Source organism: Tinamus guttatus, unplaced genomic scaffold (genome assembly GCF_059628265.1).
Source record: "Tinamus guttatus ecotype Peru unplaced genomic scaffold, ASM5962826v1 Tinamus_guttatus_pri_ptg000115l, whole genome shotgun sequence".
Taxonomy (NCBI): Eukaryota; Metazoa; Chordata; class Aves; order Tinamiformes; family Tinamidae; genus Tinamus; species Tinamus guttatus.
In genome coordinates this window covers 3,026,688-3,169,198 of record NW_028288649.1, presented here as the reverse complement: position 1 = coordinate 3,169,198, position 142,511 = coordinate 3,026,688, and the positions used below count along the sequence as shown (strand labels likewise).

The 142,511-nt window shown below is 43.7% G+C and overlaps 6 protein-coding genes across 7 annotated transcripts; 3 read left to right on the top strand and 3 right to left on the bottom strand.

Moving 5' to 3' along the window:
• Positions 1–18,563: 18,563 nt before the first annotated feature.
• On the bottom strand, positions 18,564–19,619 carry LOC104571916 (C-C chemokine receptor type 8). Its single transcript, XM_010219054.2, has one exon. The coding sequence runs from the start codon at positions 19,617–19,619 to the stop codon at positions 18,564–18,566; it is 1,056 nt and encodes a 351-aa protein (XP_010217356.2).
• Positions 19,620–52,394: 32,775 nt separating this feature from the next.
• On the top strand, positions 52,395–53,476 carry XCR1 (X-C motif chemokine receptor 1). The gene has a single exon (XM_010219053.2). It carries the CDS (start codon positions 52,460–52,462, stop codon positions 53,474–53,476), a length of 1,017 nt encoding a protein of 338 aa, XP_010217355.1. The 5' UTR covers positions 52,395–52,459.
• A 7,943-nt stretch (positions 53,477–61,419) lies between these two features.
• Positions 61,420–107,757, top strand: FYCO1 (FYVE and coiled-coil domain autophagy adaptor 1). 2 transcript variants are annotated; one of them, XM_088521084.1, is made up of 18 exons: positions 61,420–61,458; positions 69,807–69,991; positions 71,502–71,608; positions 72,711–72,836; positions 75,897–76,003; positions 76,713–76,856; positions 77,575–77,668; positions 78,346–79,230; positions 82,064–82,156; positions 83,198–83,316; positions 84,150–84,317; positions 84,685–84,834; positions 86,284–86,489; positions 86,879–87,023; positions 101,893–101,988; positions 103,873–104,083; positions 105,314–105,423; positions 105,866–107,757. In XM_088521084.1, the coding sequence occupies exons 2-18, from the start codon at positions 69,937–69,939 to the stop codon at positions 105,939–105,941; spliced, it is 2,892 nt and encodes a 963-aa protein (XP_088377210.1). In that variant the 5' UTR covers positions 61,420–61,458; positions 69,807–69,936; the 3' UTR covers positions 105,942–107,757. The 2 variants fall into 2 exon arrangements, with proteins under 2 accessions (XP_088377210.1, XP_088377209.1); XM_088521083.1 differs by having other exon boundaries at positions 78,346–80,967.
• On the bottom strand, positions 91,962–93,035 carry CXCR6 (C-X-C motif chemokine receptor 6). Its single transcript, XM_010219051.2, has one exon. It carries the CDS (start codon positions 93,001–93,003, stop codon positions 91,969–91,971), a length of 1,035 nt encoding a protein of 344 aa, XP_010217353.2. The 5' UTR covers positions 93,004–93,035; the 3' UTR covers positions 91,962–91,968.
• Positions 107,758–116,692: 8,935 nt separating the features above from the next.
• CCR9 (C-C motif chemokine receptor 9) lies at positions 116,693–118,163 on the bottom strand. The gene is made up of 2 exons (XM_088521213.1): positions 118,131–118,163; positions 116,693–117,844 (listed from the first exon to the last, which is right to left on the bottom strand). The coding sequence occupies exons 1-2, from the start codon at positions 118,161–118,163 to the stop codon at positions 116,693–116,695; spliced, it is 1,185 nt and encodes a 394-aa protein (XP_088377339.1).
• A 15,436-nt stretch (positions 118,164–133,599) lies between these two features.
• On the top strand, positions 133,600–139,886 carry LZTFL1 (leucine zipper transcription factor like 1). The gene is made up of 9 exons (XM_088521212.1): positions 133,600–133,719; positions 134,221–134,415; positions 134,900–134,960; positions 135,483–135,551; positions 136,622–136,687; positions 136,820–136,897; positions 138,270–138,443; positions 138,916–139,026; positions 139,881–139,886. Exons 1-9 carry the CDS (start codon positions 133,643–133,645, stop codon positions 139,884–139,886), a joined length of 837 nt encoding a protein of 278 aa, XP_088377338.1. The 5' UTR covers positions 133,600–133,642.
• The last annotated feature ends 2,625 nt before the right edge of the window (positions 139,887–142,511 follow it).

Genomic DNA, 142,511 nt, shown 5'->3' with positions numbered 1-142,511 from the left:
AATGTCTCACTGTCCTACCCAAACACCCACAGTTACAGCATGTGCAGGGTAGTTTTGATCACTAGCAGAAATTCTGGACAGTTTCTACCATAGATGGCAACAAAGTCAAAACTAAGCTAGAAACTTAAGAGAAGGGGATTTTTCTTTTCTTTCACTTCTAATTTATTCTGTGTGTTTATCATGCAAAAAAGTCTAAATATATGACCAGTCCAACAGACAGATGCTCTCATTTTCTCACTGTGGGCTGCTTATGTTTGGAGTCCCCAAGGAGTTCAGTACAATTTTGCATGGTTTAGGTCTTCAGTCCTATTTGTGCATTGGGCCTTGCAAAATACCTGCACCCTGTGAAGTGGACAGTAGTAAAAGCAGATAAATAAATTGCTCTAAGACTGCCAGCATTGCCCATGGTTATAAGAGCCCATGACATGGCCTTATTTTGACATGTACCATCTCTCAGCTATCATCTATCTAGCCACATACTCAACATTCCCCTTATGATGACAATCTGGATAGCTGCTATCAGTCTTCATGGCTCGTATTCATCGGTACATGAATCTACAGGGCCAAAACAGAATCCCTCCCACAAAACAATGAGTTAAATTAGAAATGTTGGCCAAATCTTTTGCTCTTTAGACTCATTCTGGTTGTAGGTTGTAGACTCATTCTCTGTTATGCCACAAGGAAACTCATTTTTAAAACCTATTTGCAACAGAGTGAAATTGGAGAGATGAGAAAGAATTCTTGCAGGGAAAATACGGGGTTACTGCTTTGAGGGCAGAAAATCTGTATTTCTTAACAATCTTAATGCTTCAAGCCGAAAGGGATATACTTGGATTTCATTGAGAGTTATAACAAAGCTGCACATACTGCAACTTCAGAGATTCTTGTGTTGAAGATGTGGCATAAAATCGTGACTCCTTAGTTTCTGCATTTGGACATTTGGGTTTCTTTGAAAGAAGCCTTGTTAGCTTTTGTGTATTGGTTAGTACCTATAGGGTATCATTTTTTTTTCCCATAGGCTAGTCTAGGTTTGGCTAAGAGATGTTTACATATTTTTGTAAATCTCAGGGACTGGTGCTACACTGACGCATTAAGGGATGGTAGTCATCCATCGATTTGAGCAACTCATTGCTCAATGAACCTGCTGAGCGATGAAGGGGTTCTTGAGAAGTTTCCTCACAGAAATCAGAACATTCAATTATTACAAGACTGAAGGGCATTCACACAGCGGTCACTTATCTCAAAACTGAATGACCTCCAGAATTTCCTTTTCCTTTCTCTTTTGAAATGTATAAACAAGAAACAGAACAGAATCGTAAAACGGTTGAGATTGGAAAGGATCTCTAGAGATCATTTAGTCCGGCCCCCCTGGTAACACAAAGTAACACAAAGTTAACCCCCATCTTTGCTCTCTTCATTTTCACAGATGGCAATATTTGTGACAATGATGAAGAAATGACTTAATGACTTGTAATCCGTTTGAAAGTATGTGTCAGTGGAATCTAGGGCACTTTATGAAGAGTGCAGAATGCAGCCCAGAGTATAACTGAAACCTAAATGAAGAAAAATAATACCCTGATAGTAGATGTTGCAAGGGAGATGTTTCCAACCTGGTCCTTTGCCTTTGCTTTTCCAGAAGGAGTCTCTGAACAGGCAAAACTATAGAGGAGACTATGCACGGACCAAAGTCAGCTTGGAGAACAAATATTTGCACACGCTTCTCTAGAGTTACTGAAACAGCTGAAGGAAAAAATAGAAATAAAAACTAAATGCTGTATTTAAGACCTTGAGGGGATATTTTCTTTCAGACACATCTTTTCATGTGGTATAAACAAAGCCTTTCCTAGATATGCTTAAGGAAAGATGCTTCCTTCTTTCATAACTGCTGAGCTTTAGAAACATCTTCAGAATTGCTTTCCTCCCACCTAATTCATTTTTACACTGTTACAGAACTTTCAGGGAAAAAATATGTTTTGGGCTCAAAAGGTAAAAACAGACTTAATTCTCTTTACATTCTTTGGATCTTGCTGATTCTGTTCCTATACAAAGCACAAAACAGTTCTGCAAAAATTCTGAGCTTTTCTGGACTTAGTAGAGTCAACCTGTTTCATCATGAGATGAAAGAAGTAATATGTATTCCTATCTAAAAAAATGTAGTGTGAAGTATCAGCATAAGCACTCAAAATAAGTGCTCTGAGAAAGAGAAACTGAGATGGAAAGGAACTAAATTTCTCTTCTCTTATGTAGATTAAGTCCTGTGCTAGCATAGCTGTTCTTTCTTTTTTTCTTTTTTCTTTCAAGGAACTGCTTCAAATAAAATGTTGAACTCAGAATAATTCAAACAATAGTTGCATTCACAACTGTTCCAGGGAGGAACCGGTGTACAATAAAAAAGGAAAATGGTCTGGAGTAGAGATTCCCAACATACGACATAGGGCCATGGCCATCCTGCCCTTCTGTTATTGCTGTGTCTCCACAGAGAAATTTGAACCCACTGCTTTGGTTTTGTTAATTTTTTCATTACACTGGAATTTTCCAATGAAATCCAATTGTTATTGCTGCGTGTTTGATATACTGCAAAATAAAATGTATATTCTTAGATTACTACAGCTTTTTTTGGTAATTCTGAAGTGGCAAGTTATCCAAGCAGGAGAGGTCACTTTTCCTTCTGTGCAAGAATGGAAAAGTTTCAGCATAGCATTGATGGATTTTATTCATGTAAAACCCTCACTAACATGAAATTACAAGCCAGATCATGAATGGACGTAAAACTGTTATTTCTAGTTTAGATATGGACTTCAGGCTTTCTAGTGTGATGGCCCTGAGGCTAAAATAATAATAAAAAAGAGGAACCAATCCCAAAAAACTCTTCACACGAAGAATCAGCACTTTTAAGATTAAATGTTTGAATAATACAAAGAAACTTGAGCAGGTTGTGATAGGTTAGTGAAAGAGGACTTCTGCCATCTTCATCTGAAAGAGCTAGATATGACTTTGCTGCAGATATTTGCTGCAGTTAGATTGTGAAAAATATTACATCTAATCAGTTTATATCCTTAGAGTCATTGACTTAGAATAGTTTTAAAACAATGTCCAAGAACTTTCTAGTACAAAAACGACAACAATTTTATACAATATTTATCCAGTTTAATTCTTATCTGTAGCACTTACCTTATCCTGGGTTCTAAGCTGTCTACCGAATACAGTCATTCTTGAAAAGTGTCTATGCTTAAATGGTAGCTCTCCTACCACTGTAATTAAGCATGCATACTTCCCTATTTAATTAATCTCTATCCATATATAAGCATTTATATGTAAAAGAAAGGAAAGAAAAATGATTTACTCACTGGTTTATCAAGCTTGTTTTTTTCCGACTGTGTCGTCTTCTTTGTGACTGAACATATAGTTAAACCCAATCTTTGAAAATAGGAAATAGCACTTCCTGTGTGATCTATTGCAAAACTATTAAACTATTACAAGAAGCAAGGGCATGGTTCTTCTTTTCCAGAAATGCTCAGTTTTCACAATGAGTTCAAAAGTGAGGGATGAAGGCATCACTCCTTCTGCTCCAGCAGTATCAAAACCAGTGCATTTCTCTTCAGGGTTGAGACCATTAGGTTCTCTTCAATAAAACAGTATCCTTGGGTCTGTCACTATTTGTAACTGCTCTGGATATTTCCATAGCTCAATAGAAAGTAACACAAAATATTTGACAAACAGAATTTGTACTTTTAAAATTAAATTCAGATCTTCAAAATGACTGTGAAAATAACCCAGGCACAGGATTTTTCATATTCATAGTTTCTGGTTGACTTTGACACAATCCGAGCCTATCCTGGCTCTTTGTTTCATCCGTACTAGTAAAAAACAGAAGATGGAAGCAAAATTAGAAAATGTTTATACCTTGCAAAACAATGGCATGGAAGATAGAATCACACTTGCCTCTGATGTTGTGAAGAGAGACAAATCAAAGCCCCAGAAGAAGCCCAGCTGTATTAACACAGAGATGTTTCAGAGATAATTGGGTATGGTAGAGCACCGTGCTGATATAGCTGCTGTCTTTACAGTTAGGAGACCAGCTCATGCAGTCCCACCACAACTCTACCGCATGCTGTAAGCCCTTCCTTGAACATAGACATGAGTTTTGCAAAGCCAAACTGGTCTTGCAGTTCTAGGAAGTTGTTGTATGAGGTGGACTGGAACCACAGTTCATTTTCTTCTTGATGTGGTGATGCTGCAGGGTTGAAAGCAATAGAAAGAAAGAGATGAAAGGTGGGAAGAATAGTTGAGTGCACAGACTGGTATCACACTTTTGTGTCCTTTTTAAACAGTTGCCTCACCAATGCCTTTGGCACTCCAGCTTCAGCAACCTCCAGCTGCTGCGGAGGTAATTGCTACTTAAACCTATTACCAGTATAAACCAAAACTGGCAAATAATTTTACCATTTATCTGCTCCCTGAGGAGTCTTTAAAACTTTATAGTAAGTAATAGCAAGGCTATATTTTTTATTTTTTCCTCTTTTTTTTTATCTGCAACTATTAGCAACTTCCTGTAAGGCTGGCTAGTGATTCACAGCAGTATTTCTGTCATACCTGTGATGCTGGCTTTTGCTACAGTTAAGCTGGGTTTTGTCATTTCCTGGAAAAAAAAATCTATGTAGAGTTTCAATAAAACCAATAATATGCAACCTGACCGCGTGTCTTTCAGAGAGTAAAAAAAGAGACTTGCAGGGCGCTGAGCCATAGCAGAAGAGGCAATTAAAGCAACAAATTAGAAAAAGGAGTCTCTGAGATGACTGAAAGAAAACCTTTACTGATGCTCTGGAAGAAACTGGCTGGATTTTGCAGCAATACAGACTGCAGACCACTGGAAGGCTTCAGTGTGGGAGATGAAGCCTGAGAAGAAAAAGCCTTCCCTCCGAGGACATGTGGGTGGCAGGGAGCCACAAACCCAATGTTCTTTTTCTTATTCTGAATTGCTGTCTGAATTTGACTATTTTTTTTCACCGTGGGGACATCTTTCATTACTGAATGCACAAGCTGCTAGTGTGGTAGAGACAGAGAGATTTTTGTACATTCATGTTTGCTTTGGAGCCCATTGCCTGGGGATATGGTCAGTGTAATCGTCAGGTGGTATCTCAGAGTGCCTAAGCCTCTTCTCTCCCTGTGCTGCAACCCCCAGGTTTCCTTCTGTGTTTTTGGAGACTTTCTGGGGTTGCCAATCTCCTTAGTGCTTTATCTACCTGTTTGCCTAAGTAAAAAGCACTTACAGCTGAAACTGGCAGTGCAAACATGCAAGTGACATTAGAATTCAGTCTCAGAAACTTAGCAAATGCAGTACTTTTGGGCTGAAGCTTTCCTATGCAGGAGGAAAAAAAGACTTAGCTGTTTGGAGAGGAGTCTCTGTGGATGATGTGTTAAAGATATGTAGGAAAAAATCTATACAAATGTGTAAGCATCTATCCATCTCACTTGGACATCCACAAGTCTATGATCCAGATGGGATCCACCCCAGCGTTCTGAGGGAGCCAGCGGAAGTGCTCGCCAAGCCGTTCCCCATCATCTATCAGGGGTCCTGGTGAACAGGGAAGGTTCCAGACGACTGGAGACTTCCCAATGTTGCCCATCTACAAGAAGGCTCAGGCGGAGGATCTGGGGAACTACAGGCCTGTCTGCCTGACATCCGTATCAGGGAAGGTTATAGAGCAGATCATCTTGAGGGCGATCACACAGCATGTGTGGGACAACCAGGGAATCAGGACCAGCCAACATGGGTTCATGAAAGGCAGGTCCTGCTTCACCAAACTGATCTCTTTCTGTGACCAGGTGACCCGTGTAGTGGATGAGGGAAAGGCTGTGGACGTGGTCTGCTTAGACTTCAGCAAGGCCTTTGACACAGCCTCCCACTGCCTTCTCCTGGAGAAGCTGGCTTAGACCAGTGGACTCTTCACTGGGTGAAGAACTGGCTGGGTGGCCTGGTGGACTGAGTGCAGCTTCCGCAATTTTACAGACAACACGAGGCTGGGAAGAAGAGTTGATCTGCTTGAGGGCGGGAAGGCTCTGCAGAGGGATCTGGACAGGCTGGATCGGTGGGCTGAGACCAACCATATGAGGTTCAACAAGGCCAAGTGCTGAGTCCTGCACTTCGGCCACAACAACCCCAAGCAGCGCCACAGGCCTGGGGCAGGGCGGCTGGAGAGCCGCGTGGCAGAAAAGGATCTGGGGGTGCTGGTTGCAGCCAGCTGAACAGGAGCCAGCAGTGCCCAGGGGGCCAAGAAGCCAACAGCCTCCTGGCTGGTATCAGGAACAGCATAGCCGGCAGGTGCAGGGAAGTGATCATCCCCCTGTGCTCAGCACTGGTGAGGCTGCACCTCCAATACTGTGTTCGGTTTTGGGCCCCTCACTACAAGAAGGACATGGAGATGCTGGAGCATGTCTAAAGAAGGGCATCTAAGCTGGTGAAGGGGCTGGAGCAGAGACCTTATGAGGAGTAGCCTCTCATTTGGGTTTTCCTGTGCAAACAAAACTCATTGTGCATATTTAAATGATTGTTTAGAGGCATGAACTTCACTGCTATAATAAAGCTGAGAAGCTGAAATGATGAATTTGAAATGTTCCTAAACAGTGCTGTTCTTGCAGAGAACCCAGCCATGGCTGAAAGGTAATTGCAATATGTCTCTGGATGTAGCTACAGTAACCATTTATTTTGTTTCCTGAAGCAAAGCAATGCTTGCAGTAATAGCTGGCAAACTGCTCACAACGTAAGAAAGAGCTCTTCCAGCCTGAAACCCTGTCAGTAACAACAGCTTACTTGCTATAGAGCTGGAACACTTTTTGTCCTTACAATAAACATGCTGAGGTACGAATACATGACCCTGCAGAACTGGATGAATCTCAGGAAAACTAAGGTGATTTATACCCAAGAGACCGGCAGAAGATGTGGGGTAGCCAGTCACATCTGTCCCTCTCTGATGAGCAGTGACAGGAACTGCTGTGGAGCCTTGGGGATCCATAACTCCTCAGTCTATGCAGTCCTATCTGGGCTGCTATGGGCAGAAATACTCAGATTTTCCTGCCTTTTTTCCCTCCTTCCCTGAGCATGTCAGTGTGTGCGCTTAAGTCTGATATTTAAAACCTCTGCCTGAAGAGAAGCAGACATTGTTGCGGAAGACGCTGCAGGGGAAGCTATTTGGGAATGAACAAGAACTTGACAAGTTTTTAGAGTTTCTCAAGAAGTGGAAAGGTTTCCTGGAAAATGCAGTTTCATGCCAACCAAAGCTGTTCACAAATTCAGGTGAAATTTACAGAATAGTTTTAACTAAAACAGAAATGACTGTAGAATTTGCGAAATGTCAAAAATAAATGGAGAACTTCAAACTGTTTTTTTCTCAAGAACACAAGAGCAAAATGAAGATCCGGGTTCATAAAACAAGCTAAAGCAGCTCCCCTTTTAACTGACCGCGTGATGTAACAAAGTCAGTCACCAAGAGCAGGAAAGCTAGCTGCAAATCCTTCTCGTACTGCAGGACATCACATCCTTTCTGATGGGCCTCCAATATGCCCATAATCATCATGCTGCCATGGAAGTATTCTGGAGTAAAATACTCTGTTTATTCTGTGGATTCCAGTCTCTTTTGAATACCACACATAAGTATATAAAGGCCTAGTGACAAAGAGCTGAACTCTACAGCAGAATTAACTGAGCTATAGACTGGACCCTGAATCTACACCATGAATAATTTCCGTCAAGACTACTCTGGGCCCCAGTATGTTTCTTGCTTGGGAAATTTCATATTTCTTACTGATTTTTAAAGTACCATAGAAGTCAACAACCCCCCGTGGTCGCAGAGCTGGGCCTTGCAACCAGGGCCCATCCCACCACCCCACAAGGGACCAGAGCAGCTGGAGACAGCTGAGGCAAACCCAGGCCCCAGGTGCCACTGTGAAGACAGGGACGGGCTGAGGCCAGGCCAGGTGGTCACGAGGTGGTTTTGGCAGGACCCCTATCCAGGGGCAGAGGCTGTGACATGGTGAGGCACCCTGGGAGCCTCTCCCCATGGTGCCCTCGAGAATGGGGCAGCCCCTAGTATAGCTGGCTCTGAGCTGGCCCTAAACTCTGGCACCAAACCCCTTGAGGAGGATATGCTCAGGGCACTGACACCATTTTCCTAATTTCTTGAAGAAATCTCTTGTCTTTTTATTCTCTCTGCTGTGGAGAGAAGGGAAGAATTAGAGACAGTTCAATGTGTGTGAAAATTTTGGTAAAATAGCCAAGCAGACCTCCGTAAAAATGACTGGACCTTGCTTGTATAGCCCTCAAGGCAGGGCAAAGATTAAGTGGTGGCCTTGCTGTCTATCTTATATACAAGGTTCCCATGTGGAAGGAGAGAGACAGATTTCAGTCCCTGAACCACAACATGTTTGAGGATTTGAAAGTGGCATCCTATTAAAAGGAAGGTGGATACCCACGGAGTTACTTCCCCTTTTCCCCTGGTGTGCTTCAGCCTTCCTTTTTAGGATACAACTGAGTGAAGAAGTTTTTTTTCGTGTTGAAAAACAAGTTCATTAAATCTTTTACAGTCCTCATGCATGAGAGTCCTCACAAGACTCCTCCCCAGTAGTCCTTAGTGGACATTTTACTGACTCTCTTCAAGCTCACAGAACATGAAGCAACTTCAGCAGAGCACAACAAGGGCTACATAGAGGACTTTGCAAGGTTCTTTACCAGATAATGGCCACTATTCCAGATTTATACTTGTTAATATTACGTTGTTAATCAAAAGCCTATACTGTTCTTGCTTTGTACAACGTTATTCTCCTAACTTCTGTTGCATTATCTCACATGGATATGTATGAATCAGAGAGATACAATTTTTTCTCTTGAGATCCCCAACGGCTAAAGTAGCCCCAGGTTATAACAATCTTTGGAGAGCCCCATTGCCAATTCTGTCATTGACTCACACATACAAAACAAACAAACAAACAAACAAAAAACCCAGAAAAACAAACAAGAATCCTGAACTTCTTTGTATATAGTTCTTTCTCTTTGTTTTATTCCAGGCTCCTTTGAACTAAAAGTAGGTAGCAGAAGTCAGTTCTTACACCTTAAGCTATCTGTAGCCAGCCAGCTAGTTAAGGGCTCCCTCTATAGTCAATAGGCAGAGGTAGATATTTGCAAAGGATAACTGCTTCTGTTTTAAGTTAATCCACTTCAGGCTGGAATGAGTGACCTGGAGGGCTCTCTGTTCCTCTCTGTAGCTATAGAAAGGGCTGTGAAGGCCCTCCTCTTTCCCTAGATCCTCAGAGCCATGCAGGTGTTCTGAAGGGGCATATGCATTTTCTTACTACGATTTAGAAGAAAGATGCATGTAAACAAAACCCAGTTTCCATTAATGGAATATGAAAGTTGCATTGTCACCCACTCAAGAATCACAGTACTCCCCAACAACTTTAGCGTGTATCACAGCGCCCTGAAAGGGCAAGATTTTACAATGGAGGAGTAAGTAAATTGGGAGCTCAGCACAGTGTGAATTTTTCACGGGAAGAACGATATCAGGAAATATCAGACGCACAAAGTGGCCTTTATATGGACCTCTTTTGTACATGCACCATGATGCCTCTGTCAGTCTGCAGGAGCCATCAGTAGGGTGTGGGTCCAGGCGGTATTTCATACCTACTATCCAAATCCTTCTCTGATTACAGAATTTTGCTTCTTCTCTGCTGATCATGTCTCTAGTTCTGTAAGGATAGAACTAATTGCAGGTATTACTATATTTGCTTTCTCACCAGCTTTATGAGATGAATCAGTTATCTCTATTTTTAAGTGGAGAAAGTGAAGTGCCAAAATTATGGATAATATCTTCAAACATCCATTCATTTAGGAAATCTAATTTAATAACTTTTTTTTTTCCCAAAGTAAATAATATTATGCTGGGGCAAGTTTCTTATCTATGGGAGCTGCATGTTGTGCTTCTTATGTTTGGTGTTCCCCTTGGGTCTTGGGACATGAGGAACACAACCACAGAGGCCATGTATGCAAATATGAGATTAAGTGAAATAGGAAGGTACTTAATTTACATGCTAGAACTAGATGCTTAAAGTCAGGTAGAATGAACTCAGGCCTATCAGCCTAAATCTTGTGATGGATTTTTTGTTTGCCCTATGAAAACCTTGAAGATTCTAAAATTATTTGTGAAATGGAATTAGGCAACTCTGAAATGTAAGTTTTCCCTGATTTTGCTTCCCGGGTACCTGCAGGGCCATTCGAAGAAGTTGAATACAAAAGGCACAGCCATCACCAGCTACCTTCCATCTATGAAGGGACTTGTCTCTGTTTCATTCCTCTGCCCTTGTTTGGGGAAACCAGCTCAACCTCTGAGAAATCCCTGTGTAAGAAGTTAAAAAGCCTGAAGACACCCTGGTATTGTAGAAATACTGAATCTGGCCCTAATCATTCTCCAACAGGTTTTGTTTACAGGGTGGAGACACCGTTTCCTCAGTAGATTCTGTAGAGAAGATATAAGAAAACACCACAATTTAGGTAGGTCAGCAAAACCTGCTTTCTCACACCTAACCACACTACAGAAGCTATGATACCACATGCATGCTGCTCTCCATCCCCTGCAACTGGGCATCACTGTGGTGTCTTCTGCACTATAGTGTGGTAAATTTTACTGCATTCGCTCTCTTATTTTTTTTTTACTCAGTACTAATTGCTGTCTCATACCAGGAATGGAAGAGCTAGTTTACAGTTTTGTCCACAAGTGAGATATTTCACAGCAGTTCTGCTAGCAGAACAGGTGTGGATAAACTGTCTGTACCACGGTGCAAAACATCAGTGTTGGCACATATGGTATGAGGACAAATCCATATGTATTTGTGAGACTCTCAGATTACACTAAAATGATTATTTTATGTGGGTATATTTAGAGCTTGCAAACCAGCTTGCAGTTCTTCTTGGAAGAGATTGTGCACATATTGAGACAAAAGCCACAAACAAGTGATAAAAATACTTTAAACTGAATAATTATCTGAGCAAAAAGCTCAAAGGAAAACTGGCATTTCTACTCAAGTTCTAGTAAAATGTGACAGGATTAAGTCCATTATATAAAGCTTTAAATGAATCTTAGCAAAAAAGTGGTGTTGTTTTAGCATTGCCTGAAGCGCACTTGGATTCATGTGATTCTCAAAACCAAAAGTCTCTATGGTCTGTTTCTTTGTGGAATTAGCAACTTACACTGATGCTCCTTCTTACAAGGGCTTCTTTAAGTCACAACATATTTTCAGTACTCTTGTTGATAAAGTTGTCTTTGAATAATGGAGGTGTTTATTTCTTTTACACTGACTAGGGACCATTTCTTATTTCCTGGTTGTCAAAAGCTCTGGACACCAGCCACAACTTGGAAAAGCAATGTATTAAAAAGCTTTTATAGGTGAAAACATAATTATTAGCTAATCTGAGAGTCAGTGAAGGAGCAGAAGAACTGGACCTATTAGGAGAGGAGACGGTCTGGTCGGCTGCCGTGGGTGTGCACTAGGATGGGTAAGAGAGGACATTTGGTTATGTCCTCCAGCTGAGGAGAAGGAAGGGAACTGGTGCCATGGAGAGAGAAATCAGGCAGTCTTGGAAGTCATCCAGGAGGCAGCAGAATTTCAGCAGATCTATGAGGTTTTCAAGTCCCCAGTGAAAGTTGAAGTCAGGCAAGCTTAGGAATATAGTGGCAATTATGAACTTATTTTGTCAGCAAATTGTAAACCTCAGGAAGTTTTATACCCCCATCTCTGGGATCACCTATTAATGCTTTTTGGATTTGTTAGAATATATTTCTAGTTACAAGCAAAACCCACACCAGATATCTGAAAGAGGGTGGCGAGGTGCATTTCTGTAGTCAAAATGGTAACGTAGAACTTCAAATAGTTATAGTGCATACCCAAGAATGACTGATTTCATTAGTCTGGCTGATCCGGCTCTTCTTTATTTTTAATAAGAGGTTAAAGACATAGATGTAATTTCAGTCTTTTTAACACTGATGGCAATCTCAGAAAAACGATGACTGATGACTATCAAATCCTGCCACACCAAATTCAGTGACGGACCTCAAACATGATAGAAACTGCTTTAAACTGATTATCGTGTGCAGATCTGTCAAATCTCAGGCCTTCAGGGTAGGGCACGCTCACTAATACCCATCTTGGTTTTCCCCTCGTGCCGTACCTCACACATCTGTGGCGCAACCACCCAGTCTGTTTCACAGGTTACTGCATACTGCTAGTTGGCCTGGTCTGTGGGGGAAGTGTTATATTCAAAAACGTGTTACAGGCAAAAAGGAAACACACCTTATGTATCAAATCAAGAATTTATTGTTAGTATAATTGAAATCTTAGCTGTCTAATTCAAGAATCGTTATTAGTCCAGATCAAATTATCACAGAAAAAAAAGAAAAGGGAAAGGCAAGAAAAAAATCTCTTGGACAGAAAAAATTCTCAATAATTGTAATGACAGCAATTGCAGTGATTAGATGCTATAGCCTCCTGAAAATGGGAAAATAGAAACTGGGGGCAAACCTTAGAAGTGAAAAGACTCATAAGCAGATAGCAGAGCTCTCCAGAGGAATGAAAAAGGGTCAGAAAAGCAAAGGCTCAAGAGCATGTTACACTGAGTGGCAATTTCTAAGTAAGGGAGTTGCTAAAACAATTCCTGGAATCAAGGGCAGTGCCAAACCATAACTTCTTGTTTCCCCTGTCTCACTGAGGGCTGGGTAGGTTGATCTTTTAGCATACAACAGATTGTACGTGGATTTTATGTACTTTAAATGATAAGGGCAGCCATAATGGCATTAAAAGAGAATGTGGAACAAATGCACGGGATATAAAAGCAGGGTGAACATACAGCTCCTGAGCTTGTAGGTGCACATCAGAAGAGGAAGGAGGGAGGCACAAGCAGGAGCTGCTGTCTGTAGGCAGGGAGAAGCTCAGGGAGATCCTGTCCCTCCCAAGGCCAAGTGGCAGCCAGCTGGGCCAGACCTAGAAATGAAGATACCTGTGATGTCTTGCATTTAGGCTATATGGAGTATTGTGGATGGTGAGGAAGGCAATGATTCCAGAGAACGGCTCCTGGGGCTTGATGCACGTCCTGTGACAGGTCTAAGGAAACAGATTTGAGGAAGACACTTTTTCCCCCAGACCTGCAAACACTCAGCATGGTTTAATACTTAATATTTAACAGAAATACTTAGGTACCCACCTCTACGCCTGTGTGTGTGTGTGCTGCCAAGTCTCTGCTCGTACCAGGATCTGGGTAGAGTAGCAGTTTAGCAAGGGGCAATCTCTGCTCTGTTTTTAGGAGGGTCTTGGTGCAACAACCAAAGGCTACCTGAGGTTTGATCTGAACCCACGGACTTCTAGATGTGCCCACCTAAGGGAACATGTTGAGTATTTCTAAATTTAGGTAAAAATGTTTTTTCTGGAAACCTAAAATTAGCCAATAACTACAAGGCCCATTTTCTTCATATCAAAATGTGCATGCATGGTTTCTCTCCTTCCCACCTTCCACTCTCTATGTGTTCCTTTCAGCTGCTCCAAGAGGAATGATGGGCACCTGCAGGTCACCCATGACTCCTATCTCCAGGAGCTCTTTCCCCACTTCAGGTAATTCTTCTGTGAGCCCTTGGTAGTAACCATGTCAGGTCAGTCCATGCACCAGTTGCATCTGTGCTGAGTGTCCCCGCAGTTAGTGTAGATGCAGGGCACATACCACTCGCCATGAGTGAGGATGTCAGGCTGAGGATGTACACAAAGCAAAATTTCCTGTTTCCCTGGGCCAAAGCCCAGGTTCACTTCCTTCAAAAGCAGCTCGCGAGGCAGCTCAGTGATTGCTAGCAGTCGTTTTCTCTCACTGCTGTTCCAGTTACTTCTGACAGCCAGTGTTTTATTGCCATACACTTTTTAGACACCCTGTGCTAGGTTCCCAGGATGCTGATGGGACTCTCTGTCCTATCTGTCAAAAAATCTCTTTTCCCAGCTATGCAGTCTGCACATCTCCCCTGTTCTGTCTGTCACAGACCACTAATAACCATGTTCCTGAACAACCAGAAAACTCAAGTGACTTCCCAAAAGCCAGTGCTGGGATACCTTTGGCACATGGTTAAGTGGAGGTGTGTCTACTCTGTGGAGTACAAAGACATAAAACCTAGCTCCAGGAGCAGCAACAGAGTTGTTAGTCATAGCACTTAATTTCCTTAAACTAGTTGCCCAAAATTGCAACCTGTTGAGAGCAATTCCAGGGCCTGAGGACTGCTCAGACCTGCCAATGACAGGGAGTCTGTCAAGGGGCTGCTGCCATCAGCACTTGATTGGCAGCAAAATACATCCAGTGAGAGCGCAAAAACCTGTTAGCTTTTCCAGCACAGATACTAATGGTTTCTCAGACTCACTGAGAAGACTAGTGTGAATAATTTAGTATTAGGAGAAGAAGTCTTAAGTGATTTTTCTACCAGAGCCGTAGAAACCTGAAGTATTGCATCACTTCTGATATCACTTCAGCAGGTGATTTCTGTGGGATGATTCCCCTTCTTTCAACACCTTAGGCATCTCAACTGAGAACCATGCCTGTGCTTTTCACTTTAATTATAGACCAGCAGCTGGAGAAGATGCAATCAGAAAGCTGAATAAATGAAATTCCAGTAGTTAGTCAGAAATGAATGTCCAGTTTTCCTCCCCAAAACATGGATAAAGTAAGGTAAGTAAACATTTTCTACAAACTCTGTGGATTGTCTTCCATCACTGTTCCTGTAGGGAGGCCATAGTTGCTTAGCTAGGCCACAGAAATAAGTGCCTGCTAGGGGATCGGGACAAATCCGAATTCATACACAAAACAGGAGTGCCCTCCTCTGCTCTCAGACACACTACAACTCTTCAGTCTTTCCTTATGGAAAAAGTGAGGCTTTATGGGGCTGAAGAGAGAGAGCAAGAGTGTGCACAACCTTAAAATGCTGCTCTTGAATAGACAGAACCTGGCTTTAAGGTAGGTTAAAGATATCATTTTGTGGGATATCTAGCTTTAAGATATTTTTCTTGCTGGAAAATAATTTCCTGTGTTCACTCTTTATCCCCCAGGAGGTCCAGCTGGCTTCCTGAGCTTGGATGGGGAGGTGTCAGGGATTACAGCAGGTCTGTGGAATCCCTGGCTCCCTTAGTGGAGAACGTTCACCTTGAAAAGATTAGAGTGTATCTATGAGACAGGGAATTCACACAGAGACAGCGGAAAGTTATTAACAAGTTTAAGGAGGTTTTGGCCATGGAGTAGAAACCGGCCAAGCTAAGAATTGTCCAATCATAACTCTGTTACTAGCTATTGGCCTTTGCAGTCCTCACCAATAAGCAGCAGCCATGACGAGGAAAGCTCTGTATAAATAATGTACTAGGAGAGCAATAAAGTGTAGTTTGCATTGCATCTACCCCAGTTGTTTGTGTTTTTGGCCACCATGACTGCGACAGGGAGGTGGGCCAATAGACACATCTAAAATTCAATTTCACTTCTTAAGGTTGGGCTGTCTCATAAGAGACATAAGAGCTCTTAAGGGCTCATAAGGGCTGTCATAACAAGCCAATGTGATTGAAGAACATTGTAAATCCTGTGAACATTGCAACCTCAGGCTGGAGAAAAGTGAGCAGGAATCACCAGCACCACTTACAGGAGACCTCTTTTTCTTTCCTAGTTCTGCTTGGCACTGCTAAATATATATTTTTTTATATTCTATTTTTTTTAAATGGGTCAAGTTTTTGAGCACTCACAAATTTGAATCTTTTATTTTATGCTGCCAGGTAGATAAGACTAAGATCAGGTTTTCCTGTCATACTGTCATAGGCTTTATACTTCAAAAAGGCAGAGAAACATGAAACAGGAAAGTGAGGGATTATGAAACATGTTAAATGAAAATCAAGAGGTAGAAAGTTCAAGCAGATTCAGACACATTTTAGAAGTAGCTAGGGAAATGTGACCACATATGAGACGTCGTACTTAGAACTTTAGCTGACAATCTGATACCGCTCGTAGGTGTGATGTGACACATCAGTTCCAGGAGACCACTATTTGTGGTAGTTGTGCAGCATCTAGGTAGGAGATTGTTCTACAGCAGTAATTTTTAACTCATTCCACCTCCTTCACAATAATAATCAACTTTTCATGGAAACAATGGAAAAAAATAAAATTGCTTTTTATTAATTTTGCTTTGTGTGATAACTTCAAAATAAGAATAGCCTTCTGCTACCTGCTTTATATCAAGGGGAATACTGTGTTTGTGGAAGAAGTTGGATTGTTGTCGACAAGTTCCTACATAAAACACAATGGAAGAAATGGCAGCACCAGTTCCTCAATATTATTCTACATATAGATACAGTGTACATATACATATAGTATATTGCTTTTGATCTAGCAGTGCTGTTATTGGTAATTGTATCAGGGCACAGAAGTACAAAAAAATGGGTACACTATTATGCTCTACCTAGACTCTTTACTTGCTGATGACTTGCAAGAGTAGCAAAAAGTCTGATGGGCTGCCTATATTAAGAATTAAATTACTCATTTAAAGGAGAAGCGTAATGCTTCTGAGAGGTGTGCCCTGCCGGGGTACATTTAGTGCTGATGGGTTTTTTTTGTGTCAGTTCTGGTAGTTCGTGTAATAAAAGGAGCAAAATAGCTACTTGCATTATTTCTTTTTGCAGCAACCTTAGACAGAGGAAGATCTTTTTGAAAGGAAAAGTTCTAAGAATCTGCCGTCTTGATTGACTAGAAATCAAGGGTACTGGAGCTGTGCTTGAACAGAGGGCAGGGGGTTTGGGGATTCTTAATTGGGCTTTAAATGAAGCAGTGGAGGAGGAGGAAGAGGAAGAGAAAGCTCTGCAGTGAGCACAGCAAAACCTTTTTCATTTGTAGCTTCACCTACAATTTAGGCTAAATTCTGCTACTGCTCTCTTCACTCCTTGATTTCAGTGAAAGCTGTATGAAAGAGTCATAGGAACCGAAGAGTTTGGACTTGGACCTTCTCTTGTAATCCAAAGTGAGCCCTAGTCTTCTGCTGGGAACACTGATGTTTCAGTGATGCAAGAGTATCTCTGACACATTTTAAGTTCCTAATTGCAAAATTCCATGATGTCAGTGAACGATACAGGATGTTTTGTTTTGTTTTGTTTTGTTCTGTTCTGGCGTGTGTGCAGTTCTTGACAAAACAAATCGATCAAGGCAAATTGTTGCTATTTCACACATCAATTCAATTCCAATCAGGAAAAAGCTACCAAAAATCAGGACACAATCACTTCCCAAAATCTAGAGACAGGAGACTCTCCACAGATACTTTATATCGTTGAAGACAGCTCCTTAGTCCTGTAAATCCCATGTAGTCCAAATAGGACCAGCACTCCCTCTTTGGTCAAATTTACATCTCTTCCGGGCAGCTGAGTAACAAAACTGATATTCAATTTTGTGCTATTTAAACCTCAGTGACACAGCATAAGAGTGACATGATGTTACTTTTTCATTGTGAATTTCTGTTGGGTTTTGAGAACAAATGGTGCTTAGCAGGGAAGTGGAGACAAGATGTATTTTGCTGGGGAGCTCCTGGGTACCTCTCAATTCCATCAGATGTATGGAAAATCCTTTCTTTATCTTAATCTGGGATTTCAGGTCTCTGGAAAAATGTTCAGCAACCAAGACATACAAAGATACAGTTAATATATTTTATTCAAGAAAATATTTCTAAAATGGCAGAAAATAACGTATGGAGAAAGAGACTCTGAGCTAACGTGGTAAGTGCTATTTTGTGATATTTACATCTGACAGCAAATGGAGAGGGCACAGAGCTGAAGGACACCACCTCCTTAGATTATACACAAGCTGGTGCTGACATATTCAGTTTACCTAGGCTACAAGTAACCGGTGCAGGGAACACCTGGAGGGGTTGATCTGCTGTTTTGGAAGGCATTGCAGTAAAAGGTTGATCTGGGCCGGATCCGCAGGGGCTTCCCGCAGAGAAGCAATGAAGGCTCAAGATGAGTCACTCCTTAACTTGCAAGATGGGGCAGAGGGAGGCAGTGATGGTAGTGGCTGAGATGATTCCCTCTTTGCAGTACAAAGTAATCCCATATCTGTCCCCTTCCCTACCTCCCAGAGGAATGTCCCATTCCTGTCGCAGGGATGTAGCAATTCATGTATGAAATAGCTCCTGCAGGTCAGAGCGTATTTGGGAGTGAGGCAAAAGCAATACTTCCCCCAGAGGAGAAAATATGTACTCAGGGAAGCACCCTGTTTGCCTAAGTATATTAAAAAAAAATCTAAACTCAGTTAAAGATTGTTCTTGAGCAAGCTTGGAGGATTGCCATATTACAAATGTGCCGATGGTCACAGAAAGTTAACATTGTGGCTGACTGTGTGGTATTTCACAGCTCATCCTGAGAGGAAACATGCGTATGCTGGGGACACCCCAGGACGATGCCGCCATGAGATAGCCCACGGGGCTGTGCCAGCGCTTAGGGCAGCGATTCCCCCCAGAAGAAGGCAGCCCGGGGGGCTACAGCACCCCACTGCTGTTAGAGCTGCCAGAGAGCTGGGTGGCTGCCGAAAGTGACTGACCAGGCCCCACGCCTCCAGCAGGACTCCAGAAGAGACGAACGCAGGACTGAAATATTCCTTTAAGATGGGCCTTGAACATCACCCCAGCAAACGCATAGATGACAGGGTTCAAGCAGCAGTGGATGAAGGAAATGGTCTCAGTCAGCTGCAGGGCCAGGGCTATCCAGTAGCTCGCCTTGCAGTCATTGATGAGGTACAGGCTCTGCAGGGAATCGAGGAAGAGAGCAATATTGAAGGGTGCCCAGAAGAGGAAGAAAACGATGACAATGATGAAAATCATCTTGATTGCCTTGATCTTGTTCCGGTTTTTGCATTTTTGCAGGTTTTTCAGTATCTGGGCATAGCAGTAAACGAGGATGCTGAGGGGAATCAAGAGGCCCAGGATATTGGCCACAAATTGGGTGGCGACCTTCCAGGTATTGTCACCTGGGGGATATGTGGCAATGCACTGAACAGACTGCTCAATCTCCAACTGCTGGTTGAACACGATGTTGGGTACAGATGCCAAGATAGCCACCAGCCACAGGACTAAACTGATAATTATGCCACAAGAGGCCGTCCGTATCCTCACAGCGTAGACTGCATGGACAATTGCTATATATCTGTCTATGCTCATGAGGGTTATAAAGAAAATACTGCTGTAAAAGCCTGTGTAATAAATGCCAGCTGTTATCTTGCACATAGCATTGCCAAAAACCCACTGATCTGAAGCATAGTGGGCTTGGAAAGGGAGAGGCAAAACAAAGAGCATATCGGAGGCCGCGAGGTTGAGCAGGCAGATGTCAGTCATCGTGGTCAGCCCCTTCCTGGTCAGAAGAACCCAAAGGACCAAGGAGTTTCCCAGTAGGCAGAAGATGAACACGAGGCAGTAAAGGATTGGCAAGAAGAGGGACTTAAACCGATGAAAACTATTTCCTTCGTTGCACGGAGCAGTGTTTTCATCATATGCATAGTCGTATTCTGTGGTGTCGGGGAACTGGCTGGTGGGAATCATCTCGGATACCTGCGCAGGGAAGAATGAGGGGTGAAGGGCTGGCTCTCCTGGCACGGACCTCCCAGGCGCCTCTGGGTTCCGCTGCTCTGCCTGGGGCCAGCAGGTCGGTGGGCAGTCCCACCACACACCGGTCCACCACAGTCACTGCTGTGTATGCATCAGTTTGACCCAAGACACTCTTGAGTGCCCCGAAAACCACCGTGCCACCATGCTAGTTCCTCTACATTATAGTGAGGAGAAACAATTTGTGGTCCAAATAGTCCTAACAGTCCAAAGTGGTCCAAAACCCGTGCCTGATCTAACAATCTGGGTTGCCTTGAGCTTGACACTGAGAAAGGGACTTTCTTACCTGCACCATAAAGCAGCAGTCAGGTGCTCACGGGGCTGCATGGCAATGCCCACAGCACCGGCACGCAACTACCTGCTGCATCTGCCAGCACAAAGCGGCAGTTTCAGGTTCCCATCTGTTTTGCCCAACTTTAGTCTTTTAGCTTAGAGAAAGCCAATACTATTTGCAAGGGAGGGGATCTCGCTTTGTAATTTCTGAAGACTTGCAACGAATACAGCTTTAAAATTTTCTAACCTGTTTTCCGAAAGTGAGTCAGTGCTTTAGCCCCTGTTTTCTTTCAGATGGCACCTCACAACTGTAAAAGGGGATATGATCTGCAAAGTTAGGGGTTTGTACTTTAAGTATTGACTCTTTCAAAAGATAGAATTTCAAAGGAGTTTTACTTCCCACTTTTAAAGACCTTATATGTTTGTTGTGTTTCACCTATGCTACGCTTGCTCTTAGAAGAACTTAAAATACCCCAGCAGACAGAGTATTATTTTTACACAGTCTTTGGTAATAATCATTGCTGTTGGCGGCAGCAATAATGAGAATGACAGTGATTAATTTTTTAAATGTAGAGCATATGCTCGCTGGAGTAAAAAACTGCAATTGGGCAGCTCAGGTGAATGGAAAGTGAGATAAAGGTGAAAATAATCTTATTCAAAGCTCATTTTTGTATTGAAAATCCATCCCTTCTAGGCTGGCTGAGCCACCTTGTGCAGGGAAACGATCCAGAAAAGTGCCGTAAAGGGGGCACTGGGGCCAGTATTTGGCACTGTTCCTGGTGTGGATGCTGCTCTTACTGCACTGAACTGCCTTCACTTTCCCTGAGGCACCAGGACTTTTTCTACCAGTCAATATGTAATGTAGAGAAACCCGTCACAAATACAGCCCTCCATCCTGCAAAAATCTTTGTTTAGGAATAATAATAATAGAATAAAAGTGCAAAATACTGCAATCTACATTGAGAGTACACGCTTGTGTAAAACTTTCAACAGTGCATAGGACCATTATTAACTTCAATTTTGTTTCAAGGCATAGACTCCTAAGATTCTCAAGATTCTGAGTTATAGGATAATGACAGTTTCTACGGCAAGTTATGGGCAGAAAGGTATGTACTACTAACTCTTTTCATCTTTCTTTTTTTTCATGCATGATGGCCAAACACACAGTCATTGTAAGCTTCCCAGAAATAGCCTTGCTTTTCCAAGTTGCTTGTTGGAGGCTCCGAAAAAGCAGTCCGTAACTTTAGCAGCAAAAAGTCAGAAATGATCAAAATAAAATGAGTGTTAATGTATAGATGGAATAGATACATAATACCTACATCTATATGAGGTGCCTCTGAATTTGGCATGATTCAGAAGCATTTTTCCTGGGCTGCACAGATCGGAGATGCTCCACCTTGGACTTCCAGACTGCCTTCATGCTATGTGAGCCATCTCTTCATTGGCAGCTCATTCCCGAGCACAGTCTTTTCCATTTTCTCCCCATTTGGGCACATCAGGTGGCCCAAACAGACAGACCAAAAAAACAGCTATCCAGAGGCTGTCAAGGAAGATGCAATGTTGCAGGTGTCTCTTACCAAAATTACGAGAATTAGCCAGTTACTTTAATGACAGCACATTAGATATGAATGGACGTTACCTTTGACATGGCAAGATGCCGTTGCTCTCCCAGCAGGTCCTGGTCCCCTTCTCCTTCTCCCGTGTCCCTTCCTCTCCTGGGCTTGCGTGTTTGCACAAGGTTTATTCCATTGCTTGGGGAGACGGTTGAGATGTGGCGATTCACAAATGTTGAATGGGCAGCTAGCAGTTACAGAAGAGTTATTTTGAGACAAATAGAGGGCTTCGTAGCTGAGATAAACAGGAAAAGAGATGAAAGGGCTTATAAACACATTCTGTGAAGCAAATATCAAATATGACTTGTTTGAAGACAGCAACGATAACACGTGAACAGGTGCTCTCCTTCTAATGCGTGTTTGCTTGAGCTGTCCTTCCTCAGAGCCACCCCTAACTTAAGCAACAAACAAATTTAAAAGTTTCTGTGTCTCCATGAGAGGACATTTATAGCTGGACATATATAATGATAGGCCCTAATATATGTGCATAGATGCATTAAATTTAATATTTACAATTCGTTCTAGCAGGTGCTATATCATTTTGTTTTTTTCTTTTCTTTCAGCTGATATCAACCTGTACATTACGGTCTGGTTATGTCCATCTCTATTTGTAATGTATTGACTTTCTGAGCAAACTAAGGATTAATAGCTAGCTATATGTCTTTCTAGGAATTTTTTAAGCAGACTTTATTTAAGTGGATATATCTGTTTTTGAAAGTATATATTAGCACATGTAGGACACATGGTCAGGACAAAATATTGATACAAAAAAGGCTTGATTTTTTTTCTTATATATAATTATTTGAAATTATTTTTGTTTTATGTAATAATGGATATTACCATGGGGGTGATGCTAAGTCAGCCGAAGTTTACACTTGTCATCCATCAAGCTCAACAAGCAGTAAGCATCATTTCCCTAATTTGTAGGAGCACAGAGAACCCCAAGGGATTTGCCTAAGAGCTTCAAACAAGCATGTGACAGATCCTAAATGTGACCACTATTAGTTACTAACCAGTTCTCTGCCAGCCTCTAGCAGCTCCCAACAAAAGTAGCTTCCCAGGCTGCTGGCTGAACAGCCCAAGAACAGAAGAACTAATTACTCCAGACATACAGGAAAAGAAAAAAAGTTAGAAAATGGGCTTGAAATAAAAGAGAAATAAGCTTATGAATGAACTGGCACCCGCCAGTAGCAGTGTCAGAAAGAAAAGCCCAGTCCTCGGAGGTTTTCAAAATGCTGCCGGTTACCAGGGCAGCATCCTGCCTCCAAACACACAATTCATTTTATTACCTAAGGGAGACCTTTTTTTTTTCTTCTTCTTTCTTTTAATTTTGTGCAGAATTAACTTTTGGAACATTATTTTCATGTAACTTTGTTTTAGTTTATTCTCTATTGTGTGATGAATAGCATGTCAACAGTATGTCCTCACATATGTAACTACATTTTATTTGCATTTATGTTTCACAAATCATTAAGGTCAACTGTCTTTATTTCTTCTTGTGATTGAAACACTTCATTTTTCCAATTAAAGATATGCTTTTTAACATGTTTTTGAAGCCTTTGTGCATTAGGTTGATTCATAATTTATTAATACATAACACATAAAGAAAACCTGATTGTTTGATGAAGCCTATAACAGAGTGAAAACTGCTATTAAAGAAATAGGTGCATGTTAAAACATTTACACTTATAAAATGGAAAAGTCTTATGTTTCCCCTTGAATTATTTTAATTGAATTTATGATTTTTGCAATAAGATTTCAGTTTAGTCAAAACATTTTTATTATTATTATTTTAATCGGGAAAAATCCCAGCTGCATATTTTTACCAGCTGCAATTCTGAGTGGCTGAGCAAAGTGAAGCATGAAGCTCTGAGAGTAGGCAGGGCAGCAGAAGAGGAAATGCTTTATGTGTAGGAGAAAGCTGGAGTGAGCAGGAAGGTGATATGAAGGAGATAGGCAGGACCTTGAAGGCAAGGCAAAGCATCAAACTGATAGTGAGAAGAGGTAAGATAAGATATGAGTGGCAATGGCAACTGCCATGGCTGGAAGAAGGCGAATCGCTGTCCTTTGGACAGACCAGAGGGGTAAGCATTTGGTCATTGGAAGAGGAAGGAAAAGTGTGGTGGTGATACTGTTTTGCAGGGGAAATAATAGAACTTATAGAGGCTGAGATAACATTGTCAAGGGCACCCTTGCTGCATTTTCAAAAGTGTTGGACACAGCTGAGCCTCTGCCCCTGCCTGGCCTTCAGAAAGATTTAGGTACCTATGCCATGTCTGGTGTGGATTATGTTCCCAGTGCACAGTAGCCCTTTGGAACATTTAACTCCTTGTGAATAAGGAAGGAAAATTCATTAAAGTGGACAGAGTACACGGTTTTCAAAGGCAGCATAAGAAAGGGAGTGGAGAAGGGTTTTGAAGCTGAAAATGAGACTTTGGAACATTGTCCAGGACAGGGCAATAAGAGAGGGGATCAGAAATGGGAAGCCCATGGAAAGGTGATAGATTTGGGAACTGTCAGCAGAAGGGATGGTAATTCAGATGAAGAAAAGTAAGGATAATGCTGGGGTGGGGCAGGGTAGAACCAGGGGCAGATGTGATTGCTGCACAGTATACGGAGTCATAGGAGAGCCATCCAAATTAAGAAGGATTTCTACTAAGCTGGCAAGCAGCTCTCTGAAGTTAATCTGAGGAAGATGAGAAAGCAGAAAATGTGGTAAATCAGTAAGAGGTGGTAAGAACAGGTGGAACAGAAGTTGAAGGTTGCCTGCACAGCAAGGAGATCAAATCAAGTGGATAGAGGTGAGAAGGGAAGTGCGAGGGCGACAGGAAGTGCAGAGCCCATCGGAAAACAGTGGCAGGGAAGGGCTTGGCTCGACCTACTAACGCCAAGCTGGAGAAGGGATATGTTTGCTATGCACACACAGTGCAGCAAAGAAACAGGAAAAAAGGAGAGATGTTTAAGCTGACAGAAAGCATTTGCATGAGAGCAATATTAATGCTATAAGCATTACTGCAATGTAAGCAATATAAGTCATCCATGAGTGCCTTAGGCTGAAGGAAATTTGCTCGCAGGACCTTGGGGCTGCAGAGTAATCTTCTCACCAGAGGGAAGCAGGCCAGCTGGGGTCAAACTGACCTTTGTAAGTGTGCAAAGAGGGTGTCTGGTCAGGGCTCTCACAGCAGGCACCAGTCCCACACCAAGTCTCGGAGTGCTCCTAAGGCACTGGGTCCAAGGGCAGGGAAGTCTCAGATCTGTTTACTAAAAATCCACCTAAAATACACCCTAGATCTCTCTTCTATGTAGCAGCTCTTGCTGCTGCCTTGTGGCCTCACTCTGGATGCTGGTATCAGTATTTCTCTCCATGTTTTCATGGACTGTCCTGTGAGACAGAAACCTCTTACAGCAAAGCAACCAAGAAATGGCAGAGACTTCTGGTATATCCTGTGCTCCAACCTGTGGCCAGCTTGTGTGACATGAGGGGAACATCAGTGCCTGACATTACTCCCAGAAACATTTTTTACCTCGAGTAAAAGGTGCCACCAGTGCAGCTCCTGAGCCTTGGGGTAACTGCCAACTTAGCTGCTGCAAAAATGCTCTGTGATCTTTTGTCAGCACCTCTCCTTCCTCCTACAGACTGTGTAGGCAAGTTGAGCATGAGTGCAAAAAGGAAACTGTGGTCATGCCAGAAGGTGCTGCCAGCAAGAACTTGCTTGTGGTCTCCAGAGTGATTGCTTGCAAGGCCTGGTATCACTCTAGCTGTTTGGTTGGGCTTGCGGGAGGCACCTTTCCGACACTGCTGGCATGCTCAGGTGCGGGGTTGGCAGCAGCTGGCAAAGGGCTGCACAAAAACCGAGTAGGATACCCTGCCCTGGGGGAGTTTTACCAGGACATTGCCAGTACTGGCTGACTCAGTCTGCCCTCACAGCACCCAGTGGGCCTTGAGGCGATGCTGTCACCAGTCTCAGTGGTGAACAGCCCATTTGGGTGCTCTTGTCTAAGAAGAGCGCTTTCCTCTGCCTTTACTTGACAAGGTATTAACTGCTGCTTCTTACTCAAAATGAGGACTTGCCCTTTTAAATCAGCTGTCCATTACAAAAGGTGGTTAAGGGCTTTCTCTGTCATATTCAAAGAGGAGTAAAGTGGTGGAAAAAAAACACAGCGTTCCTCCTCCCAGCCACCTCCCTCTGCCCAAGGGCCACCCCTCTCCCAAGGGTCCCCACTGCTGCCCTGGGCCAGCAAGGCCCCTTCCTTGGCAGAGCATGCAGGGCTGGCGGTGCAGGGCTCCCGGTGGGATGCAGGAGGAAGCCCCAGCTGAGGAGCTCTATTCTGGGGAAACGTTGTCTATTCTGAACTAGCGACACAACACTTGGGTCTAGCCTTATTGGCAATCAACAGGCAGGGTTAGTGCAGCTGCTCCATTTTAATCAGAATTGTGTAGCCAGCCTGGCGCCCAGTTTGAAGGCAAATATATGTACAAATGCACCATATGGCAGAATTGTTCATTTCCCTGTCTTAAGGGAGATAACTCACATCTGTAGGGCTACACACAAAGAAGAGAGATTTTGGAAGTCAGCGGTGGGTTTTTTTCATCAAAAGGGTATATTTAGGCTGAGGAAAATATTTCTGAATGTACTGAACTCTTTTGGGGAAATGCCTCCCTTCATACTAGAGGAAAAATTATGAAGAAGTCATAATAGTCTATTTGGAGAAGTTCCAGACAAGAAGGCTGCCTTTTTTTTTTTTTTTTTTTTTAATGTGTCGTTTCAAAATAGAGCTTTTTTTTTAATAACTAACCCCTTCTTCTAAACTTTCTTCCTCAGATAGAAACAGATGCCAAAACTTGAAAAAAAATTCCAGTAGAACAAAGATGTGTCTGTTTTGCAGTGATAGGAGATAGATTTTTTAAAAAATTTCTTTTCAGCTTTGTCAGCAGAAAGACTGACTTAGCTCCGGTATTGCTTTGAGTGGAGTTACATTACTGTAACGGAGCAGTTATGTGCGCAGATGAAATTGTCTGAAAAGAAAACCCTATTTGTCATTTCTCTGGCTATCTCCACAGCAGCAGATGCTCAGTGCAGAGAAGAAGGTTGCACTCCAGACCTTCCCCAGAAATTGTCCCTGAGCTTTTTCAGGAAGAAGCAGCTGGAGGCGCTTTGTTTTGTTTGGATCACCTCATTGTTTCGCGCTCTGCCTTTCCCTGCTGGCACCGAAGCCTTATGGACAACGGCCTCAACAGCTGCAGCCTCACACAATCGCTTAGTTTCACCGGAGCAGAAATCTGTGCATTGCAAATCTGCCAGCACAGTAACTCATTCATGATAACATGAGCAGAGAGTGGGATTGTCTCGCTCCTGTGTTATGACAAGATAATTGTGGTAAGTCCACAAATACATCTCTAGTGGGTGACATCTCTGAGAATGAGACTCTTCCCTGTTCAACCCTACTCTGATGCTCCTTTTCTCACACTGAAGCACTTAGGTTTTAAGTTTTCGCTCTCCTGCACCACTGTATGCTAGTGCATGGGTGGAGAACTGTGAAAGATGCAGCCTAAAAGAAATAAAATAGTGAAATCATAGAAAATGGGGCTGGCTGAGATCTGATGGGATTGTGTAAGCCATTCTCTGTCTTGAAGACAAGGTCAAAGTGCCCCCATCATCCATGCCACATGGTTGTGAAATCTGCTTCTGTGACCCCTGTTTTTCCCTGGGTATGGAAAGTTCCCAGTTTCTCCTTACAGTCCATCCCAGTGTTTTTCTATCCTCACTCCTAAAAAAAAATCTTAATCTATAGCTCCTTGGTATAATTTAAATCTGTTACTTGTCTTATTCATATGAGATCAACTGCTAACCTCCAAATACCCTCAACTGCTACTTCTATAAATTTGAAGATCATGTTCCCCTTCAATCTGAAGAGTTCATGTTCCGTCATTTTTTTTTTATTTTAGGTCATGTTTTCTAAATTGTTAATCAGAGCCATTGTTCTCCATTGGCAGATGTCCAGTTGTCCTTAATCTTTTGCATTAGAGTGCCCAAAAGTAGACATGGAGCTCCAGCTGAGGCCTTAGCCCCGCAAAGCCAACTGGAAGATTATTTCATTGTGGGAACTGGTTTCACAATAGTGTAGCATTGTTGATTCATGCTCCTCTTGTGCTGATCTCCAGCTAGATCCTTTTCTGTAGAAATGCTGCCTCCAACATCCTGTATTTGTGGCCTTCACTGAAAACATGACCAAACATGACTTGGTATTTGTGCTCAATGAACTGCAACCCATCATTTCCGGGCTATTTAATTTGTGAAGGTTACTTAGAATGGCCATCTTGTCCCCCAGTATGTTTGTAGTCCTTCTCAAGTTGGTGACAGATCCAAACAAATTAAGAAAAGTATGCACAGCCCTTTACCCAGATAGTTCATGGCCAAGATCACTAGTACCAGGAGACAGTAGAGCCCTAGCTGCAGAATCCCATTCTGAGCACCAGGAAGATAAATTTTCTTACTGCTTGTGCACCCACCCACAACTTTCATTCTGGTAACTTAGGAAGTGGATTTATTAGAAACACTGAGAAACTTTACTGATTCATAGATATCTGATGCCACTGCTTTGCCCCACTGCCATGACAATGTAAATTAGACTAATTCGACACAGTTGCTTCTTGACAAATCTGCATTGGCTCTTACCTTTTTTGTGATTTTTCTTGCAGGCTGCTTACTCCCCCTCTGGCTTTTTAGGAAATGGACTATAATTCCCTATTTTCCCCCTTAATCTTCTTTAATAGCTGTTACTATTTGCATTTTTCCTACATCTCATATCAAGTGTAGATTCTAACAGGTTTGGCATTGCTTCAGCAACCCATCTCCATGTCCTACAGTGAATTTCTTCAGGCTCGATTACGTGAAAACAACTGATTTCCGAAAACACTGTCTTCCTTTTCCTCCTCTGTTGAAAATCGTTGTTTTCACTGCCAGACCATCAAGGCTAGTTGTGTGAACTGCTTGACCAGCCCTCAGCAGAGGAGCATGGCAGTGGCCGTACTGGTGCGGAGCAAAGGGCCATGGGGCCCAGTTTTCTGTCCCAGCAGGGGCTAGATCTGGGTTGAGAAGGGCAGGAGAGCTGAACCCAGGCGGGGTGCTCCTCTTCCTGCTACGCCTGCCAGACCATGCGTCATCAGCAAGAAGGATGCCCTTTCATTCCTCTGCCAGCAAGGGGTTGTGCAAGACTGTCCTTCACTAGCCTTAGGAGAGGACAAAAGTGAAGGGTAGAGGGTATTGCCCCGACCTGGGCAAGAGCTGGCTCCGTTCAGGAGGGACTTGTTGGGCTGAGTGATCCTCAGTTCCAACTGCTGCTTCCCAACATGCCCCATGCCCAGGCAAACCTTGCTCATGGAGCACCTCCACTTTCCAGCTGTGGCACAGATCTGCTTTGGGATCCCAGGTGGCAATGCCATGGTACCTCATGCCTTCAGTCATCAGAGACCACTGAAAAAAACGGAAGACTGAGAGTCCAACTGCTTGCCAAGACTGGTGCTTCCTTCTCCACGTGGAAGTCACCACTGACTGGGTTACTGATGGGGTTACGTGGCTCCTGCTTCCAGGCCTGCCTCAAACTGTGCTCTCCCAGCATCCCTGAGGAAAGGGAAAGCTGCCGCCCCACATGGCTGCCTCTTGGGTGGCCTCCTCAGGAACATAAGAATGTCTTTAAGTAATCATCACACACGCCTCACGTTGCTGTTGTCCGAGAGAAGATGTAAGGAGAAGTTGGTAACGCTGCTGTTAAATCTGTGTCTGAGCCTCTGGTAAACAGGAAGTTGCTGAAAGGCTGCATTCTTTTTCTTGTTTTTTTTTTTCAGTTCTTTTGGTCTGTTTTTCATAGCTTTTTTTTTTCTTTTCTTTTCTTACTTCATCACAGGAAACACATTTTCTGCCACCTCTTGCAGGAAATGTGCAAGCTACAAAATGTTGAAAACCTCATGTTTAGCTCAGCCCTCTCTATCAGAAAGCCTTCCAAAGTGAGTTGGAGAACTTTACAACGAAAGCATGGCAATTGCTTCAGCACAAGCTAGAACTCCAAGGGTGAAGCTAACAACTCCAAGTATGCATCTGGCTGGGCAGAATACAGATGCGTGCACACACCATGATGTTTTACACATTATAATTCATGAGCTTTTCACCAGTAGTAAAAAGAGTCTTCAAATCTTTTCAATCAAGAATGTCAGAGGCATAGCTCTTGTTGCAGCATAAGGCTCCTTAGAACTCATTTCCAACATCAAAGGCCCATGCAGAAGTCCACACTGAAACCCAGACTCATCTACCATCCTTACTGATGCACAGAGGTGCAACTGCATTGAGCCCTTGCTCAGAGCCTGCTGGGAAGAGCAGGTTGAGTGGGCCGATCAGCAAGAGGCACGACAGTTTTCACTATTGCTTAGCAGACAGCCTAGACTAGTCTTATCCAGCATGGCATCCTCTCTTCACCCAGGCAATAGACAGCAGTGTCAGTAGAAAACCTGCAGGCATCAATGTTCACCATGTTTAAACCTGCTCCTGATCTTGCGTTATGCTTCTGAAGAAAACAAGGAAATGATTGAACTCAAGCCCTTGCAGCCCTACAGGGCTGGCAGGCAGTCCATGCCTTTTGTCCACCATTATCACTGCAAGAGGTGAAGACTATCCACATCCAACCAAGGAGATGGCAATGCAAGGTACACTGGTGCACTCTGGCTCAGAGGGGCAGGTCAGGCATGTTAAGAAATACCAGCAGCACACTAACAATGCAGTTATGGTTGGACATGTAAAGGTTGAAGAAGTGGTCTCATGGCCGGGTATAATGAGGTTCTACTTCCCCCACATCCAGCAGGTCGTGGTCTTGTGGCTGACCTGGATTGCACGAGAGGCAGCTTAGTCCAAGTCGCAGCCCTTCCTACCTCTTGTTTGCCTGCACGCTGAGGACAGTAACTGAGGCCAGCCAGGGCCAAGGAGAGCTTGGACCTCCACCTGCTCCTTCCTCTTCTTCTGCTGGCTGTGGCTGGACATGCACCGCCTGGCTAAAATAAGAGATAAAGCCCAAGATGTTCTGAAAAGTACCAGATTCGAAGAGAAGGAGGGGTGTCTTTCCAGGATGCAGATGCACAGGACAGGTTTCCTTCTCATTACCAAAGTTCAGCTTCAAGATTTCCTCATGTACTGAAAGTGCACAAGGGGGGTTTGTGGGTTTCAGAGGAGTGTGACCAAACAGGTGAACTTTTGCCACTGTTTAGGCAAAATCTATATTTCTTTTAAAGAAACTGATTTTTTTTTCTATGCTGTCTGACACTTTTCTGATATGTCCAATAATTTCAAAACCATCAAGATTTATAAGTTTATTAAGCAGAAGAGTTAGAAAGTCAAAACTTGAGTTAACCTTTTGAAACTAGCAGTAGGTGTGAATGTGTCTTTCTGGCCACGACCTAAACCAAAAAACCAAAACCAGCTTTTATACACAAGACTGACAGCAATGTGTCCACAGAGCAAAGGACATCTGAGAAATCTGTCAATCAAGAAATGAACTGCAATGCATTAGGTAGTCTTCAAAGGAAAAAAAAAAAACAAAACTCTTTCTGAGTTTGTCTCAAATAATATTGAATATTTGTTAATAAATGTTGCCTAACAAAAAAAAAAAAAAAAAAAAAAACAACTGATACTGATTTTTGTGCTTTATTTTCTCAGAATGCCATTCTGTTGGTTTCATCTTTATTCTGTCAAATATAAGCAAAGCCAGATGAGTTCCAGACTGTGCAAAAAACCTTTCTGGTGTGATCTTTTCTTAAAGAAGAGCCCACAGTATAGCTCATGGCAGCTCAGCCTAGGAAAACTTTGCAACTCACTTTGCCAATGATCAATATCATAGGCTGGGCCAAACAAGATTTATCTTTTCGATTACTTAGGAGTTTTATCAGTAAGAACAGAAAAACGTAGATCTGAAAGGAACATTTAGTCCAACTACATCTTATCTGAATTTTCTGTGTCTGTGGTTTTGGAAAACTAAAAACACAAAACAAGACCAGAAAAGCTCCACGATAGTAAAATAAAGTAGTCCAAGATAATGAAGTGAAATCACATTGCGGAAAAGATGCACAGTTTTTGGAGGTTTTCTTTACCTTTAAAAATGGAAATGATTATTTTGATAAGAGCAACATCAGACAACTGTTTACCACATATACCACAGAAGTTTAATGTTTAACACACTTCCCAGCAATGCGTTATTCAGCAATATCAGTGCACCCCCAGTGTGCATTCTTTTACCTTCTCAGTGTTAAGTTTTGTATAAAGCACACTTTTTTACTCTCCCAAAGTACGAGAGGAGGAAGCAAATGCAGAGAGTGATTACACAGCTGTTCCCAGTTTCTCTGGAAACCTGTGACAGAAAAGGTTAATTACTTCACTCATCATATTAAAAATGTAGCCCCTTCTGCACCTGGGAATCGTTCATTAGCTCATCCAAACAAGCCTTTACCACATTGTTCTTACGACAAGTTGTAGTAGACTTAAGAATATCTTAAATCAATGGTCCCAAACTATTCAAATGATGCTGCTGACTAATAAAGTCACCTAAGTAGTCTTCAGGTGTCATGGACCATGTCAAAAGTGACTGTCACCATCTCTCCATTAAAATGCTGGTCTCAAGAGTGCTTGGCAGTCCTCCAATAAACTCTTATGGAGATGAGTTCATCTGGCTTTCCTGGGCGTGCAAGCAACCAACCAGCTGACTCATAAGTTAGCTAAGGAATTGGGAAAGCACTCAGATAGGCTGGTCTATCAAAAATTAGGCATATCTATGACTAACATAACCACTGCTTTTCAATGGGCACAGCATGGGTGTGATGCTCTGAAACAAGCTTTAAAAGGGGCACAGCAGAGAGGCATGTCCGGTCCAGCTGAGAATGAAACCCACGTAAAAAAAAAGGCATTTTAATCTGCTAGTAAATGAGAAGTTTTCAGCAGATTCAGCAAAGTGTCTGGCTCACTGTACAGTAGGCTAGGTGAGCACCAGGTGCAGGGGTGGGCATGCAGCGGGAAGAGCTACAACCTCTTCTGGTAGCTGTGCAGGCCCATGTTAGTCCCCAAACCCCATCCCAGTGTGTTGCTGCAGCAAAACGCAAGGTGGGCCGGAAGGCGAGAACTCACCTGCAGCAAAAGCCCTGCACGGAGGAAATTTCCATGCATGGAGAGAAAGCCACACTCTCCTAAAATGTGTTCAGCTGTCCTGGCAGGCAGAGATTTGCAGGGTTGTGCACAGGTCTGGCGTTTCATTTGAAGCTTTTCTGCTGATCTAGCTAGGTGAGAAACAGCAAACGCTTTGGCTGTGTCTATGTGCAAACTTGTGCTGCTAGAGCTGCAAACATCCTTCGTGACCGCTCCCTCCCTAGCATACCTGTGTGTCAAACCCTCTCTCATCTCAGGCACAAGTCCTGGTGTGTTCTACAGGTAACATCTTCACTTGTCACCGGAAACCACAGGCACTTAAACACAGGGATGCACTGAGGGCTCTTGCACAGCTTTCTGAGAAACTGCTTCGAAAAACACATGGATGCAGTTAGAAGAGGAGGAGATTTGTAACAGCAATTAGGTTTCAAGGAGTCCAGAAGGTTCAAAGAGAGTAAAGGAAAACGACACAAGCGGCATGAGGCTCCTCGGGAGGTAAAAAGCTGCTGTGCATCCCACGGTCAGTCTGTCCACACATCAGTGCTGTGTGTAGGGGCTTCAGTCAGCCAGGGCTTGGGCAAGTTTTTCTCAGCTTTGGGCAGATAAATTTCCCTGCCAGCCACCCCTCCACAGCCATGCTACCTACCTCCAAGCTTGCTTCTGCTTCACCCTCCTCCTCCTCAACAGGTGGCGCAGGTTGTGGTGCTGCCGGAGCGGCCGCCGGAGCCGCACGGGAACCCCCGGCTACCCAGGGCAATGGTCGGGAAGCGCTGCCTCCAGCGGCAGCTTTCCCGCTTTCCCGCCCTGTGTGTCGGCGGCAGCTGCTGGCCCCCGCGGCGAGACGGGACGCGGCAGCTCGCGGCAGGTGCCAGCTGCCCCTGCGAATGTGAGACAGCGCTTGGACGTAGGCCGGTTTTATGGAAAAAAGGAGCCTCCGTGCGTTTCTTGTGCAGGCTGCTGTGTGTCCCAGTGGTTAGAGCTCCTTCACGGATTCAATCCATGGCTGAGGGAAACCTTGGTCTCCCTTTGGACCTGGCCTGGAAGTGAGCACTGACCTGTTGCCTGAGGAGAGCAAGGGCTGGTACGAGCAGGGAATGCCGGGATGTGGGCATCCCGGGAGCAGAGGCAGGAGAAGGGGTACAAAAATGGGATGTGTTGATGGCACCTGGAGAATAAGTGGTCAAGGCATCAATACCTGCATGTACAACATCTCAGGACCCCTTGATAGGGGAAGGGAAGATCTCAAACCATTTATAAATGAGGGCAGGAAGGTAAAGGACAGAGCAGGAGCCTAAAGACAGCCAGATAAGGAGACAAAGGTGGATGAGTAAATTCCAAGGACTCCCAGAGATAGAACAGGAAGAGCAGATGAGAAGTGTTATTGACTGCCCACTCCTAAAGGTGCCTCAAAATCAGTGTGTGGTCCTCAACTTAAGAAAACCCCAGGACACATGAGGAAGACTCAGCAGATGAGTCCTGTACCTCCATGAAGTCCCTGGACACCTGGATACAGATGTCTTTGTAGCTGCATTGCTGGACAGACTCCTTGGGCACATATTTTGGTGGTTGTGGCTACCAAGGTGGGCATGCGAGTGTAAGGGACAAGGGAGCTGAGATGCACAACAGGGCCTTGCTGGATATGGTGAGGATCATGCAAGCAGATGTAACAGCCAATAGATGCAAGACATGGAGTTGTCTTTATCAAACCTAAATTTCTTAACGAATCACAGAAACCATCCCGCAGGAGGAGTTTCCTAGGTAGCCCCAGCACTCAGTGAGGACTTAAGGGCTGCAAGAACCCTCCACTGCCTCAGTTTCTGCCCATGTTTGAGAGCAGAATGAGCATGTGGGCACCTGTCATCTCAGGATGTTGCTGGCCCAAGCAGCGTCAGAAACTTGGAGGCATGAGTGACCCTGACCTCACAAGGGAATCATCATCCCACCATACAGCAATGGGGACTGTCCTCAGGCTTGCCAGACGATGGCAAAAAGCAGCCAAGATCTTCCTCTCATCTGCAGCTCTCCAGCAAGAGGCATCTCTGCAGCACTGGGTGATTGCAAATGTTGCAATTCCCCATGCCAGCCCATCACCCCAAGGAGGAAGGGACTTTGCATGCAGGTAGGTGCCTGCTCAGGAGGTAGGTGCCAAACTCTGCTGCTGGTGGTTTCACTAGCTGATTACAGAGCTACTTTTCTGCAGCTAATTCCTGCTTTACCTGGTGTAAACTAAGAACAGAATCTGATCTAAGAGCATCAGGTTCTGCTTTGTGCAAAGCTTATTTGAATATGTGACTCGGTTCCCACTTTTGGCATCACAGATGTGTAGCTATCTGACTTGGCAGAGCACTTGCTCTGCCCAGCTGGTGGCTTTAGGCGCACACACCTTTTGCTGTGTTAACAACTCTCGTCAACTCTTTTCAGAGGCTCTGCAATTGCTGTTCCACTTCCCTCAAGAAAAAAAAGAATAAATTCTCCGAAACATGCAAACATTTTCCCATTGCCCTGTGTTTCTTCAAAGTTACATAGACAAAATACTCAGATCAGATTTGCACGAGCCATTCCCAGTAGAGGAAGAAGGACCTGGATCAGCAGTCTCATGGTAACCAAGGGATAATCAGTGTTGTGTGAGTGGCAGCAGGGAGAAAGCTGAACTCCGCCCTTCTGCCTTGGACCTTGGTCTTTATTTTCTGGCCCTGCACCTCTCTCCTAGCCATTCACACATGCTTAACACATGCTAGTTTCTCCATGCATATATTAGAAAGTAAGCCCAAGTACCTCAGGAAGAGAAGAATTAAGGATATCTTTGTATGAGCTTTGCCTTCTGGAGACAGTTTCAACTCACAACTTGCAAAGAAGAGCAACACAATACAGAGGGGTTTCAGCAATGATCTGATTGCCAGGAGCCCAAATTTATTGAGGAGCAAGAGGGAGAGCCTGGGACAACTACAACTACATTGTACTGTCAAATTCCTCATATTTTGGGGAGGCTTCCAGAGAGCCAGAAAAATTCATTTTCTGAGGTAGTGCAAAACCAGCTGCATTTAGAGCCAGCATCTGACCCGAAATCTTGACACCAACAAATACCTTTTAAGTATCACAAATGCTCACCCTCAAGCATTAGACCCAGGAGGCTGTCTTAGGGCTTTTTCTGTTGCTGCACACAGTGCATCAAGGAGCAGAGGTTAGAAAAGGATCAGGTATGAGTAGATGGCCAAAGTTAAGCTTGGAAGTAACACAGTGGCAAGAGGAAGATGCAGTAAGACTTGGATTCTCTCTCTGCTTTCCGTTTTAATTTCTATAAAAGTAAAAATAAAAAAATATATTTTTGATTGTTGCTGTGGCTCCAATTCTGCAGCAGAGTGAAAACATGGGTAATCTGGGAGCCAGCAGGTGAACTTGCTGCGTTTCCCTGTAGCAGAGGAAAAGACAGGCTCATGGATTAGATCCTTAGCCCACATGTAGAACTAACTGCAACTCCAACGAGTTTTAAAAGGCAAGTAACCACATATGAGGTTTCAACTTTGACATGTTCGTTGGGAGGAAGATCCTGGTGCCATTGCCAAGATGCCATTGAATCCCACTCCTTGAAGTGTTTTCTGCAGCCCTGCTCGAGGAGGTCTAGGCAAACCACTGATGTCACTCCAAAGGGACCAGCTGGGTGCTCACCTCAATGACCTGTCCCACACAGGACTGGGGTCGGTCAGACATTCAACCCCTCAGCTTCATCCTGTCCCATCCTCTGCCATGGGCTCTATGGGCCTTGGATGACCTAGGTGCTTGGAAAAGAGGACAACTAGGACAAATGAGGCAATATTATTATTTCAGTGGAGTGTGATGTATGGTTTCGCAATGATTTTGTTTAATGTGCAGGAAGCAAACAAAAAGCACCTCCTTCCAGCCCAGGAACATGTTGTGACACTGACTCAAGTTCCTAGAAGAGATGACTAAGGCACTTGGTTCTTAAGTCAGCTCAAAAGTATATTTTAAAGAAACCTGTATACAATGCAGGTTGCATGGTTTGAATTGCTTTAACTAGGTCAGCTTACAGCTACACATTTCAGGCTTGGACAGACAGGTCCTCACAATTTTTTCTGTGCCTGTTCAAACCATTGCCTCCAATCCTCAACACCAAAGCCACAAAGGAGGGTGCTCAGTGCTGGCATGCAAAAGTAGGCATTAATTTCCAACCCAGTTTCATCATGAGCTGAAGCGGTGCCACCAGTCTTGTGCACAGCTCTGTCGGCGGCATGAGCACACGTCTCATCCCACCAACGGTGTTAAAACCTCTGGCCCAGGGCTGGCCACGATCAGTCTGGTGAATTCAATGCCCCAACTGCTCTCCTGTGACATTGCAAGGAAGCTCTCGAGAGCCAAACCTGCTGGCACCCCACACCATTTCTCTCTCCTCCTGCAGAGACTTGGAAAGAGAGCTGCAGAAAGCTTGCTGTTGGGTTGCTTTCTTCAAGCCCTGGCTCTATTTTTGTCCATCTCTCTGTGGCAGAAGTAATCCTGCTGCTGTTTCATTTACACTTTTTCTGTCTTTCTTGCTCTCACCTTAAAAATGCGGACATCTAAGAAGTCCAGGTGCAGCAGCAATGCTTCCTGCTCCCTCTGACTCAGCACCTGCCAACCAGGGCCTGGAAATGGTTTCAAAACTTTGTTTGGTTTTGTTTTGTTTTGCTTTTTTTTCTCTGAGTTGTTCCTTGGGGATTTGAGGTAGTAAGATACTAAAAAAATCATGAGTTGCAGTGATCATGAGTTGATGGAGTTCAGGATTCAACAAGGAGGAAGCAGGGCTGTAAGCAGCCTTGCAACCATGGACTTCAGGAGGGCCAACTTTGGCCTCTTCAGAGACCTCCTTGGAAGAATCTCATGGGCTAGGGCTCTAGAAGAAGGCGGGGCCCAAGAGAGCTGGTCAGTATTCAAGCAGCACTTCCTCCAAGCTCAAGATTGGTGCATCCCTTTGAGTAAGAAGTCGGGCAGAAGGGACAAGAGGCCTGTATGGATAAGCAAGGAACTCACGGCAAAACTCAAATGGAAGAAGGCCTTATACAGAAAGTGGGAAAAAGGACAGGTCCCTTGGGAGGAATATAGGAATGTTGTCAGGGAATGCAAGGATGCCACAAGGAAAGCTAAGGCACATTTGGAATTAAATCTGGCAAGGGATGTTAAAGACAACAAGAAGAGCTTTTTCAAATATATCAATGGCAAAAGAAAGATGAGGGAAAACGTGGGTCCGCTGGTGAACGGCGTGGGTGCCCTTGTTACGAAAGACACAGAAAAATCAGAGTTACTGAATGCATTCTTCGCTTCAGTGTTTGCCAAGGGCAGCCCTGTGGAATCCTAGACCCTAGAAACCAGAGAAGAAGCCTGGAGAAAGGAAGACTTGCCCTGGGAAGAGTAAGGGTTGGGTTAAAGAACACTTAGGTAAACCTGATATCCACAAATCCATGGGCCATGATGGGATGCACCCAAGAGTGCTGCGTGATCTGGCGGATGTTGTTGCTAAACCACTCTCAATCATCTTTGAAAGGTCCTGGAGGAGAGGTGCTGGACCACTGGAATAAAGCCAGTGTCACGCCAGTCTTTAAAAATGGCAGGAAGGAGGGCCCAGGCAACTACAGGCTAGTGAGCCTCACATCCATCCCCGGAAACGTGATGGAGCAGCTCATCCTAGCTGTTGTTTCCAAACATGTGGAGGACCAGAAGGTGCTCAGGAGTAGTCAGCATGGGTTCACCTAGGGGAAATCTTGCTCAACTAACCTGATAGCCTTCTATGATGGCATGACTGGCTGGGTAGATGAGGGGAGAGCAGTGGATGTCGTCTATCTCGATTTCACCAAGGCTTTTGACACTGTCCCTCACAACATCCTTCTGGGCAAGCTCCGGCAGTGTTGGTTAGGTGAATGGACACTGAGGTGGATTAACAACTGGCCGGATGGCAGAGCCCAGAGAGTGGTGATCAGCGGTAGAGTGGTGATCCGACTCTAGTTGGAGGCCTGTCGCTAGCGGTGTCCTCCAGGGGTCAGTCCTCAGCCCAGTCCTGTTCAATTTGTTCATCAACGACCTGGATGAAGGCACAGAGTGCTCCCTTGGCAAGTTTGCTGATGATACGAAACTGGGAGGAGTAGCTGATACCCCAGAGGGCTGCGCTGCCATCCAGAGGGACTTGGACAGACTGGACAACTGAGCGGTGAGAAACCTTACGAAATTCAAGAAGGCCAAGTGCAAGGTCCTGCACCTGGGGAGGAATAACCCCAGACACCAGTACAGGCTGGGGACTGACCTTCTGGAGAGCAGAAGGACCTGGACATCATGCAGAACGACAAGTTGACCATGAGGCAGCAGTGTGCCCTTATGGCCAAGAAGGCCGATGGGATTTTGGGATGCATTAAGAAATGCGTCTCCAGCAGGTCGAGGGAGGTGATCCTGCTTCTCTACTCAGCCCTGATGAGGCCACATCTGGAGCATTGTGTCCAGTTCTGGGCTTCACGGTACAAGAGGGATGTGGAGCTGCTGGAGAGAGTCCAGTGCAGGGCTACAAGGATGATCAGGGGCCTGGAACATCTGCCCTATGAGGAGAGGCTGAGGGAGCTGGGCCTGTTCAGCCTGGAGAAGAGAAGGCTGAGAGGGGACCTGATCAGTGTATATAAGTACACTGAGTGAGGAGGATGGGGCCAGTCTCTTTTCAGTGGTGGCCAGTGATAGGACAAGAGGAAACAGCCACAAACAGAAGAACCTATAGTTCCACAGGAACTTAAGGAAGAATCTCTTGGCAGTGAGGGTGACAGAGCACTGGAACAGGTTGCCAAGGGAAGTTGTGGAATCTCCTTCTCTAGAGATCTTCAAAACCCGCCTGGACGCAGTCCTGTGCCACGTGCTCTAGGTGACCTTGCATGTTCAGGGGCGTTGGACTAGATATCTCTAGAGGTCCCTTCCAACCTCAACCATTCTATGATTCTATGAAAATCAAGCTATAAACACGAAAACCACTTCCCATCTCTGTTACTCATATCACATTTTGTAGGTATCGGAACATCTTTAGATGTTCAGCTGCAGAGTATTTCAGGAAAACCAGAAGACTCAAGCCTAATAAGTACTGTGAACACAAGCAGAATTTTCACCTTCCTTTTCAGCCTGTACTCAAATTTAGCTTTCTCACCTATCACAGAGGCGCACACCCACACCAGTGCACAAACATCACTCTTTTTTTCCCCTCAGTCATCATTAAAAAAAGACATTGCTTTTTCAGCATGAAAGGGCAAAATTATACTGTGTTGCCCAGATGCCTAAGGTAACAGTTTTATAAAACCCTGGATGAGGAGCTGAACTAAAAACATCTAAATTGAAAATAGTACTTTTTTTTGGGGGGGGGGCAGGGAGGGAGAAGATTATAGATTGAGATGTGATATTCACTTTTGCAAAAATAGGATTAAAAAAAGACTTCAGAGGTTCATCCCATCTCACTTCCATTGATCACCAGTTAGCTTTAGCAGTGCAAGGGTACTGTGACACTGCATGGCCCATCCTTACACAGCAGCCAAAGCCTTCATGACTTTCTGACAAAGTTATTTACTACTTTTTCTGTTTTTTCTTTTTTTTTTTCATCTTTCTTCACTCAGCCAGCAGGGATATCTTGGAGCAGCCGCCACTAGCATTTATGAGGAATAGGGGTGCACCCAGATGGAAGCCAAAATATTGCCACGTATTGCTGAGAAAGGGAACATGGAAATCCAGGTGCATCCTATTACATTATGGGCTTTTTGTTAGGTAAAGCATGCAACTGTAGGGAATAACATCCCATTTTCTCATCTAAAATACAGGTAAAATATAACACTTCTGTGCTTGGATCCCGCAATCGTCTTCTGATTTCTCACACCTTGCCGCACTGTCCCATCCTTTGGGAAGAGGTAGGTACGAGGCCATCCCGCTGCGGCTTCCCTAGCAGTCACATTTCAACCCCTCTCTGGTTTTCAGTGGGGCTGCTATGAACACCGGTAATGGGCCTCCCTAACCAGGGCCATGGGCGCTTTGCCCTGCCTGAGCAAAGCAGAAGCTCGGCTCTGGCCAAGCACAGCATGGTGAAGCAGGGCAATGCGGCTCATTTCAGGGCCCTTTGGCCTTGCCCTGTGAAAGATACTGGTTCTAGACAAATATATATATCTATCTTTAACTTCCTTTTCACCACTGATCAAAATCACCAACATTTTCCTTTCAAGACTACCTAGGAGGCCAACCTGTCTTGCAAAAATGCCGCAGACTGGTGGAAGGACAAGTCCTGCAGGTTTTGCAGGGCTGTCTCAGGAGGGGAAGAGGGAAGAGAAGAACATTGTGGGTCAACAGCACTAAGCACCATGATACAGTCCTGGCACCTGAGAACAACATGAGGGGCCCCAATTCACCTGCATCAATGTGCAAGGTCTCATCAAATCTGATTTCACTGTGGCTCAGCTTATCTGTAGCTGAGATAGATAGAGTTAACCTAATGTATCCTGTAGTGCTGATGCTAAAATTACAGCCAGATGCCCTATGCCAGAGTGTGTCTGAGGAGCATGGGGGAAAGGTCCAATCCCCCTGCGTGATCCCTTCTTGTCCCTCTGGAAAAGGGCTGTGGCTGCTCCCATCTCTTGAAAGGTCCTTTTTGCTCAGCTTCAGAGAAGGAGCAGCTGCCTGCCCAGCTCCACTGGGGGGACACAAGGCCTACAGAAACAGGTGGGTGTAACACTTTATATTTTTAAGAGACTGATAAATACTTCTAACGTTGCAAGGATTTCATTATTTTATTTTATTTTATTTTATTTTATTTTATTTTATTTTAATGCAATTACAAGAGCTTGTAATGCTTCTACAATGAACCCAAGTTTTTCCTCCAACATCTCAATGCCCTTCTGCTTCCACTCAGTCAAAAAGCAAAAGAAATCTTTCTAGTCACTTTGGAAGGAAAATGATGCTAAGAAGCAATAAGAAGTTTTGATAAGAGAAAGAAATAAAAGACAAGGTGGAGTTGGCAGGGCGGGGGAGGGGGGGAGGCCATCTAACACAAAGGATGTTATTTTCTTCTTAACAAGCCACTAACCAGGACAAGAGGTGAGAATAGGTATTGAAAGGAATTTTGCAAGGTTTTCCTAGATAACTGCTGAGTTAAGCGCTCAGATGGTGCAGGTAAGCACCAGCATTGGAGTATGAGAGGGTTTTTTTGACAAAGGTGTTGTCATCACTCATTTCTACAGACTTATTTTTGATTTGTGTCTGATTTAAGTGACTCTGCTCCCTGATTGTTTTCCATCAGAAAGACAGCAGAATATGAACACCATTATTAAAAAAAAAAAAAAGATTGGTTTACCAGAAATCAGAGCAGCTCTGAGGTAAGTAAAATGCTCCAAATTTACAGCAGCTGAGAAGCCTCTGCTAACTGCCTCTTAATGGAGAAACTGCTGCAAAGCTCCTCCAAAAGCTGTAGTTACTTACTGTAATGACCTATTCCTAGTAATTATTCCCTATAATCAAGGTTTAATTTCTTTTTTTTTTTTTTTTTTTTTTTTTTTTTTTTGTCCTGGCCAGTGTCCTCCACAGGTTGGCAAAGTCTTTATTAATAGCGCTTTGCCTGTGGCAACAGGCAGTGCATTTTCTAGAACAAAAGACATCACTGGGAAAAGAGACACTGGATAGAGTGCTGAGTTGTTTGCTGCATAAGAGACAGAGAAGACCTGAAAAGCAAAAGAGTTTTTGAGGTTTATTTACAAAGCAGACAAGCTCTCCAAGCACCTTGTTTTTTTCAGTCTGTATTAGTTGCTCTTTAAAACTTCCCTCTGCCAACCTCACCTTGCTCACATTAACCACGGTAATGCTATTGATATTTTTATGCAACAAAGCAGGGGTTGGCAGAGGACAGGCTTTCTTTTCCGTGCCAGGGGAATTTCTGAAGTACTAGAAAGTTGCATTTTGTTTCAGGAAAAAGAAATTGTAAAAGAAGTTATGACAAAAGAGGAGAATGTGATATAGCATGATATTCCAAACTGATAGTGCACCCTGCAAAGGAGCTCCTCTTCGAACTTGCCAGGAGGTTGCATAAATACACCTTCAGTGGCATGGGCATCACAAGCCCTAGGAGGTGCATGCTGGAAGCCAGAAATGAAGGTTTGTTCTTTATGTGGTCCCCAGATGCACTCCTGGACACAGGGAGCAGATAAATGCAGAGGTACCATGTGCCCATTGGGGTCCTGCCAAAGTTCATGAGCCATGTTGCTGGGTTTTAAAGTCTTTGCTGGGAAATTAAAAGCTAGGGCTCCCTGGGTTAGCATACAGAGAGGGGTTGAGTGTAAATGCTGGTAATGGTGGCTGCTAGCTCCGAAGAGCAGTAATATAATTATTAATTCTATGTCCTGCACTGATTGTGTCATCCATGGATATTTGGCCTGAATCTGCCCCCTGTTTTTCATCTAAAAATGTATTTAAAGCCTGGTTTAAGTAAGGGACAATTTGAAGACAGTAAATGTGCAAGGAGATAGCTTTGTAGATATTCAGATCTTGCGCAAGTCTGTAGAGCTACCCAGTTCCATTCCTACTGTTTGTCTCTCATTTTTTTTCCTTTCTGCCCTTTAATATGGGGGAACTTGGACAGACTTTCCAGCTCGCAAACCTGATTATCCTAGTGCAGAGCAGTCCTGGCTATTCTCTGCTGGTCTGAACATGACCTGCTTCTCTACTGGTCTTCTAGTGCTCCTCAGTGGAAGAGCCCATAAAATAAATAAAGGTGGCTATTGCTAAAGAAGCACAATATGCCTCTGCCATGTGTATTGAACAGCAGAGACAGCCTGGGAGGCTGAAGGTACCTTAGGGTCCTCATAAAGCGCTCTAGGACCCAGAGAGCAGTTTTGGGGAATAGCATGCTACCCCTTGTTGAATGAAGTTTTGTTTGCCCTTTCTGTGCTTACTGCAAGATCTTGCCAAAGGACAGATGGCCGGAGATGTTATGAAATGTCTCAGGAACTGGAATCTTAAAATTTTGTTTCGGTTCATCCATGCTGTACACACAGAGCCCCTTATGTTGCTTCCTGCTGTGGAATGTGTGTTACATCTGACTTTTGCTAAATAACGGCTTTTCTCGGTGGACTTTTGCCGCTGTTGGCCACCTGCTTGCTCATACTTTGTTGTTGAAATATAGGCGCCCAAAGTGCATGGTGTGTCAGATGGAAATGTGCACGTGTTTTCTGCCAAGCACCATGGCTGCATAGGGGTAATGCAGTTTGAGCTGCCCCTTGTAGCAAGGGTATATCTTCTGGGTAAGCAAATAAGCAAAATATTAGAGGTAAAGATAGGGGAGCATCAAAGCAAGCCATATCCAGCAGGCTTTTACATTGCAGTAAGAACTGCAGGGCTCATTCTGAATGTTTCAGACCACTATATTTCAGCCCAAACCACTGAAAGGAGCAGCTGTGCTCATGGGGCAGCCAAGGGAAAGGATTTCTTCTCTGAAAAGTCTATTGAAAGCAAGTACTGTGTCTGTCTGCTCTGAGGTAGGTCCAACACAGCTGCACAGAGCAAGACCAGCTTAGTGCCACCTGATAAAATCATTGCAGGATCAGCCAAAAAAAGCCATCCGTTTCCACAGTCGTTTTTAAGAACTAGGGAAAAAGCATTTGAGAGGATGGGTTCCCATTTTCAAATGAAGCTTTTGTGAGTGCACCTTGAACAGGAAGCATCAAGGGCCTGCCTCTTGTGGCTATGAGCAGACATGCCGCAAGAGGAGGAAGTGCTGGATATGGAGGAAGTCATGGCACAGTAGGGTTTTAGTTGTGGTTGAATTTTTCTGGTGCAAGTCATTAATTGCTTCATTGTTAGCATAAACAGTGCTCAAAGTGTAACTATGGTCTTTGTTTTTCATTAAATTAGAAGGTAATTTGATTTACCTTTATCATCAGTCTATCTAACAGAGAGCTGAGAAATGATAGATTTGCTCTGGAAATGTCCTAGCACAAGGAAATTCCTGAGCTATGTCTTTCATTTGTAGAAAATTCAGATCTGACTGACAATCAAAATAATATTTTCCCGAGGTCTGATATAAAGATCTAGACCCCAGCCTTCCCCATCTGAAATGCCCTCAGATTTTCAGTCTGACAAAGTTTCAGGCCAGTCTTATGAGTAGGTTGTTCTACAAGCTGCTCTGCATCTGATCACCTTGCGTTTTTCTCTTTTCTCCAAATTCAGATTTATTTTGACCACCTAGCCACAAACATCAGTTTTTGGTACCCTCCAGAAACATATGGTTATGTTGTGCAGCAGAATACTAAATGCCGCAGGACCCAAAGGAAATGAGCGGTCAGTAGTGGGCACAGTTGTTTCTCTCTTTCTCTCTTCTTTTTTATTGTTTCATCTGGTTTCCTAAAGTCGCCCTCTCAACTGGCTGTAAAGCTGAATGGTGACTTTGTCCAATAGCTGCATAACCGGCGACAGCAAACAGGATCCCCAGAGTGGCCGTCAGTGGAAAGGAGGTAACGATGACGCCTGATTAAATGCCCTGTAGCCATTGATCTGCCTGTGGCTCTGCGTTTTCTTCCGTGAAGGTCTCCCTATGGCTCCCTATGGTCAACAGCTGCAAGCAGAGCACCTCTCCCAGCCCCACTGGGACCAAGGACCCTTCCCCAGCACCCTGAGCATCAGCCGGGAGCTGCCAACCTGCCCTGCGATAGCCGGGCATAGTTGAAAAACTAAGCTGAAAAACTTATTGGACATAATAAAGGGAAAAAAAAGAAAACAAGTTTAGAAAGTGTATCAGCCTTCACTTTGGGGTGTATGTGGCACCACTAATATGTTTTCCCTTCTTCCTCTTCTGTGTCCTTTAGATTCACGCCTTTTCAGTCTCTTGGACTTCAGCATCAAAATTATTTCATAAGCGGAAACAGTCCAAACCAAAGGAACCTGTTTAAAATGAGCAGAGGAGGGTGGTGTTGCTAGAGCCTGGGTATAGGGCTGTGATGCTGCTCAGACCCCCAGGTTTCCAGAAAATATTTCCTCTTTTGCCTGCGATTGCAACCTGATTGCAGTCACCAACGCCGCCCCTTGTTTTTCCTCCTTGCCACATTCCCAGGCAGCAGTCTGGTAAGCTTTTTGGATGCCTGCCTTGGGAAGGATGTGGGATCCCAGCTTGCAGATCTCACCAGTAGCTGTTGGAGCATCCCCCCCATTTCAGTGTCAGCCCTGCAAGAACAAGCCCAACAGCAAAGCTGGAAATCCCAGTGCAGCCAGGGCTCCAACAGTGGGGTACAGTCATTTCCTCAAACTCAAATCTTGTAAAGCAAGTGAGGGTAGGCCCCTGCATATTGTGGCAACAGGGAAAAAAATAGATAGATTTTTCTGTACGGAAAAAAAAAAAGGGTGCTTATAGCTTAACCACACTGGTAGCAAAGGAATCATACAGAAAAATACAGGTGTATTCTCCAAATTGTCTCAATACCACAAAAATGAATTCATTAACTTTATGTGGAGGCGTTAGTTTTGATAGGCTTGAAAGGGCAGGCATGCTGTTATTTTTCCCAAAGGTAACATATACACTTTGGTCTTGATCTTTGTCTTAAATTGTGACTGTAAGAAATTGAGAGAGAATACATAGTGAGAGCTTTTTTACACATATTGTACTTAGTAGACTTCTTACATAACATTAAGACTACTAAGAGAATACACCACTTTCTGGCCTTAAAGAAATTCCCAAGTATGTGGTGCCTTGTCAGAGTCTCACTATCAGGAAAAATCACTGTCAGACTCAGACTCATGCAATCTCTTTGTTGCAAAATACCACATAAAATCACGCTTGCCCATGCTGTAGAAACAAGCTGACAATTTCCTCAGGCAGAAAACCCCAGAAGCTCCAGTTTGCTGTTTCCTCACAGCAATGTATCATCAGAAGGGCTGGCTCCTTCTCCTCACTCTTGAGTGCTCACTCGAAGAGGGAGCAGTGCTGCTGTTTGCACCACTTGGCCAAACTGTGGGGCTTGACCGCTCCTTCCCTGAAAGCAGAGCAAGCACAAGGCACATGTGGCACAGCCTGTCCCTGATCCGGCTGAGAACCACCTCCATCTCCATGCAAGTCTGTTCAACCCGGCTTGCTCCAGCCTTCACACTCTGCTGGGCAGTCACTGCCGCAGGAGGCACCAATAAAACCTGCCAAACAAACAGGCACAGGGGCCGTCATGACACGCCAGGATCCTGTAGACGCTGATGGGATGGTGGTGGCACTCCATGATGGAGCTGCCAAAGGCAGAGCATCCTGCTGGCATGTGGCCAAGCTGCGGGGATGTTTTCATCCCTTGCTGTCCATCTCCCCAGAGACCTGTTTTGGACTGGAAATAGAGACAGCACCCAGTTCAAAACCAGAGTGCAAATACCATATTTTCCCCTGAGTTCTAGAACAGAGCAAGCTACTGCGAAACTGTTTTATAGGGCCCCCAGGATGCATTTGTGTCTCTCAGAAAAGGGGAAGCTGGAGGTGGAGCGAAAATCATAACCTCTTCCTCATTGTACCAACTGACTTCCCTGCTAATTTTAGTTATCCCTGCTGTAACGTGGGATGAGGGAAAAGGTTGCTGCTTCAGCAGTGTTGTGGCAGCACTTCAGCTGGGTCTGAAAGATCTCATTCTTCTTACAGCAGGTCCCACAGGCGTTAAGTCTGTGTGCATACCTACACACTGTAAACTACTCCCGCCTCAACTGCAGCAGTGTTTGCTGTGTAGATTTAAAACGTCTCTAAAATAGATAAAAAGTCATTTCACCTAGCAGTGCAGACCATGATGCCAAGCTTGCATTTGCACTTTGAGGCCAAGAAATAAATGCAAAATCATAACCGAAATGTACAGTTTGGCCCAAGTCTACATCCTAATTATGATTTCAAGGACTTTCCTGCCCATTTCCTACATGTGACTCCACAGGAATGCTTGTAAACCGACTCCAGTGATAGTTAGGGAAGGAGAAGTATTATTAGAAGTGTTTTAAGTTCCTTTAAATAGAAATATTGGTTTCAAAGCCTGCCTGGAATACTGAAATCCTTTCCTGCCCAAAAGGTCACATTTAGGATTTTCCTTCTGTCCCAAACTGGAACAAGTGAATATCAAAAGGATAGGTTTGGGAGATACTGGGGAGTGGCGGGGCAAGAGGAGTCAGCACAGGATTACCAAATAAATTAGAGCAGATTTTCTGACTCAGTCTTTACCTGCCTGGGTAGCTAAAGAGCAAACCACCCTGCAAAGCCAGTTAGCTGTTTGGGTTTTCCTGAGAAACTTGGAGAACAAGCCGGGAAGCTCAGAGGCTCTCCAAGCACGTGCACAACACATTGTGGAGCTGGCGAAGCCCTGCTGCGCTGTCCGGCAAGCAGGAGGTGCAACACGGAGAGCCAAAACCGCCCCAGAGGCCACTCCTTTTCAGTGCACACCTTGGCTTACGGGGCTTCTCTGAGGGCTGCTCTGTTATTATTCCTTCTTGCCACTCTTTGAAATCCTACCTTAAAAACAAAATACAAACTGGTGAAAAATATGGACCTCTAGTTGTCAAAGGAAGTCTAGCTGAATCTTCAAAGAAAAACAACACTGACTCAGGCACCTCTAATAATAGCACTTCCACATTTTTGGAGGAAAAATCTTTTTCCATGATGCTCCAAGGCAAACAGCAGCACTGCTGAAAATGACAACTTCTGGAAAAGCAGAAGCTTCTTCTGCAAAAAGTGAAATGACTTTTGAGTGCCTTACTGAGCGCTCCTGGCAACAGTAGGGGTACCTTTAAACTACATGGTCTATTTTTGTTCCGTTCCTATTTGGCCTGAGAAGACTTAAGGTAATTTCCACCCTCCAGCCAACTTCTGCTCTCAGTTGTGCCATTATATGCTGAAAACAGTTGCATGGTTTGTATTTCCTGTGTGAGACTGGCATGTGCTTAGCCTCTTGACTCAGTCACATCAAGTATTTATCTCCGTTGCACACATCTTAGCTGAGAATCCATGCACAGTAATGAACTCTTATTTATAGAGGAGAAAGAGCAGAAAGTGTGGAGTTAAAATACAAAAAGAAAAACAAAAAAAGCAGGCTTTGATCCCAGGGGGTTTGTACTGAACGTAAAAGGGAAAGGAAAAGGTCAAAGTGCCTTAGGTCCCTGCAGGCCCTCCTTCCCATCCCTGGCCTGACAGAGGGCTGCCCCGCTCTGCACGTGATAAAGCATCTCTGAACTGCCTGTGGAAACCCAGCATGAGCTGCCTGTTTGCCTTCTGTGTCTGAACTGGGGGGGCCCACAGCGCTCGGCTCAGAAAACGCTCATGGCTGGAGACTGGGCCGGTCAGAAGTGAGCTCTCTGATGTAGGTGTCTGCTCCACCAAGAACACTGTGCTCAGGTACCATCCACCGGACACCCCATTGCACCCGCTCCTCAGGGAATAAAGAGAAGGGGAGCTGGCACTGCATGGGTTTGGATTCCCCAGTGGGCAGGAGCTGATGAGGAAAGCTGAGGACACACTCCTTGGAAAGATGCATTAAAAAGTACAATAGCAGAGGGAGGAAAAACAAACAGCCAAAGTAAGTGGAGGCAGCGCCAGCTCTCAAGCAGCTGTCTGGGAAGATGAGATGTGAGCAGGATGAGTGACTGGGGAGTCCGCAGGCCCTTGGAAATCAAGGAGTTGCCTTTGCACGGAGGATGCTACAGTCCAGCTCATCCTTCCGAAGGCTTCTCTGATGCCAGCAGGGTGCTGAGGTCTTGGTAAAAGGGACTACGCCTCAGTGTGTAAGCGCACGGTGTCTGCCTGCTTGAGAACAGACTTCTGGCTGCTCAAGTGCCGCTGTGCAGACACACTGCTTCGGCAGCGGCACCCTTGGAGAATGCGGCTTCAGCCTCAGTGGGGGAGAAGTCCAATACAGACAAATGCATCTGTTTTGTGTGTCAAGGCATCATCCAGGAGCTAACCTTGCAACATGAAGAAGCAACTGTGAACAAACTGCTCTGTAGTTATTCAGAAAAGCATTGCTCCACTTTCTCAAGAAGTGCCAAGCACCAAATCTGAGGCGGGATTCTGAAATTTTTGCCCTGAGCATATAAAACTGTTCCTCTGGCTCCTCCCAGAGTGTGAAACTGCATGTGACCGAGCTGGGTAAACTACCAACACACAGGGAGATGCAGGGCTGGAAACAGCTGGGGCTCGTAGCACGTTTTTCAAGCTCAGCTATGTGCCCATCTGACTTGTAGGCCTGGACACTCAGCAGGATTCGTGTCAAGGACAATGAACACAGGAAAATGAAGTCCCTTGAGATTTTAGACACAGTTAACACCTCCTATCACCCAGTCCAGGGACAAAACCAGATTGGTTTCATGACCCTCAAAAAAAAAAAAAAAAAAAAAAATCCTTTATCAGACTTTGGTCTCAAAGACATTTTGGTCTAAAAAAACCTTTGAAAACTGGCTCTCTGCAAATGTGGCTCGTCGCCAGAGGGTGAGCAAAGCTCTCTAGCAGTTCCTTGGTCTCCAGCCATTGATCTCCATGCTGCCTTCAGCAGGAGCACGAAGAACAGAAGATCAGGGGGTGAGGAAGGAGAGGATATACACATGTGGAAGTAACTCCCAGGCAGAGCTGAGGAGAGAGTCTGACCTGGGAGACTACCTGTGTGCAAAGCAGCTCAGGGGAGTGTTGGCTCCAGCCAGAAGCTCTGACAGGCACATGAGACAAGGAACACTAGGGAAACATAATTTTATTTCTAGATATGTTTTGTACCTTTTGGATTTTGTTGTTGTTGTTGTTGTTTGTATATTTTTGCTGCTTATCTGTGAAACAGCACAGCAGGAAAACAAAAAGAGTGTGATTTGCCTTCAAACTGCAGCCTCCAGCAAAGTGTCTCTTCCTCTTTTGCCCCGACCTCGCTGCAGCGCAGGCTGGCAGTGAGCTAGCAAACACTGGAGGAGACCCTCGACACGGGAGGGACGAGGGAGGCCTTTGTGCGATGGCTCCTGGGCTGGGGGCCGAAGCAGAGCCAAGGAAGAGCCCCAGAGCCCAGCTCCAGAGGCTGCCGGGATCACCCGCCTGCCCGGGGCCTGTGGCAGCGGGTGAGGACGGGGTTTATCACGCTCATACAGCACACAGAGGGCCCCTGCTCTTGGCAAGGAGGCTCCTTTTTGCTCTTGGAGAGCTGCACGGGAGCAGCCCGAACTCCAGCCTGGCTTAAACAGGGCGCGATGACGCTGGGGACATCAGTCTAAACCATGCCTTGCCTAAGCGTCATCTTTGCAGTGAAACCAAAGGGGATCGTGTCCTCACCAGGAAAGTTGTTCTGCTTGCCTGAAGATGGCAGCATGTCATAGCTGGAGGGCCACAGGCACAATTTCCAGCTAGGACTACGCCTTTCCTGGCAAATGAATCAAGCCAGGGCCATTTCTCAACACGGGGTACCAAATGCCACATGTCCCTGACCTCCAAAACAGGGTGGCCACTTCCAAACTGTTGGCTGCTCCCTAGCCTGCACTGACAGAGCCAAGCTCTAGCTGGCTCTGGGCACCTATCACACAAACTCCAGCAGCCACAAGGCTCCCTGGTACTGATGCTGCTTCAGGCGTAATCTTTCTGTCCTCCTGCAGAAGTGGATCTGGTCCTAGCATGGCCAGCAGATTCTGCTTTTGCTAATTAAAAACAAAAACAGGATAAAATGTCACCAGCACAGTCTTAAGAGTTTCTTTGTTGGGATTGTGCTTCCAAGGAAATTAGCGGCAGGTTTCCCACTGGCTTCAGCCAAAAACATACTTCAGCTAAGCTTTCATCTGGGAGCTTAATTTGAACCTGGACAAATTTGAATTTGGACTTTGAACCACTGGTTGGAGCCATTAGTTTTTCTGTACCCATATTTTAGCCTAATTTCCTAAAGAAATGAGGCTATAGTGAGCATGCTGCCCTTGGAGGTTTATCTGGCTATGTGTCATCTTCTGAGTCTCAGTAACATTTCCAAGTCTCAGCCAATTTCAGCCATCAAGTTGGGTTTAAGTTCCTACTTGTAGATGGGCAGACAGGTAACCAGCAGCAATCCTGAGGAAAGGGCACTTGTTTTTATTGCATCCCCAAGGATCAACAAATGATAGAGAGGCACAACTGCCCAACACAGGAAATGCTTTCATTAAAGCTTGCAGATTTTTAGATATAACCAATCTCAAGACAAAAGCCTGTAGGAAACAGCTTTTTCCATTTTTCATTCTCATAGTTAACACCAGTATTATTCAGCTTTTTAAGTTCCCGCCATGTGTTATGACAAAGAATCATATACAGGTTCAAGTGTTCAGAAAGTTGGTAAAAATTACCATTGTAAAAAAACTAAAAAATAGTACCAGCTTTAACAGTCCTGAGGTACTTAGGTTAAAAAGCAATGTACCCTCAACCTTGTCAAAGTAGAGGTTTAGTAATTTGCAGCTGTCCCTGACCACATTGTCTTAAAAACTTATTGGTTTCTCAATTCTTGGTTATTTAAGATCTCAACACTGCTCTGAGAGTAAATCTTTAACCTGGCCATGCTATATTCATAAGAGGAAATGATCCCTTTCTCTCTCCAAAACAAGATAAAAAGTACTTTCACTGCTTCTTTTCATATCTTCAAACAAAATTGTCCGGAGTGGGAGTTAAGTGGTTCTGTTTTCACTACATTTGCTTAGATTGTTGGTTGTGGTTCTTTGAAGCAGCTGCTGGAGAGCTGTGTGAGGTTCACATACGCAAATGGATGAAGAATATAACACACCTTCTTCATTTGGGAATTATTCATATGAATACTATTTTAATGAAAGCAATATCTGTGATAGAGGCAACTATTTTGTGTTTTACACCCATCTCACTACTATCCTCTACACTCTGGCATTTTTACTCAGCCTACTAGGAAACACTCTAGTGCTATGGATCCTATTCAAATATGAAAACCTTACATCTTTAACCAATGTCTTCATCATGAATCTGTGCATCTCTGATTTAGTCTTCTCCTGCATGCTGCCCTTCTGGGTAGTGGACCAGTCCTTCGGGTGGATTTTTGGTGAGTTCCTCTGCAAAGCAGTGAATGCTGTTTTCTCCACTGGCTACTACAGCGGGGTTTTCTTTTTGACCCTCATGACTATTCTGCGGTACTTATCTGTAGTGGATCCCCTTTCAACTCTGAGAGCCCAGACACAGCGCTGTGGTTTTCTGGTGAGCTTGGCCATTTGGACTTGCAGCATTTTAATTGTGGTTCCTGAGGTGATTCACACCACTGTACAAGAAAGCGTGGACGGCATGAAGACCTGTGATTACACTGAGTGGAAATGGAAGAAGGTGGACATCTATCAGAGAAATATACTCTTCCTGATTTCCTTTGCAGTTATTGTATTCTGTTACTTCAAGATATTGATAATTCTCCTTGGAGCAAAATCTCGCAGAAAGCACAGGACTGTGAAACTCATCCTGATTATCGTGGTGGCTTTTTTCCTGAGTTGGGCACCTTACAACATCCTCAGTTTTTTGACTACTTTTCCATCACCTACCTGTCAGTATGAAAAGGACTCCAAACTTGCCTTTCACATCAGCCGTAAAATTGCTTTCTCCCACTGCTGCCTCAACCCGGTGCTCTACGTATTTGTTGGGGTCAAGTTCAAGAGGCATTTGTTACGTTTATTTAGTCAATGTCTACCATGTGGCACTGGTCAAGTCTCCAGCCCCAAGATCTCTTCTCAAGGCAAATTCCACTATGAAGATGCATCCATCTACTGAAGCAAGACCTAGCTATTAAAGCCATTCCTGGATTCACTTTCAAGATTTTAAAAGCCCTGGATAATCTCTAATCTTAGAGGCACTTTCCTGAGGAACAGACAAAAAGCTTAGCCTTTGCAAAAGACTACTAATAAACTATTTTTAGTGGTTTGGAGAAGCTGAGAAGCTACTTCATTCATCTGTAAGTCTAACTAACTTTGCAATTTTATTCCATGAGATGGATTTGTTCTCATTGATTTTTTTTTTTTTAAAAAAAAAAAAAGCTGTTTTTTTCTCCCTTGGAACATGAACTTTAACATAAATGGTACTTCACATTACTTTTTTGTATGACTTAGAATACTTGGATTATGTATAGGTGTATAACAATGAACAGATATGTATTTCTGTATCTTTCAGTCCTTTTTAGTGGTGAATATCAGTTCTCTCTTTCTGGATCTTTAAAGGTTTACTGGCCTGACACTATCTACAAATTCTCTGAAGGCCTCGGTGCAAATTTTCTTTTACCTGTTGGTGGGTAAATGTATATAAAACTTGATTAATGTAATGTCAATTTTCTTAATCTGGAAGGGAACTTTGGGAGAGTCCTAGAAAGAGCATAAGTTGTAACAAGATACTTTGGTTGCTGAGATATTATTTTTCTTCTCCTGTCATTGACCTTGCCCCAAGCACCTTCCAATTTCTAAATATCTCTTCAGTATGTGTCAGTGGATGTGGAGCCCCTCATCCATGAAGGCAGGAGCATATTTGCCCCTAATTGCTGTCTCTCTTCCTCTCTCCCTTTGCCATAGTCCTGAAAAGAATTTAGCTTTATAAAAAGATCACAGTATATGATGCAGAACAAATGGCTTATTTCAATAGCTGAATAGAAATAGCTTGCTTTGTTTGTAAACTTAAAGTTTGGTCTCTTCTATTAGGAAGACAAACCAGCAAATTTTAGCCTGTATATTTGCATGCTTGTTCCTTCACAATTTTTCTTTTAACTCTTTTATAGAGATGTTGAAATCTTTGCTTAAGGCCTGACCATCAAAGCCAGCCATATGTTTTCTTTTGACCTGCCTCATGTCTAAATACCAGATGAGCTCACCCCTGGTCTAGGCAGCTTTCTGGGCAGATGCAATTATTTCATGCCATAAACACGTTTCATCTGCATAAACGCATGGGAAATAAAGCACAAATATTTGCATGAACCTCCCTTTGAAAACTTTGCTAAGGGTAAGTGCAGGAATATTTTAAAATAATTGTTAAAATATGATTTCACAACTAAAAGCAAGTTGAGGGAATTCACTTCAGCATCACACATTACTGCAACAAAATTAATGATATTGTGATTGCAGCAGTCAAAAGCAACATTTTATTTCTCCATGGGAAATGATAATCTTCATGATAGTTTTTTTTTTAATAATGTAAAAAACACATACTGTCTACCCCACTATAACTAAATTAGAAAACTGCAAACTGTAATATTTCATTGTCCAGTGCTTGTATAGAAAGCCAAAGCAACTTTGCAATGGCATCAGACTTGATTTTGCTCTAAGTAGTAATTTGGGTTTTGTTTTCAGACAACCATTTTCAGTGATATCTGTGTTGTTTCTACACTATTACATTTGATCTCTAGAGATCACTTGCAGCAGACAACAGGTGAGCTGCTGTGTAGTTCACAAAAAAATGGAAATCCAGTAATGCCTATACTGAGGCAGACTAAGAGTCCATCTAAACAAATGTCCTAGTTTCTTATAGAGTTTGCCAATAATTGCAAATAGTTGTGCTTCAGTTTAGCTGCCAGAGCCAAATGCTCTCATCTTTTCCTTATCATTGGGGCACCTTTCTGAACAAGTCAGTTCTGGTATCGTAATATTACAGTGTTTGCCAAAAGTTAAAAAAAAAAAAAATACTCATTAATCCTGTAAGGAACAGGCTTGTGTTCAAAGCACAGAACGATGCAACTTGGTGGTGAAGTCTGGCCTCCAGCTCTTGTCTCTTGGTAAGAGACAAGTGATTCCTTGTGAAATCAATGTGATTCCTTCCATCCACTTCAAGGGACTTTAGACTGGAGACTCTATAACTTCAGCTATGAAAAGACAAGCTTCTAAAGGACAAACGAATTCCAGTTCTATTTCTTATGTTTTAGTAAACCAGGAGCTCTTCTCTGACACCAGCAAAGATCTACAAGGGATTTAAATGATCCTGCTCTGCCCTGTTTCTAGTAAGTTATTTGAATCTGTTCATAGCTTGAACATATTTTGTTAGAGTATATCCAAGCATGTAAAAGGAATAGTGAAAGGGCATAATACTCAATTAGCTGAATATTACCCAATATATTGCTGCCTACTCTAACCAAAGTAACTCAGCATATAGAGATTTCTCTCCCTGGTGTGATGAAGTGGTACTAATAAACATTCAGAAATTCGGTGGAATACTATGGTGTGACTACTGTTGTCTGTTTTTGGTAACTATTGAAGTTGAGTTATTTTCAGTTGAACAAGTATTTGTAAACTTTTATAGACTCATTTAGATGAGAAGGGATTTCTGAATGTCATCTATTCCACCTCTCACCTCTAGAGCCTGTCAGCTCCTTGTAGACAATTTGCAGATTGGTCATGCACCATTTTCTCTTGGTAAAGAATACACCACAGTGGCTGTTCCCAACCCTTCTTGCTCTGCATCCACCTGGTAATGGCCTCCTGGAGAACTCTCTCCACAATCTCCCAGCGGACTGGGATGACGTTAACCAGCCCTGGATCATCCTTCTTGCCCTTTTTGAAAACGAGCATGACATTTGCCTTTTTCCAGTCATCAGAGACCTCTCTTGATCTCCATGTCATTTCAACAGCAACAGACAGTATCTTGCAGTGACATTGGCCAGGTTCCTCAGCACCATCACATGTACCCCACTGTCCCACAGCCCACTGCTATTGAAGTAGTCCCAAAGCAATCCTCCTCTGGGGTAATACCGCTCTCCCCAAACTCTGCTACTATGCAGGTACCTATTGTCAGGAGAAAATATTTGGACATCCATCTTTGCTTATATACATAAGTCATTAGATATAGATAGATACAGCTAAAGCCACAAGATTTGCCAGGGAGAGGTGGACAGGCAGTCTGTGAGACTCAGTAGAGTCTTTACAATATAACCAGCTGTGCTGAAAAATCTCTTTCCTTCTGGCAGCTACATGTGCCTGGAAAACACTGGCCTGCTGTGCTTGAACCATAATGCTCAAGGGACCTTGAATCTTTAATTTCACTCATTCAGTCAACTATTATGTGGTCTGAACAAATGCAGAACTGAGAGAAAGGACTTTGCGAAGCAAAAAAGGAGAAATTAATTGCTTTTGGAAACCACAGTCTATTGGAGGGATATCAACTGATTAGCTACAACAACACAAGCGTTGTAGAGCGTCAGAAGTGTCTTTATGCAGAATGTGTGCTGGATGGCACTTGTAACCTTCACTGCAAATTACAGTTACGTGGACATGCTACTGTTGCTCAGACTACATTCTTATTAAGCTCCACTCAGTGGGAATGGGAGAAAAAACAGTTTCCCCTAGATCCACTTAGCTGGACTGAAGCTAAATCCTGCCTGTCTCTTTACAGCAGATTAACATGAATTGTGAGCTGTGAGAGGTCCAAAACTTCCTTGAAGCCATGAGTTCATCAGTAACTCATTTGCCAGCAGGGAAAATCCTTACTGCCAAGAGATGAAGCACATATTCTTTTCTATTGCTAATGTACATTGCCTTGAGTAAAACAAGAAAACTTAAAACCCCCACATTTAAGAAAGCATCCTGTTCTCACTGAAATCAATGATAATTTTGCTTCTGATCATAATCAGAGCAATACTCAGATTCCAGATTCAACGCGATGCATTGGACGAAGCATGGCATGTGCTGTTTATTGCCAGGAGCATTTTGACCATGAAGTAAGATTCCTCCATCTACACCTTAGTACCAGGAAAACACCAATAATGTTATTAAAATCATAAACAAAATTATATTTCATTCTCCCTTATTCCTAATTCTATTTCTATTTTCCCTTTCATTGTCCTTTCAAACTCAACAGTTTAAAGTGCTTGTACTCATTAGTATTAAAATCGGAAGGGCCCATGTTAAATGGAGAAAAGCTTGACTGATGTTTGCTGTAGTAATTTCACAGTTGCTGACCACTAGCATAATCGGATAGAAGCCCTGAAAAAGTCCATGTGTTCTTCAAGAAGCAAAACTAAAGCGAATACAAAAACGAGAATGGAAAATATTCCGTGAGTCAGCTGTCAGTCAAAATGAGAAGAGACAACAGAAGTACCAGTGAAGATGACCTATGAATACTAGCAGTATAGGATCATAAAGGAGGAACACAAACACAGCTAGTTTACATAGCTGCATGGAGCGGTTTGTGAGAGGAATTCATCCAAAGCTAAAGCACACCACATGTCGATAGTGAACCTGAAGCCCATTTATCCGCATTAAGAGTCCTATTCATGGACTTAAAATGCAACGAACAATGAAGTCATGTCATGGACATCATGCTTAGGAAGGGACCACAGGGAGCAGACTTGCTCTGCATTTCACCTTCCGCATATAAGAATGTGACCATGGTGAATAGTTAAGCAACCCAGTAAGGCTAGCTAGATGGAAGACCATTAGGGGATAGCAAACAAGACCATTACTTCTCTTTTTATTTGCAAAGTCTTGCATCTGGGATGGAATAACCATACAGGCTGGTGGGGACAATTGTCTGGAAAGGAGCTCTGTGGAAAAAGATCTGGGGGTCCTTCAACAAGTGCCCTTGCAGCAAACACCAGTGGCATCCCTGTCTGAATCAGCAAGACTGTAGTCAGTAGGTCCAGGGAAGACATCCTTCCCTGTGCTTTGCACTGGTGAGCCTGCATATGACATACGGGGAGCAACTGAGGATCTGGGTTTGGTGAGCCCTGAATAAGGAAGCTCCGGGGAGTCCCGATTCCTGTCTGCAACCACTTATGAAAGGAAATGGGGACCAGGAGCCAAGGGCACAAGCTGGAACACGACATATTCAATTAGATATAACGATTTGTTTCTTTTTGCCATTAAGGTGGTAATATCCTGGAATAGAGACCTGCAGAGGCTATGGGATTACTGTCTTTGGAGGTGTGGAAAATTTATTTGGACACAGCCTTGAACAACCTGATCTGAGTAGACCTGCTTTGAGCAGAATGCTGGACTAGAGACTTCCAAAGGTCCATTTAAACATAAACTAGTCTGTGATTTTATGATTTCTTGCCTGAGCAATATGAAACAAAATAAATGTTTTTGAAAGTTTGTTTTAGGGTAGCATTCAGCCTGCGGAACACAGTCCTCTACCAGGAGCCATTACAAAACCTAAAATCGGTAAGTTAGGTTTTGTTGTCCAAAGCTTGACAAAGAATGACAAAACATGTTATGGATGTGTCTTATATGAGATTATGCCTGCTAAAAATAGCATAAATTAAAAGGTGTCATTTTGCTTTTGTATGCAAGTAAGGAAATGGCAAGTAAGGAATACAGTTCCTGGAAAGGTTCATTCATGGGTGTCTAAATAAGGAATACATGCTGCATATTGGACATGTATGTTTTATTGCAATGGTTAAGTAGGTATTGTATGTAGGGAGAGCTCTGGAAAGAAGACAGTTTCATGGCAGTTTTTAGATAGAAGCTTTAATGTCTGTACATGTACAGCACATATATATATTTCAGGTTTTAAATCAGAAGGTCAGTTTAAGACTGACAATCCTGGCCAGAGTAAAGCAAAGAATGGAGAATGACAGGGAGAAGTGCAAGGAGTGGGGCACTCCCTCTATATTCAGGAACTTCTCAGATACAGAAGCTGAAATACTTTTGATAAGACTGTTCCATTCCTCCAAGCAATGCTGCTTTCTGACATTAAGCTTTATTTCTTGATGGCTGTATCCTTCCACATATCTTAACCAACTCCTAATCTTCAAAGTGCTAGTATGTTTTTTTTTTACTATTCCTAAGCCATACATCCATCAGTATCCATATGAAAAGCCTCTGGTTCATCTAAAGTGTACAGCGCCCACAGTCTGCAGTCTGGCACTTCTGTGTTGTTGCTATTTCAGCTGAACCAGCACTGAACCAGTTCAAAATCTCGGCGCCTCACTTCATCCATACAGATGTGAAACTCAGCTAGTTCTGAGCAGCAGCAGCTCCTAATGCCAGTGCATTCAGGGGAGTCACTCTCAGGAGCTGACCTAAATACACAGCATATTTGTCCAAACCCCTCAGCCACCTTGTCCAAAGTGCCAGTCCCCACAGCTCTGCTGGTGCTTTTTTATGTTGCCTGCCTTTATCTCTGCATGAACTGACAGTTATTTCGTCTTTGTTCACCTATTCAAAGCAGAATGCAAAGCAGAATGCAGACAAGTGAAAAAAAAAAAAAAACACTTTTAAAGCTTTCCTCCCCACAAACACCCCCATAAGGTCTCTGATGACGAGCAGCAGCAGCAGCCTGTTGTTTGGTCCAGCTGCAATGGCATGTTAATCCACGGAGGGTGACCAGCAAGACCAGCAGCTTGCTACCCCCATAAAACTCCTCAGGTGCCCAGTAGAAGCAAAAACCTCTCTGCTTATTACATAACAAGTTACTCTTTCAAAAGCAGAAAACTAAATCTAGCAGATGTTATGGTAATGTCAGACAGATGGAAAGAAGGCGTTCTATGGACAAGTGGTCAAAAACTTCCCAACTTTGAAATATTAGCAGGATATATCGGCCACAGTTTTGGTGGGACCCAGGTAGTTAATATGTTTTACTCAAACCTGCTCCAGTTAGTGAGTCAATTATTGTTAGCATGAGACGACCACTGGCAGCATTTTACTTTATGATGAGCTGGACAGAGAGAATGTAAATTGCCACCTCTGAATAGAGGAAATGGCTCTCAAATAAAAACAGAGCACTGTTTAGGCATCACCATTAAACCAAAAGCATATTTATTTGCACACTTTGTACAGACATGGCTTCCACTTCCCCTAAAATGCAAGGAAAAAAAAGAGGAAAAAAAAGTGAAAAAAAAATCACATTCAAACTGAACTTTCAGAAAAGTTCATTCTAGAAGAACTGCATTAGAGAAAGTCACATTCAAACTGAACTTTCAGAAAAGTTCATTCCAGAAGTACTGCATTAGATCTAAGCTCAACTCCTATTAGCAGAAATGGATTTTACCTTTTATATTTGCATACATTCTAGCTACATGAGAAAGGATATAGCATGATCTTCATCTAAGGCTGAGTGTAAGGAAAAATAAGTATTTCTAGTCAAATGTGTACTTTTATGGAGTGTTTATGACAGCAAACACAAGGGCAACGTTTCATCAACAGGTCAAAAGACCTTTCCCAGGAAAGGCTGTCCACTTGCTGGAGGGATTGACATTCCTTCGTGTGGGAAATGTTTTTGAGGCCTGGCTGAGGTGAAGATTATTCACCAAAGTGTGATGGGCGCCCAGTCATCCTTAAGCCTTTTGAAGATGGAGGAAAAAGAGGATGTGGGAGATGCGTCCATGGCTGAATAACTATGTGTATTTATTTCCTCGGCCTTAAAAACAGGGTGCTTGGGTGCCTAAACTGAAGCTTGTGACATATAGGCATAATCAGAGGGCTGATGACGAAACGTTTGGCCATAGGTGTCCTTCAAAACCGCTTCAGGTGGGATCTAGGCGAAATGCCCACATTTATTGGTGAAAAAGAGAAGAGAGGGAGGGGAGGGGAGGGGAGGGGAAGAGAGGGGAGGGGAGGAGAGAAGGGGGAAAAAAGGGAAAAAAAGAAAAAAAGAAAAAAAAAGATGCGGAAGTGTCAGATATCGCAACAAAACCCCTCCTTTCCTCCCCTCCGTCCGGCGCGGCCCGGCGGCCCCCGGGGCGGGGCGGGGCGGGGTGGAGGGGAGGGAGGCGCCGCCCAGGGCCTCATGGGAGTTGTAGGCGGCGGGCGCCTCCGCACGACATGGCTGCCGCCGCGGCGCAGGTAGGCGCGGGCCGGGCCGGGCCGAGCCGGCCCTGGTGGCGTCGCGCCGCGTCCTCTTCTGCGCCCGCTCCGGGGAGTGCGGCCGGGCCGAGTGGGAGGGGGGGAGAGGAGGAGGGGGTTGTGGCGGCGCGGGGGGAAGTGACTTCGGCGGTTCCCACTTGTTGCTGCCGGGCTGCGTCAGCCGCCCCGCCGCGGCGCCGCCCGCGAGCGCCGCGCACAACCTGCACCCCCAGCGTAACACCCGCAAACACACTCAGACAGCACCCCCGAGCACGCACACACCCCGACACCCCCGCACGCACACACATACACACCACCGACAGCCCAACACCCACCCAAACACGCACGCACAGGCGCACCCAACACCACAAACCTCTCCACACACCGCATGCATCCCTAGTGCCTCCCACCAAACACACATACACACGCAAACACATCACACACGGCCAGCACCCCCTAGACACGCACACACATCACACCCCGCACACACACACACACACAACCAGAACACGCCCCAGACACACACACACAGATGTGCAGACACACACACAGGTACAAGCCCCACACATACTGTGTATACACACAGACACAAACATACCACGTACACACAGACACGGGCACACATAGGTACACCGTCCAAACCTCACACACCCATGCACACACACACACACAGGTGGGGTGTTAGTCCCTCTCCTCTCTCACAGTGCCCAGTACACACACGTAGGCAGGGTGACAGTCCCCCCGCACACACGGAGGCCGGGTGACAGACCCTCTCCTCTCGCACAGCCCACAATAAGCACAGGCAGGGTGACAGACACCCCAACGCCTCAGAGGCCTTCTTGCCCCGGTGCCTCGGTGGCGCTTGCCGGTGTTATCACTTGTAACCTGTGTCACACCCGCTGAGCGACTGTGCTGCTCGCCAGCATCCAAGCCGCCTGCTGTTTTTCACCCCACTGCCGCAGCCGCCCTGCTGTCCCCAGGCCAGCTCAGGTGCCTGGTGCTGGGGCCAAGCTGAGGGCAGGGACGGTGCTAGAAAGCGGCGGACCATAAGCCTGGCCGGTGCCCTCGCTGGGCAGACTCGAAGCGCTGACACGCAAATATTTGCCACAGCCCTAATCCCGCTGCCCTTGCGTCGGCAAATCGCCCGCGGGTGACAGGCAGAGCCGGGCTGGCGCGCGGGGTCCCTCCCCAGCCCTGAGGCCGGGGTTGCGGCTGCCCCTCCTGCAGCCTGCGCTGCTCCCTGTTGCACTCCGGGAGTGGGAAAAAGTGGGATTTTTGTGCCAGAATCCGTGGCATTGCCTTTGGGGTTGTGCCCGAGCAGGGGTGCTGCGGCGGTGAGTCTGTGCGCCGCGTTTCGATGACATTTGGGCTCCGGAATCTTTTCCATGGGAGTGCAAAGCTCATGTAACTCGGTGCGGTCATCTGCAGGCGTCTGCTCGGCGTACGGACTTGGCAAGTCGTGGGTGTCGTGCTCCCCGTGCCCCTTCTGCTGCCTCCAAATGGAGCAAGTTTTCCAGTGCAGACAAAGGAAAGGGAGAACCAGGCTTTTACCTGCTTCATTTTAAAGAGTATGAGGAGGTGTTTGTCAGCTGTAATATTTCACAGCATGAAAAGATGAACTGTCTTTGCGGTAGGGTGTTATGTTTTCAAGATATTGCTGTGCACATGCCATTTCTGGGTGTTTTCCAATGCTCCTCGTGGGAGCACTTATATTTTAAAAAAATGTTCCAGCTGGTCCAAGGAAAGTTTCCAAACATTTCTATGTTGAAGAAGAATGTACTGTTGTTCCCAAGTCATGCCTGAGATAACTATGGCTCAAAACAAGTAGAGATTTTGCTTTTCTTCTTGTCCTGTGTATATTTGCCAGTATTTCATGTGAATATGTTTCCCAACTTCCTGTGAAGAGCCAGCTGGTTGTGGAGCGTGGTATTTGTACAAACAGGAGCCCCTCTCATGCACCATCAGACAACAGCGAAAGGGTGTGTTATGTTGGCAGCTAGACGGTTACATGAAAGGAATAGGAGTCTGTCCCAGCAGCCTGAAGGGCTAGACTGCTCAGACTTAACAACTAGTGCGAGAAAACTTTGAAAATGTAAAGAAAAATGTTGCTAACTTTGTAGAAGTTAAGAGGGGAGCTCAAGGAAAAGCAGGGCTGAAAATGATTTCTAACTCAGATTGTTATTTGTTTTTTTTTCTTCACAAATAAAAAAGTGACACTCACATTTTAAAAAAAATAATTTAAGCATAACATTAAATCACTAAAATTAAATTATTAAAAAATGTTAAACTTAATAATGTCCTTTTGAAAGGATGCCTAAAAATGAAAATATACATGAAAGTGAACTTGAAATGAACACTGGAACCTTTACTTGTAGTATTCATTAGATGTTTTTTAGATTATTACAGCAAAGGGGCTTGTAAAAATCCAAGTGGTTTTGATGTATGTGTTTATACACCATGTTTTTATTTCTCTTTGGTTTTGCCAATGAAAAGAAACTTCCATAGCAGTTTATAGCTAGCGTGTTTCCTTTCCTTGTTTTCTGAGAGCAATACTGATTTGGGGAATGGGTTTTTGTTTGTGCCTGGAAACGCCATAGTAATAATTCCAGTATTTTGTCCAAGTGTTTTCAAAACAGGGTTCGTATCTTGATTGTTGCAAGATGAACCTTTTAAGCGCATAGGTCATAGTTGGTGGAAGCTGTTGCTATACAGGGGCTTAGCCCTTCCCTTTGACTTAATATTTTTGCCCATCGGGATGTCCCATGGAGGGATGTTTTGCTGGGAGGGAGGGTGGATGCGTGAAGGGCCAGCGTTGCTGCTGCCGTGAGGCAACCAGGCTTTTGAAAGCAGACGGGCAGGATCAGGGCATCCCTCCCGCCAAGCTGCCGGCCTCCGCGCGCCTCCTGCTCCCGCAGGCCCTGGGGCAGTGCTCTCCAGCAGGCCTCTGCCAAGCGCTCCTTAAATCGTTCGGTCTTGTAACTCCTCCAGCTCCCGCTTCCCCCCTGGATTGGTTGGATGGCAAACCCATGGGCAAACAGGGGGAGAGGCAGCACTTCGTATTTCCTGCTGAGAATGAAAGCAAACAAGAATTCTTGCTCTTGGCTCTGGAGTAGCATGATTCACTCCATAACTGGTCACTTTGCGTTGTCTCAGCTTGGCCTTTGCCTAAAGTGCTTTGCCTGCTGTTTGACCACAAGCGTGTGGCCAAAACCTGTAATTTTCAGTGTTACTTGCTGCCACTTCCCTGGGAACTGCTTATGGGCCAGGAGGTGCCTGAGGCAGATGCTGGTGTTGTCAGCTGGATAGAGGGCAGCTGGAGCGCGACACACGGACAGAGCTCAACACCCGCCTGCCCGCTCCCTCCGGACAATCAGCTGGCAGCAGCCGTTACGTTGGGAATTGCGGCCTGGAGGGAGAGTGTGGAACAGTGGATACGGTAGGCGCACGGGTAAAACTCCTGCTGAGGAAAGCCCCGCTGAGACGGAGGCCGTTCAGAGCTGCGATCTAGCGGCTATCCCGAAGTCTCGGCAGTTAGGTTAGGCCAGTTTGGAGATGTTAGTGAACACAGCGTAGCATCCCTCACGCACGGTATGGAGTGGCTTGTGCTAAGGGCAGAGAGGGGATCATTTCGTTAGAAGCGAGACTAGCACAATTCCTGTTGTGAGAAGAGGCCTCTTCTCTTTGGGAACTGACTGCTTCCTCAAACGAGCAGCTTCCATGTCATGACACAAGGGCCATCCTTGTGCGAGAAATACAAGCGCATCCCTGTTCTGTTGTTTGTGTAAGTGGTTATTTCAGTTCATGTTTAACTTTCAGTAGCCTAAGGACTATTGAAGACAAAGTGCTGTATTCTCCAAGCGAAGAAATGAGTCTCTGGTCTGGCATATCGGCCTTGCTTGGCGCAGCTTCAGCGTACCCTTTTGAAAGGTTTTACCTTCTATCTTGGTGTGGTGGCCTCCGTCAGTAGGTGCAGCACTAAAAGGAGAGTTGAGTTACCCACTTTCCCCATTCAGTGTAAAAATTAACTATATCTCACACAGTTCTTATCGTATTGCTTGTATACTCCTATCTGGAGCTTAACCTTGATCTCTTTCTAAGCACAATTTGCAAATACAAGGAATATAATAGGGGGAGAACCAGGCCTGTCTTCCATAGGATAGCAAAGCTTGGATGAAGGTTATTTTTCCGTGTGTGTTAGCCTCTCCTTTCAGGTTAGGTCTTGAGACCATATTGTGGGAATGTCATAGATTTCTGATCTTATGCTGTAAAATGCAACTGCGCTTAGATTGCAAGGCCTGCCTAAAGAAGGTTTTGTTGTAAGGAGCCTTGAACTATGAACATGTTACTCTTCTCCCAGGCATTTGTAAAATCTGTGAATGTTTTTGTCCTCTTCGTCTAGTAAATGCCTCACTGCTTCAAACTGAGGTTGGTGTGTCTAGGAAATTCAGTGGAGGTTTGCAGTCTATTGGCCTGTAGCCTGCCTGAGGTACTGAAATAAGCCAAAATACTTGCAAAATGCGTATTTGTATTTGGAATATGAGGGTCTGTTGATGTGGAAAACCAAGAGGGAACTAAGTGGGATTTAGCATGAAAATTTCACTTCTCGGAACAGAACTGAGCTTCGGCATTCAGGAAGGGAAACCTTAGGTGACAGCCAGGCTTAGCCCTGCCTTTTGGTTGCAAATGTCCTGTTTATTGCCATCCTGTGTCCCTCCTTAAGGGTCTCCTGTCTCTACATGCTGTATTAAAGCACCAGGACTGGCTTGCCCAGTAAAAGCAAGTGTGTGCGCATGAGAGAAGGGCTGTAGCCTTGTCTTTTTTTGTAGTTCAGCTCAAACCTTTAATGGCAGAAAACAGGTCCTCAGCTTTAGGAATGTGCAGGTAGTTGTACAGTAAAAAATGAGAGCAACTGGCAACAGAGCTACTGGGAAACCCATGGGGGCTGGGGGTTTCCTGCAACATCAAACTAGGTTTTCTAGACACAGTTACTGGAGTGCAATTATTTAACTAGATCCATAATATTACTTTGAGAAGTATAGGCTTCCTTCAGCTTTGCAGTGAGATTTGCATTCTTTTTTTTTTTTTTTTCTGTTTCTCGTAGCCATTTTACAGCTGCTTGGTAGCTTTTCTATGTTACCTTTTGAAAGGGGCCGTCGCAGTTAACTAGCTATATCTACTTTTGTGGCAGTTCTCCTTCCTCCCAGCCTACTGTTTTGATCACACACAGGGGAGCATAAGGTTTTCAAGACCTCTACGTCTTTGTCAAAGTTGGTCCAGTTTGGCCAGTGAATTCCAAATTGTTGTTCTTGGAGGCACCAACAAGCTCACAGTCAACAAAAGAGAGAGAAATGTTACGAAATCAAATTAGATACATGTTACTGCTGCTACCGCACTGAGCAGCCAGGAGGCAAGGGAGGAGGCCCATGTCCCGTCCCCTCCTGCCTTCTCTGCCCTGCCCTGTCCTCAGGGTCGCTCCACCAACTTCATTGCAGCCCTGCAGTTTTCTGTTGGTTGCTGCCATTGGCCTCAGTCAAAGGCCCTTGCAGAGGATGTGGCACAGAGTCACGTTCAAAGGCCTAGGGCCTGAAGCAGGACACTGGTGCTGGACATGCGTCACGAGGCGTTTGCGGCTCTCACAAAACAGGTACTTAGAGACATGTGTAACAGGGTAGGAAATGGCAGCAGGAGCAGGGCTCTGCCCCAAGCAACTCTGGGCAAAATGGTGTGAGACCAGGAAGGAGCGGGGAGGGATTTACAGGAGCTCTTCCTACTCTGAAGACTTGGGGAAGCAGTCTGGGTACATTGATGGCTCTCTAAGGCGTAGTGGCTGTGAGCTCTGCGCCCTTCCATGGGCTGTATCCTGCTTCCTTGCAGCAGTCGGAGAAGGCCTGGGGAGAGGTGTACTTTTCTGCCCTTTTTGCAGCTCATGGGGAAGGGGGAAACCTGGCCCCTGCTGCCCCTGACCTGGAGAAGGGAGAGGCTGAGGCGGGGGTGAAGAGGAGGGGGCTGCTCACCTATGTGCCTGCCACCGAGCTGTGTGACAGGGGTTCTGTGCTCTGCCTAGGAAATCCTGGCAGGAATAGAGACACATTCCTCTGGCTTCTGGGATCAGCCCCTTGGGAACATGCTGCCTCGCTTGCACTGCACCATTGAACTGCCATCCACCCAGCAGATGCTTATTTGTCACTTTGGGGCAAGTGCAGTAGCAGGTGCAGATCTAATGGGGGTTGAGACACTCTAAAGCCTGTTTAATCCTCTGACCCAACCCTGGCAAATCTGCACCTGGGCCATCTGCCAGGGACTAGCACTTCCCACGGCCCTTGTTCTCCTAGCTGCTATAGGACACCTCATGTCCTTCCCACTGGCTGCTGCAAAGCGAGGGCTCGGGGTCAGTGTCCTGTCTTGTGCATTGTCTGTGCGTGCTTGCCATGGGCATGTTTGCTGTTTTCATGCATGTCTCACAATCCTAACTGCTCTAGATATGGCCCTCTCATACCCTGTGCTGCCTGAGTCCTAGAAGTGGGACTTGCCAGGAGGAGAGAGCAAGGCTCCCTTGTTGCCCTTTATGCTTTTCTCCCGCCGCAGGGGAGCAGCATTGGGTTTGGCTGTGCGTTTTGACTTGCCAGAGCCCACATTACACAGTCTTGTCTTTTGACATCTGCTCCTTCTTATACTGGTTGTCAAACTGAGCAGATATGGCAGATATTGCTATGCGTGCTCAGAAAAGGAAATGTTGACTCACTGAGTTTGTTACTGCCTTTCTTCATTGGTGTCCAAACTCAACAGGTTAGCAGTAAATGTCATATTTTATACAAACAGCCAGATAGGAATCTTGGGTGTGTGATACTGTTGATTTAAGGTGAAAAATTGAGTTTGACAGCACAGTAAGGTCATCGGCTCTGTTCTGCACTGGCCTTCTCTCCTTCCGGCAACGCAGATGTAGAGGGGATTTGCAGGCACAGGCACTTGTCCAGACACCAACGTTTGTGTCGTAATGTATGACAAGGGCCTTCACAGTGTATAAATGGAACTAGCAGGTAACAAAATGTGGATATTAAGAGAAACACACTAGTAAGCATCGTTGCAGCCTTTTCTTTCTATTTAGCATCTTTGTGCTTCTCTAGTTTGGTTAAGGTTTACTTTAAACCACCTCTACCTTGTATCCAAACTGAAAACAGGATTGCATCAGGACCATTTGCAAAGACTGTGTAGATACCTAGGAAAAGGGAATCCATTTACATCCAATCCATCCCAAGGAATCCAAACCATCCAGACTTCTGTGTAGACCGTGACAATTTAGTTATTTTGGCAGTGATGCAAATAAAGAGGAAATGAGCTATCACCATGTGACCTAGTCACATTTGTGCCTCAGGAGCCCATAAGTTTACAATTGCAACTTGTTTTTACTGTAATTCAGCTTGAATCAACACAAGCAAATTTTCCAAAGTGTAACAGCAAATTTGATAAAGATTCAGAATGTACCATTGGAGGCAGAGTTCTGTCTGAAGTTGATGTATTTCCTATGCAGTTTCTGTAGGGCTGTTTTGCAAGCTTGTTCGCAGGTCAGTATTTGAATGTTTGGATCACCAAGCCAAGTTATTCCAGGAAAGTGTTTTGTTTCTCATTTATTAATGAAAAAATCTCCATGAGTGTGAGGTACAGTTCACGTGTTGTTATTTTGATGGAAGGAGCCGGATGCTTTAGTGAGCAAAGTGTATTTATTGAGTCAGGGATGCTGTAACAGAGCTTAAAATAGCCTGCTATCCTCTTACATGCAATGGGAACAGTGGGTCCTGAGGAGGGAAGTTTTTTCTCACTAGTGTCAGGTAATGAATCTCTTTGTAGTTCTTATGATTAAGAAACATCCTCCAGTGCCAGACAGTCAAACCTGAATCATTTTTGGACACTTTGGCCCGTGCCCAGTCTGTGACTTGAAACACTCTCCAAAATGGAAATATCCTTACATATTTTTTCTTTGCACCTTGTAAAGAAGGTTTGGCAAGCAGTGTAACAGGGGAAATTCCTGTGTCATCAGAACCTCCCTCACAGTCACAAGATGAGTTGCATTAAATCACAGTCTGAGCTGGGCTGTAGGGCTGGCTATGTTGTAACTCCAAAGAGAAAGGGAGAATTGGTACTGCAATTGGCTCTGTAGTTTTGGAAGGTGGAAGCAGAAAAGGACTGAAATAGCAAGTATAATTTAGAAAGAAATGTAAATGAAGTTTCTGGAAAAGAGTTGGGATGATAGGAATTCATCACTAAACAGGATTTAAAATGCCAAAGCACCTCTGTTAAATATGTTTGTTCTGAGATGATAAATCCATTCATTTTATTTTTATTTTTTATAGAGTTGCAGGTTTCACAGATACGAATAATCTTCATCAGCGCAAGGATCATCAAGGATATGAACACTGCTGTTTTGATCTAGATGGATGGAAAGGTTGACAGCCCAGACAAGAAACTCCTTTGGTTTTCAAGATGGCAGCAACAAGCGGCGAGAGCCAGTTGCAGCGGATTATCAGGGACCTGCAAGGTATGCTGTCATGGCAATAGGTTAATTCTGTAGACTGGGCTGCATCCTGCATGCTATAATAACAGAGGGTGAGAGTTGTGCTTTTAACTGTTTAATACTTGAAGTGCGTTGTCCCAGTTGCTATATACAAGGTCTTCCATGTGCTCAGTGGAGACGGGACTGATTTTTTTTCTGTGTGAGGGAAAAAGTGCTGTACTAAAGATCCAAAATCGTTAAATCCTGCCAGCTTCAATACACAACATCAGAAATTTGTCTTAGAACTTGAAGACATTTTTCTGCAGAGGGAAAGCAGAATTATTCTTGTGTGGTATGAGCTAGAACTTTTTCACACAAGAAGAGCTATGCTGGTATAAGACTTCACGAGAGAAACAGCGTATCTGATATTTATCCCCTCCCTTGATGGGAATCTGGTGTCAAGCTGCATTTAATGTGGGGAAGGACAAAATAGGGGGCAAAAGTAATGTGAAGATAGAGAGCCGAAGGAAGAATAGTGGAGAATTGGATGTGCTCGTCTCGCTGCAGTGGAATGTGCTTTCTGCACACCTGTCTTGCTCTCCACTGGCAGTAGCCAGAATAATTTTTCACAGCTATGTTGCAGGCAGTATTGACAACAGACTTATGTTTTTCTGTCCTGTCTGTCCTAAGCAGCCAGGCACTTTTCCTCTTTGTTTTTATTAAGTATAATACACACCAAAGCTGGGAGTCTGGATATTCCTAAAACATAAAAAGGAGACCTATGTGTCTGCTAACAAGGAGAGATTTTTATTCATAAAATGGATGAAGATTGTGAGAGGGTAGGGCTCACTCGAGCAGTTGGAAGAAATGCAGAACTAGATTGAAGGGGTAACTTTGGGTGCTGAGAAGTATCTCCTTCTGGGGCCAGAGAGCAGTGTGCTTTCATTTGGGATGTCCTATCCCACAGTGGGAGTTGGTTTTAGGGAAGAGAAATTGTTGTATGCTTCTAGTTATGTGATTTTTTTTTTTTTTGCCATTCGCATTTTGTAACCAGTACAAGCTGAATCTTCCAGAATAAAGCGTGGAGAAGATAAATGTGCTGACTGAATGACTGTTCTTGTGTTACTGATCCCCTTTAGCAGATTATGTGTTCTGTCCTTTCTAATCAGAATTGCCTGTTGCAATAGAAGAACCTAAGTCTGCATATGAGACAGAAAAAAGTTATTTCTCTTTCCTCTAGAGAATCAAGGTTGCAACTGTCTGTTACCACTTTTCTTACACAGCTTCAGGAGAAGGTTTCACTACTTTTAAGGAGAAGAGATAATAAATCAGTATGACAGCTTGCATAATTTGAGATCTAGTTTTTGTTATAGGTGTCCTTAAATTACAAGCATAGCAGTAAGCTTTTGCATTGTCATTAAAACATTTTTAACTGAAAGAAACCAAAGACACATGCATGGCATGAAGGCAAAAAAAAATATTTAGATGTTTAGGGATTGATTCAGTACTAAATGTCTTTTTCATTAGTTAGTCATTCTTACCTCTTGCTTTGAAGATGCTGTGACTGAATTAAGCAAAGAATTTAAAGAGGGAGGGGAACCAATCACAGATGACAGCGTCAGCTTGCAAAAATTCTCCTACAAGCTCGAGTACCTTCTCCAGGTAAAAAGTGATGTTTGTTATTCATAATCCAGCATCAAAGTTGGGCCTTGCTTTCTGTTACTGTCTCTACAAAGTGTGGGGTATTCAAATAGTAATTGTAAATAGTCAGCTGAATGTCTCTTACTTCAGTAAGTGGGCTGAAATGTGTGGTCTTTCATATATCTGTTTCAAGTGGAAGTATATAAACGTAATCAAAAGGTAGTGTTGGCAGGTTGGTTGGACAATGTAAGACATTTCCCATAGATCTGGGATTTCTGAGCCTGATTTTTGAAGACATGCACTTCTGAATTATCCTGGAAAAGCTGTGTTAATGAGGTCCTGACCACATTTTAATGCAAAATAAATACAGATAGGTAGCTCACAGTGCAAATACACCAGTCTGAATAACGTAGAGAATGTTTTGTGACTTCATTGTGGAAATTCATTTTTACAGTATTTAAAACTTAATGCAAAAGGCTGGATTTAAATCTTGAATGCTGCTTTTTGGCCTTTTCAAAGTTTAAGAACTTTTAAATTGTAAAAGAAGATGCTTTGCTAGGCAAACAAATTAAGTTTGTATGGTCTATGTCTATACACACTGTAATCACATCACTGACCTCAACACAGACACTCTAATCTAGCCTTAATCCAGGCAAGGTAGTTTTAATTGAGTTGCACAGGCTTCAGCAGAAGCTGAAGAAATCCTTTGGGATTTGAGTATCCAAGATGCATTCCATACCCTTCCTGCTTCAGCCCTCTCTGCGTGATTTAGCTCGAGCAAGTTTTTCTGCTATGTACACACAGACTACTGTCACACTTCTTGTTGCGGGCCTTATGGTTCCTTGCAGCTGATAAACGGCTGCTGAAGCTGCTCTAAAACTTAATGTTTCAGAATTTCTGAACAGATGCCTATATTTAACTAAGGCAGGAACATTAATGTCTGTTACTCTTTGTAAACTAGCTTCTGGGGTTGCATTGATGGCATAGACTATCTCTTCCCTTTATGAATACTTTGTCTAAAGCCAAGAGGAGTTATGAAAGTTGTGAGAGGAACAGAATTCCACATTAGCTATATTTAAGTGTATTTATATTTGTTTCACTGATTTTTTTTTTCTTGTTTAAGTTTGATCAGAAAGAAAAAAACACGCTGCTGGGAAATAGAAAAGACTACTGGGATTATTTCTGTGACTGTCTGGCAAAGGTCAAGGGAGCTAATGATGGAATCCGCTTTGTTAAGTCTATTACAGAAGTAAGTATATCTAGTAAACATCACAACACAGCCTTCGTGGTTTAGTATGTCCTTCTGATGGAGCAGTAGCACCAAATTATATAGGACTAGATGGCCTGAAGTGTTATGTGAACAAAACATATGTTGGTCTCTGGGTCTGCTCTGCTTTTTCATTAAATTACTGACTTTCACTCTAAAAAGGAATGAAAAATTAAGCCAAGGACAGAGCCTGCCATTGTTAGCACACCTTCCTTTATAGCAGAGCTTGCTGTAAGTGTGAGAGGAAAGAAACAGCACGTTAAACTTTCTTTCGCTGACAAACACTTGTTTATCGGTGAAGTTGAGGAGCGACTGAGAGCAGAGTTTCATCTCCTGTCTCTACTTCATTCCTTGATGTCAAAAATACTGTTTAATGGTACAGGTTGGTTGTCATTGTTACCTTTGGTAGGCTAATATAAACAGGGCAAATAAATTATTATTTTTATTAGATTTAGTAATAAATCTCATAACAGCCATGCTACATCTGTAACTAGATTAGTGAATGAGATAAGTGCGTCAAGAAGTTTACAATGCTGATCCTGTCTTGAGTCTTTCGACTACCCAGAATCATTTGAAGAGGAACTTTCCTGTTTGGAGAAAGAGGTGGTGGTTTGACAGTGCAGCCTGGTTGTCCTGATGCCTGGTTTTGTCATCTCTGAGCAGCAATGCTATGTTACTATTTACAGCAGATTTACTGTTCTCTGAGCAATTCCTCCACAGCAGATCCAGCCAGAGCTGGAGCCATCTGAAAGAGTGAGGAGACTCTAGCACAGGTGGGCTCTATGTTCCCTCACTCATTTTCTCCTTCAAATTTTGCTGCTCCAATGTGGACAAGCCACAGCAGGCATTAGAAAAAGAAGTGAGGGAGAGCCCAGAAAATCTTTCTTTCTTTTTCTGCCCCCCTTAGGAAGATCAGAATTGTAAAGGCAGTGACTTCAGCTGCAGAAAAGATCCTCTAGCTGTAGCTACTGTCCTGTGAATTCTCAGCTGCAGCAGCCAACCTAACTTCTCTGCAAAAACAACCATGCTGTGAGCATCAACAGTCTGTTTAGTGTGGTAACACTGTGTGTGTTACCAAGTCTTGGGGCAGCTCTGCTTTTCCTCCTTCTCCACTAGCTTTCACTATTTAATGTTTTGCATGATACCAGAAATTATGGTTTGGTAGAAGGACATTTCCTGTTTCAGTTTCTTTGAAGCCATAGAAATTGGCTTTCTTTTAACTTGATAACTTGGTTTGTTAGCTTGTGGTGAATATGCTAGAAATGAATATGGGAATGTTCCCATTCAGCACAGGTGAAAATGAGCAGGCAGTATTTGAATCTAGCTGGGTAGAATTTTAAGTTTTACAAATCTCATGTGTTTATTCACAGAACCGTGTATGTTGTCTTTCAAAGTTGGAAGTGAACAAGGAGGAAAGGGTAATGCCAGTCAGTCTTTGAGGAAGGACAAACATTTAACAGCATGTTGCCTCCTCTTCCGCTTTGTCTGCAATGCTCTGATATTGAGGTGCATGGCACACTAGAGAGACAAAGCAGATAGAAAATGGGAGCACTCCAGAAACTGCCTTGCTGTTAACTAGACAGCCTAGTCCTTGATGGCATGAGGTGAATTGTGGTTGCTTCCCTGCACTGCGAAAGTGATTACACTGAGAACACTTCTTTGCAAGTCTTCTGTAGCTGCCTATTTTTCTGGTTTTAAGACCTATGCCCAGCCCTAGCACCTTAGCTTGAGCAAAGCGTGCACTCAGTATGGAGCCTGCCTTGTTGAAGTCTGGCCGGCTCTAGAAAGCCATCTGGATACTCTTTGGCTACTGGTAGCTGCATATGTGTAAATATTTCCCCCCTTTTCTGTTGTCAGAAATGTTCTCGTGCCCTTATGCAAAGAAGAAGATTGTTATTGGTAGGCCAATGGGAATAAGGACAGAATTAGCTCGGTAGCTTTCAGTGGGCTTTCTGGCTAATCTTAAGGGATTCATTAAACACTTAAGGGAGGAACAAGACTTGACAGTGTGCTGTGCTCAGGGCAGGGATTGCATCTCTCTCAAAAATACCCAGAGATCATTTTTATATAATGTATTGCTGAGATTTAACAAAGAATACTTCCTTTGTGTGCTCTTGTGGGCAGAAACCCAGTGACAGCAAAATCAAGGAATTTTAGATTTAAGATATTACTCTCCATGGAGTATTGATCAAATGAAAAAACATCTGTTATGACCTTTACACCTTCTTCCACTCTTGTCTTTTCAAGCAAAAAATAAAGTAGCCAACTAACTTGAACCTCAACCTTCTAATATTTTCTTGGCCTCCATTTTTTTCTCATGAGTAGATTCAAGTTTGTTAAGTGAGTAAGCTGTTTGGTTAGTATATGAGAGCATAGCTGACTGCTGAGAAAATCTTTACATCTTTTTAATTTTCCATTCCTAAATTATTGATTTCATTGCAGAGTAGTAACAAAACATTAGTGATTTTCTGAAGGACAGCAATGGCTCAAATATGAAAGACAAAACAAAAGAGAGCATCAGTCCACAAGTCAGTAGATTTAACTAAATTCCGTGCAGAGTTTTGTGATTCCCCCTGTGTTGATTTATTAGCCATCTTCCTGAAAAGACCTGTTAATTTCAGTCATGCAACTGTTCTTGGTGAGAGTTTTAAGACTTTTTGCATGGGCTGGGGTTGTATCCTCGGGGGTATGTACATGTATTTCTGTACACCTTTGTGCTATGGATAGATCTGTTCTCAAGCACAGCCAGCTGTGGCAGCTTAGAGTGCCGAAAAACAGGCATTACTGGCTTCTGTTGGAATTGCCTTGTATTGGAATTGCCCTTAGCATAATGTATACCTGGGTACTCAACATGCATTAGTCCTCTGATGCCTTCTATATGGGAGAGAGTGTGTCTCAGTGGCACTTCTTATTACTTCCTTTACACCTGATGGCTTATTCTGTTTTTTGCCTATGGTATGTAGTCTGTCCTGCTCATGTCTCTATACATATTTATAAATGGTGCTTAGATTTTATTTTTATTTTCCTATTTAACCCTTCCAGCTACGAACATCTCTTGGAAAAGGAAGAGCCTTTCTTCGTTACTCTTTGGTTCACCAAAGACTAGCAGATACCTTGCAGCAATGTTTTATGAACACCAAAGTGACCAGGTAAATAGCAAAATACCCTGTTGACTGGGGGATGGTTCGGTGCAAACAAGAAACAAAACATAATATTGACAGATGGCTATGAATGAAATGGAAACCCTTCCAGTGGTTGGCTTATAGGGCTGATAATAGGATACAAATAAAAATAGACCATCCAGCCTGGGTTCCTGGTTCATACCCATCTTAGGCTGGTAAATGCTGAAAGTTGTTACAGTTCAGCACATGTGCAGTGAGTGGCTCATCCAAGTCCTGATGCTTCTATGTGAGTTTTGAAGGTCATTTTTTCATAAATACTGAAGATACTGGGTTTGTCTTATGTGCTGTACATTAGAAAGGAAATTAACTGGGTTGTGTTGTGCAAAGCCTCAGAAAGCGTTTGCTACTCCACAGCAAAGGCACTTTATAGTTAGTTGGGAGGAATGTAGGTTGGGTTTTTAGGAAAAGCCAGCTGTATGGAAAAATCCAAAAGGGTGCTTCTTGGAAAAAACTGTTTTTGTAGGCTTAATTGAGTCCGTTTGCCTTCATTTGTATTGAAGGGGTAGCATCTTGGTTGATGGGTCTAGTTGCTTTCATTTTTCATTCGGTAATTTTTCTAGGACAGAGTCAGTGTTTTAGGAGAAAAGAGCAATTTTTTTTTATTTTCTTTCAAGAGAAACTCCAGCTTTGTTTCACTTATAAATGAGTACTACTTTATTTTTGTTTTGTTTTCAAGTGACTGGTACTATGCAAGAAGTCCATTTCTGAATTCCAAAATGAGTTCTGACATTGTGGGTCAACTCTATGAGCTTACTGATGTTCAGTTTGACCTGGCATCAAGAGGCTACGATTTAGATGCTGCATGGCCAACATTTGCCAGGTAAGATAGAAACACTTAGTTACTTTTTAGCATGTAATTCCCATAGAATTTGTAAAAGTTTTTTCTTCTGAAGGTGGGAATACTTGTGTCAGAGCAGGCATACAGTTACTCCATGTAATTAGTCTATGACTAAGTTGGTCTTTTTTTCTTCTGCATTATACTGAGATCAGTTCTGATGCTCACTGAGGTCTGTAATTGAGTCTTTCCACTAACAGCAGTTTGGGCTCAAATCCCAAAGTATTTTCACCTTCACAGGCACAAGTAGAAATGTTCCTGACTCTTTTGTTTAAAGATCTCAGGCCCCCAATGCCTGAATGGCTGAGGAGTCTGCTTCACTTGTTCTAGGGTAGAGTTGGCAGCGTGCGCTCGCTTTAGGAGGCTGATGGCCCCTTGGAGTGGGGAAGAGCGGACACTACTAGGTCTGGTGCAGGGAGCTCTCCATGGCCACAGACTGCCACCGTCTGGTTGAGCGCTCACCACAGAGCAAAACAATTTCATAGGTGAAAAGAGCATTGGATCTTGTACCAATCCCATAGTCTCCTATCAGCACATTTCTCTGTTTTGTTTTCCATCAGCTTCATTGACTGTTGGCCTATACAACAGGCACAGTTATGTATTGCTGTTGTGGTAGTTATAACTAGATATAACTTACAAATAGGAGTAGAAAAGCATGTGTGTATGTGCTTAGCCCTCTCTTCTTGCTCCATGTGACTGACAGGAGAACACTGTCCTCCCTTGGATCTTCAGCATATTTATGGAAACCCCCAAGTCGCAGTTCCAGCATGAGTAGTTTAGTGAGCAACTATTTACAGGTAAGAAGATTAAAAACAAGTGTTTGAACAGAGGTATTACTTCCTTAGCATGATAAATCTTTAGTTACTGGCACAGTTTCTTAAAGCTGGATAATTTTATGATGCTTATGACTCTTACAACAGTAATAGATATTTAATTTGAAATGAAGAGGGTGGTCCAGTAGCTGATTCAACTGAACATGCAAATTTTTTTAAAGGAAAAAGAAAACATACTTAAAAGACAGTGTACAAAATATGTTTTCATTTATCTTTTGTGAAAACAAACCTTTCTTCTTTTAAAATCATGTTTTGTAGTTCTGTGAATTCAACCTGTAATGTCACTGTGCTTTAAGAATCTGAATTCACCCAATGCTGTCATTTGACCAAAGCTTTTAAATGAATGTTTAAATTTCCTTGAAGCTGTTACGAACAAATGGGAATCATTTAAAATTTTAAGTGCATAGGTGATAAAGTTTGTGCTCTATGGAAAATCCTGTAAATCAGTCAATCAGGAGGATATCACTAACTTGAATTCTTAGCTGCCTTTTTTTTAATCCTGTTTTTATCATTATTATTACAAATAGTAACAAAAAAGCTAGGCCATCCTTATTTTTGGAACTTTTGATTTTTTGTGTGTGTGTTTGAAAATGCAACTTTGAATTAAATCTTATACTCTGTTTTCCCTTCTGCTCATGTAGGCCCAAGAGTTTCCCTCCAGCCCTGATGCAAATAACTCACTGAATGTTGAACACCTTGAGGGCTTTGAAGAGATGCGTGTAGAGCTTGATCAGGCTGAGCTGAGACAGAGAGAACTTCAGGATCGAGTTCACCAGCTACAGATGGAAAACCAGGAGCTCCAGGCAGCCATCAACCTGCAAAAAGAACAAGTACAGGTAGAAAAGGAGAAGAGCAGTAACTACAGCGAGGAGAACTCACGGCTGACAAAGATGATCGCAGAGCTGCAGAAGCAGTGTGAGGTCTCCCATTCCACTCAGAGCACTGTTCACGATCTGCAGAAGTGCCTGCAGTCACTGGAGCTGAATGCAGTGGAGCAGCAGAAGGAATACTCAACAAAGCTGGAGCAGCTGGAGAGCAGCAAGGAGAACTGTGCCTCAAAGTTGCAGCTCTTGAATCAGGAGCTGGAGGCCTCCAGGGTTTTGATCACTATGAAGGATCTTTGCATTGATGAACTCAAGGACAAGCTGAGTTCAACAGAACAGAAGAACATGGAGCTCCTGGCAAAAGTTGATGCCGCCTTGGAGGAAAAAGCCACAGCCCACTGTGATTCTGCCGTACAGATACAAGGATTGTTGGATAAGCTTCAGGAGAAAGAAAAGGAAAAGGCAGAAATGCAAAGACTCAGTGATGAACATGCATCTCAGCTTAAAGCAGCAAGGGAGGAGCTGCGGTTGAAAGAAGAGATGCAGAAGGAACTGGAATCCAGATACAATCACCTTACCACTAACTCTAGGGAAGAGAGCGAAAAGCTGCTTGGGAGCCTGGAAACCATGGCAAAGGAAATGGAATCTCTTCAGAAGGCCCTGACCTTGAAGGGGAAGGAGGTGGCTGAGCTCCAGACCCAGGTAATGGGGTTGCTGGCTCAGGTAGGGTCACTGGAAAAAAGTCTTGAGGAGGCAAGGAAAGAAAAAGAGGAACTTGAGGAGGAGCGTAATAGGAGGGAAGGAGCATTGAAGAAGGACATCCAGTCTCTGGCAGAGCAACTTGAACTACAGGAAGGTCACTTAACAAAGGTGAGTCACACTGTGCATAGCCTTGAGGAACAAAACCAGAAAATCTCGTCTGAAAAGGAGCACCTCAGCCAGAAAGTCAAGCAGCTGGAGGAGCAGATGGAGCAGCAAAACTCTGCAGTAAGTGAAAAGGATGAGGAGAGCCGTAAACTAAAATCAGAGAATAAAGATTTACAGCAGGACAAGAAGAAGATGGAAGAGAAGCTGAAAAATGTGGAAGAGTCTAACGCCTCCCTGGAAGCTGAGGTGGCCAGGCTGAGAGCCTCTGAGAAACAGCTTCAGAGTGAGATAGATGATGCCTTGGTATCAGTTGATGAAAAAGAGAAGAAGCTCCGGGAGCAGAACAAACAGCTGGATGAAGACCTGCAGAATGCCAGGAGGCAAAGCCAAATTCTGGAGGAGAGGTTAGGTGCTCTACACTCTGACTACAAAGACATGAAGCAAAGAGAAGAGGCAACCAAGGAGTCTTGTGCTCTTCTTGAAGGACAGCTGAAGCGTGCCAAACAGTATAACTTAGAAATGGAAAAGAGCTTGAGCTCCTTAAAGGAAGGCGAAGAGTCTCTCCAGTCACAGCTCGCTGAGAAGGAGGCAAAAATGCAAAGCATGGAGATCCAGTGTGAGCAGTTGAAAGCAGAAGCTGAAAATCACAGGAAGAAAGCAGAGCTTCTTGAGATGGAAAAGCTTAGCATTGAAAAGACATGTCTGCACCAGACAGAGCTGATTGAATCCCTCACAGCAGAGAAGAAATCAGTGGAAAAACACCAACTACAGCAGACAGCCTCTCTGGAGAAAGAAGCAAAGGAGCTGGCCTCCAGGCTGATCGTGAGTGAAGAGCAGCTGCAGGTCAACCGAGGTGAAGTGTCTAGGCTGCAAGCAGAGGTCCTGGACCTGCGAGTCAAGCTTCAGGAGACCACTGCCGAGAGAGAGCAGATGAGAGGCGAGCTGGCAGTCACAGGGACTGTCTTGGAGGAACAGAAGGTGCTTGTTCAACAACTGAAAGAGGAAAGTGAGTCACTTAACAGAAACCATGTGCAAGAATTGGTGCAGTGTAAAGAGAGAGAAGAAGTACTAAAAAAAGAGCAGGAGAGGGTAGCCCAGCAAAAAGCTGAGCTGGAAGATAATTTGCTGAACCTGAAGGAAGAGCTGTCCAATGTTAAGCAGTACTTGGAAGTTGTTAAAATGGAAAACGAAGAAAACAAAGATCTGCTCCACAGGACCAACACTGATATGGCTGAACTCGGTATTCAAATTTGTGCTGTGACCTCTGAAAAGGTGAATACAGAAGAGAAGTTAGTTGAGGCTACGGAGAGGCTCAAAGAACTAGAAGAACAGACTACAGAGGAACAGGAGAGGCTGAAGCTTGACATCTCCACTCTCAGGCAGGAGAACAAGAGCCTGCAAGAGAAATTGGAGGAAGCTCAAAAATGTGCCACAGCTGTCCCGAGTCTGCAAATGCAGCTGGAGACAGCAAAGAAACAGGCACAGAGCTTCCAAGAGACCAGCCAAGAAGAGCTGTCCGCAGTAAAATTTCAAATGAGCACAGAGATTCTAAATTATGAGACAAAATACAAGGTAAATTAATGTGATCATTATTCCTCAGGGAGTTGTGCATGATTACCCCTGCTTCATCATCTGATACAGAAATTACAGGGTGAAATACTAAGGTTTGCGGTGCTGGGACCCCAAGACTAGCAGATCACAACTAGCCTTAGCAGGAGAATCTGAAAATTCTTGTCTACACTCACAAGCTAGGTGACTTGAGATAAAAAAGCCCTTTGGGTTTTTTTGAAGATGTGTAATGTGAACCACCCCTCTGAAGCCAGTGGAGGGGCATGTGCCATGGAAAAGGCAGCCAGTAGTGGAAAGGGGGGGTCACTTTTTATGTTTGCTTCAGCACTAAAGGTAGCATCTGTTTGAACTATGCCCTGAAGTCACAGTCTTTTTTTTTTTTTTCTCTTTTTTTTGTTTGTTTGTTTTTTGTTTTTCTTGGTATGAACATTGAGACCTGCCCCCATGGCCTTACACTACTTCCTCTTACAACTGATTTTGATGAAAACAAATTTAGACTGTGACAATATGCTTTTGCAGATAATTCCTCATGTATTTTTGTTTTTGACTGCTCAAGGTAACGTCTGAGAAGATCAAAGTTTTGCTCCCACAAAAGCATGAGTCAGCCCTGTGTATGCGAAGCGGCACACCTGAAGGCTAAAGATTTTAGTGTGTTTGTTCTGCCATTCTGAGATAGTGTCTAAGACTGGCAGCTGATCAGAGGTTTGTGCCCCTGGGTATGCAGAAATCCTGTGAGTGTAAGAAAACTGTGTGCATTCCATTGTGTTTCTTTCTCATATGCACTTAAACCTCAACATTACTTGGGCTGTCTTGCTCTTTTGAGCCAAAACAATTAGCAAGCAGAGTCGTCTTTTTATTGAAAAATGTAATAGCCCATAGCAAGTTTCAGTAAAATCAGCTTATCTGCCACCACAAAAGAGAGTTTTCTTCAATCCATGAGTCGTGTGCCTCTTTAACTGTGTCTTTCATGAGTCTGAAAAGGGCGTTGTGTTTATCCCATGTGTGACAGCAGAGCATTCACAACCCACCCGGGGCAGTTTCCTCGGTGGAGGGGTGGCTGCTAGAGGGGTGCTAACTCCCCCTTCAATGTCTCTGCTAGGCTGTCAGCGAGGAGTGTGTGAAAGTGGAAGAGCAACTGGAGGAGCAGAAGCGACGGCGGTGTGCAGCAGAGGAGGAGATTGCAGAGCTACAAGTAGGTTCTTGACCTGGAGGTGTTTGTGTCAACAGGCATTAGTGTCACCAAACAAGCAGCTGGCATTTTCAATGACTGGTTGTAAGCCTGAGAATGCCCTTGAACTAGTTGCTGCAGCCAGATGTTTGGGAACCTAAGGTTAGCTGCCAAAGCAGAAAATATCAGAGGCAGCACTTTGAAAAAGTCCTCTCCTGCTTTGAAAGAGAGTCAGGTGTTACCTAAGGCCTAGATGCATCTTTGATTCTTAAATGGGAGTGCAGTTTAAACAGTGTCTGCCTTAAGCCCTGTGTTCCTGTCCCGCACAAACCTGCTTGTGGATCCAACTGTTTGTAGGCTGCAAGGGGCACTGAATCAGAACAGATCTGGCAGATAAATAACACAGCCAGAAAAATATATATATACATATATATTTTAAAGCATTTATCAAATAGCTAGGTTAAGAGGATAATACTGAGGTGTCAATAAGAGGTTGAGAAAGCAGAGAGTTAAGGTTAAGGAACCTGGCCCTGTGTGCTGATGGAAATACATACAATACATACACCTTTAGAGGCCTCAGTACAAGTTACATTCATTAACTGAGAGTCCAAATTTGGCAGATTTGTCTGCAGAGGCTGACTGTGGAATAAGTTTTGTTTACACTATCCATCATGTTCCATATAGCTGTAATGAGCGGTCCAAACTGTGGATACTTAACTGTTGTTTTCTTTTGAGACTTTTAGATGTTGAAAAAAATGCTAGACCCGTTGGCTTTAATAGATATTCCTTTATAAGGAGACAAAAGCTCATTACATGGGCTAACAAGAATTATAGGCACTGTTTAATGCTGTCTCACTTTAGAGTTCATCCTTTATTCAGTGTGACAGAAGTAATCAATCATTAGTACACAAGTAATTAATGTCTGCTTGCATGATAAAATCTGGATTGATCGCTTGGCTTTAATTGACTCTTTCAAAGCATTGCTTAGATGCCTTCTTAACCATGAAATGCTTGATAAAGTGCTGGTTTTTCTGTATATATAAATATAATTATTTGTTTTACTAGGCTGCAAACACAAGTTTGTCTAGCAAGCTGGATGAGGCAAGAGAGCAGCTGGCTGAATCTGAATCTGCTCGGCTGCAGAAGGAAGAGGAGGTGATATCTCTGAAAGGACTTTTAGAAAGGTGAGAATTTGGTTCTCTTGCACAAGTTGTTATCTGGAGGGCAAGTGAAGAGCCAGTAAAGCCGTATGGAAAGCCGTATGGAAATTTGCTGTGATATATGAAGCAGTGAGTGCCAGCGGATTTATGTAGGGCAAATAGGATGTGGATGCTCTCTGGCAAAATCAGATTGATACCTCCAAGGAGAAGTATGTACATTACGAAGTAATCATGAATTAGGATGCATGATTTAAATTTTATTGCTTTGTTGATCTGGCTGCTGAATTACATACCTTGTCTCATTTCCTTTATGAAAGTGCAAGGCATTTCAAAACCTCCTTTTACTCTTATAGGTTAATCACAAAATTAAAATAGCAATATTGACTGGGTTTGTTTGTTTGCTTGTTTTTACTAAAGGATGGAAGAATTGCAATTTTTTTTTCTTTCCGTGTTTTTTCAGGGGCACAGTAGAATTTGTTTTAATAGGACCACATCCTGCATGTCTTATTCAGCAGTTATCTAACCAGGTTTAGACATCTGACTCAGGCTGTGTTTACAAGATCCATCGGTTTGGATCTGTACAGTGCAGATTACCCAGCAGTCCAAAGTAGTTCTTGATGAGGCAGGAGCACACACAGTTCTGATGAACCAGCCAAAGCCTCCATCACTTTTACTGGATAACAGACCTGCATGCAGTTGCTCTGGTGCAGAGAACTGGACAGTTTCTGGTTAGCTGTGAAAATATGCACAGTAATTCACTGAACAATTTCACTGAAGCTTCCTGTTTATCTTCCTTAGAGGAGACTTTCACACACATGAATTAGAAAAGATTCTTAATTGCATTTGTATTTGATCAGGACCCAAAAGGAAGCCGATGAAGCAAAAGAGCAAGCACTTGAATACAGCGAGAAGCTCAGCAAGGTGGTAGCAGACAAAGATAGCAGCGACCAGAAGTTGTTTGCCGAGCTGGATGACCTGACGAGAACAAAACAGTTCCTTGAAGAACGTTTGATAGAACTTATCAGGTTAGCATGAATACAGTCAGCAGGCAGAAATTAAAATCCTGATTTGGAATTTTAAGGGTTATTGCCTCGATGTGCTTAGATTTTGCCTAGAATCCAGTGCATAGATGCAGCCTAAAATCTGCTATTCCTGAATTGAAGGTACCGATACTGCCTGTGTAGTTATGTGAATGACATGGATTTTTTTCCCTTCTTCCCAAATAGTTTAGTGATTTTCCCAACCCATCTTTTATTCCCGAAGGCTCCCTGGAAGTTATAGCAATGCAATTTATACTGTGAAGCTTTCACCAGTGTTCAGTTTGAGGTTAGTCAACAAAGCACCATGGATACTTCTTATGTGTTTTTCCTCCCTTTAACTGTGTCTCTGCAGAGATAAAGATGCCCTGTGGCAAAAATCAGATGCTCTTGAGTTCCAGCAGAAGCTTAGTGCAGAGCAGAAATGGCAGGGGGACGTGGATGTTAACCACTGCCTGGACTGCCAGAGAGAGTTTTCATGGATGGTGCGCCGACATCACTGCAGGTGAGTTTGGGACTCTTAACATGCTGCTCAAAAGGAAAAGCCAGTTTATAGTTTACCTAGAGAAAATACTCCTTAAAGTTCTCAGTTCTGATTTCTGGAAACCAAGAATTTGCATGAGAGAAAGAATCGCTTGCTACACACCATGTTTCTTGCAATCTTTTCTCAACCTGACTGCTGACCTGTGTATGTGGAAAACACCATTCACTAAGCAGGGGGGTTGGACTAGACTTCTGGAAGTCCCTTCCAACCTTAAGCATTCTGTGATTCTATGGTTTTGTTATTGTGATTTAGAATGTTCCAGAATGAACCCAACATGTTGTGAAACTATAAATATGGTTACTGCCTTAGATATATTGAGAGATAATTACCAATTGCACAGTAATCTGTGGAAGAAATAAAAAGTTTGTACTGAGTTGGTTACTCTGAAGTTAGCCTGATTTAAGTCATTAGTTACCTCACTAAGATTTCTTCAAATAGCTCAATAGCTTCAATAGCTCAGATAGTACATTCAGTACATTTCAGAGTCTTAGTGATATATTTGCTTTGGCTCTTTTCTGTCCTTTACCCTATTACCTGATTCATCATGTAAGGCATGTAGAAGTGGGACTCTTTCAATTTTATGGTAAAATAGAGAATGTTTCTTGGTGGTTAAAGAATAATGAAGTATTTTCCAGTAGCAGCTTTCAAATTACTCATTTCTACTAAAACCTGTGAAACTGTTCATGTTTCCAGCAATACCTACTAGTGATTCAGATAATTATGAAAACCAAAAATGCTAAGACTTCAGACTTGACAATAATACCTGCTAGGTGCTTGTCTTCATGAAAGTCTTAACATGGTAATTAAAATGTATTTTATCAGTTTAGTAATGACAGGCTTTGGAGGTGAGTAGTGCAGAATCCTGAACATACATACACAGCTCTAATGTTGATCCTTCTTCCTTTTTTAAAGAGGGTGCCAGGGTGACAGAGAAAGTAGAGGCATATAAACTTGTTCTTATACTCCTTAATATTAATTAGATATTTGCTATAACTGAATATGAGATTTGGTCTGTGTAATAATATTTAATATAGGTATTATTTACTTGTATTGCATGCTTGTGGATAATTTAATTCTTTTTATGTGTTTCTTTATATCTAAATGCGTAATCTTTCTTTTTTTTCAATATTTGATGTTTAATATTTTTAATGTTTAATGTTTTTAATTTAATGTTAACATTTTTCCACTTTATTAAGAAGACAAAGATTGAATATACATTTCTGTTTCCTGTTTGTCAAGAAAGCTTGCTTAGTCTCGGAAAGCAGCAGAGTGTCCATTATGAGCTTTGCCATGGATGTGACTTTTACAGTGAGCAAGACTATTGTGGCAAAGCCCTGGCTTCTGTCACGTACGAAATGGCCACCTGTAAGTGGCACTACTCTTATGCCTTTGTTTTTGAATCATTTTTAGAATGTGTGGTCGCATTTTCTGCTATTACTGCTGTAACAACTACATGGTGACAAAGCCTGGTGGGAAGAAGGAGCGTTGCTGCAAGGCTTGCTTCAGTAAGCCCAGAGTGTTTGTGGACTATACAGATGACTCTGGGTCCAGTGCAAACCAGGAAGGATCACCAGCTTCATTGGAATCACCGGTGTCACCTATGGAGGCAGCTTTTGGTTAGTGCACTGTTTCATGTGCTGCTATGAAATAAGTAGCGTTCTTGGATGTTCTTCAGGAAACCAGATGGTCACCTCCTGCTTCATGAACTTGCATACTCATGGAGTGCTGTCGGGGTGGAATTGGTCCGATCCCTGGATGTTGTTAACATTGCCACGCATCTGCATGTAGATTAAGCGAGGCCTAGTGAGCCTGAGGATTACAATTGGTTTTTAGTAGTTGCCTGACACCTCTGTAAATGTAGAATAGTAGCCCAGGATTCCTTCTTCAGCTTTTTCTGGTGGCGGTAGCTCATTACTTGGTTTTGTTTTGTTTTGTTTTCTCAAACAACCACAGATACTTGTGCTAACGTTACTGATGTTTTTCTTGATGTTGTTTTATGGCACAGTCACAAGTGAAGCCTCTAAACCACCAGATGATGCAGCATTTGATATAATCACCGATGAAGAGTTGTGCCAAGTACAAGAATCAGACTTGGTCCACAGTGAAAGTCAGATGGAAGGAGAATCTCTGGATCAAAGTGTGACAGATCTGTGAGTAAACAGTGTTTCATGAAATAGAAACTCTTCTAGATTTTATTGTTTTTTTGTGTTGTTTTTAAATGGTTATAGCTGACTTTTGTATGAAGAGAAAACACTTCCATTCCTAGCCACATGTTCAGTAGACCAACACAAAATAATTTTGGCCTGTTTCCACAGTCAGCGGCAAATCTAGTAAATCCAAACAGGTCTGTCCTCTCCGTCTGCCTGCTTCTTCTCCAGTATACAAAGAATTAGTCACAATCCTGTGCTGAAAAAGTCAGCTCACAAGCCAGACCAGGTCACTAGTTGTTTCCCCTTTTTCTGTGGTAGGAACTAACAGATACTCTTCATCAGACCAGTCATTACTATGGATGGAAAAAAGAAGCAAAAGTCTTTTGGCAGACTTCATTGAAGCAAGTGTAAAACAACTGGTCTGTGTAGGATTACTTACTACTTAAGAGATTTAACAGAAAGGAAAAAGAACAGCAATTACATAACTAAATCTGCCACAGCTTCACTTTATTTTCGTCAGAAAAGTCATGCAGAACTGCATATTTCAGTCTTTTTTAACATTTGTTTCTGTATAGTTTAGCAATTAAGGCAACGAAAGTCTACTGAGTTTGCAACCTTTATGCTGTGCTGTTACAGTTTAATGTTTTATTTCATTCAAATATTTATTAAATTCCCTTCTGTAAAATGTTCAAAACATGTCTCATGTTTCAAAAATCAGTAATTTCTACTCATATTCTCATTTGACAAAGTTGCAGCTTTCCTATATTGGAAAAGAAGATGAAGAGCAATTTTACCTAAACTCTCTACTTGTTTTGCTTCTCAGAAGAAAAATCAAGGTGATAGATCTAAGTGCTAAACTGAAAATATCCACAGAGTAACCAGTCTGCTACTGAAAAGGCTTAGCTAGATTCTTTTGCTCTCAGCAGAACCACTTCCTGCATAAACCACAGTCACTGCTACTTAAATAGAAGGCAGACTGTACAGACTTGTTTACTTGAAGAAAAAAAAAAAGAAAGAAAAAATGCTTCTCAAAACTCTGTGTTTTGTTTCTTGGCATAAAAAGTTCTGGGAATTCTGCCTATTTTGGATGCCATCCACACTGACAATAGATTTGTGCTTATCATACATGGAGCAGACATGATTGTGTTAAGCCTCACAGTGCTTTTGTCAGCTTAGTATTACCTTTGTTTTACAAAGTGACAGCTTCAAGCCAGGGATTTTTTATTTTAGCTCTTGTGTAGTGTACTACTGCTCTGAGTTAATGCCTTGGAAGGTTTCATGCTGTCTGCAGAGGGGACATCAGAGGAGAGTTGGCTTGGAGCCTACAACCAGGAGAAAAGCAAGTTTGTCTGTGGCTGATTTTTTGAGGATTTTTTTAGCACTGGGATGTATTTATCTTGCCCCATAGTGTATTTAGGCTGGAAGGAAGGATTGCTACTGAAACTGGAAGACTGCCTTCGGAAGGCTCCCTCCAGCATCTTACTTGCACTGGGTGCTTTTAAAGGTTATGTATCTCCTGTAGTTCACAGTAGGTAAGCAGGAAGAAAATAAGTGCTGCCTTTGGCTGTTTTACCCGTTGCTGTTCTTATTTCTTTCTTATTGCAAGCGCGTCCTAATGGGGGTGTTAGAGTCATCCTTTGGGCTTGGGACATACTTTTGCAAGGCTTACCTGCCCTCTGCCACGGCAGCTGTGAAGTTTGCAAGGTCTCATTAGCTCGAACACGAACCTGCCACAAGAATGGCCTTCTTGCCATGCAGATGGCTCGAGTGTCTTGTGATGATTGGGTGGTTTTGTGATACGAGAGGTGCTGGAATTGATACCGGAGTCAGATGGTGGTGTGACGCCTGTGCTGTGTGCTGAAGACAAAGCCACAGGCAGCATCACCTATCACAGCACCAGCGTTTTCACACTTTGTTTTGTAGTGGGGAGGGTGTGTGTGCCTGAAGCCTGAGAGCAGCTCAGGACGAGAGCAGGAGCAGCGTGTGGTGCCCTGGGTCCTTCAGGGTACGCGGACAGAGCTGCTATCCTGGGACTGAGCAAATGCTCACCTTGCTCCGCCGGCCCTATCCTGGACAGCAGCCTGCAGCACATAACTAGCACCTAACTAGCAAGTTACGTGCTGATAACTTGCCAGGGTGTTCTCCTACCTGCCAAGGACCTGCGGTGCAGGGGCTTTCTGAGCTGGCTGTGGTTCTGCAGATTCCTTGAATGTACGAGGCTGGCAGGCCACCTTGACTGCACATGGCCCTGTGAGTCTTTCTCATTTTGGCTAGTGTCCTGCTAACTGTGGCCTGGTGCTGGTTTGGAGACTTCAGGTAGTCTTGAAGTACAAATAACAGACCACTGTCATTCCAATAATGTTCTGTTTGCAAAAAAAAAATCAGCATATAGGGTGGCATTTTCTGTGGGATTGTGCCAGGGAAAGACCAAAAGGATCCAAGATTGTGTTTGGTGGATGCATGTTTGAGGAGTAGCCGGGAGAGGGAAGAGAAGGCAGGTTGGCTGCTCCAGGCTGCCAGTGGCAGCCTCTGCTGCCAGAGTCTCCTAAGGCCTCGCTCTGTCGGAGGGCCTGGGGCAGCTCGTGGCCCTGGCCTTACCTTGCTCTGCCTCTGAGTCCTAGCTGGGCTGCAAGTGGGAGCTGCCACTTTAAGTGGTGAATATCTTCTACAACGTTCAGTTTTCTGTCTGTCCCTCTTTGCTGCTTGCTGTGCTGATCTATTTTTTACTTGTTTTTTTTTTTCCGCATAACTGAGTTGCTGTCATTTGCTCCTTGAGGTAATGTGAAATGATTCCTGTGGCAAGAGCTCCTAACAGCAGATTTTGAGCAACTGCCTGTGCTGGTAGCAGTCAGTTGAGAACCAAGTAAAACTCCTCCTGGTCATGGTCTGCCCAGGCGTGGGGCAGGTGAACTGCATGGGTGCCCACGTAGCCCCGGGCGGCACCAGTGCAGCCCTTCCCTTGGGGCAGGAGGGAGCAACCCTGTGTCTCTGCAACACGGCTTTGGAGCGACCTGGTTGAAAGCTTAATGCGAGAAGATACAATAATCTTTTCCTGCTGTGGTTATACCACACTGCTTCGAGACAGGTGGATTCTCTTGTCAGATGTTATGTTTTTAAACCACTTTTATTTCTAATGTGTTCCCATTAGAAGACTGTGCCTGAAAGCTAAGGCCAGGATATGGTGTCAGAGACCCTGGAGTAAACTAGTGCACTGAGCTTCCATTTCAGCAGATTGCAGAAAAAGCATGTCTGGAATAAGTGCTGCAGCAACAGAATCAAGATCATAGACAGCAGAGGTGTTAAAAAAAAAAATAATACCACTATGGTTGTGTGGGGAGCACAGGGTTTGTTCGCAGCTTGGCACTGCTGTTGGCGGCGAGGCCGATGCAGTCTACCGGCGCTGCGGTTGCTTTGGCTTCTTTCTCTAGTGACTCATGACGTCCTGTCCTGACCTAATTACACCTCCCCTACAGCCGGGTGCTTGTCAGCACAGCCTGGAGGACAGACTCCCTGGCAGCACGTGGGAGGGCTGAGGAGCAGAGCGGGAGGGCAGCGCCACTCAGTAGCCTCCCCTGGCAACTCCGGCCTCCTGGCCGCCTGCCGGGGTAGCCGCTTTACCTGCCACGCAGGCACCAAGGTAAAGCACGTCCCTCCCCAGCTTTGTTTTGGGGGCTGCAGCACCATTTCATCATGGGAGGAGCAAGAGCAGTTGTGTAGCAAAGGGAGGATTGCCTAAGCAGCTGTTTTCTAAGGGAAAAAGGGGACATTGGCACTGTGGTGGCAGTAGGGTCAGGGGAGATCTGGTAGGAAGGCCTGAGTGTTAGTAGGAAGAAAAGGAGCATGCAAAGTGACAGCAGTTATTGCTAAATGACTTGAATGGGTCAGAACTGGTATTTCAAAGCTGCAATGCAAGGGACTTTTAAAGCCCTCCTGCTCCTCTCCAGCCTCCCTCTCCTTTCCTTTCCCCCTGTGCTCTGGTCTCTCTGCAACGGCTTTTGCTGTCGACCTCACTCTGCACTGCTCCCTGCCACCTTTTTGCCTCCCGGTGGCGAGTGGAAAGGCCCAGGGTGGGAAGCTATGGGGGACAGAAGGAAGGAGAATAGTGGAAGGGGCCACAACTCTGTGGTGTTGGGTACCCTGTGTGCCAAACAGGTTCTGGGAAGAAAGGCTGCGATACTTTTATTATCGAATAATGCTGCAAAGACTGTGTGGGAGGCAGAGTGAGCAAGTTTGAGTTTCAGGAAACACTGTGAGTGTGGAGAGCCCAGGTGTGATATATCTCTTGTGCTGAAATGAAGTCTAGTTATCTGGCAACATGGGCTTCATTTTCCGAGGTGAGATAGATGCGTTTGGGAGATTGAGACCTGATATTTGATGGCGAAGCAGATGAATGTGCTGTTTTATGACAGAAATGTTACAGCATCACTGAAGAAGTAAAAGGGATGTGGAGGCCGTCTCCCAGCATGGAAAAATACAAAAAGAGGCATTAAAAAAATCACAAAGATCAGATTGAAACTCATATATTTTTAATCCAAAAATTCTCATCAGATAAATGAGCTGAACTAAAATCTCCGGAAAGCTTTTGTTAACAAACGCCTCTCATGGAAAACCATCGGGCCAGAGGTTTGAATAAGTGTTTCCAGCCTCTCTGGGGTCATGAGGTCCAAGTCAGCTTTATGTCATGAGGAAAGGTGTTTTACAGCCTTATCTCTACCTACTGAAGAACTTCTGCAGAGTTAATTTAGTTGCCTGCTTTGTCTTAGGATCAGCCCTGATTCCTAGGAAAAGTAGGAAACACTGAAATGTTATGATTAAGATACATTGCCCTGAAGCAGATCACGTGCCTTTACTAATGGGACTCTGTGTCCCCTTCCATGAGTGCTAGTTATCTCAGTATAACAGAAAAAAAAGAAGCCGTAAAGAGTGCCAGACTCTCTAGGTGGTTTTATAGCGGATACATGGTTGTTGCTTCTGCATTATTTGAGGCAGTAAAAGTCTTAGAGCCTTCATCTTCAGTGGTTTGCCCCTGTCTAACACTAACTTGCCCTTTGATGCATCTTGACTTTTTAATAATTTTCTGGAAATTCTTCCTGAATTTCACCCCAATGAAGAAATACAGAACAGGGTTGAGGCAGCCATGGAAATAAGCAAAAGCTTCTGTTATGACGATTGCGTACTCAAAGCTGCTGTTCAAGTTAAAGCTCCAGTCTGCAATCTTTATCAATCTCAGGAAAGTATAGGGTGACTGAGTAAGAATAAATGTGGCAACTACAGAAAATATTTTTTTCAGAGATTTGTGCTTCTGAAAACTCCTGGCGTGCAGTAATGTCTTAATGATTAGTGAGTAGCAGATGATCATGGCTAGCATGGGGATAAAGTAGCCAAGAGCCACTTGGACTACTTCAAGAACCACTTCTGTGCGGTAGTTTGGGTAGTTTTCCTGACATATTGCCTTATCAATCTGAAATGCCTCGCTAAAAATAAACTGTGGTGTAGCAAAAGCTAGCGAAATCACCCAGATCAAGATGCAGATTACTTTGCCCCATGTCATTCGTTTGCTTTGACACTGGTGTGCTTTGGTGGCAAAAGTAATAGCAATAAGCCGATCAAAGGTTATACAGGTTAGGGTTAGCATGGATGTGTACAAATTCAGATTATACAAGCCCCGTATAATACGACATGCCCCAGTGCCAAAAGCCCACTCCTGAGCAGCAGAATATGCCCAGAAGGGCAGGGTCCAAAGAAAGACCAAGTCAGCTGTAGCCAAGTTCAGCAAATATATATCTGTCAGCGTCTTCAGTTTCTCATAGAAAACGAGTATGATAAAGACCAAAGTATTTCCTGCTAGCCCAAAGATAAAAACGCATGAATACATACACGGCAGAAAGATTCTTGTAAATGTGTAAAAATTGTCATTTCCAGTTTCACTGAGATCAAAGGCTGTGAGGTTATAAAAGTCATCAGCATCTGTAGTTGTCATGTTGCCTTCTTTTTAAAGACAGCAGCCTGTGAAGAGACACATTTATTTATTTATTTGCTTATTTATTTATTACTTGGCAAGTAGTTAAATCTTAATGCACCCAGGAAATAGACAGCAAGTGACAGCAAATGAGAGATGCAGTAAAAGACCCGCAGCAGAGAAACAAAAGCAAACATACATTTGCTGGAACAAGCGTCTTGAAAATGAAGACCCAAATACAACAACTATGGGATTTAAACAAATCATTTGTTAGCAGACATACACTAAGGGAGACTCCAAAGCATAAACAAAAAAACTACAAAGAGACTTCTGAGAACAAGAATTATGGATTAAGCTTTCAACTACATCACTCTTTTAGAGTGTTTGGACCAAGGAATTTGGATAAAGACATACAAATTAAGTTTCATTTTGCAAAATTTAGTCTTGTGGCTCTGATTTCAGACACCTTAAGCCTCTGAAGTTGTTTGTGTTGTGCTTGGGCAAGACCTATCTCTAAAAGTGGTGTTTGAATTTTAGTGTGGGTTCTTTTGGGGTCTTGTGGTTCACCCTAAGCTTGTTATGTAGATGATAGTTGCATCATCAGTTGGTGGCACTTCTTCCTGGCCCCTTCTCAAGTGACTTATGGGAAAAATGGAGGATCTTCATGAATGACCCTTCCCTATTTGATTTGAAATAGGCTACTGCAGACATCTGCACTATTGTCACGGAAGCAGCCACTTCTGCGTCAAATCCTCTCCATCAATCACCATTTCTCTTGAGTTGATGCAGCATACCTGTGAAGTCTCCAGGGCAAAAGAGCCCGTTCACTGCTGTTGTCAGTAACAGACAGAGCAATAACAACCAGATTTGCAAATAAAGGGTCTGACTAAGTGTCACTGTTGTTATTCATAGGATTACAGTGCTATTTTTTTTTGCAATTTTGCATTAACTGGAAGCTTGGCAAAATTTTATCTTTATTTGGGTAGCAGAAATGCATTATTCATTATTTGTTTTTCAAAATCTGTTTAGTCCTATGCTTGGAAGGCAGTAACTGTAGAAAGCAGAATGCCAGGCTCCAGTGAAACACCACATATTGCAGGCCGCCTCCTAAACGGGACAGTGCTAGCATGGGTATGTGCGGAAGCATCAGGCTCTCACCAAGTTAAATCCTCTTCTTTTTACTTCTGTGACTGCCAATGAGTACATTTTGTAGCATAGTTTTGCAGTATAGCTACGCTAGCTGAATAATTTGTAGTCCCTGATGTTAGTAAGCTGTTAACCTTACAAATGAAATCTTTTGCAAGACAGTTTTATGAGGTTTTTAAACATTTAGCCTAACGTCAGATGCCTTCTCTGTCAAACCACAAAGAGCGTGTTTCCGCGAGGCTAACCCGGCTGCAAGATATTACTCAGCATAAGATGAGCAGAGTTCAGCCCCGAATCATTTGCTCCCTTGGATGGGCTGAAAGGCCTCTCCTGTATGAGTTGTAATGTGCAGCAGAGTGAATGTTATCAGAAACAGTAGTTTAAGCTGTGGAGCCAAGAAGCAAAGTCAATGAAGCCTATTAGTCACCAGAGGGGTGCTATAAAGCTGTGTGCCCTTTTGAAAAGTTACTGTCTTTTTATGAAATCTTTTAGTTTTCAGTTCAAATGAGAGCCAAGCACAGGACTGAGATAAGAAAGTTAAGCTTAACAAGGTGAAGGTAACATATACTGAGACACATAGAAGAGCTTTATTCAGTTTATGTACTATTTGCAACAGTAGTCAGCTGGTACTTGCCTCTTTTTTGGGGAAGAAAGATGCTTTCCTCTGAGCTGAAACAAAGTAATACTCAGTTAAGTAGTTTAGCACCCTAACACCACCTTAGTAACCTTGCCAAAATAATAGTTATTTCTCATATCTAAGCTTCCCGGAAATTAGGAGAATCTTCTTGAGTCATTTAAAAGAAGTATTTTAATATCTGTTTTCAATTTGCAATAGTTTTTTTGTTGTTGTTGCTATTTTTGGTTGTTTGTTTTTGCTATAATAAGATGCAGCATTCACTGCTTGGACAGTTGAAGATGCTTAAAACTTAACCAACTTCATTTCTTGCTGCATTAATGTTGTTTGTAGGAATTTTCACATTCAGGCAATAATACCCTAATATGGTTTTGGTAAAGGCAGATGGGAGTTTTACTACTGATGTAGTGTGGAGTCCAGGCTAGGATAGTTGTGTTATGAAAGATGCAAATGTGAAAGATTTTTACTTATGTACAAATGAGAGGCAATGGCTTTTGATATCTTGTTTTCCTCCATGCACTGCCTTTGTACTGATATGAGCAGATCTATTGATGGAGAACAGATACTGTGGAAAAGTTATTTCAATGTTAAAAATGTTTTTTTTTTTTTAAATGCCATGCTCTTTACATTTTTCAGTTGGACTCTTAAACTCAGGATGTATGAGTCAGGTTCTAACATGGAGGCTGGTTGACTGACACCGCTGAACAGACAGCAAAGGATTAAGGGGAGTCCCTGAAAGGTTTTACCTGATATTTTGAAAAATTGTTACTGTCATTTCCTGAATAGGCCTTAAGGGCCTTGGTGTTCTTTCTTTTCCATGTTGTTCCTGTCTGGATGTAAGCATTTAAGTTCCTTCTCCTTCAGGAAAAAATGAGTCTCAAATGCCTGACGGGTTACGATACCCTCTACTAAAACAAAACAAAACAACAAAAAAGCCCTAAGCGCATTTGGAGTTGTTCGGTAAGGCTTTCCCAAGGGCTGACTCTTTCTTACAAGACTGAGCTGTTTCTCGATCAGCTCACCACCGCTGCCAAGTATTTTCAAGCTTTGCTTTTGAAAATGTGCTGTGAGGATGTATAAAATGGTGTTGAAATGAAAACTGAAGGAGCAGATCCTTACCTTGATTAGACCAGCCTATCCAGTCCAGTAAGCTTTTTTTTTCTTTTTTTTTTTCTTTTTCAGTTGGTGGTAACTTGTAAGAGAAAGAAAGACTAATTATTTATGAGCTCTTAGAAAAAAAAAAAAAAAGGTTTTGATTTATTCAGGATGCCTTATTATTATCATAGCTGATATTTTTTGCAAGCAGAAATGCTTTAGTAGTAGTGCCTGTTACTTACACACCTAAGTTTGAATCCGCATTATATGTTGCCTCAAACTTTGGAACTGCTATGTCTTGTTAATGGAGATGTTCCAATGATACCCTAAAGAGAAAAGAGTAGGAATATTTCAGTCTGAAATGAACTAGTGCAGAAAGCCTCATATAGATAGATAAGGAGAGAGGGGGAAAATTGCCTGGTCCTAAGGAAGACGAGCAGGATGAGTCTATTTGCAGGGAAATGTTGTTGTAATTTGTCTGGACAAAAGTGCGAGAGAGTAAATGGAGGAAATGAATGGAGGAAGCTCTGAAATTTTAATTGAAACTTACTTTGGACAGGAGCATCGTGGATAGAAAGGTGAACTGAAGAGTCATATCATGTCCATGGTGCTAATGCAGAATTTGTTTTGAGGTCTGGTTCTAGTACAGCTAACTTTTCAATTCCAGGCAGGAGAATGCAAACAGGTCATGGAGAGTCACAACGTGATTACCCTGGCATAGAGAGCTCTACTCCTGTCACCAGAGGAAGGCTACTTAACATTTCCACCACTCTGGGCATTTGAGGTACCTGGGCCTGAGTAAGCCTGGAGCATATAGGGCATGTAGGTTCACTGTTAATAGGGCCTTTTGTCTTTTGGTCTCAGTTATGTGATTTTTCCTATGCTGATTGCCCATCCTGCTTTAGTAGTCGTGTCTGAAAGGTAGGGTGTAAAGAACAGTAATGATCTTGCCAGTTTATTATTTGTTTATTGTTTTTTTATTGTTTGTTTTCTAAGGGATTCCAAATAAAATAGCCAATACAGATCACTCTTTTTATATATATAAATCAAAACCAAAACTTATTTCATATAATAATTATTTATATAATGATATACAATAATTATAATATAGTGGCTATTTATATAATAATTTATATAATATCATTATATAAATAATATATAATATATAAAAATAAATACACAATATTACTTACAATATATAAATATAATATATACATATATTAATATTAATATAAATTATGTATAAAAATTTATATAAATAATATTAATGTAATGAATGTATTATATAATGATATAATGATTGTGTATATAATTATTTATATTATAATAATTATATTATTTATATGATAATAATAATAAACAGAATGATTTGCTATGGCTATAAACATAGACTATAAACAGAGAAATGGTTAAATAGTGCTTGTCAGCATCATTTTAAGCCTTGCTTAAAAATCATCCATTTTCACTACAATGGGTTTTGAAGATTTTAATCAGAAAAGGAGAAATTGTCTCACATATAAAATTGTTGGAAGAGAGAAGATATTTTCAAGTAAATACAGATGGAAAAACAGATTAGTGAGCATAAAGAGAAAGGAGATAATTAACCTCTAAGTTCCAGATATCCCAAAAATTCCTCCAAAGGATTTTCAAAGAGCTCCCAGGACATCCAGAAGGACCTGATAACAAAGTTAATGGCAAATACAGCATCTTCACTAGTTTGCACAAAAAAGGTACTTCCTATTAAACTTTTCACCTTGATGCTAGCAAAATCTTTCAAGTTTGAGTGTTTTTAAATTTAAAGTCTTTTTTTCTTACCCTCTATCTATTCACTTAAAGTCAAGAAAGCCGACACTTACTAGCTGATGTCTCACCTTGGGGGAATGCAGGCATCTGTGCTTCAGAGGAAACCTGAAAGCAGCGGTTTGATTTGTTTATCTGTGCTATTTCATCACAGCTCTTGTAGTTTTTGAGCAAAACAGCTTGAAATGAAATTACTCATGTTTTGAAACATGCTCTTGAGTGATACTGCTACAAAAACATAGTACAGATAAGCTGTACCCTCCTAATATGTTGGAAAATGTTTCATTTGCCCGTTTCCATCATATTGAAATTACCTGAGTCAAATGGGGTTTTTTTTGAGAAATTATTTGCAGAATTAAAAAATTAATCTGTATCTACTACTTACCTTTTTTTAACCACTCATGCGTGTTTTGTGACAGCTATTGGAGACTACTGTTTTTTTTCTTTTCCCCACTTCTTCTGTTTGTTTTGATGTAATAACTTTTTAGTGACAGTTTTTTCTTCTCATGTTTTGTTTTCTCATGCTTATGCTTATTTTTCTTGTGTTTTATTAAAAGATTTCCTAGGTTTCTTTATCAGTGGTGGTTGCCCCCTGAGCGAGCCTTACTGCTCGCAATATGTATGGGAGTCTCCTCTTCAGGAGCAGGGGCTGGGGAAATAAAAAGGAGCCTTTTTAATGTACAGATTTGCCGGGGAAATAAAAAGGAGCCTTTTTAATATACAGATTTGCAAAGGGAGGCCAGCAGCACTCAGAGCAACTAGCCCGTGCAGCTGGATCTTTGCAGGGGCCGATGACAGAGTTGGCTCAAGTGGGGCTCAATCCTGCAGAGCCGAACGCTTGCAGACGAACCTCCGAGGACTTGAACATCTGCAAATGTGTGTAGAAAGCAAAAAACAAATAGGTCTTAATCTCGTAGCAATTATTTTCACACGCAGGACAGGGCTAAGCTGTACGCTGTGGCAGTGCGGCCGTCCCAGGCCGCCTCGAGGAAACAGGGGGTTCCGCCATGTTGTACAAGTAGAGTGGTCGGCCTTCCCGCCAGCCAGGCCCACCGAAACACCTTCAGAACAGAAGGAGTTTGAGGTCTCTCCGGAAGCGCCTTAATCGGGCACTCAGGGAGACAGGATGTGAGCTAGTCCATCAGCCTGGCCCACAGCAACCACGCTAAGGCGCCACTCTCCAGGGAAAAAGCATGGGAGAGGTGAGGGCTCCTGCCGTGCACGGCCGCCTGTTTGCTGCTCGGGGAGACCGGGAGACTCTCATGGGACACCCCAGCTTAGCTGACTTAACAGTGACCCCCAGGCATCTCAGCAGGCCTGGGGCTGAGGTGGTCTCGGGAGAGGAGAGTGGAAGCAGCGGCTGCCAGGAGGCCGATGGTCACGAAGAGGCTTGAGCTGCGGCATCGCGAAGCCCCCTCTTGGCAGCTGCCCCGGGCCAGAGCAGCCCTGCAGAGCTCCTGGCTGGGCAAGGAAATGGGCGAGGAGAAAACTCAGAGGTCTTGCTGAGAGAGCTGCACCCGCGGCTGCCTTTCACCTGGGGGCTGCACCGTACTTAGGCTCTTGGGGACAGCAGCTTGCCCGTATTGCTAGGGCCCATTCTGGTGCTTGTCGTGTATTTGCTGCCTCCTGCTGGGGAAGGGAATCGAAGGCACCCTGGTCCCTTGTTCTGAAACCTCTTGCATGTCTGAGGGTGCTGCATTTGACTGGCGCCTCAGAGCAGTCTGCACCTCAGTGCATTCCCTAAACCTCTTGCAAGCTGGCATTTGGTGCATATAGATTCTCTGTGGTGACTGCTTTTTTCCTGAGCTTTCTCCATATGAACCAGCTGCCCGTGGACTTACAGACAGACTGCAAGCAGTTTTAAGGACAGAGGCAGCCTTTTGGTTTGCCTGCACATAATGTAGTAGGATGTGATATAGTATGTAGGGGTGAGGAGGAAGAGGGTAACTAATTTCAGGTATCTGAGATGGTAACAGGAGGATCCAAGGTAACATTAGTCCATTCCAGCATAACTCCTTTGCCTCTTTCTTGTCATTAGACACACAGCAGCCTCTCATGCTGCTTCTCGTGCTCCCCAGGCCAAAACCTATTGCGAACAGCTCGTACAGGAATAAATCTGCCTATCAGCTGGACTCAAGAGCTCCAGTTAAATCACCAGGCTCCTCCTTGTGTTTCTGCACATGTGCTTCCAGACATCGGTTTGGACCATCTGACTGAATGGGATATTACAGAGAGCAGGAGGATTTGCTCTATAATTGCAATGCACTTGGATTTAAGAGACAAAGTAGGGACTTCACATTCCCCTAGCCTGGAATAAGGAGGTGTGTTGAATTTGTTGGCGAGGGCAAAGTGGCAAACCAAAAGGGGACTTGAGTATAAAAATGTGCTTGCTGGGATGCAGCAGGAATTAAACAAAAAAAATCCTTGTGTTAGAGCAGAGTATGGACTATGTGTTGGTCCCGAGGTTTGATTTACACTTAAGGGTCCCAAAAGAAAGGTGAAATTAATGGAGTAATTATAGAACTAATAGAATTGGGTAATCAATCATGGAGTTTGTCTCTTCTCTACAGTTTTGTAGTTCTCTTGGTCTGTATGAATACAAGGCTGTGAAATTAAGGCTGAATACCAAACATGATGGGAAAGAAGAGTTTTGTGATTCCAGCATGAAGTCTCCATCATGGTTTGCACTGAGTGTGCAAACAAAACATGCAATTTAACAGGCAATATTTTATTAGTTTTTCTTATGTAGTTCTGTAAGGGTACGTAGTTAATAATTAAATTATTTGTATCACCTCCTAAATATTTGCATAAATGGTCTGTTAATCACCCCTTATGTACAAACAGGCCTTATGGTTGGACTCGATCTTGAGGGTTCTTTTCCAGTCATAATAATTCTATGATTCTATAAACTGTGTCTTCCCAGCATCTCACTGGGCAGGGGTTGTTTGGTTATGGGCGCTCAGTCACAGATTTGTGCTTTCCTTGTTGCTCACAGCACTTAGGGCATTAACAACATTGGTATGACTCTGCGGAAGTCAAAAGTTGTCCAGGAAGCTACAGGAGTAAGAGAACATGAAATCTGTAGAGATTAATGCTTTATATGTTCAGGAAGCATGCATAGACAGTGGGTGTTTATGGTTTTATTTGTGGTCAGAGCAGTCAGTCCTGGTTGAAACCAAGGAGGTTTCAACCAAAACTGTTACCTCACAAAACCTGCCCACGTCTGTGTGTACCGACACAGCCTGTTCAGGCTCTATTCATGTCCAGCAGAAGCAGCTCTGTACCTCGACATGGTTTCTCGCACTCTTCAGCACTGAAGAGTGCTGATCCCACTGGCTTTTGAAAGGAACTAATTGGTTTGTTCCCTATCTGCAAAAATCCTTGTTTTTTGTTTTTTTTTTTTTTTCTGGAAAAAATGACAGCCTGATTGTCTCAGTTATCAGTGTGCTGAGGTGCAGAGACATCAAGTGAATGTCACTTCGAGAAGCACTAACTTGCTTGGAAACTCTCAGCATTTGTTCACTCACTTTCCGGCTCCCCTGCCCTCTCTGCAGCCAACCTCTCCATGCCCCGCACTGTAATTCGTAGTTGGGGCCACTCCACTGCCCCAGAGTTTTCCCTGTGTCAGGCAGTGGATGGGAGGTTCTCCCATTTGCTTCTTTCAGGAGGAGGCGGGTGACTTTCTCATCCTGTAACTGTTTCTGCAGTGGACTCCTGTTTGAATCATCTAGTATTTATCATGTGAACAGAAGATACACGGAGAGATTCTACTGCCGTAATATGTATTTTGAGTACCACTATCAAAATAAGGGACTGGGCAGTATATTTGTAAAATATCTCATAAATCAAACCCAGCACTAGTGTCTCATCGCTGTGTGGATTTTTTATTAGAGAAGAGTCCAGACTGCTTTTCTTGTGTCTGCCCTCCATCAAGATTTCTGCCTGTCAGGGAAGCTTTTAAGATCTGGCAGCATCACAATAGGGAATTAATACCAAGACTATTGAAGAGATGCTCTGGATTTATGTATTCTCCTCTGCTCATGAAACCACAATAGTTAGCCGAATGGAGCTGCAGTTTTTGTGGGGGCAATGTTGTCTCTGGAATACACAAAATAAAAATTCTGGAACATGACATCGTGGCTACCAAAACTTTCTGTCTTGGGTAGGCGTCAGCAAGCAGACAATGTTTGATCGCATACTGCTCAGAGAATAACAGCTTTCCTTTTCTCTTCTAGGAACAGCACGTGTAATTCTTCAACATTTGATGAATCAGAAGAGTGGCAAGTTGCTCAAGATGCCGAGATATGCTTGTTGAAGTCAGGAGAGATCATGTAAGCAGAACAGTTTCATCACTACCAGGCTGAAGGAGTGAAGTCAGCTGTCAGCTGTGTGAGCACAAGTCTTGCAGACTCCCACAAGAGCTGATTGCCTGTGTCTGAAGGCAGAATTTGGTCTGAGAAGCAGCAGGCAGCCCAGCTCTGCTAAGCTGAGCAGCAGCAGTGAGCCAAGCCCTCTCTCTTCACTTTTGTAAAACTGACTTGCAAGTGTGAGGGGGAAATAAAAAAGAGAGATTGAAATCCTCAGTCCAAAAACAAAACAAAAAAGAGAGCAGAGATTTAGGATCAGAAAAACTTCCTTCCTGTGGTTATTGCAGGAGGTGCCATGAACAGGGAGGGGCTTAGGAAGAGATCTCTGGACCTCCAGGCATCTCTGGACGCATCTGCAAGGGGAAGTCAGAGATTATAGTGCCAGTTGACCCTCTGTGCTGGGGAGGGAATTCAAGGCCTGTTATTTACTGGCGGCCCTCACGGCCTTACAGAAACTTCCTGCATCAAATGTGCAGCTGAGCCTCAGCATAGTGTCTGTGAACTGTGTGTGCTCAATTCTCTGCATGCGAACACTGCTCAGAAATTAATAGTTGTGTGCAGCACATCACTTGCACAGCCATGGGGAGAATCCAACACACCAAAATCCCCGTGGCTTAGAGAAATTCCACTTTGTGGAATTTTTCACTCAGATCTGAATTTCTCACTCAGATCTGAATTTTTGGCTTAATTGTGGGAAGATCTTAAGCTTTTGCCTGCATTGAGGTAATGGGTCCTTGTTTCAATTTTGTTGGCTGCTGTTTGAAGGAGCGGGCAAATGAAGCAGTCACTAGGATCATAACTAGCGCCTTGCAGTCACTAGTGAGTTTGCAGTAGGGCAAAACCAGGAGTGATCCTTCGTTTACTAAAGCCAAAGGTCGCCTGAGACATGATAATAGTCATTTCACTTAAGAAGAAAAGCTAATGAGATAGTAAAACTTCATATAAAGTTTCCTCTGTGGACAGGCTACAGTAGTTACCATAATAGATCCATTTTATTCCCTATGCACTGCGTAGTAACAGCTGGAAATTGAATTATTTAGAACAGAAAACCCTCACACTAGCAGTGCATTAGCTTCTGGCAAATATGATGATTTTTGATAGCTTCTGACAGACATATCACAATACTGTGATTTACAGTGACCTGCTTGGGAAACAATTTATCTACTCTAGGGATTGACATGATATATCAGTTTTAGTTTAGTAGGTGAGATCCTCTGCTCTTAACAGTTTCTCCAGGTTTCCCCTGGAGAAGGTGATTCTCTCTCCTGTTTAAGCAGCTCATTGCGGTTTGAAATAGATGATCCAAATGTGGTAGGCTAGTAAAATGCTGTGGCACCCAACAGTGCCAGTGAGAACTTCCTTTCTGGCTGGAGGCACTTTGAGTCAGCTTTTATGCAGTCTGAGCTGCTGCATTAAGTGCTCCCCAAAATCTGGAGAGTTGTTCATATTCAGCCCATCTATCCCCTTTGTCCCCCTGCTCCTCACTTCCTGCAGGAAGGTAGCTGAAAGGTGTAAATTAGGTGACAGCAGTGTGTGTTTAAAAAGAACAGCAGAGGGCAGCAGTTCCTTTATTATCATGGTAACCCTTGATTTAAAAAGCTTAATTCAAGCACTGGCTTTTTTTTTTTTTTGATCAAAATGGAATAAATGAGTGACTAAAGTCCACTTTTGCCAGAGTAGTGAAGTGCTTGATATCAGTCACCTTTTATGTGGTTCCTGCATTCACCAAAAGGCTGCATCTTTTGCTGCATTTTGTGGCCTTAGATAGAAAACAAAAGGTAGTTTATTGTGTCTGTCTGAATAATTAGGTTGGATCTCTTTAAGTAATTGTGTTTTTCTCCCTCACAGGATAAAGTTACCCCTTACAGTGGAAGACATCCTAAATTTTGGGGAAGGCAACAGAGAGCTGTTCATTAAATCCAGCACTTACAGCATCATTCCCATCACTGTGACAGAGACAGGCCTGACAATTAGCTGGATATTTTCATCAGACCCGAAAAGCGTATCCTTCAGCGTGGTTTACCAAGAATCGGAAGAGGCGCCCCTGGATCAGTGCAAAGTAAGGCCTTTATTTCCCAATGTTTTTTTTTTTTTTTCCTTTCCTTACAACCCGGCTAACTGTAGCACAGTACAGTCCAGCTGCCTTGTGGAGTCGGTCACCTGCAGGTATCCACAAGAGTTCCAGCTGCTCTTGCTTTTTAGGAAGTTGTTTTGCCAGAAAAATTACAATTCTACTGAATGCACAGGTACATTTAATTATTAAATGTCATCTGGGAAAGTTGAGTTGAAAAGCATTGTAGCTTCAGTTGTTCACACTTGAAATTCACTTACCATTATTAAAATAAATGTCCAAGCCTGCAAAAAAGCCAATGTTACCTATTTTACAAGTTGCTTAAGGCTGATCTCGCCAAGCCCTTGAGCAGAGGCCACAAAGAAAGAGATTAATTGATTAAGTTATATGTGGTGGGGTTTTTTTTCCGCAGATAAGCACATACTTAAGTGCTTTGATGGATGCCTGCATGTTGCAAAATCACCCTGCCAGTGCCCAGGACACCTATTTTTTTATTATTTATTTGCATTGCCTGTATTTCATGAGGCTTGTGCCTTAAGTAAATTTGCATTACTCAGCTCATTGTGGAGTTTTAGTGAAAACAGGGCAGCTGTTGGTTCAATCTGCCTTTTTAGGGAGTGCTCTAATGCTGTGATTTCGCTGAGGGGAGAAGGCCACAAATACAGCGTGAGTTAATTCACTGCAGTTTACCTAACTCTCTGTAAAATCTCTGTTCTCTTCCTATGAAGGCCTAGCTTTTGTCAATAGTTTTGTCTTGATGCATTTATTTCATACAGTTTGGGTTGTATAGGATTGACCTTGATCCATGTCAGCTATTGTGCTGAGGTGAAAACCACCTTTTGCAGCAAGTTAACCACCTAGTTGTGCTATAAATTTAGACAAACAGTTAAGATTTGCTGAGGAAGCTTGTTTTTATACTACCAGGAGTATAAAAGGGCATTGTAAATGACATACTTGAGATGATTACTTTAGATGAGATTTATAGCCATAGCTTAATGTTAGAAAAAAGTTATCAAAGGAAAATGGATGTCACGCTATGAGATCCCAGTGTAGGTGAATTTTTAATGCTAATCAGTAAATATAAATATAGTTTTGAAGGCATTTATGCACTTCGGGATTTTCAAGATGTCTCAGGATTAAATATATTTTTTTCACGAAGGTAAATGTCAACTTCTAGAGCAAACAATAACTTTCATTTTGATTTGTATTTAATTCCAGGTTCTTATTCCTATGACACGCTGCAACTCACATAAGGAAACTATCAGAGGCCAGGTGAAAGTCAGAAATTCTGGTATCTACATGCTAATCTTTGACAACACATTTTCTAGGTAGGTCCTAACTGAGTGTAAAAGGTGAAATAGGTTTTTTTTTTTTCAGATTATGGCATTGATGGGATATACTGTTGCTTTTACTGGTGTGAAATGCAACTAAGTACTGTAAATTGGTTCCAGCTTGCCTAAAGAACTTCAGCCTGGCTTTGTTTTTTTGTCATTCCCCGCCACATAGCATAATTCCACTTTTCAGTCTTGACCTCTGAGAAAGTAAACAGAATAAGCAAGTAATTTACAACTCTTTTCAGGTCAGATTACTCAGGATTGTCATTTTATAAACAACAGGTCTGACAGCTGTCCTGCAGACAAAACTTTTTTTCAGCCACAAGTGGGGTTTTTGCCTGAATGTAACCTGGAAATTGGATACACTGTTAAGGCTTTCTGACTAGCTGACATCATCTAACACGATCATCTCATCCTGTTTTTTCTTTCTCTACAGATTTATCTCAAAAAGAGTATTTTATCACTTGACTGTCGAGCGACCTGTCATCTATGATGGAAGTGATTTTCCATAGCCTTGAAAATACTGTGTTATTTTTAACTATATTTTTAAGAAATGCTATTATTTATGTATATGCAAGCAATATGACTACCACTGTTTGAACACTTTGAAACTATGCAATAGTTATAACGCACTTAGAGATCATGTACACACTAGGAAAAAGAAGCTGTTTTAGGAACACTAATGTTCTGTACTGTGTACAGATTGCTCAAAATCCATGTTGCTTGATTTAACAGGTCAAGTAATGTTTCAATTCGATTTTTCTTCAGGGGGGAGAAAAATAAAGGAGGAGCTCTCTAAGTGAAAACCCAAATTCTTCACTCAAAACTGCATGACCTTTCTTCCCCCCCACCCGAAAAAATTCAGAAGGAAACTTAAAGAAAAATGCTTATTTTTGTTGACCTCCTTAGTGGAGAAGAAGCATACCTATTTCTGTTCTGCTCATAGTGTCAGAACAGCTATGCAATACATCAGTCTTTGTAGACATGTATTCTAATCCACCTAGAATTTTTTATCTTTTTAAGGTTTTATAAACAGCAAATATAGAGGGTTTTTTTACATTTTGGGCTAAGATTCCTTGAGTCTTAACTGGCTTTTAGAAATGCTCTGGTACTGCATACCAATTACAAAACACTCAAACATGAAGCACCAACTCCTTCCACTTCTGCTCACCATACTCTGTAAGTTCATGCACTGAAGTCAGCGCTTAAAGTGGACACCAGTGGCAAAATCAGGAGTCTAATTTGCAGAATAAAGTACCACTCACTGTGTGATTTTTGGGAAGAGGAGCATCTCTTTTTCCTGCTTTAGCACCTTAGTCATCAGCATTCACAGGAAAGCACAGTCCCTAAGCAGATCTTGCTCTAGACCAAGTGGAAAGTAGCAATAATATTTGAAATGGTCTCAAAAAGTCCATCCAAAACTGAATTAATATCAAGCCCTAAGCAGCTCACCATCTTGTGTCAGTGCATTTTGCCCATTTCCTTACCCTTGCTTTCATCTCAGCTTCTCAGTATTTGCTGGGCCGTAGCAAACTGCTAACTTTTCATCTTAAATGTGGGACAGAGCTTTCTGTAAACATACTGCCTGCTGGGGGAAGGAAGACTAGATTTTCATTTACATAAAATTTCCACGTAAGCTGTCTGCTTTCTATATAGAATTTCAACTTTTTGTCAAAATAACTGAAAGCAGAAAACAGGGAGCTTCTCCAGCCGGGCTGTCTGGCCCATTGACGACATTCCCTTCCCTTTAGGTGCTTCTGTATTTACGACATTTAAGTGCAAACACTCTAGACTGTGCAGCACCTGCCAAGCAGAGGTGGCTCCCGGGAGGAGAGGTGCAAGGTGCAGCCTGCAGGGCCCACGCGGTTAAACCCTCACCTGGCTGCCTGAGTCGGGCAAGAAACTGACGGGGGCAATAAGCAATGCACTGAGCACTTCATGAATTAAGGCGTATTTCAGTGTTGAAGCTATATTTTATATTTAATTAATCAAGAGGAGATTATTTATTGCTTAAAAATGGAATACTGTGTACCGTATGCTATGCAATTTCCCAGGACTGTAACTGAAGTCTGCTGAAGTTTTCCTTAAGCTTTTAGGTGTGGTTTTTTTGAAAGCATTTTGCTGTTGTTTTAGTTAGAATACTAATCTCACTAGGATATCTTTCTTAAAATGCCAAATGTAAGTTAAAGGGACACTGTCAAATGTATCAGGTCATAGTATTACCTATCTGCTCAGATGTATTTCAGTTATGTCTAATAATGTGTTTGACAGAGTTGCCTCTGGGTTTCCTCTTTGCATCCTACTCTTAACATTGGTTTTTGTTTTCTTGGGTTTTTTTTTTTTTGCATCCTGTAGCATATATTTTTAAGCTACTATTTATGTAATTCTTAAAATAATTGGCTCTGACCTGTTCAGTAAGGGAGAGGAGACTAAAAACAACAAGGTCTTTTTATTTAGCCTTTCAGTCTTCAGAGTACCTTTTCTTCAGATTTTCCTGCCCTGTGAGAATAGTTTTGTGGTTTCTTTGCTTTCTGAGAGAGGAAGAAGAGTAGAAGCCAACACCTGTAATTTAAATATATATATGTGTGTGTGTGTGTATTTGCTTCTAACCAAGGAGGAGCGTATTTAAGAAGAAGTTTCAAACGAGGAAATACTTAACAGGGTAGAGCACAACAGGTGAACAAAAGTGCACGGGTTCAAAGGAACTGTTTAAGGAGAGTGGGAATCCCACTGTGCAGCCTGGAAGAGGGGCACTTTTCCACCTCAGAGGCTGTGCCAAGAAGACAGTGAAGAACTTGTCGTTATCTGACCTTTGTTTGATCGTCCCAGACCTTTCATTAACAGAGTCGTGGGAGCCTGACTTATTACGAGGGCTTACTACAAGAACTGATCCCATTCAAGCACCTTATAGCCCCGTTTGGAGGGAACTTGTGCACGTGAGAAGCTCCAGCGACACCAACACCTCCGTTTGCCTGCACATGTTCAGGTGTCCTGCTGAGGCAGGCCCTCCATGAACTGACCATCGCCGGCAGTGCAAATCAGAGGAAAGAAATACTGGAAATTGACCATCAAATTAATTTAAGGGAGCAAAGAGTATGTGTTGTGGATAGACAAGCAACCAGGTGTTTTTCCTGGGAGCTGGAAAAGTGGAAAGCTGTACTTTTTCTTATACACAGGTTTCTGCAAGGAAAGGGCATCATTGCTTTAAGAACATGGCAGTGTTCCTTTAAATTTCTATGAATGTTACTCCACATTGCTTTAGGAAAAATCACTGACATCTATTGCACAAGAGTTTACTGCATTGCAGAGTAGCAAAGCTGCAAAAGGCTGATTTTGCTCCTTTTTAAAAATTTAAATTGCACTATAGTTTTAATAAAGCTCACTCTCATATATATTGTAAGTTGTTCAGAAACATCTCTTGCTCTTACTTGCCAAAGGATTGCACAGCCTGTTCACATCAAACTTCACGTTCCAGAAGGGGGAGAAAAAGATTTATGTATGCCAGTGTTTGTACAGTTACAGGGACGTAGGCGATTGTGTACGGGGATGTTTCTTGATGTTTTCTTTTCCTTTTTTAACCTCAGGAATTAAATAAACAAAAATCTACATCACTAAGCGCATACGTCACTTTTCACCTTGTAGAGATAGCTTTGCCCTGACACTTGTGTGACCTGCTTCTGGGCAGGAAGAAAATCCTAGAAAATGAGGATTATTCCTGCAGTCTGTCTCACTAGTCGAGGTGTGCAGGGCACAGCTGCACAGAGCAGCACAGCAACAGCGGAGATCCTTAAATCAGGGTGAGTGAGTTAGTCCTGGTTCCTATCTTCGCGGGGTGGGGAGGGAAACATCTGTATTTGCACGTGTAGTCACAGCCCTGTGGCACGTGGCAGATGTGCAGGCTCATCTGAGCTTCTGGGGTCACACCTAGATGGCATGTGCTCTATCAGAAGGATAACAGGCTCTGCCAGGAGCGGTCGTCACTGTTTTTTACCTTATTTCTGCTTCGGTGGCGGCCTCGGCTGTTAGGTGCAGGCTGAGCTGCTTCCCTGCCCCTGCTCAGAGGCAGCTGTTTGAAATCAAGTCTTCTCTGAAGCCTAGCCTGGAGTTCAAGGGACAGCAAAGGTTAAGTTTTATATTACTAAATATAATGTACCCACATGCGAGGAACTCTATCAGCTCTGTAGGGGAGGTTGTAACTGTCAAAAGTCCATACCTGCGCCCCCAGGAATGGACATGGAGCCATGCTCATCAAGACCGTGTTCCTCGGGTGTGCGGGCGAGGCACTCTCAGCTCTCGGTCTGTCTTGTGCAGGATTTTAACCTGCCAGTTTCGTAGCATCTATCCCAGCCCCAGCTTTGGCACGCTTTAGGGCATTCTGCTGCGTGGGCTGGGTGCTTCTGCGGTAGGTGGTGCTTTTCCCCAGCTTTCATAGAATCATAGGATCGTTAAGGTTGGAAGGGACCTCTAGAGATCATCCAGTCCAACCCCCCTGCACACGCAGGGTCACCTAGAGCACGTGGCACAGGACTGCGTCCAAGCGGGTTTTGAAGATCTCCAGAGAAGGGGATTCCACAACCTCTCTGGGCAGCCTGTTCCAGTGCTCTGTCACCCTCACTTTAAAAAAAAAAAAATCCTTAAGCTCCTGTGGAACTTTTGGTGTTTCAGTTTGTGGCCATTACCTCTAGTTCTGTCAGTGGCCACCACTGAAAGGAGGCCAGCACCATCCTCCTCGCCGCCTCCCCTGAGGTACTTGTAGACACTGATCAGGTCCCTCTCAGCCTTCTCCAGGCTGAACAGGCCCAGCTCCCTCAGCCTCTCCTCATAGGGCAGATGTTCCAGGCCCCTGATCATCCTTGTAGCCCTGCGCTGGACCCTCTCCAGCAGCTCCACATCCCTCTTGTACTGTGGGGCCCAGAACTGGACACAATACTCCAGATGTGGCCTCTCCAGGTCTGAGTAGAGGGACAGAATCACCTCCCTCAACCTGCTGGACACGCTCTTCTTAATGCACCCCAGGATCCCATTGGCCTTCTTGGCCATGAGGGCACACTGCTGCCTCATGGTCAACTTGTCGTCCACCATGACACCCAGGTCTTTCTCCGCAGAGCTGCTCTCCAGAAGGTCGGTCCCCAGCCTGTACTGGTGTCTGGGGTTATTCCTCCCCAGGTGCAGGACCTTGCACTTGGCCTTGTTGAATTGCATGAGGTTTTTCACCGCCCAGTTGTCCAGTCTGTCCAGGTCCCTCTGGATGGCAGCGCAGCCCTCTGGGGTATCAGCTACTCCTCCCAGTTTGGTATCATCAGCAAACTTGCTGAGGGAGCACTCTGTGCCTTCATCCAGGTCATTGATGAATAAATTGAACAGGACTGGACCAAGGACTGACCCCTGGAGGACCCCGCTAGCTACAGGCCTCCAACTAGACTCTGCACCGCAGACCACCACTCTCTGGGCTCTGCCATCCGGCCAGTTCCTAATCCACCTCACTGTCCACTCATCTAACCCACACTGCTGGAGCTTGCCCAGAAGAATGTTGTGAGGGACAGTGTCAAAAGCCTTGGTGAAGTCGAGATAGACGACATCCACTGCTCTCCCCTCATCTACCCAGCCAATCATTCCATTATAGAAGGCTATCAGGTTAGCCAAGCAAGATTTCCCCTTGGTGAACCCATGCTGACTACTCTTGAGCACCTTCTTATTCTCCACATGTTTGGAAACAACAGCTAGGATGAGCTGCTCCATCACTTTGGAGGTGATGCTGATTAGCCTGTAGTTGCCTGGGTCCTCCTTCTTGCCATTTTAAAAGACTGGTGTGACATTGGCTTTCTCCCACTGCTCCAGCACCTCCTCCGTTCTCCAGGACCTTTTGAAGATGATGGAGAGTGGCTTAGCAATAACATCCGCCAGCTCCCACAGCACTCCCAGGTGCATCCAGGGCCCATGGATTTGTGAATGTCAAGTTTCCCTAAGAGCTCTCTGATCCAATCTTCCTCTACCCAGGGCAAGTCTTCCTCTCTTCAGGCTTCTTCTCTGGTTTCTAGGGTCTGGGATTCCACAGGGCTGCCCTTGGTAAACAATGAAGTGAAGAAGGCATCCAGTAACTCTGATTTTTCTGTGTCTTTCGTAACATGGGCACCCATGCTGTTCACCAGCAGGCCCACGTTTTGCCTAATCTTTCTTTTACCATTGATATATTTGAAAAAGCTCTTCTTATTATTTTAACATCTCTTGCCAGATTTAATTCCAATTGTCCCTTGGCTTTCCTCGTCACATCCCTGCATTCCCTGACAACATTCCTGTATTCCTCCCAAGAGCCTGTCCTTTTTTCCACTTTCTGTATAGTGCCTTCTTCTGTTTGAGTTTTGCCGTGAGTTCTTTGCTCATCCATGCAGGCCTCCTGTCCCTCCTGCCTGACTTCTTACTCAAAGAAGGGATGCACTGATCTTGAGCGTGGAAGAAGTGCTGCTTGAATACTGACCAGCTCTATTGGGCCCCGCTTCCTACCAGAGCTCTCGCTCATGTGATTCTTCCAAGGAGGTCTCTGAAGAGGCTGAAGTTGGCCCTCCTGAAGTCCATGGTTGCTAGGCTACTTACAGCCCTGCCACCTCCTCTTTGGATCCTGAATTCAACCAGCTCATGGCTCATGGCAGCTGAGGCTACCCCCACTTTCACATCTCCAACAAGTCCAACAAGTATTAGCATGAGATCCAGTAGCCCACAAGCTTTCCTAAGCCCGCTATTCCTAGTGGAGACTAGCAAGCTAGGGTCTGCATAGGTGCCATGAGACAGTGCTGCCCTCTCCATGAGTCTCTGAAATAGCACAGGGACTTTTCCTAGTCCAAATCTAAGGTTTCAGAAGTGATATGGCCCAGGAAGCTTGGAAGAGACAGGACACTTCCGCTAAGGTATCCGATCACTCAAGTCATGTGCAAATCATGTGCAAACCAGGTCTGTTTGGAAAGAATGGGTTGATGCACACCAAGCTCAGACATGACACATCTGGGCTCCCAAATTTACCTTGACTTTGTTGATGTTGCAGCGCCCAGGGCATCTCTTCCACTTCTGAAGCTTTCCTGCCATTGGGAAGTGGTGCTTTCATAGAGCACGTCCGCCTGTCAGTTGATGGGTTAAATGGGTTAGTCTGCAGAAAGTGAAAGTCTCTCAATCAGCTGTCTCTGCCTCGACTTCCTTCCCCACTACCGCAATCAGGTCACTAGGGTGCTACGTGCCTGCGAGTGACGGCTGCCTCCGCATCCCACACAGCCCCGTCCTGCCTGCACCGGGAGCCGTGTTCCCACGTTCCTGCTGGGCTCTCTTGTGCAGAGCGATTTGAGCGCTGGGAAGCCTGTCTGTCCTCCTAGGTTACTGCTAAGGGGCTTGGGTATAGCGGCCACAGGCCCTAGTTCTGTGAGTTGTGTGGAGAAATTCAGCATTGCTCTGTTGAACCCCAGTGCTTGCTTGCCCATGGCTCCAGGGACCCCACCAGGTTTCTGGTTAGAGGGAGCACTGGGTAGTCAAGAGGACATCAAGAGAGACCAATACATGGGTCTGGGGTTCAGCAAACTGCACCTGTCATGGGAAATACAGCACCTATATGTGACCTGCTAGATCTGTGGCCAACAACAGTGACGTCGGTGTCTGTGTTTTACACGTCTCTCGTCCTACACCAGTGCTGAGTTGTGCTGGGGCTCACAGGAGCATCACACTTTGATGCTTGCCCAAAAGCAGGAGTTTGCCTTGTGCTGTTTACCTGGCCTGGATGAGGACACTGCTCTTGCCCAACTGTGCAAAAAGGACGAGATACCCTGGACATTGCCTGCTGCCCACAGACCACAGGGAGAGGTGAAATACCAACCTCAGCAATGGCAGGGGGAATCCAGGCCCAACTTGCACAGGAAACCTGCTCACGCAGGGGTGAAATAACCCCGACAACGCCCTGCTAAGGCTGAGGTAAGCGAAAACTGAAGGTAAAATGGTGACTTGAAATCAGGAACAGCTGGAAAAATGGTTTTTCAGCCCAGACCATGGGTGAGCTTGGGTCTCTTCTGGGACCTGCAGCGACTGTGCAGCCACCTGCGCTGGGCAGCCACCTGCGCTGGGCAGGGTTGGGGCCATCCTCGCCCAGGGCCACGGCGGCCACACCATGGGGCGCTGCATTCCCGTGCACCCGCGGGGGAGCGTGACTCAGAGCAGGACGCGCGTGACCCGCCCGCGGCCCCGCGGCCCCGCGCGGCGGAAGTTCACCGGCGCCTCGCGAGCCTCAGGGGTTTCGCTAGGCAGCCGAGCATGGAAATTTCCCACCGCGGATCGCGCGGCGCAGAGGTCTTCGCCTTCAGCCGAAGGGCGCTCAGATCCGAAGAGGGGGGAAGCAGTAACGGAAGTCAGACATGAGGCTTGAGGGGACTGCCCTGGGGCACAGGTCCCAGGGAGCGCTGCCCTTGCGAGGAGCAACCCTCTCTCCTTCCCCTCTCCCGGCTTGCTCTTCCAGTGTCAGTTTTTCTTTCTTTTCCGTATCGACGGTCAGTTTGGAGCGGCTCATGTAGGACACCTGCTTCCTGCGCGAGAGCCCGGTGGGGGCTCCGTGTGGGGGACCCTGGGACCACAGGAAAGCTGCACAGGAGAGGAGCTCTCCGCCCGGAGCAGACCATGACTAAGGTTTGCACACTTATTTTTGGGGAGTTATCAGCGTAGGCGGTAACATGGAGGGGAATTAAGGCTTTAGCGCGACAGAAAGGACTAAGGATTGATGGGGTCTATGCTGGACTGGGGTCAGAGCTCGGCATCCAGGCGGCAGCACTTCCAGGCCAGCTCAGCCGGCACATCCTCGTCCCTCAGGCAAGCCTGGACTGTGGTGGGATCCCAGCCCCGTCCCCCTTGGTGGAGGTCTGGGCCGAGCCTTGGGTCCAGATGCCACAGGGGAAGTGCATTGCACCCCCTTCTCCCGCTCCACTCCCCTCCCAAAACTGGGAATCTGGGAGGTCCTTCTGGCTGGAAGACGTGATTTCCTCACCCCAGTGTCACATACTCCTGGCAGAAGAGCATGGAAATCCCCACTAGCAAAGCTGTCCTCTGCTCTTTTTGGACCAAGGCTGGCTCTGTTCCAGATGTCAGGGCCCACTCGCGTGCCCGCACACATGGCAAACACACCACTGCACCTTCAGGTGGGCTTTTGGTCTCCGTATCTCCGCCGGCATGAGGGACAAGGCTGTGCGACAACGCGAGCTGGCTGCAAGCACAGCCTTCAGCCGCAGGTGCTTCCCAACATTCCCACTTACCCTTCTAGCTCCATTCAGTGACTGGCTCCTTGCAGGTTAAGGAACTCCCTGGGGATTGTGAAAATAAGAAAGGTTATTTGTTCTTTCCCGAAACACATGAAAACAGCTTGTGTATATGGCACACAAAACTGGACTGCACAGGCTGGCAAGAAACCGTATGTTTTTCCCCCCAGTATGTGCACTAGTGCCTTTATGCAGTGGAGTTTCAACCTCTGCGCAAACAGAGCTTGACACAAGTCTCAGAAAAAGAAACTTTATTACACATACAGTAAAAAATACATGCATCTTTTACTGTTTCCTTCCCTAAGGATAATGTAAAAAGCAAAAATCTCGATAAAGATATACAAAACTACAGCCTCTTAAATACACCTATGCAGATTCCATATCTTAGCAAAAAAGAAGAGTGCTGAACCTAGTACAAAGCTCGTTTTTATCAACATGCTTTAATGTTTAATGTACAAAGAAAGTAATTTCTTCTCAAAGGAAATAATTACTAAATGTCAAACGAGATTAAATTGGTAATTTAAATGAAAGCCTCCCATATTATATAGTATATTAAAACTAGCAGTGTAAGTCCCAGAGGTGTACGGTTGGCACTGGCAGCACAGGCAATGCAGCATCTTGAAGACAAGAATAGGGATGAGCAACAACCATGCGGTGCCGTCACAACCTCGTGTCATTTGTGCTGTTTCGGCGCAGATAGCGGCACGTCCAAAGCCCTAGAGAAGTTGCTGGGGGTATCCCAGCACCCCGCTGCTAAGAAACTCTATCGTCACTAATGCAAAGAGGAAAGTCTCAATCAAAATTTCCTTATCGTTAAGTCTGACCTTCAATTACTCTCTGTCTTAGTGGTTCCAGGTCAACTTTCTGACCATAGCAAAAAGACCAGCAGTTCATTCGGCCAGTGGTTTGTATTTTGTGTTTTCGTTTACTGTAGCTGCTCACTATAATACGTAGCACAATATCCTTGGCAGAGAAAATTCAAAGCTTTTAAATAGTTTTTTTTTTTTTTTTTATTGCGGTGTGATTTGCTAATGCAGAGACCACACAAGAATCCCATATCAAAATATGGGCTGTGAGATATAAAATGTACCTGGTTGCATGTTAAAAAAAGGAGAAAAATCAATCTAGTTCTTCTATGACCACTTCATGAACATCAAAGACCAGCTTTCGTTTGCAACAAGAACAGTCTGTTCAGCAGAACGAGGTTACCCCTGCGCACACACCCCCACACACAGGACACCATTCACATATCAGAGGCTAAATAAAATATCGCAAGAGCTAAGACTGCTTTCGCTCACTCCTGCGGAAATTTGGAGTCTGACTGTTGCGTTGAAGGGCTATTTTGAATTTTAAATGATGCAGTCAAGCACTGGCCTGAAGTGATTATGGAACTGATCGTGACTCTGACTTGACTCAGATGTAGACTCTTCTAGAAGAGCTCTGGTGAAAGGACTTCAGCATTTTTCGTAAGTGGTGTAGAAATGGAGAGGGCTTTCGTGTTCTACAACCTCTGGACGAGAAGCTGACAGAAACAGTAAAATAAGGCCAAAACTCTTTCCTTATATTTTTTACGGATGGGAGCAGTGGTTTGTCCTGCTGGCTGCGGAGGTGTTGCCGAGGTGGCCGGGCTCATCGTTTCCCTGAGGGGCTTGTTATTTCAGGCTGTGGTTCAAGCCACAGATGGGCTGGGCATTTACAGCTGTCCCAAAGGCTGCTTTTATCCTCTGTCAGCCCTGCGTACACTTAGTGTCTCTCCGTTTGCTTCACACTCAACGTTTCACTTCCTTTCAGCTAGGAAACCAGGCTCAGTCCTGCCAGGCCCCCACAGGCCAGGGTGTGCAAGGAGCCCCGGCACCCTCTGCTCCCACTGGCACTGGCGGGAGGCCTGCGTGCACCGCCCCTTGCAAAACTGTGTCCTTCTGCTGAGAGAGCCTTTGGGGTTCACAAACGGTGTCCAAGAGCCAGCAACGGGAGCAGAGGGCAGCAGCTTACATGAGGGCTTGGCACGAGGGGGGCATGACCGACACGTTCAGGTGGGTGCTCAGGGTCAGGGAGCTCCTCACGCGTCGCCTACCCAGCATGGCGAAGGACCAGTTTGAGCTGCGCTCCTGGCTGTCGCACGCGGAGGAGCTCTGCTCGTGGCCCCCATTCGGGCAGCGCGCGATGCGGCACAGCGCCCGGCGGAACCGCTCGCCGGCAAAGACGTAGAGGAAGGGGTTGAGGCAGCTGTGCAGGAAGGCGAAGCCCTGGGTGACCTGGAGGCTGATGTCCATGCGGTCGGCAGCCTGGCAGCTGAGCGTGGCACGGGTGTACGTGTGGAGGGTTTTCATGAGCAGAACACTGTTGTATGGGAACTGGGAGATGAGGAAAGCGGTGATGATGGTGGTGATGATCTTCAGTGACTTCTGCTTTTGGGATCTTTTGGCTTGAAGGAGGGTGTGGATGATAAGGGTATAACAAATCACCATGACAAGGAGCGGAAGGAAAAAGCCTATTGTGATTTTCAGAGCCAGGACAGTGACTCGGAAGGTCCTGTTGATGGTTGGCGGGTATGTCATTTTACAGGTTGTTATGTCGCCAACTCGCCTACTTTCGCTGTACACAATTTCTGGGATGCACAGGCTCACAGATGTCAACCAGACAGCCAAGCACATGAGTTTGCTGCGCAGGAGTCTTTTTTGCTTAGAATTTTTAGCTTTTGTTGCCTGGACAACGGTGATGTACCTGTCGAAACTGATACACGTTAGAAACAAGGTGCAGCTGTAGAAGTTGATCTTATACATGCTGTTGACGATTTTGCACATGAAACTCTTAAAGATCCAGCCATCAGAGGCTGCTTTGGCCCAGAAAGGGAGGGTGAAAAGCAGGAGCAGATCAGCAATGGCCAAGTGCAGCAGGTACCGATCCGTCATGCTCTTCCTGAAGCGGTACTTGCAGTAGACCAGCACAACCAATACATTTCCCACTGTGCCCACAGAGAAGATGAGCCAGAAAAACACCGGCAGGAAAGTTCTAGCAAACTGCCTGACCTGCCTCCTGTCACACATAAGGTCGGTGTCATTTAAAACATGTCCAGCCGGAGACATCACCGTGCTGTCATTCTTGTAATAATCCAGGCTAGTCCTGTCATGGTGGGTGACCTGTAAGGGAGCATCTGATAAGCTTATGTTGAAGAGGTGGCTCAATAAAGCATAAATTTGACCCTCTCCATCAGGTGTATTTTAAGATCCCCAGTATGTCTTTTTTTAGAGAGAGAAGCAAAAAGGCTCCTGGTAAAGAGTAGTGTGTTTCAACTGCTTGAATTGTGCCTGTGCCCAACACCTAAACATGTGGAGCCAGATGCCCTCATGCACTTACTGAGACGGCTACTACTCAGGCTCATCGTTCATCCGCAGCTTGGGGTCTGTTGAGCAACAAACTGCCTACCAAAGAGCTGTCCCCCACACTGGCCCACCTCATGATGGCAGGTGATGAGAGCCTTCCCTGTGTCAGACCATTTGCACCACTGCTGGTTTGGCAGCTAGATACGTCTAACAAATCCCATAGTCCCACCCATCATCCCATAATCTTGGACAGAGGTGGGGAACAGGCTTCGTGTTACTACAGAGGCAGAATGGCACTGTTGGCCCGGGAGAGCTAGAAACCTGAGGAGGGTGAAAAGAGTGGGGGGAAAAACAGTAAGATTGTACAGCAGCACAAGCGCATACTCACTACGCTTGGAAATGCCATATTCAAGCAATCTTGACTCAGTCTTGATGAAGGCACAGTAACCTGGAGAGGGAAGAGGGAGGGAAAGACAGTGATTTGAAATAGTTTAGAAACAGAACTATGAGTTTGGGTCTTTTGTAATGAGAAACAGCAGGAGGTCTCACAGCAAGTTTTCTGAACCAAACCTTGGTGTCAGCCCCAAGCCTGGACCCGTCCCTTTGAAATGAGGCTGACAGGTTGAAGAATGAACCAGACTAATTCATGTCGCTGGTCTGCGTTTCTTAGATGTTTCCATTTTGCTAATAAACTGGCAGAAAATATCCTTAACTCATTCAAGTTTACACTTAAGGACATGATCTTCAGCAGCTTCTCTCTGCTGTGCTGATGAAGTTGTTTGACTTGCTGTAGTCACTGCGATTTCACTTTTAATAAGATGTAGAGTCCCCAGTGCATGCATTGAAAAAGAAAGTCATGTGAAAGCACCAACACTTCTAAAAGATCCTTGAGAATAACCAAAATCTCTCTCAAATTGTCTAACAGCTAACAAGGAAAAACACCCGCCTTTTTTAGTGGGACTTTGCAGTTTTAAAATGCTTGCATCCTCTGAGTGACTGTTTTTTCCATCTGCTCTGTCCAGCCTGCAACATCTCTTTCCCATCTTCGCATTCAACTGCTGTGTCCACCCATGCTGGCCAGCAAAGCAGATCACTACGCTGCAGTATGCAAGAAAACCTGTATTATTTTATTGCTGCGAATCGTTTGAAGCCAGTCTACCACCAAAACACGTCACTGAGCCTGATGGACACGTAGTAGGTGATGTGCTTGGCACGCTGGGCACCCCTTTGCACGTGCCGGCGGCCGGGATGCAAGCCCAGTGAGATGCCAGGTGCTGGCCCCGCTCGCTCTGCTAGATTGGGGCAGTGAGCAGAGGGCTTTCCCGTGTCCTGCATTTTAGAAAACAGGTCAAACAACTGTGAGGCGGACGCGCAAACCTGGGCTCCCACCACGGCAGCAGCTGCACCAAATCGAACCTCTTCCAAGGGGAAATGGCCAACGTTCACGTTCTGGTTTCCCTTCAGTTTCTCACGTGCGCTGACTAAAAACACCTTCCCACAACGTTATTTGGGGTACGAATTAATCCAGCATTCAGTTCACCTGTGCACCCTTCGCTATTGCTAAGCCCTTAGTAAATTCACCAGCAAAGCCAGGGACGCAGCTGCTTTTAGGGACAGCGAACGTGTTTGTAGAAAGGCATTTGTGTTTTGGTCCCCTCTGGCCTTTGCTTGCTATGGGTGCTGAAGTGAACGTTTGCAGCAAATGGCTGTGGTGTTTGTGAATCTAGTAAAGGAATTTTTTAAGCAGTCGTTTTCATCCATTCAGAAATGATTTTGTTCCAAAAGCACCACTTTGGGGACTAACCCTTCAATTTTTTCCTCTTCATGAAGCAACTTTCATGAATATGAATTATTAAGGAGTGAGGTCTGCAACTTTTGCAATAAAAATCATTAGTCTGGGTAGAGAACATTTGCTTAAAAATAGATTAAGCAAATGAAACCAGTCATAAGTATGTGCATAAGTATTAATTCTTAAATTTTCTATCAAAATAAAAAACTATATGGAAAATTATGTTCATCCCTGAAGTTTCAAGTACAGCTCTAAATGCACTATTCTGCTCTTAGCATCTGTGCACTGTGCATAGTAGCTGAACTTGGAATATGCAACATTCGTAATTCGTAATTTCGTTTGCCTTCATTTTGAAGCAAACAACCCAAGGATAGCAAACAGCCAACTCCACTCAGAAGTTACACGAGCAAAAATACGTAAGCAGACTGAAAGCAATGGTCTGTATAAAGCCGACTGGTAAATGAGATGTGCCACAAGTAAATCCTAGGATGCAGAAATAAAGGGTGATCAATCACAGCCACGAAGACACCGCGTGCACAGGATGTTTGTGAGTCTGCAGAAAGCAGGGGAAACCGCCCGTCCCTGCAGGCGCCCGCGGAGCCCCGGGCAGCGCTGCCCCGTGGGGCTGCCCCGTGGGGCTTCCTCGCTCCCGCTCCAGGCCCGGCGGGACCCGCTGCCCTGGGTGCAGCGCCGCGAGCGCGCCGCGCCAGGGCACGTGCGAGTGACATGCTGGAAGCGCGAGCAGGGTTTGAGCCTCGGAGAGGCAGAGCGCACGCAACCCTCGCGCGTGCGGAGGACGCGGCGCGCTAAGCACAGCGGCAGCCGCGCTCGGCGTTCGGCTGCGCTGCTGTTGCTGCAGACGGAACAGCGATCGTCTCAACAATTTGAGCTTTGAGGTCTTTCGTTTCGGTGTCGCAGTGAGCATGGGATTTTTTCCTGTAATGCATTTCACAGCACCCTAAAAGCTGGCAAGCATTAGCCTATCCTTCGAGGCAGGGAGGGACAACGAACTAACGAGAATAAATCTGCTGTCTTTCCACTTATCTTTTGGCAATGATGCAGTTTAGGGAATCAGTGAACCAAGTGCATGGCTCCCCCTTCCCAGCCACAGGGCAATGCCAAAGCTGATGAGCTCTGCTTGCCAAAATTCGTTTGCTCAAAAACCCCTCAGGGAGCCAAAATCTCCTTCGAGCACCGCAGTTGTGAGAACTGCCCCGCGAGCGTCAGCCTCCCGGCGCAAAAACCACCTGTGAAACTGAGATATATCAGGTACAAATGAGTGGTGAGTGCGGCCAGCGACACGCTGTCATCCTGCCACCGGGACGCCTCCAGCGCCGCTTTGCAAAATGTAATTTTGCACCCAAAGGTGCAGAGTTTGGGGGTTGTTTTTTGCTTTCAGACCCACCTTATGTTGCAACAGAGGAAAAAAAAAAAAGTCACAGTAAAGGAGTGACTTTAATGATAAATGAGCTCTGTTTTCAAATAACCAATGTGTAAGCTGATTTTCTTTCTGCTGAAGGTGCACACGGAAAGCAAGCAGGGCCAGGCTCGCACACCCCGAGGAGAGAAGCAGGCACTCACCGGGCCGGGGCTGCAGGGAGGTGGGTCCCGCTCTCGCTCCCGCCGCTGCACGGGGTGCTGCTCTCTGCAGCACTGCTGAAGCTTTGGGCTTTTGTAGGCTGCGGTGGGTGTGGGCTCGCAGGACCCTAGCCTAACTAAACCTGTGGCAGCCTGTTTTTCTGTGGTTTGCATGGTTTAGGTGTTTCAAACACAGATGGCAATCTTCTCTTTTTTTTTTTCTTTCTTTTTTTTTTTGCCTTTATTTTTTTCTTTTTTCTTTTTTCTTCTTTCCTGGTAAGCTATTTCAAGAGCAAAGGGGAGACCTCCCCTGCTCAAATTTTGCAGCTCGCGTGCATGGGTTAGCACAGGGCAAATCCCGTCCCACTGAAAACACATGCAGGGGTGGGCGGGAATCACGGGACAAGAACGGGGCCTCTCCAGGGCCCGGCAGTGTCAGTGGGAGAGGCCGAGAAGGCAGCAAGGAGCTGTTGCTGAACCCTCACTGCACAGACAGCCCTGGCAGACAGGGGTGCCAAGCTCTTGCTCCAGCAGAGTTAGCACCTCTGGAGGTCCAGCTGACCAGAGCCAGGCTACAACATCTCCATGGTTCAGGCAAAATTAAAGTGTGGCACCTTCAGGATAAAGAGCCAGGGTCTTTATTCCTGCCCCAGGAACTGAGGAGAGAAAGGGAAGGGCTGAGGCTGATAACGCTAAGTCCTTGCTGTACATCTCATGTGACAAGCAATGGGAAGGAGCGTAGCAGGGAAAATCTTGAAGAGGAAAGCAAAGAGAATTTATAATAAATACATGAACTTGCTCATGGTATGTCTTCTTCCTGGCAGGCTAGCATGCAAATTTGCAAAGATTTAAATTCCCTTCTCTACAGGAAGTCAAAACACCATGTTTTTTGTGCAAGTGGTGGATGCCATTCAGCTGTGACTGATGCTGGTTTGACTCAAGCTTCAAGAGAATTTCAAGATCACAGTTCAGGTCCAGCTCTGCCTATCAAGATCATATCGGTTCAGACCAGGTTTCGTGTTGCGTTCATCTGTCCTTTGGCCCTATGGCCTCAACTCAGGTAGCAGGGGAGCTTCACGGCTGAGCGTGGAGGAGGCACAGTTCTCTCTTACGCCTTCCATTCAACTGCAAAATCTGCTCTTAGATTTCTGCATATCTTCTACATTGCTCATAACCTTGAAACTCTTCCTGAAAAACATGCCGATTTGCATGAGGTATCTTTGCATTGGATGTGCTCTCTTAAGAAATGGAGAAGCCTTATCTTTCTTATCCCTAACCCTCTAGCTAGCACGGGTCTGAGGCCAGTGTACGGGTGCCGGAGTGAGAGCTGGGCATGACTCGCTGGATATGCAGAGACTCTTCCCACTGCAGCAAATATTCCCCAACTATTGGGAGAACTCCCAAGTATCCTCTGCCATCAGACAGGTGCCATCAGCCCCAAAACCTTTTTTTCAGTGGTTTATTCACCATGTGTTTTATCTGAATACGAGATGCAGCTGGCCGCGTCCTCTCCATCCTGCATTTCATGTTCTGGACAAATAAGTCATTTCTCTCTTGAGCGCCGTTCCAGAGTGAAGAAACATCCCCACGCGGGGCTGGGCGACACGCGCTCCAAGGCGCCTCCTCAGCACCCGGCCTCCCTGCACGGGGGGCACCCACCACCACGCGCCGTGCTCCGCAGTGCCGAGGGCACCTTCGCAGAGGGAGCAGGAGACTGGCTCGGCGCCAGGCAGCTGTCCTGCCAGAAGGCTCCAGGTATTGCTTAACCTATCTTGCCCTCTTATTGCCAGATATTTTCAAATTTTTAATGCTTGCACCACTTTCTCTGCTCACGCCATCCTTGAGCGGCAGCAGTCATTTCCAAAAGGGCTCTGCCACCAGTGTTAGAACTGCAATTCTAAGTGCAGCCCCTACACAAGTCAAGGGCAAATTTCGTTTTGCATTGGTTTAGAGAGATAAAAGCCTCCTTGCTGGTCACTTAACTTACCTTTCCAGAAAGCATCAGGGACACGTCAGAAAGTTATTTTGAAGCAACGAATTCTGTGAATTTGCGGGAGGCTCTTCTCCATCTGGCCTCCCATCACTTTTCTGGAGCTTCAGCACTTTTTGAACTGTCAGAAGATAAATCTGTTTGTCCCGTTGGCAGCACTTGCGCTCTGGGGGCTCCTGGGGACACCTGGGCTTTCACTTCTCCCTGTCCCGGGTCCTCCTGGGGGAAAAGCCCCTGGGCTGGACCTCGCAGCAGGCACGGCTTTCTGAAAGCGTCTCTGGAATCCGATGGGGATTTCCACAGAACAGGATTTGCCTTCACGTAAGGCAAACGCTGCCTCTGTGATTCGCAGCCACCTCTTGCCAAGTGGCAGTGCCCATGGACAAATCCTCTGAGACCAGGCACTGCAGCATCCTGTGATTTCTTGTTAGTGAATTGGGGTCCTCAGGACCTTAACTAGGTTTAGCTTAATTTTCCTTAGAAGCAAAGGAGTGGGCACAACTTCACCTACCTTTTTGCACAGGCAGCTCCATTTTCCAAAGGGCTCCAGACAGACAAACCTTTGGAATAGAGCATGAGTGGTTGTTATTAATCCTGTTAATTACTTTTCAGCCATATGTCACTTAATAGGTGAGTGTCACTGGTGGCATTTTTGCTCACATCAGTGGGAACAGAAGCCCAACTAGGGTGTGAATATTTTGAATCTTCTAGACAAATTACTGCCTGCTAAATTACTCCCTGTTTGCTTCCATGCTTGATGCTGTCCATGGTTACTTAATTTCAAACCAAACCTAAAACTACAGCGAGGTCAGATCTTGGGATTCTAGTATGCATCGTGCAGCAACTTATGATTTCCCTCCAGCTCCCATAATAACGAGATTGAGTCTCTCCTTTCCTTGCAAATATATTTCACTAAGATAACTTGAAAATGTAAAACTTACAGGTTTAATGCAAGTGGGAAAATAAAAGAAACTATCATTTCTGGTGCCTTTTTTTAACATCTGGATGTTTAACACACGAGTCGGAGATGATTTTTTGAACTCTTCATTTAGCCCATGTATTAATGACAGAGATGTTATTGCTTCGATGCACAAATCAGGTGCTGTAAATATTTCGCCAAAATAGAACAAAATCTAGGGTTACACCCTTTTCTGCGGCTGACCTACAAGTTTCATTTTTTACAGCAAAAACTGCACTGTGCTTGCACTAAATCTGACTTAAACAATACCTCTCCGGAAAAAAAAAACACTTATTTTCCCCTCCACAAGTAAACATTAATCTGCTTCTCCAAGCAGGCTGTTTTTGCTGATTTAACAGTGCCTTATTTGGTCTGCTTTGGAGAGGATGTGACTGCGACTGGTTTGCCACCCTCTGCAAAGAAGGTATTTGCAATCTTGGAGATCAGTGTCCTATTGTATGTGACCAAATTATGTCATCTAGGAACAGTAAACTACTTCTGTATAGACTAAAACACACAAGTCAAGTCATAGAAATGTAGGACTGGAAAGAGGCAAAAATAAAATAAATCATATTGGTTATTCTCTTATTCTCCCTGAAGTGAGATGAGACTACTCCAGGTAAATGCTCTTATATCTTGAGCTCCCTTGAATAGGGTCCTATATCTGAAAGCAGAAAACAAATGACTACGTAATATCATTCCCATTCTAGGTATTCCCAAACACATGGGAGTTCCCAAGAGCATGAGTCTGTCGAGCTTTTCAGCATTTCTTTTTCCTTCAGTAACATGACTTCAGACAGATTACTTGCTTATGTATATTGTGCACAAGCGAATTGGCGTGGAGCACAGAACCTAATGCTAGGATTTACTTTTCTCAACAAAATCCATAATTGATCTGTTATTCCCATTTTTCAGCTGAGAGTACTGAAAATGCTCAAAAATGTTTGAGAGTTCAGGCATAAATTTTGAGGTGTTCATGACTTGCTCGGGGTTTTTTTAAGCGCACATCGTGTTTTTGTAACCCCTCCTCCTCCGACCCAATTGCAGGGGGAGGTGCACGCAGCACGTCTGTAAATCTGGTTTCAGGCATGGCGTGCAGAGTCTCTAGCAAACCAAGGCACATGCAGCCAGAAATGGCCGGCAAACCCGCTGGTTTGACTCCCTCCTGCTTCCCCAGGTCGCCCTCTGCTCTGACAAAGAGCCTCCACCCAACCTGACACATCCCAGCCATGGCCCCTCCATCGCCAGCATCGCCCGCTGCCCAGCTTGGTCCGTCATGTGCGCTGGGCAAGGCAGAGTCTTCGAGGAGGAGGAAAGAGAGTATTTCATCCAACCTCATTCTGAGCTCAGGCAGAACCTTTTTTTAAATGGAGCAAGCTGGAAAATTGGTATCATTTGATGGAAAGCCATCTCAAAGTGTTGCTTACCAAAATGTCCAAAAGAAACCCCTTGGATAGTTCAGAACTGTGTTTTCACACACAAACATTCTCCCCCAAAAAAAGAAAGTCAGCCAAGACATGAACCCTGACTGACACTTTCCCCGGGAAGGTTTTGGTTTAGTGTGGGCTTTACTCTGAGCATTGTCCCAACATGCACATATGCGAGAGTTGGTTTTTCCTCACTCTCTTGTACATCGGACATGGGCAGTGTCACTGTGTCACTAGGACCTAGTTTGCATGGTTGCTTTTGTAGGTAATGATCCACATCTGGGCATACCTTCCAAAGGAAGGCTGTACAGAGGCATTAATTTAGCAAACAGCTGTGCCACCCATAGCCGCTGCTTACCACTCCTTCCACCCGGCCCTGGTTTTACCTCTGGAAGAGCAGTCCCTAATCCACTGCGGGCCAGGACAGCCCGCTTAGATTGAGCAGCCACTGCAGGTAATGTGAGCCAGCTGGCTTTTCCTGAAGCTAGAACAAACTTCATCATTCTCGATCGCTTGTCATACCTGGGCTGGATCTATCATCAGACACATCTACTATTATCCCCAACCTTCAAAGCTGTCATCAGGAAACAGTATTTGCCTATGACTTAAACATTATTATCCAAGGACTTCAAAGTCTCTGTGTTCTTTATTTTCGCTTTTTAACATAAAAAACGTGGGACTCCTTGTCTGAGAACTAAGTTCAAGAAGTCACTTGATGACTCACTTCAGTTGTTACCACTTTTCCTAGCGCTTAGTCAGAGCTGTATTCCTCTGCTTCTGCCTGTACTTTTGACCCCTGAAGAAGATTTTCCTAGGAGTTCAGGCCACTATTATGTCAACAAATAACCAGAAAAAACTGTGAAGAAATGTCAGGTCTCAGAGAAGCCCAGTATGAAGAGACATAGAAGAGCACACATAGTCAGAGACAGCCTTGCAGGTGCTAAAGGAGGAGCAGCAAGAGAGTTAGATATTATCAATCTAACATTGAAGTAAAGGTTAGCTGTAACTTATTACACACCCTAATCTAAATCGATATTTGGTGTGTCATAAGGTTGCTAGAACTCTGTTTTGAGGGAAACAAAATCATTTCTTTGTGTGAGGCCCTTAAAAAGGGGTCCAGGGTTAAAGCAGGGAGACCTTGTCCCTCTATCAGCCTGACTCTGGTATGTTACCATCAGCATGAGGAGCTCGTCATCCTGGGAAAGAGTCAGAAGAAACCTCTTTTTTAGCAAAATGGTCACTCCACCACAGTGTTTGTGGTGCAGAGGTAGTGAGGAGGTAGGTGCAGCTTTCTGTAGGAGTTATGAAGCATCATAAAACTATTCCTCTCAGTGGGACCCCTGACAAACCTCATGGAAGGTGTGATAGCAACGAAACAGCCCGACTGGGGACTTGTGATAGGATCCCCAAGGAAAGACCCAGCCCTGTCTCACTGATCTGCATCTCATGGCAGTTTTATGAAGGGTCTTTCACTCAGTACAATACTGAGGTAGATGGAGAAAGCCCCACACATTTAAGCTGTGAGCTCCTTCAAGGAGAGAAGGTGCTCGGCCTGTTAAGAGACAGCATCTAGCAGCAGAGCAGGCGCTGCAGGCACCAACACGTCGCTTCACAGGGTGCTGTGGCTCCCGATGTGGTCGTGCCTTCCTGCCCTCACGAGTATGGATAACCAGGATCATTAGGTCTCTAGTTCACGCTCGCAGCCATGTAAGAACTAACACTGGGAGGAGAGACATCAAAATTTATTTTTTTGTCATGACCCATTCTTTAGAGCAATAACTTAGCACAATGACAAGAAAATGTTGCTAAAGTAGCTAGCATTGTGAATGCAGAGAACAGCATGTTTGCTTCAGCAGGCTGCAAGCCAGGGCGTAGCTGCCTGCTCGGGAGAGCCCATGACTCCCACCTTGCTGCCACTTCCATGCCACAGTCACCCTCTTGTTTCCCTTTCAGAGAAGCTGACACTACAACCCAGATCACCAAAATAACCCATTATTTTTCTTTTTTTAATGTTACCCTTATGAGAGGTCGTCACCTTCTCTCCTACCCACAGAAAGAAGTAATTGAAGCGCCTGGGAATCCCAGATAAAACGACTGAGCAGTATCGAGAGCAAAGTTCGATCCGTGGCTGCAAATGGCTGTAAGGGCCAGCTCATTTTGCAATTCATCACAGGCTCTTCTGTATCCTCCACCCGCTGCAAGAAGCCACACTGTGGTTACGAGGTACAAAGCTAGTGAAACTCCCCGTGTTACAGGAGGTACAAGGGAGGAAGAGCCCCATTTACACATAAAGAGCTGCTTGCTGTGTTCACACCATCCCACAGAACGCCGTGATATAAAAATGGCATTTTGCTTCACAACATGGACATTTTCCCAAAAGCTGCTCTCCCAGCAGCACCTTGAAAGGTGCAATTACGGCCCAAGGAAACAGGCCTTCATTCTTAGGGAGTCCAGGAGTTTACAGTACGGCTTCCCGGGTACGTCTGCATGTGTATCTACTTGTGCCCATAAACATTTTTTGGCGTGCAAAAATGAGCTTGCAAATTGTGGAGACCAACCAAAAAGCCAGGTGAGACTGGCCTGAGAAATGAGCTCTCCTTAGGCTGTTTATGTAGGCTTGTTGCCATTCTTTTTTTTAACATATTTAAGTCAGGCTAAACCAGTACAATAGGATTGCCTCCCTTTAGGAATAGAGTCAAATTTGGCATCCTGTGTCATCCCGCCACACTCACTGCAGTGCCACGGGAGCTCTCTGGTCCTGTCAGCCACAGAGGGCTGTGAAGAAGTTTCCAGGGGAAAGCCAGGGAGAAAATGAGCAACATTTACACAGCATTAGAAATAAGTCATAACATTTTGACTTCAACCTTTTAGCAAGCAACATTTACACAAAAGGCAAATCTACTTTGAAAAATACTTTGATTTCAGGCAAAGCTCGGAAAGAGAAAGGGGAATCTACCAAAGAAAATCTGCTGCTTCTCAGCCAGGCTGCTTGTTTTTCTCCTTCGTAAGGAATTATGTGACAAGATAACCATACAGAAAGGCTTAGTCTGAATATGACGTGCAGCGGTGTTGGGCTAAATTCAACACTATTAAGGCTCATCAGCTTGCCTCTGCTCACAGAAATGTCTCTTATCTCCTGGTAGCCTTCCATCATTTGCATTGGCCGTGCTTGTAGCTGAATCAGTCATGAAGACAAACATCTTTGAAAGAACATACTGTGGTTTCCTTTATTATTCACTTATTTCTTCACCAAGTGCTCTTTTAAAATCTCTCTTCATATAGAAGCAGTTACAACTACTTTTATTTCACATGTCTGGATTTCTAGCGTAAGTTATCTCAGTTAGACAGACTGGATTACATAGCACATATGACATTTCTTAGCAACTGCTCTTCTCTGAGAAGGTGTTTCAAATGAATTCATAAGAAGGTTTACAACATTTTCCTGTAATAATTAAAGCCACTATAGAATTACATATTTTACCTTCTTTCTTCTGCTCCTGGTTCTCCAGCAACCCTCTCTGAATTCTATCTCACGGTGCCCAGACACCAAGTTTTGCTTGTTTTTTTTTTTTTTTCCTAAAATTGCTCCGATTCTTTTATAGCGATCAGTAACTGAAGTGATTTCATGCTATACAGAAAGCTTGCCCCTTTATTTTTCAATCACTCTTCCTGGGCACTAGTGAAGGTATTGATGCATCAGAAATCTTCACTATCTTCTATATTGCATTCGAGAACTTGAAACTTACACAAACGTAGTGTAAGGCCAATATTAGATTTATCTTAAAAGCAAACAGAAACACCATGGGCACCTAAGTGAGGAGCAGATTTAGTGATGCACTGGTATCATATAATAATGTATTATTGGTTATACGGGTCAGGCTTTGTCTGCTCCCAGGAATAGCTCTAGTGAAGATGCATGTAGCCTCGTGTAAACTAACTACATCCTCAATATAGGCAACACAGTTTGCCCCTTGGCACCACGTCTGTCCACACATCCTAAAGGCTGCAAGGTCCAAGCAAGAGGCTTGGTGCAGAATAGAGAATGGATCACGAGAATAAGACATCAATTATTTAACTGTGATGTGGATTTTCATTAGCCAGCTGCAAGCCAATTTAAAAGTTTTTTGGGGAAAATAAAAAGGAAGAAAATGTATAGAAGCTGAGAAAGGATGTTTTAAAATGTGTTTATGTAAGAGGTCCTCAGCATATGAGCTTCTTTTATCAGCACACCTACTCCTGTCTTTCTGTGACACTGGGCTTGGACAGCTGCTCTTGCTTGTGCTGCACTCCTAATTCCTTGATCATAAAACTAAAACAGTTTAAAATACAATCACATCAGCAGAACAGTGAATTCATCATTATAATATATTTTGAAGCTAAAATTATAGTTGCAATAATTGCAATATATAATTTCTAAGGTCACTCAGGTGAATGTAGCAAATTTTACATGCAGTGAGCAAGCACTGGTAACAAGCATATGATAACAAATAGGCTAGATTGTATCATTTAATTTTAATCATATTTACCAAAAAATGTATTTTTTACTGCTTTACTGTGAAAAGGCACTGAAAAAGGTAAGGTCTGATGGATAATGTGAATAACTTGTAACTAAAGCCCATTAAAGGTGATTTTTAAAGCCCTAATTAAGAATCGCATCCTACTTGTTTTATGCTTTTGGTTTTGCTTTTTTTTAAACATTTCAAATTATTAACTCTTCACACTTCAGTTCATACGCACATGTCATTGCAGGGAAAATAGGGTATTTGCTTCATTGTGTTTACAATTTTAAAGATAAATCTGATTTTAAAGATAAATATCACAGTGGATTCTGTTTGCTGCTTTGGTTTTGTGGGCTTGCTTTATGGAGCACTATGTAAACCAGCCTTAGGAGTGTCCAGGTTTCGGTTTTATTAAGCACTAACCAAAATGCATGCATCTGTCCAACCCTAGAGCACTGTAAACACTGTAACGGTGTAAGGCACAAAGACCCTTAACAGCTTTAGGTTCTGTCAAATACGTGCTATTAACCCATGGCTGTCTGAGTCAAAATTTCATGGGGACCTCCAAGAGCAGATGCTCCATCTGGATGCTCAAGAGCAAATGCTCCATCTGAAACTGGGATGTTATGTGAAGGAATCGGAGGCTTCAATGGGGCTACTTCAGCCATGTGAACCACATTGGATTGAGCGTTTACAACCTGCTGTGCGATAGCACTGACCGCAATAATCTCAGTGTGCAACAGGGCTCTGGTCCACAAGTTATCAAGGTCCTGTGGGAGGTTATTGATACCAGTTAGAGATGAAGGAGAGAGCACGGGGGATAGGTAACTGGCAGCATGGTACATGGCTGAACAGAGCCACTACAGGCAGGAGAGAAAATGGTGACAGGTCAACCTCCCTGCTACCAAGAGCCTCCTGCGGCCATTCCCCAAAGCCTGTGAGCGCTCTGCCCTTCTTAATGCACTAACCGGGATTAAAATCCTGCTCCAGGAAGACTGAGGACAGTCTTCACAAAACGTCATCGCTGTTTGTGCTTGTTGGGCAAGATACTCAGGCAGGGACACCCTAGACCACTGGCCATCAGGCTCCTTGGGCGCTGCTCTGCTGGCAGAGCCCCCAGGGCACTTGGGGTCTAGCACATCTTTCTGCTGCACCCCTAAGGGGAAGTGATCTCAAGACACCCTCTGACCACCTGTGGTAAATGGTGTAACTTTTATTTCCTGCTCTCCAAGTCAGGAGAACCCTGAGGGGACTGACAGCCTTAAGAAAAACGAGAAAACGAAATAAAAATAAAAGCCACTAGCAGAGCCTCCCCCTCATTTGTTCCAGCCTCTGCCTGCCCCCGTTTCCAACGTGGCGCACCAAGAGTGGGGCGAAGCCGGCCCCGCGCAGCCCGCAGTGGCTGCAGACCGGCACCGGCGGCCCCGCGCCCACAGCGGGTGGGCAGGCGCTGGGATCTCCCCACGTTAGATACCCCGAGGAAACACCCCGCGCGGCGCCGAGCCGGGCGGCGGGCAGCCGCGTGCGCGGCCGCTGGGGCCGTTAGAGGCCGTTATACGGAGCCCGCGGCGGGGGCGGGGGGCAGTTGCCGGGGAAACGGCTGGGGCGGGGACGCGCCTGCGCAGCTCGGAGCGGCGGGGTTCAGCGAGAGGCACGTGATCACACCCCGGCCAATAGGAGAGCGGCGAGGACGCTCGCGAGGCTTCGTTCTCCATGGCAACCGCCGCGCCGTTAGGCAGCCGTTAGCCCCTGTCCCCTCAGCCGTCGCCTCAGCGCCGGCGAGGCGCCGCTATGGTGAGTGACGGGGCTGCTCTGCGCCGGCCGCCCCTCGGGGTGGCTCTCCCTGCGCTGGCCGTGCCCCTTCGGTTAAGGACAGCGGGCCCCGGGGCAAACGTGCTCCTCGCACCGGCGGGGCCTCTCCGCCCGTCGCCTCTGCGGCTGGGACAGCGCGGCTGAGCCCTGCAAGGCAGGTGCGGCCTTTGCCGTGGCGGGCTGCTCGCGGTTCTGGGCATCTGTCCAGGCGGAGACTGGTTGCGGTTCTTGCATGATCCGATCCCGCGGTTGCTGAGCTGGAGATCAGTGTAACTAGCCTGGAGATCACAGACGACTTTGGTGTGGCCTTATTTATTCATTTCTTTAATTTGCCTTTGTAGCTGTTTCCTGCATTGTGAAGTTTCAGCACTGGTGTTAGCATCTTCCTCCCTCCCTCTCTCCCTTGCTCCCTCCCTCTCATAGAAAAATTTCATTTAAACAAAACCAAGCAACCAAGAGAGAACAGAAGTTTGGCCTCTCAGGTGATCTCTTTTGCAATTTGGGACTTTGTGGGAAATGCCAGATTAGCAACCACATCATGACAGTTTGTTTTATTAACAACTATTGCTCTCTCCTGCACTGTATTTAATTTCCATTTGTCCAGGATTTGTATTCACATTCTCGATATTATTCATTCAGGTATTGCATTTATACTTGGCCCACAGTGAGCAGTTTTATTAATGAGGATTAAGTGATCAGGTTACTTGTCAGGCTGAGTTGTTCTCTTGCTGCACACAGCATCAGCAGTGCTAGCTCAGTATGCTGGAGTCATTCAAACGCTCTTTGCTTTTGGTTGCACCAGGCTGCCAGAGTCTGTGATTATGAACTGCCGTTCATACCTTGTGAAGGTCATGTCTGTATGTGATGGTGCTACCTCCACTAGCAGCATTTAATCCAACATAATTTTCTGTGCAAATACTCCTTTTGAAATGCAGACATACATGGAAGTGCTAATTAGCTAGGTATAATTTTCTTGTTTTTTACTTTGCCCCCCAAAATCTTTGTTTCAGGGCTGGTAGGAAACAATTTGGGGCTATCATGATTACATGGGAAGTCTCAAGCTAACTTGACATATAAGCTAACAGAGAAATGTAATTAACTTTTCTATGTAATTCTTTTAGTGTATCTTTAAAAGATAAATGTGTAGTTCAACTGGACTGTGCACGTAAACTTATAATACAAAGAAAATGTTGTCCAAGAGCTTCCTCATTTCTGTGCTTCTGATTCTTTATAGCCTTTCTCCCATTGTCCCTGCTCCTGATACTTGTGCAACTTTTCTGAGAGTATTGGTTATCTGAGGATTTACTTCAAAGTGCTGGCCCTTTTTAAAGGCTTTGCACTTATGTGAGATATGTAGGGGTTATGCAAGTTAAAGTGTGGTTGCCTTCTAACGTGTTAGTAAACATGATAACTCTTTAGAAAGGTAAGCATAGAAACTAGTCGGAGGGCAAATCTTCACAATACTAATGTCCATTTTCACTTATTTCAATGTGTGCTTCTTTCCTTGTTCACAGGCAGAGCTAGGCCTTAACGAGCACCACCAGAATGAAGTGATCAACTACATGCGCTTTGCGCGTTCCAAGCGTGGCCTGCGTCTAAAAACAGTGGATTCCTGCTTTCAGGACCTTAAGGACAGCAGGTATTGTGAGGAGGGTACAATATTAAGCTAAAAGATGCAGGGAGCAAAAACAGAGCAAAATATGTTAGTGACAGTTGTAGGTTTAGTGTTTGATGGGGAATGCGCTTTTCAGACAGTTTACACATATATTCTTAATAAGGAAGAAAGATCCAATATTTTTTCTGAGTGTTACAAGTCAAGCCCTTTTAAACCGAAGTTGTTTAAATCTGTAGGAATTGGCACAGAGATAGACCCATGGCACTGATTTATGCTCTACTTTTTATGTCTGTGTTTGAATTTCAGTATTCTAAACTGAAGTTATATTTGTTTGAAATTGTTTCCAAGATGAAACATAAATGTGTTAACAAAGTTACTTGTGGCATTTTCACCTAATAACTACTGACAGAAGGTCATTTTGGAAGGAAATTGTGTTATTTATAAGTCATACTTGATGTAGTGACATCCCTTACAACAATGCAGAATTCTTTAATGCATGTGACCCATGTTAACTTCTCTGTTTAGGTTTGTGGAGGAGACCTTCACAGTTGATGAGGTGACAGACATGCTGGATGGATTGCAGACTGTCGTGCACAGTGAAGTGGAGTCAGAACTCATAAATACAGCTTACACTAATGTGTTACTTCTGCGCCAGCTCTTTTCACAGGCTGAAAAATGGTACCTTAAGTTACAGACAGACATCTCTGAGTTGGAGAATCGGTAACATATATTGGAATATAGAGAACCTCTTTGAATAATAACAGAACTTCAAACTGTTGATTACTTCTATTCTTTTCCTAACCTTAGAAAAGTTATTCTTTTCCTTCTGTATCAGTGATATATTAGTTTCAAATCTTCTGTCTATAAACTAGTGAGATAAATGATGCTTTCAAACTTGCTGTGGAAAATATTTATGACTAATATTCTTAATTGAATTATTTAAGAGCAGATGGTAGCATTTGATTAATAACCTTTTATTATACAAGTAGCTTATATTTAAGGACTCTACATCTTGCAGTTTCTACACATAACATATTTATGTGTGATACTCTCCATCATGCTTAATGTATTTGCATGGAGTTTCATCTGTACTCTAACAAGAATCTTACAAACAATAAGGAATACAGCATGAGCTTAAGCAGAATGTGTTTCTCCACACAGCTCACTTAGTAAATCAATGCCTCCCCTTGTTTTTCTCTCCAAGAGAACTATTGGAACAGGTTGCTGAGTTCGAAAAGTCAGAATTTACATCTTCAAGCAAGAAGGTAGCGTTCTTTTTTAAAATATAATAATGAAATGCCTTGTGGAGTCAGGAGTGACTTATTTTAAAATAATTATGTAGTATTATCTGTCTGTGTTTTAAAAGGCGGGGCGGGGGGAAAGTATTCAGTATAATCTTTAAAAGTCTTCAAAAAACAGCAGTTTACGATTTGTCACTAAGACTTGCCTTGGCTGTTTCTAGATTGGGGATTCTCCACACTCCGAACATGCTTCCTACGCTTGATCCTAAAGTCAGCCAGGGCAGGCATGTGTTGGAGCATCTGCTCCTGAGTTTCCTTCCTCTGGGACCAGTGGTGAAATGGGCACAGGCGCATGTATGGCCAGGCTTTGTGCCAATATAAAGCTGAGAGGATCTCCTCCAGTATAGATATAGCTCTGGTTTATCCTGTATGGTTAACATTGAACCTTATTTGTTTTGTAACGTAACTGTGTTATTTAATTAATACAGATAGTATTTGAGTACTTCAAAAATATATTTTGAACTATATCTTTTATCACTACTTTAGCCCAGTGCAGATCTCATTAAGCCAAAATTGGCTCCATTAAATGAAGGTGGGTCAGAGCTGCTGAACAAGGTAAGAATTTGTCTCTTGATGCAGCTGTAGCTGATGACTGTTGGACATATTCAGGAAAACTGGAAAGCTGTACAGTAATATTTGTATATTCACTATTCAGCAGTCAGTGTAATATACAATGGAGTGCAAAGTTAATTGATAATAAATATTCTAAAGTAACTTTGTTTTATTGTTTGTCTGTGGCCTCTAGCATTTATTGCAATATTGATCTTCCTTTTGCAAAGACATTTAACTTTTTATTTTTCCATTTAATGACTAACGTTAGTAGGAACTAGTATTTAGCTATGTTTCATGAGGCTGTTTTTCCTACAAGGAATTAAATTATGTAGTTGACTGAAATGATTAGGGTATCAGGGATTTTCTGTATTACTGAAAGTCAGTCTTATTATATAGATATTTTTTCCTTGAATTTCTCATTGAGAAACAAGAACTTAAGAAAAACATACATTTTATTAATTTTGAATATCCTACTTGTTAAAGATGTTCAAAGTTATAAAGAATGTTTTAATACTTAATACTAGCAATAATTTTTATTATGAAGTGAGCTTCTTTGGCTATTTAAAAATGCCTCATATATTACAATACATTTTTAAGCACTAGGAATCAGTTAAAGATGTGCATTTTCTGTCTTCCAGACTGCATTACCAAAGTGGCCTCTCAAGAACTCAGTCATAATTGTTGTTACCTTTCAAGATAATCAAAATATTCATACATTTTACTTGTAGTTCAGTGTAATTATTTCTTAAAGTAAATTCAATACCAATTTCATAACAGTTAAATATGTTTATGAGTTCTTACGAGTTCTTACGTGCGGTTATACTGTAATTTATGTATTTAAGGAAACTGAAATTCCTTTCTCGCCAAAGTAGAACATGCTGTAATTTGCACATTTTGCTCGTGAAGAAATCTCTAATCCTTATCTACAAGACCATCTTTATAAGCGTTTACAAGCTTTCTTGCTTTCTTAAACTATAAGGCTTATTTTTCTCACTTTTCTTACAAATATTTGGGATACTGAAAATAGCACAGGAATGTTTACAGGTGAACTACTTCTTGTTATTTACCCAAAGGAAATTGCTAGACTTCAAGAAGAAAATGAAAAACTGAAGAACAGGCTCAAGACAATAGAAACGCAGGTAAACTCGCTGTGAGCTTGGATACTTAATGTTATTTAATCCAGATAAGACTATCATTGTTATTATTGTGGTGTTTTCAATGAGAATACGCTTATGAGTGGTGTGGGGATTTTTTGTTTGTTTGTTTTTCAGGCTACAAGTGCACTAGATGAAAAGGTGAAGCTAGAGAAGTCACTGAAAGATTTGCAGATGATCCAAGGAGATCAAAAGGTAAATGCTAATCGTCAAGGTTCTTTTTTTTCCGCAGTATTTAGCACTAGTATAAATTCATCTGAATTGTATGCTTTTCTTTTTGGCAGATATGAATGTTTAGTATTGTGTTCCTGCTGACATTGTGATATTCCTGTGTCACATAGACCATGATAAGACACTACCAGAAAGTATTATTCTAGAGTTCATGTTTTAAAGGGCAGTATTTATTTTATATTGACAAATGTAAATTTATGTTTGTTTCTTTCTTTTTATTAATATACCAGTGTCATCTAATCATTTTTTATAGCAAAAAATAAAACACACTATTTTTATTCCAGCATTTTTCACACTTGCTTGATATAGACATCTAAGAGTCAGACTTGCTTCTTGATTTAGGTTTTAAAAAACAAAATGCATGCATATAGCTCCAAACTGTATATTCATAAACATCAATTGCAGTTTTGCCACAAATATCAGTGAGCATGGGTCTGATGATGAATGTTTACTTTAATTTTAAATAATTCTATCAATTCTACCTATCAATGTACTGCCAAAATTGGTTCACTAGGTATTTTTACTACGCAAAGTCCTTAATCTTTTCTGTAAATATTGGCTTCAAACATGATTACTTGTTACTACAAAAACAACAAATAAAAGATAGTGCTCCTGTAGATCGATGTAGGAAAATCTGTTCAGTCACTTTAGTATTTTTCTTTAAGCTTGTACCTATTTTTTTTAATAATACGAATTCTCTCATTTTTTTTGTCTTCCACTTTTCCTAAAAATTTGAATGAATGTTTAACACTATAATCCTATTCTTTTGAGAAACTAATTATTTTTAATTCCTGCAGTATTTACATGTTTGAAGGCAGCTTTAAGGTTCACTATTTCTACTTCAATTTTCATGTTTTAATGATGATTTCTTTTTATTTTGCTTTCTAAATGGGGATTTATGGTATGTACTTGGCTTTCTTTTCTAATTTTATCTAGTAACTTTCAAAATCTGTATTTAGTACACTACTACTTAGGAATTTTATCAGTCATGCAAATATTTCCATTAGTAATTTAAAGCTTAATAAATAGATGCAAGTTTTTAATATTAAAGGGCTTTATTAAATCCTGGATTTTAGTGTTTGTACTTTGAAAGATTGGAACAAAATGTCATCCTTCTTTTGTGGTTAAAAAAAGAAGTCATATTTAAAATGTGTTAAATAATGATTTTTAAAGCTACAAGGGTATTTTTCAGTATTTTGTAATGTGTATAATTTCCTTGTTTAGTTAGTTAAAGCAGTTTTAGTTTGAGCTTTACAGGAATATTGTCATAAAAGTCATAAAGATTAAAACATACCTCTTTGCATTTGACTTATTTGAAATGTTTCTTCTTATGCAGGCTAATGTAAACCAGGATATAACTGAACTGGAAAATAAAGTGGCAGCTTTGAAATGCCAGTTTGAGAAGACCCTGAATGACTCTACTGCAAATCAAAAATCATTGGAAGAAAACTTGGTCACAACAAAACATGACTTGCTTAAGGTTCAAGATCAACTATCCACAGCTGAAAAGGTCAGCTCTTTTTGTAACGTAAAGATGGGCTTCATGCTCACTTCTTAACTGATTGGGAATTAAGGAAGCGTGTACCAGAGAGCAAGGACTACAAGATTACTAGGGTCACATTGGTGCCAGCATATTTTGGTTTGAGGAAAAAACATGACTATATGAAAAATAGCAAATACACAGCTCACTGCATGAGTTTAACTAGGTGAATGCTTAAATATTGTCCATTATGGGAATGCAAACTGTATTTCCAGTCTTCAGAGGATTTTTGGCCTGACTTTCTTTAGAAAATAAAGCTTATATTTCTATCTGTTTCTCTTGAATAACATTTTAATCTCTTAGTTGACTTCAGATAAGTTTCAATAGTGAACAGTTAGAGAAACTGGTGTTCTGAAATCTAAGGAGGAAAAATGTTGTCTCTAAAAAGCATATTACCCTAGTTTTAGTTTATAAGCAATGCCTTGGTGTTATTGCTGTGCAGGAATTAGAGAAGAAGTTTCAGCAAACAGCTGCCTACCGCAACATGAAAGAGATTCTTATGAAGAAGAATGAGCAGATAAAGGATCTACGCAAAAAGCTTTCCAAGTATGTGGTGCTGTTCTCTTTAAGATGTGTGTTCCACTTTTGTTATATTCATGTATCTAAATTTGTAATCTAAAATTAATAATAATTTGAATCTAAATCAGACTATAAAATTTCCTTTAAAAAGATTTGTTGCCAAGCTATTTCCTGACTTTTGATGGGCCAGTCCTTTTGGTGACTAAGACTGACGTGTGCAAAGCAGCTAATGCCTATCAAATAATGAGAATATGTGATACCTTGAGAGGAAATTCAGTAACAGAAGGGAGAAGTGCCTGCTGCTTTAGCATTTTATATATCTTATTTCTTACAGATTTGTTTGCAAACAACCCAGTACGTAAGCAGGATTAGGCCTGTACTGAGTGATGGAGATACTCCCTGGCCTTCATATTAGGTAGAAGGCCACTGTTCTGTAAATGGGAAGTCATCTTTGGCAGCACTGATTCCTTAGAGATATGCTATGAGAGAGCCGAAGTGGAAATTCAAACTACTGTTCAAGCTTTTCTGCCAGTATTTTGGGATTTGTGGCTTCATTCTCTCATTCTGTTGTTTTGTAAACTACCAACTGCAAAAGGAGAAAATAGTCTAAATTATATATATAATATATATATGTGTATATATAGTGTGTGTGTATATATACAGTTTAGATTGCATATTTTATTTATATTAGATTACATATATTAGAGTAGTCTATAGTCTATATATATTAGACCGTATATTTTATATATATATGTTTGTACCCTGAGTCATATAGTGAATGTTGACACGAACATACCAGAAACATTCCTTACTTGGGTTTATTTTTTCTTTAGAAACAAACTTAGTTTTTCTACTGCTCTGATTTTTATTTCTTTTCTTTATCCGCAGATATGAGCCAGAAGACTGAAATACAAAAAACATCTGATCTATTAGAAGCTGCAATTTGTGCTATTATTTTTATTTTAGTTTTCATTAATTCACTTTCTGCTTCTAGTGCTTAGCATCCTTTTTATTAATACTGACAAGATGCTGAAACATCTACCTTCTTTCTAAACATGTCATGAATATCGTTTATGTAGTTATGTGTTTAAATGGTGAACTTCGCACACTGCCTGAGAAATAGCAAACAGCAGTTTACTGAAGAACTGAGACAATTCTTTACAAAGAATGTTTATTTTTATTAAGAACATTTTAAAAAAGCATTAGTCTTTTTCTTAGGTGTCTCTGTGGTGAAAACAGCAATTACTGCTTTCATTTCCATAGCCATAATGTGACATTATCTGTGAAAAATACATCAGTGGAGGATGAGACCCAGAGTGGAGGAAAACAAAGAAGGGGAAAAATCGCTAATTCTGCAGTATTCGCTCTGAATATCCGCTCCCTAGCAAAATCACATCAGTATATACAGTATACTTTTACCTCAGGAACTGATCAACTTTTGCTGAGGGATCGGACATGGAGAGTGAATAGTAATGCTGTAGAATTGGTGAGTGTCTGGCCCTCTTTAAATAAAGCCATTACTTGCAGTTATGCTATTGCCCTTGAATTTATTTGAAACAAATATGAACATTGCAATGCTGATTCTTCCCAATATCCCTAATTTAAGCAGGCCAACTGAAGTAAGTTGCTAATGAAGCGGCTTTCTAGGGAGATAACTTATTTTAGATGTTTTTACCTCCTTTCTTATTACAGCCTCATTGAGAAAGTTCTTTTTTTTTTCTTTCTTTCTTTTTTTTTTTTTTTTTTCCTCTCACATCTCACTTGAAATCCTCTGCCCTGGATTCATCTGGCAGCCTATTTATAGTGCTTTTTACTTGTTCATCTTTCCCCGTTCAGATATATATGTTGTATATTACTCAAAATAAAACCATTATGTTTTCAAAAAAATCTTTAGAGCCGTTCCTTTATAGGAACACTTTATATAGCTATTTTCTTACATGTGTAGGAAATAAAGGCAGATCAGTAAAGGATAGTGCTAGAAATACAAACATGAAGACTACAAACTCATGCCTAGCTGTGAAAAAGCAATCCTGGGGTTGAGCTGGGGAGAGGCTTGTGTGTGATGCAGGGACACCTACCCCAAACTCTGTCTCTGGAGCTGCCTGGCACTGTTTTTGCTCACTCCCCCTCTCAGAAGGGCAGAGCCCTTAACATTGTCATATTTTCTGCAGTCTTTGGTTGTGTATTTTTTTGCTTACTGATTAAATGGCATTCAGTTGGATAAAGCCCTGTGTCTGTAGCGACTTACTGTGGCAGCGGAAGAGCAGCGCGTTGTAGGATTACACACTCCCTGGGCAGCATTCAGTTGCGTTCATGAAAAGTGATTTTGTTGGTTTGTTTGGTCTCTTGTACAGTCACGTAAATACTAAGTTCTGAACAGAAACGCACCAAAGAGCTTTCTGGCCTGCATTTCTCAGAGCTGCCATGTTGCTGTGAACAGGACTGCTTATATGCTAGAAATGCTTTTCTTTGTAATGAAACTCCCTTTAGGAAGATGCTGTTTTTAAATGTCAGGCAAACAGCTTAAGAGAGACAGCAAAGCTCATGATTTCTGCTCTCTTTCATGACAAATCCTTGACTGCTGGGCACGTGCGCTGAAGCAGCATTTCAGCAAGGCAGCACCTGCTCAGCTTCAGTAGGGCTCAGCTAGGCACGTTGGTGATAGAAAGTGCAATTACAGCCCCTATTATCACAGGTGTGAGTCCTATAACCAGCTCTCATGTGCAAACCTGAAGCCCTAACCTGCCTGTTTTGTAGGCTGCTAGTGCAGAGAACATGAGGTGAGTGTGATGCTTGCCCTGATTTGCACTGCTGCCTGGTTATGGTGAATGTGTTTTGATGGAGCTTGTGATAAAAACGTGCCATCTCTTTGCCTCTTGGAAAAGACCGGTGGCATTACATAGTAGCAGCTCTCCTTTTGTTGAGATAGGTACTGTGTTTTGGAGGTAGAGATGGCACTTGGATCTCCTGATCACATGTGATGTTCTCAAAACTGCACTTCTCTCTCCGAGGTGCGAAGACTAACGGAGTATCTTTGGTCGTCACTGGAAGCTCAGTGCACTGCTCAAATGAGCACCATCCACTTCTTCCACTTGAGCTGCTCACTCCCTAGTTATATCTGAAAGGAACATTTCTCTATAAATGGCTGATGTGCAGAAATCAAATCTCTTTCAAGCTCTGTTTTTGCTTGCAAAGTGAAGCATATTTTCCTGCAGAATTGAATTGAGGCAGCTCAGCTTCACCAGTATTGAAATGACAGCCCATAAACACCCCTCGCGGTAACAACAATTGGAATTCAGGAGTTGGTCATTAAGAGATAGGTGCTACTACCTTCTTAATGACATAATATATTCTCTAATGCTCTATACAGTCTGTTTTTCTCTTATGAATAATAGCACCCAGTCCATAACCCTTATAAACCACAGGTGCTCCTCTTTTATTTGATTGACCTATGTAAAGTCAGATGGAATTTGGCCATTTCCCATATGCATTTCCCTCAGTTCATCTCTTTATGGCCTC

Bases quoted from the DNA above. Each gene is read 5' to 3' on its own strand.
- LOC104571916 (XM_010219054.2), bottom strand. From the start codon at position 19,619: ATGATTCCCACCAGCCAGTTCCCCGACACCACAGAATACGACTATGCA.
- XCR1 (XM_010219053.2), top strand. From the start codon at position 52,460: ATGGATGAAGAATATAACACACCTTCTTCATTTGGGAATTATTCATAT.
- FYCO1 (XM_088521083.1), top strand. From the start codon at position 69,937: ATGGCAGCAACAAGCGGCGAGAGCCAGTTGCAGCGGATTATCAGGGAC. The intron at 69,992-71,501 runs GTATGCTGTCAT...CTTGCTTTGAAG, and splicing joins GATTATCAGGGACCTGCAAG to ATGCTGTGACTGAATTAAGC. The intron at 86,490-86,878 runs GTTAGTGCACTG...TTTATGGCACAG, and splicing joins ACCTATGGAGGCAGCTTTTG to TCACAAGTGAAGCCTCTAAA.
- CXCR6 (XM_010219051.2), bottom strand. From the start codon at position 93,003: ATGACAACTACAGATGCTGATGACTTTTATAACCTCACAGCCTTTGAT.
- CCR9 (XM_088521213.1), bottom strand. From the start codon at position 118,163: ATGAGGTGGGCCAGTGTGGGGGACAGCTCTTTG. The intron at 117,845-118,130 runs GTAGGCAGTTTG...GCTCCCTTACAG, and splicing joins GTGTGGGGGACAGCTCTTTG to GTCACCCACCATGACAGGAC.
- LZTFL1 (XM_088521212.1), top strand. From the start codon at position 133,643: ATGCGCTTTGCGCGTTCCAAGCGTGGCCTGCGTCTAAAAACAGTGGAT. The intron at 134,416-134,899 runs GTAACATATATT...TTTCTCTCCAAG, and splicing joins ATCTCTGAGTTGGAGAATCG to AGAACTATTGGAACAGGTTG. The intron at 135,552-136,621 runs GTAAGAATTTGT...ATTTACCCAAAG, and splicing joins GGTCAGAGCTGCTGAACAAG to GAAATTGCTAGACTTCAAGA.